Source organism: Urocitellus parryii, chromosome X, assembly GCF_045843805.1.
Source record: "Urocitellus parryii isolate mUroPar1 chromosome X, mUroPar1.hap1, whole genome shotgun sequence".
NCBI classification, from domain to species: Eukaryota; Metazoa; Chordata; class Mammalia; order Rodentia; family Sciuridae; genus Urocitellus; species Urocitellus parryii.
The window spans coordinates 63682909-63827087 of record NC_135547.1 but is presented as its reverse complement, the minus strand read 5'-3'; the positions used below and the strand labels follow the sequence as shown (position 1 = coordinate 63827087).

The window sequence follows — 144179 nt, the reverse complement described above, 5'->3', positions numbered from 1 at the left end:
TGAGATGATGTTTTTCCCTTTATTATAATAATATGGTATATTACATTCATTAATTTTCATGTTGAACCAGCTGTGCAATTCAGGAATAAATCCTAATTGATCATGGTCAATAATCCCTTTTTATATGTCACTAGATTTGGTTTGCTAGTATTTTGTTGATGATTTTTCTATATTCCTGAGGAATTGTCAGAAGCTTTTTATTTTCTTATTTTTTGTCTAGTTTTGGTATTAAGATAAGAGTAGATGATTCAAGCAGTGTTACTCCTTTTCTATTTTTTGGAAGAATGTGAGAAGAATTGATATAAAATCTTCTTAAAAAGTTTCCTAGAAGTCACCAGTAAAGCTATCTGGACCTAAGCCTTTCTTTGTGGATAGATGATGATGATGATTATGATGATGATGATGATGATTACTAATTAAATTTCTATACTTATTACACTGCTGTCCAGAATTTCTAGACCCAGTTTCAGTAGTTTACATCTTTCAAAAAAAAGTCCATTTTTTTCTAAATTATCTAATGTTTAGCATGCAAATAGCTCATAGTTTTCTTATAAAGCTCTCTACTCCAGTAACATTAGAAATAATAATGTTAATTAATTCCTAATATTAATAATTCATTTTTGGTCAGTCTAGCTAAAGACTTGTGGATTTTCAAAATCTCTTTGTAAGAACTAATTTTTATATTCACCAATTTTACTCTTTTTAAAATTCTCTGTTTATATGTTCTCTATTATTTTCTTTTCTGCTTATTATGAGGTTAGTATTTAGTTAGCATTTAGTTCTTTTTTAGTGTATTAAACTAGAGGATCATATTACTGATTTGAGGGCTTTCTTCTTTTTAATGTAAATGTTTTGAAATTGCGAATTTCTCTTATGTACAGCTTTCATGTCATCTCATAAATTGTGGTGTGTTATGTTGACCTCAGGGTATTTTCTAATATCCATTGTGATTTCTTTTTGAATCATTCATTATTTAGGTCTAAATTAATATCCACCTATTTTTTAATTCTCCAAATTTCCTTCTGTTATTGCTTATTAATTTCAATATTTGTGGTTCAACAACATACTTTTAATTATCTTAAATGTATGCATTTAGTTATCCTCTTTTTATTGTAGTTTAAACACTTGACATGAAACCTGTTCTCTTAGCAATTTTTCAGTGCACCATATTGTTAACTGTAGATACTTTGCTGTCTAACACTTGAGTCACTGAAACTTTAGACCCATTGAATAGCAAATATCCATTTCCCACTCCACAATTCTATTCTCTGTTTCTATGAGTTTGACTATGTTAGAATATCTCATATAAGTGAAATTATGTTGCATTTATCTTTCTGTGACAGGTTTATTTCACATAGTTTAATGTTGTTCAGATTCATGTATGTTATTACAATATTAGGTTCTGTTTTTTTAAGAATGAGTAATATTCCATTGTATTTATATATAAAGTTTTCTTGATCTGTTCATCAGTCAATAAATATTCATGTTGTTTCTACATCATGGCTGTTGTAAATAATGCTGCAATGAACATGGGGGTGCAAATGCATATCATTAAGATACTAATTTCAATTATTTTGGACATATGACCAGAAGTAGAATTACTGGATATAATGGTAGGTCTATTTTTAATTTTTCAAAAAAAAAACCACCAAATTACATACTGTTTTCTATAACAGGTACATCAACCTACATTCAAAACAGCACTGAACAAATCTTCCAAGTTCTCCATATTCTCACCATATCTATTTTCTAAATGATATTACTCCTAACATGTATTTGGTAATACTTCATTTTGACTTCACTTTGCATTTCTCTAATAATTATTGATGTAAAACATCTTTTAATATACCTTTTGGCTGTTTATATATCTTCTTTTTTCTTGCAAAACTAAAAAGTTTTATTTTACTCTCATATTTGATTGATCTAATGATTTGGTGGGAAAGAGAATTCTTGGTTGAAAATCATTGGTTTTCAGAACTTTAGAGGCATTACTTCATTGTTTCCTAGTATATAGTTATGCAAATAGAAAAAATCTAATGCTAGACTAATTTTAATTCATTTGTGGATTACCTTTTTATTTCTAAAATTTTAGGATCTTTGTGTTTCAATGAATTTTATTTACTTGTTTATTTATTTATTTACTTTTAGTTCTAAGGTATTCTATTATATTTATTTATGTATTTATTTCATACATGACAAGAGAAGATTATGCTAAGTGAAGTTAGCCAATCCAAAAAAAAAAAAAACAACAACAACAAATGCTGAATGTTTTCTCTGATATAATGGGGGTGACTCAAAGTGGGGTAGGGAGGGAGAGCAGGGGAGGAAGATTACCTCTAGATAGTGAATAGGGGTGGGAGGGAAAGGGAAGGAGAAGGGAAATAGCATGGATGGTGATAGGAGATAGTCATCATTATACAAAATACATGTTTGAAGATGTGAATCTGGTGTCAACATACCTTATATACAAACAGAAATATGATAAATTGTGGTATAAAGATGTATTAAGAATTGTAATACAAAAAAATCAATAAGAGAGCTCATGTATAATGGCATAATTTGCCGTGAACATACTTTATATAGAGAGTTATGAAAAACTGTGCTGTGTTTATATATTTTCTTCGGCAAAATATTCACTGACATTTGTTTTAAAGCTTAATATATGGTCTGCTATGGAGAAGGCTCCATGTTCACTTTAAAAATGCTCATTATTATGTTTTTGGATGTTCTTTAGATGTCTCTTAGTTCTGGTTGATTGTAGTGTTGTACAGGTATTATTTAACATGTGTTTTTAAAATACAATTTTCCATTAAACATTTTACTAAACCTTCTACATTTTATTATTATCATCATCAACATCATCATCGTGTAGTACTGGGATTTAACCCAGGGGGCATGCTATAACTGAGCTACACCCCTGTCTATTTTTATTTTGAGACAGGGTCTCACTAAAGTTACTGAGCCTGGCCTCAGACATGTGATCCTCCTGCCTCAGCCTCCCAAGTTGCTGGGATTACAGGTGTGGGCCACTACAGCAGGCATCTTTTCACAATTATTTACAGAGCCTCCTATTATTGCTGTCAGCAGGTAACATGGGTGTAAATTATCCTTTTTTACATAAGTGTTCTAAAAGTGAGATAAATGAGCTTCAATTTTTCATTCATTGTATCCTGTTGATTGAGCAGATGATTCTGTCCATAATTGGCAATACAGCTAATCTGCTTAATTTTTTAGATTTAACAGTAGAATTTATTTAATTTATTTAATTTTATATAATTTATCAGTAGAATTTGTTCCTGCATGAGGAACAAAGACATTTTATTGTAAATCAGAAACAATATCACATATAACTGAAGATGACTATTTCAAAGAAATCCATTTGACATGTTTACTTTTCCAAATAATAGCTAACATTTCTTGAATTTTTATTATGTGACAAGCACTGTTTAAGAACTTTACCTACAACATTTATTCAATATTTACAAAAAATAGCCCTCTGAGAAATTCTTATTTACAGGTGAAAGAAAATCAAGACACAGCCTGGTGTGGTATTGCACACCTGTAATCCCAGTGGCTGGGTAAGCTAAGGCAGGAGGATCACAAGTTCAAAGCAAGCCTCAGCAAAAAGTGAGGTGTTAAGCAATTCAGTGAGACCCTGTCTCTAAAAAAATACAAAATAGGGCTGGGGATGTGGCTCAGTGGTTGAGCGCACCTGAGTTCAATCCCTGGTATCAAAAAAAAAAAGAAAATAGAAAAAGAAAATCAAGGCATAATGATATTAAGTGAGCTACCTAATGCTATACAGCTCATTAATGGTAAATATAGAATTTGAACTTGAGTATTCAGAATCCAATTCTTTAATCAGTATTTTATATTATATGTATATAGTATGGCCCTTTAACAGCCAAATTATGGATACTTAAAGCATTTCAGAACTTTCAAGATGTAAGGACAATAGGTCACCTAATTTATGAACCTAACTGAAACTGACTATAACAAAGGCATTATTTCACCCTTTATTCTGCAAAGGACAAACTTAGACATCTCCATAAATCAAACTATGCTGGAGAAACAGAGCTGAGAGAGAAGGAGCTAGGTCTAGAATCTGCTCCAGACCCCAAATCAGAAAAGGCAGGTTAAGCTTTGTAAAGATAGTGCTTTCTTCACATGGTTTCAATGAAGAGGTCTGGGTCTTTAGGATAGCCAGTTAAAAGACCTCCCTAACCTTATGATTCTCATACACAGTATGAGAAAAAGATCCTTATGAAACTTAAATTCTAGATGAACTTTAAGTTACAGCAATGAATAAGTTGAGTATATGGGAGAAGACCCAAGTTGATTTATTACAAATTTCTGGAATCATACATGAAAACTGACTTCTTAAAATCTTACCTATAAAATGCTATGAGTAAGAGAGTGGAGAGTTTGTTATAAGTTAAATAGAAAAAATCTCACCTTTCATCATTTTTTTTTTGTTTTAGTCTGTAGTAGCATTTTTCAAATTAGTTGAAAATGAATTGACTAATTCAGGATTTGACTCTGTATATTTTGATTTTGCTCTTTGTGTAACAGAGTTCTGATAGAGTAAGAATTTAGGATTTCTTTGATTCCTAAAACCTCAACCTAAAAACCAAGCTCTATCACTTTATTACTGTACGAGAATAAACTTACATATTAGCCTGATTCAGACCTTGTGGAATGAAAAGTGACAAAAGGCAGCTTTTGCAGAGACCTATGCATTCTCTAAGAATTGTCCTGCCAAATGGGACAAGAAACCACAACCGTGCCATTTAGACTTTCTCTTCACCCCTCTATCACTACATACACACACTCGCAAATACCTACACCCATATTCCTTTATGCCCTCAACATTTTTTATGTTTAATCTGTTTGGAGAACTCCTGCTTTTATATCTTGCCATATGGCTACATGAGGGAGGTCATATGGGACAGTGGTTGGGTGCAATCACATTGAGATCGTAAGATCAGAGAAAGCTGAGTTCAGATCTCAGCTCAGACCTTCATTAGCTTTGTGACCCAAGGTGATTCCATCTTCATATCAGAAAAAAAAATATAGGTAATATCAGTGATTAAATTATAGGAATATCATGTGGTTTGAGTGAGATAATGATCTTTTTAAAATTTATTTTTTAGTTGTAGTTGGACAAAACACCTTTATTTCACTTGTTTATTTTTGTATGTGGTGATGAGGACCGAAAGCAGGGTTTCACATGTGCGAGGCCAGCGCTCTACTACTGAGCCACAACCCCAGCCGGAGATAATGATCTTAAAACACTTTGAATGGTATCTGGTATATGGAAAGTATGTAATAAGTGGTCACCATTATTACTACCCATTTTTAATCATGAGTCTACTCTTTTTGTTTGAAAATTTCTGCTAATGTAAGACTCCCAGTCACAATTTTTCAATGGCAAATTTTATTTACATTTCCTGTCTTGTATCATTTTCTTTTTCCTATATTAATTATAATAAAGTTTTTTTCCTAAATGAATTTTTAGTGGGGCTTTTAGTTCTGACACATGCAAGAAAACACAACTTGATATTTTAAGTCAATACAATGACAAATTTAGGACAGGTTTCTTTATGTAGTGTCTATCTTTTGCTGTGAAATCTCCTGGGAAAACAGTCATCCAAGTGTGTCTTGGCAGCAACACAAAGGCTTTAAGGCTTTCACCACAAATATCTGGGAACAAGTTTCCATAGAATCTAAACAAAGAGAATGATGATAATATTGCCAGGATAATGGCTATAGGCAAGATAAGTGCTATTTTCATGTGTATACCTGGTTGAAATTAAAAGAATATATTTACTTGCCAGATATCCTTACCTCATTAAAGCTCCAACAGGTCAAACTTTGTGACCTTCCTGAGGAAAGAAACAGTAGGAGAAAAGGCCTGTAAAAGAAGGATTTAGTATGCTTAATGAATATTGAAGTCTGTTGAAGGCACACAGGACCTAAGCTACTTTTTATGATACCTGGAAGCCTTAGATAATGATTTTCTAAGAGGTTTATTCATAAACAATGGCTGCCTAAATTGTGTGATAGGTTGACAGAGGGAGAAGAAAAATCTGTCTTTTAATGAAAAAAAATTCTTCCACTGGCCAGACAAGGCACTAGAAATGCAAATGTTATTAAGTCTGAAGTAAAGGTAAGTGCTAAAGAGAAACAATTTGCAGTAGTGCATTTATTAGGTTAATATTTGTTTAATAATACAAGAATATGGAACTGCTGGTTTAGTAGTAAGAATAGGAAAGAGAAATTTAAGCTTTGAATGAGGAAATAGGCAGAGAGAATGGAGTCCCTATGAAGATGGTCCTAGAAGCCAGGACATTGGATTTGAAAGTTTGGGAAACAATCAAATTGAAAGGCACAGTCTAGGACAGATATTAAAAATAAACTCACAATTTTATGAAATATTGGCCTTTATGACCTTGTCTAGAACTTGTCATTCTGAAATAAAATGCCACATCTCACTTCCTAGTGACAGTACCATAATTGGGTCAGGGTCTTAGGTTAAACTTATAAAGAAACTTTTAAGAAGTTACATCATTCCTTCAAATAAATTCAACTTGTGATTTCCACACTCTTCACACTCTATCCTATCTGTCTTCCTCAATCACTGCCACTCTCACTCCACTCTCAAGTTCACATTGAATGCCCGATAGATTATCCCCTTCCTGGACTTATTTTCTCCTCCTATGCAGTCTATGGATATCCTCCTATATCATCAGTATGTGAAAGAGCACCCTACATTCATTATTTTTGACCTGGGAAAAATCCAAGTAACTTCATTTCATTCTTGTCCCCAGGCTATGAAATATTCTAGAAGTCCTAAGCTACAGAGAAAAGTAACATTAGGTCCCATGTTCTCAGAAATTCAAACTGCAAATGACTGGTATTTAAAACATATAGTCCAAGCCCTTCAACATTGAAGATTTAACCACTCACATATGCTTTTGGCAGGACTGAAAACTTATAACTTCCTGGAGCACAAACTGGTGGTAATGTCCAAATTTTAAATGTGTATACCTTATGACTCACAAACCTCATTTCTAGAAATCTATCATATGTGAATTCTCACACAAATGTATATGATTATTACTCCTAGTATTGTTTGTTACATGGACAAATCTGATAAACTTTAAAAGGACATGAATAACAGATATTTTAGTTAAACAAATTGTTGTACATTCATAAAATTGAGCATTATGTAGCCATCTAACATAATAGGGTATATATTGTCAATGAAAATATTTATTGTCAAGTAAGCACTATCTTATCATTGAAAAGAAAGTAAGATATAAAATATGTGCAATATTATCTATATTTGCAAAATAAAAATGTGCATGAACTTAATTTTATTTACCTAATAATATATATGAAAAGATAAACTCTAAACCTTTAATGCAGATTACCTCTAGAGGTGTACATGGAAGAAAATGGGGTGGGGTAAGTTAGTCTTTTTATGGAAATAATTCAGTTTTATTTGATTTTTTTAGTAAGCATGGATTTTTTTATAAGTAAAAAATTATAGGATTTACCGGTGCAGTTTTGCACACCTATAATCCCAGCTGCTCAGGAGGCTGAGGAAGTAGGATCACAACTCCAAAGCCAGCCTCAGCCTCAGCAACTTAGTAAACCCCTAAGCAACTTAGCAAGACCCTGTCTCTAAATAAAATATTAAAATGGTCTGGGGATGTGTCTCCATGGTTAAGGACCCTAGGTTCAATCCTTGGCACCAAAAAAAGCAGGGGGGGGATTTTAAAGAATTAAAGCCATGAACTCAACATTGATCTGAGTACTAGAAGACAGGGATAAGAGCTCAGGAGCTTATATGTAAGAAAGTTAGGGGGGGGCTGGGGATGTGGCTCAAGCGGTAATGCGCTTGCCTGGCATGAGCCGGGCACTGGGTTTATCCTCAGCACCACATAAAAATAAAATAAAGTTGTTGTGTCCACCAAAAACTAAAAAATAAATATTAAAAAATTCTCTCTCTCTCTCTCTCTCTCTCTCTCTCTCTCTCTCTCTCTCTCTCTCTCTCTCATAAAGAAAATTAGGGGTGAGTAAAGTTGATTTTGAAAGTCATACAATTCTAATGGTAGAGAATAAATCTTCCTTGAAAATTTTATCTCATTTCAGTATACTTCATTTACATTATGGGGGGATTGCTTTGATTAAAAGTACTTAGTCAAAAGGTAGGGAAGGGAGGTAAGCAGACATGGGGGTAGGAAAGATGGTGAAATGAGATGGACATCATTACCCTGGGTACATCTATGACTGTACATATGGTACAACTCTACATAGTACACTACCAGAAATGAAAAACTGTGCTCCATTTGTGTATAATGAACTGAAATGCATTCTGCTGTCATGTATAACACTAATTACTTAAAGAGAAACTCTGCTTTTTAATTTAATTCTTCAAAAAACTAAAGATGAATTTCCCTTCTCTTCCTCACGGAAGCTATTTTTCTAATTTGGCTGATGAGGAATAGCTAGCCTTCCAAAGCATTGTGTCCTGAGCCAATTGCTACTTCAAAGTGTTTTCCCATTTCACTGGTGCCTAAGAATGAAGAATTTTGCTTCTCAACCAGAGCTGAATGTACTTCCCCAATCCCCATATTTAAAGCAGGCTTTTAAAAAATGGTTCTGAAAATTATACATGATAGCAGAATGTATTCTAGCATACTATATATGTATATAGAGAGAGTAATTCCAGTCAAGATCCCATTTTTGTGACTGTACATGATATCGTGTCCCCCTGGTTGTGCATTCAAATAAAAAGCTAGGAAAGTTATGTCTGATTAATTCCACTCTCACTCCTGTTCCCCTCCCCGTCTCCCTTCCCTTTGTTTCCCTCTGTCCAATCCAATTGAAGGTTTTATTTGCTCAAAAAAGGTTTGGGATTTTTATTCTTTAATTTTATTTAATACCATGTCCATTTCTTCTTCTCTCTTTTCCTAATTTATTGAGTTTTTCAGTTTTTTAAAAATTTTCCTATGGTGAGGAGGAAGGTGAGTGCAGTCAAATAAACATGATTTTAATCATTACTCTTTCTTCCACACCAATCATTGGATGTTCTAGTGAACTGTAAAGGAAATGTTTATGAAGCAGAAAATCAGTCTTTTTTTTTCATTAACAATTATGTTAAACAAATTCCTCTGTCGCCATAACACCAATGGTCACATAGAAGTAACTCTGGCACACAATCTTGTGCAACATTACTACATATTTTTCCAGCTATGTTAATTGTCACAGACTAATTCAGTAGAAATTTATAAGCTTTCCAGTAGAAAGAGTATACATCATGAACTCTCCAAGCATCATGCCAGCTCTAAAATCAGTGTTTGGTTCTGGTTTTCTAAGACACACAGTTTCACAAAACTGTCAGAAATTTTTTTGTTTAACTTTTCTTATTTTCATGTAATTGTAGATTCTCATATTATAGAGATATCCCATGTACCCTTAAACACTTTCCCCTGATGGTAACATCTTGCTAAAAAAGTGCAATATCACAACCAGGCCATTGACATTAATACAGTCACAACACACAAAATAACTTTCATCACTGCAGGATCCCTGATATTACTCTTTAAAAGACATATTCACTTCTCTCCTGCTCCCTCCCTTTTTATGAATTAAATTATTTATTTATTCTAATTTCTTATACATGGTAGCAGAATTCCATTCTTTTCATATTACACATACAGAGCACAATTTTTCAAGTCACTGATTGTACACTAAGTATTTTCACACCATTCGTGTCTTCATGCATGTACTTAGGGTAATGATGTCTAACTCCACCATCATTTTTATCCCCTTCCCCCTTCCTTTCCCCTCTCTCCCCTTTGCCCTATCTAAAGTTCCTCCATTCCTCCCATGCCCCCTCATCTCCATTATGAGTCCTGCTCCCTCCCTTTCAAAACCCTGAAAACCAAGATATAATTCAGTTCACACCTCTATAATTTGTCATTTCAATGATGTAACTTTCTGGAATTAGCTTTTATCAATCAGCATGTTTGTCTGGAAATTCATTCAGACTGTATGTATTATTTCATTCCTTTTTATTACTAAGTAGTATTCTGTAGTATGGATGTCCCACACTTTATTTATTCATTCACTGAAGGACATGGGAATTATTTCCAATTTGGAGTATTATGAATAAGTCTGTTATAAACATTTGCTTATATATTTTTGTGTGAATGTGAGTTTTCTCCTCTGGGAGGAAAACTGATGGGTCACATGGTAGTTGCATGTTTAGTTTTTTAAGAAACTGCCAAAAATCTCTATGAGTACCTGTGCCATTTTATATTTATATTTACAATGTAGAAATGTAAGTTTTTCTGCAAAATACCTTTTCATTACAGCTGCACTCATAGGCATGTATAGTGATATATCATTGTGATTTGTTCTTTTTTATTGGTGTATTTTAATCATATATAATAGTGGAATTAATTATGCCATATTCTTACCTGTATACATTTTGATCAATCTCATTCCCATGTAACTTCCTTTTCTCTCCCAACTCCTCTCCCTATGATCTGATTGCTCTACTGATCTCACTTCTATTATTATTTTTATTTCATATCATTTATTATATATTTTATATTATTTATTATTATTCAATTTTTATTATTTAATTAGTGCATTATAATTATATATAAAGATTCATTGTGGTATAATCATACATGGACATAGCCTAATTTTGTAGATTTCATTTCCCAGAACCTCACCATTCACTCCCTTCCTTCCTCCCTTCTTCTGCATTCTCTTCAATTCCTGTATTAGTCTCTCTTCTATTTTTAAAAATAGTTGTAGTTGGACACAATACCTTTACCTTTATTTATTTATATGTGGTGATGAGGATTGATCCCAGGGCCTCGCTCATGCTAGGCAAGCACTTTACCACTAAGCCACAACCCCAGCCCCTCTCCTATTTTTGTGAGATTCTTTTTTTTTCATATTTTTTCTCTCCTCTCTCTAGTTTCCAAATATGAGAAAAAACATTTGACCCTTGACTTTCTGAGCCTTGACTTTCTTAGCATGATGTTCTCTATTTCCATTCAAATTTCAGTCTTCTTGATGGTTGAGAAAACTCCATTCTGTATGTATACCACATTTTCTATATATTTTTTTCTTGTGTTGGAGATCTAGTTCAATAACTTGGTTATTGTGTGTTATGCTTCTTTAAACATTGATATGGCTGCATACCTATGGTATGCTGATTTTATTTTTTGGATAAATACCAAGGAGTGGGAAAGCTAGATCATATGGTGGTTCCATTCATAGTCCTATGAGGAATGTCCATACTGCTTTCCAATCTGGTTCCGACACCAATGACCCCAGATAAGAGCAATTTTTGTTGCTGTTCACTCACCTCTCCACACTGCCTCTGGATCCATTGAGATTAAGCTCCCTCTTTATTCCAAAGTTTTCTCCAAGCCAATTTTGTTATTTTAGTTATTCTTCTGTGCTGTCCTTCCCCTTTGCCTGCCTTCCCTGTCTGATTCACCAGCCATGGCTGCTGACATTTCCAGCCAAACTGATACCATTTCTCTAACATATTATTTCCTATATTATATTTGAAGTTTCTGTGTCTCTGTGGTTTCTTTTACTGTCAAGAATTGCATTTCATGGGGCTGGGCATGTGGCTCAAGCGGTAGCACGCTCGCCTGGCATGCATGCGGCCCAGGTTCCATCCTCAGCACCATATACAAACAATAAATATTAAAAATTCTCTCTCTTTCTCTGTCTCTCTCTTTCTCTCTCTCTCTCTCATTCTCTCTCTCTAAAAAAATTGCATTTCAGTGAATTCCCCTAGTTATTCCCTCTCACAGAGCAGAGGACAAACTGTTTTTTATGTCTGGTGCTAAGGAACTGCTGGGATGTACACTCTTCCGCTAATTCACCATCTTCTGAATCTTTACATTGATTTATTTTTGAATTTTGCAGCAGCCTCACATTCCTCCAATAAACTCCATATGGATATTCCATGTGATTATGTTTTATATGTTGTGAATTGTATTGCTAATATTTTGTTGAAAATACTGAAAGAGTCATGAGAAATTTGATATGTATTTGTTTTGTCATGCCTTTGTCTGGTTTGGGTATCAAAGTAATTGAGAAGTGTTTTTAATTATATTCTTAATTCACTGAATAATTATAGGACTGTTCAAATTATCTCTTTCATTTTGTGTAAGTTATGGTAATTTCTTAAGAACTTGGACGATTTCATCAAAGTTGTCAAGTTTATATGCATCAATCTGTAGTATTTTCCTACTTATCCCTCAGATGTCTGCAAAATCTGTATTTAAATGTCCTCTTTAATGTCTGATACTGTTAGTTTATGTCTTCTTTATTTTCTATATGGCCATCATGCTAAAAATATGTCACTTTCATTGATCTTTTTACAAGACATTTTATTGATTTTTCTCTATTCTTTCTCTGTTAAATTTTCATTGCTTTCTACTTGTTTATTATTTCTTTCTGCTTAGTTTGAATTTATTATGTTCTCTTTTTTCAGCTTATTGGGATGGGAGGTTTGATTACTGATTAAGACTTTTCTTCTTTTCTAATGCATTATTTATTTATGAGTACCTTTTCTAGCCATGTTCCACAAATTTCAATGTTTTATTTTCATTTTCATTCAGTTCAATGAATTTTTAGTTATGCTTGAGCAACTGAAAATTTCTGGCCCATGAGTTGTTTATTTTTTAAATTAATTTTAACTGGTACATTAATATTGAACATAGTCATGGATTATAATATTTTGATTTATTTACATACTGTGTAAGGTTAAAGATATCTTCTCAATCGTTTATCATTTCTTTGTTTTGTTTCTGTGGTGCTGGAGATTAAAGCTAGGCCTTATGTATGCATGGCAAGCACTCTACCGAATGAGCTATATTGCCACCCCTTATCATTTTTTTTAAAGAGAGAGAGAGAAATTTTTAATATTTATTTTTTTAGTTTTCGGTGGACACAACATCTTTATTTTATTTTTATGTGGTGCTGAGGATTGAACCCAGCGCCCTGCACATGCCAGGCGAGTGCACTACCACTTGAGCCACATCCCCAGCCCCCCTTATCATTTTTTATGTGGAAAATATTTAATCCTTTCTTCTTGCTTTTAAAAATGTATAGTGTATTATTGTGATCAATAGGCACCCTACTGCACTATGTTGTTTATACGTGTCTGGAGATTTTCCTGTTATTGTTTTCTTATTGATTTCTAGTTTGATTTCATTGTGGTCAGAGAACACATTTTGTATGATTTCATTTTTTTAAATGTTTCAATGTTTGTTTCATAGAACAAGATGTGATCTATTTTGGTGTAAATTCTATAAATACTTGGAAAATGTGTTTTCTGCAGTTTGGGGATGGAGTCCTGAATAATTGTAGATCAGACCTGTTGGTTGTTGACACCATTCAGTTTTATAACTTTGCTAATTTTAGTGTTACTTGTTATATTGAATATTGAAGAAGTGTATTGAAGTTCCCTTGATTTTACTAGTTTTTACTTACATATTTTATATTTATACTGTTCAAATCATAAATATTTAGGATTTCTATGTCTTCTGGTGGATTGGAATGCCTCATTTATTGTGGTATAATGTCTTCTTTCTTTATTCTCAAGTCTAATTTATCTTAATACAGTCACTCCTGCTTTCTTGATTACATAATATATCTTTTTCTGTCTTTTCCCATCATTTTACTTTCAACCAAGCTACACCATTATATTTGAAATGATTTCCAGGTAGACAACATATATGATTGGGTAATGCTTTTTAAAACATCATGCCACTCTATGTTTTATAATTGGTATATTTAAATCATTTTCCCCTAATGTTATTAGGGGAAAATGATTTAAATATCTAATGTTATTTAAGTGAGGACTTAAAACTGTCATTTATTTCTTTTTGTTTACTGTTTCTCTATTTTATTTTTGTTATGTTACTTGGGCTAAGTGCTTATTTTTTTTTAGAATTCCATCTCAATTTATCTATAATGTTTTTGAATGTATGCCCTTTTAATGCTTTTAGTGGTTGCTCTAGGTATTTATTATATGTCCATAAGTTATGATCATCTAGTAATATCATTTAGCCATTCTTATGATGTATAGAAAATTTAACCTCTTCTACATTCCTTTATTCTCTTAATTTATAATTTTTTCAGCATTCCATAACCTGAATTTAGAATCATTTCTAACAGTGTTATAAATTTTGCTTCAACCGTAGAAACTCAAGAGGTAATGGAATATCTAATATATTTACCCATATTTTTGTTTACTGTGTCCTTTCTTTGTTCCTAATGTTTCAAGGTTTCTTATGAAAGGTTTTACTTTCTGTTTAGAGACCTTTCTTTTGTGATTCTTTTAGTGTAGAGTGGTGGCCAAAAATCATTCTAGTTTTCCTTCTTCTGAGAGTAACATTTTTGGGTGGGGGGGCGGCTAGGATATGAATCATTGTGGCTTTACCACCAGGAACATCCCCATTGCTTTTTATTTTTTGTCTTGATATACGATCTCACAAGATTGCTAAGGCTGGCCTTGAATTTGGAATCCTCCTGCCTCAGTTTCCTGAGTTTACAAGTATGTATTACCATGCCCAGTCCATCTGAGGATGTCTTCAAGACCCTCTTTATTCATAAAAAACCTCTCTGTAGATAAGACTCCTTATTGACAGTTCTTTCGTTTCAGTACTTGAAAAATGTGACACATTTTCTGCATGCATGGTTTTTAACAACCTATCCTGTCATTAACTGTTTTCTACATATAGGTAAACTCTAATTTTCCTCTAGATGCTTTCTATGTTTTTCTTTGTCTTTAGTTTTCAGAAGTCTAGTTATAGATGTGTCTTGGACTGAATTTCTTTGAGTCTATTCAGTGGAGTTCACTCAACTTCTTGAATTTGTAAGTTTATATCGCTTGCCAAATTTGGAGTTTTTATACATATTTGAGTTCTTTTTCCACCCTACTCTCTCTTTTCCTTCCCAGACTCCAACAACAATGTTAGATAGTATATCATAGTCTCACAATCCCTGAGGCTCTGTTCATTTATTTTCTTTTTCAGGTTACTTTCTTTCTGTTATTGAAATTAAGTGATTTCCATTTTTTATGTCCTCCCATTCACTAATTATTTTTTGTTTGTTTTCTCCATTCTGCTACAGAGCTCATACACTGAGGTTTTTTAAATTTATATTTTGGTTAATATATTTTTCAATTATTTAAAAAATTTCAAAAATTTCCATTTGGTTCTTTATGTCATATTTTATTTACTGTTACTTTTTTCCTCCTGTTACAATCATGCTCATAATTCCTTAATGAAACAATTTATTTTAATAATGGCCATTTAAAAATATTTGCAGATAATTCTAACATTAGTCATATTTTTGTTAGCATTTATTATCTTTTTCATGTTTGTGAATTTTCTGGTTCTTGGTATGATGAGTGATTTGTTATTGAAAACAGTACTTTTGATTACTGTGTTGAGAGTTTGGATCTTATTTAAATCTTCTGTTTTAGTAAGCTTTCTGACACTATTCCATCAGGGAAAGGAAAATTTCTCCCTCATTAGTTCCAGGTGGAGGTAGAAATCTAAGTTACCTCCTCAGCCTCTCTTGTCATCCAAGGGAAGGAAATCTTTATTACTGCTGGATGAGAGTAAGAATTACAGCCTTCCACCTAGCCCTACACACATATTTCCCATGTTGATTGGAGAAGGAATGTCTTATTACTGTTCTTCATGGGGCTTTCAATGACAACAAAAGGGAGTTGGGTTGCCTCATAATTGCTGTGTGATGACAAAAAAATTGACACTCCACCATGTGTCCTCTGATACAACTCCAGGGTGAAGAGTGAGAGGTGCCTGTGCTGCAAGATGTGGACACAAATCCAGCCTCTCTATAACCACATATGGTCTACACAGACACTGGAGGGGGATATTCACTTCTGCTCAGCAGGAATGAAAGGCATGTCTCTCCATTCCACCTGCCCTGAAAACATTCTGGTGGGGAATTTGTACCTCATTTCATCATAGAAGGAGAAGAAGTCTGGAGTTTCCACTTGGCTTTTGAGGGCAGCGGTGATGATGGATCTGCAGTTTATTTTGTTGATATTTGGCAGTAGTATAGTAGTTATCATTTAAAATTTTTCTATCTTATTAAGCTCACCTTTAATAAGAGTAGGCTTTTGTGAGGATTTTTCTTGTCTGCAACCTTGTACATTTGTTGATGGTTAGTTTTTCTAGCACTCAATCTGGAGTAGATGAGTTTAAAAATTCCAGGAATCTCAGAACTGTGTTGTTATTCAGGTCCCAAAGTCCCTTACCAATTGGTCTTCTCTCCATCTTTCAGAGATATTTTGTTTTTTATTACATATAATATTCAGTGTTTTTTATTTGTTCTTACCAGGAGGAATAGGGTAGATTACATGTGTTTAATCTTCCTGGAAATGAATAACTTTCATGTACTCCTCACATTTATTTGGAAAAGCCCCAGGTGCCTTTTTTTTTAATGGACATGTCATTATGCTTTCCTAAAAAGTGTGAAGGGAAATGCACATTCCCTTTTCATATTTCTATTTATTGACATTAATTCCAGTAAGTCTTTCACTACTCTATGTTAACATAGATTTCAATCCTCTATCAACACTCCAATATTAATGAAAAATCAATAATTATCAAATTTTACCTGAAACATATATTTTCAATAGAACATAGGGAAAGTATTCTTTTTTGTTTTTTACTCTTTTCTCTTAGTTTGCTTTGGAGGACTGATTATATAAATCAAATGGCTTGGAGAGAGGGGATTAGGGTTTTGTCTTTCAAGTATTCTTCCATTTAAAGATTGGAACATTGTATTGGAAACTGGATTTGAGACACTACCAACTGGCTACCTTATGAGTATCAATAAGCACAATGTCAGTTATTATATCATAATCTGAGTTCAGCATATAAGGGTACACATAGTAGAAGATGAATCTGGTCAAAATTCCTTTGAACTAAAATTTGAAGGAGGAAAAAACTCAAGTTAAAATCAAATAGTAGACAATATTGCTAGTGAACTGAAAGGAATTATAATGGAAAGACTATAGGATTTGGAAATAAGAGATATTTTTAAATTCTATATTATATGAGTAATGAGTCATATAACTTGAGAACTTTCAAGACAAGAGATTTCTATGTATATAAATTATAGGTTATATTTATAAAATTTATAAATCATAGACTTCATACAGAACTATAAAGTTAGTTTATTTAAATAGAACTAATTAAAATAATAAATAATGCTTGTACTACATTTACACTCACCATTAGTTCTGAAAATCAACTACAGTATCATTCAAAATTCCTATCCTGTTTGAGCCTCTTTAAAATTTGAAAGAAAAGTGGTCATCCGATTTTGTTTGAATATCTCTGGTAATGGAAATCTCTGAAGAGGTGTCTCTTACATGCTTTCACAGCTCTAACTTGTATATTTATATGGAAATGAAAATAAAAAGGCTGAATACAGTCATATGGTGAAATATGTAGATGATAAACAAATGAAAGGTCTAAATGAAGTTACAATAATATTCTAGAGAATAGTCAACTAACCAAAGGCATTTGGTGTTGCTTCCCTAACTGTACACAATAAAGAAAATATGTAATCCTGAGAAGACTGTCATCTCTCAGGAGGACTTCAAACACGAAGTGTCATTTTGATAAGAAAAGTGCTCATAAAAAATCCTTTATTTGCTCTGCTGAACATTTTTTCTTTCAGAAGAGATTAAAACAGGAAAACTGTCACTCTAAATTTTGATCAACAGGGAAAACTACTCAGTGACACAAAAGTGACAGAAACCCTGAGAAGTAGGTAACATATCATGTTGAAGTTTGTGATAGTAAATGAAGAGAATTCTAGGGGGATGGTTATTACCTATCAGAAACTTATTGCATTGACTTAGAAAAATTCACAAATCAGATTGTTATTTTCAAAAGATTATAAAAGGATAATAGTGGATCCATGCAATACAATAAATACCATAGAGGAGAGCCATCTAAAATCATGCAAAATAAAAGGGATTTGATGAGTCATCTAAAATTATCTAAAATAAAAATTAATCTGATTGCTGAGATTGAGCTTGTTTACAAGTTTAAATATAAACAGCAGGCTCAAAAACTAAAGAAAACAATCAAGATTTAATTTTTTGTGTGGTACAAATCTGTACAGATACTGTCTAGACAGGAGAGAATGCACCACAATTTATAAAAATGTTAATGACAAACAGGGGTGTTATTTTATTTTGGTTTCTTTTTCAGTGCAAATTAAAGGAAAAATAGGAGAGGAACAGACACATTGTTAAGGAAGATTATATGATTTTAAGAAATTATGGTGAGAAAATATAATTGCTTAGCACATATTTTGCTTATATTTATCTAACTAAGAGAATAAACTGCATATTAGAAAGTTAAAGTTAATTATAGTTATGGAGACATGAAAATATAAATAAAAGAGCAAGTAAAGGTAATTTCCATATTATATTCTTTGTGCAAAGATTATGATTTAATAAATTTCCTAGGTTTGGTTGCTGATACATGATATTCAGCAAATAATCATAATCAAAATAATTTTAAACTTTTTAAAAAATTAATGCACTATATTTATACATAATAGTGGGGATCATTTTGACATAATCATAAGTGTATATAACATAGTTTGCTCCATTTCAATACTGAGTATTTCCTTATCCCATCCCTTCCTCCTTCTCCCAATCCCCTCATTTACTTTATTAGTATACCTTTTATCTATTTATTTTTTATTGGTACATTACAGTTACATATGAAATTGAAATGAACTGTGATATATTCATACATGGTCAGCATAATTTGGTCAACTTCATTCTCCAGCTCTTCCCCTTTCTTACCCTCTCCTCCTTCCCATGCCATTGGTCCACCATTTCTATTTTACTGATCTTCCCTACCATTTTTGCAAGATCCCCTTTTATAATTCATTTTCTTTCTCCAGCTTTCTCATGTGAGGGAAAGCACTCATCCCTTAACTTTTTTGAGTCTGTCTTATTTCATTTAATATCAATGTTCTCCACTTCCATCCATTTACCAACAAATAATATAATTTCATTATACCTGAGTAGAAATTCACTGTATACATATACCAAGTTTGAACAAGTCACCTAGGCTTGTTCCATAACTGGGCTATTGTACATTGTCTACTATAAACATCAGTCTACATATATGAAAATACTATGCAGATTTTAGTTCTTTGGATAAATACCAAGGTGTGGAATAGTTCGTTCATAGGGTGGTTCAATTAATAATAATTGATGGCAAGGATATGGGGGAAAAGGTATACTTATACATTGTTGGTAGGACTTCAAATTAGTACAACCACTTTGGAAAGGAGTATGGAGATTCATCAAAAGCATGTTAAACTTTTTAAGGTGCCATATTATTAGAGAATCCCCAATCCTGAAAGATATCTTGTGCCTTTTCCATTCCCATGCCAGTTATTCTCAAACTTGAGCATATACCAACATCAGCTAAAGAATCACCTTGTTAAACCACAGGATACTGGGGCCTAGTCCTAGAGTTTCTGATTCTGTAGTCTGAGGCAAGTCAACGAATCTGCATTGTTAACAATTTGCATAAGGTATTGATGTTGCTGATCCAAGGGTCATACTTTTTGAACCAACAGCCTAAGTAAATCTCTGGTACCTAGGGGGCACTGAGAAAATGTAGGCTGGTAATGAGAGCAGCTTTATTAAGGTAACCTAAATGACTTATATGTCGCCATGGAGAACAATGAACATACTTCAAGGGTGCAAAACCAGGGACTCACTGATCAGTGACTGGCCATTGCTAAGGCAGGGAATTCTTATACTAGTCCATAAGTGTGTTATGGTCTATGGACTGAGGACCATGGTGTATTATTGTTCCCACTGTACCATAATAAAAATGAAAAATTATATTGCAATAATCATGTTCTCTCTATATATTAAAATCTAGCAAAATTTTTATGGAGCTTCAACAATTTGATCCTAAAGTCCATATAGAAAAATAACCATACAAGAATGGCTATGAAAACATTGAAAAAAGAACATCTTAGGTCAGGGGAGTACTAGCCGTATCAAATATTTAAACATTCTATCAGAAAGCCTCCAAAAGGAAAACAGTGTAGCACTGTAGCACTGAATTGGTAAATAATTGAGACAGAATAGAAAGTCAAGAAATTAAAAACAATTAATAATAAAAGTGTAGGGTGCCATAAAGGTAGTATTTCTCAAATTATTTTGGCACAGTTAATGTTTTTATAACTAATAATAGGAAAACTAGTCACGTGAAAAAGGATAAAGATATATAAAATCCTGATATAACAAAATAAAATGTGATTTTTGAGTTAATAAAACATTAACTTGCATGGGAAAACATAAAGTAAAAGACAAACAAAAATTTTGGGGAAATATGTGTAATATGCATCACAGATAAAGGGTTAACAGCCCTAATATAAAAATTTGAGAAATAGTGCCCAAAATCTTATGAACACATACATAACATATTCAATTTTGCTCAGAATAAATACAAACAAAACCTAACATTTTTCATTCCTTAACTTAGCAAAATTACCAAAGTTTCTCAATGCACTGTATTTTTGGATCTATTGAAAACTGTATGCTCTCCTCCATTGTTTGGAAGAATGCAAAATGGCACAGTGCTTATAGTTGAGATTTTAGCAATACTTAACAAAATTATACATGTACTTATTATCCTTCAATGGAGAAATCCTGCTTTCAGAAATTTGTCCTCATGATATATCAAACAGTATAAAAATGTATACATGTGAGGTTATTGATTGCAACATTATTTATGGTTGTAAAATATTGGAAACAATAAAGCATAGGTGTTTGTTTTATTGATGAACTAAAGTAATATACAGAATGAAGTACTATGAAGCTGTAAAAAGGAAGATGGAGAATACCTATGAGCTCATGGATTTCCAAAATATACTAAGTAAAAAAGCAAAGTATAAGAAAATAGAGCATGATAACCGTGTGTAAGCAATAATTGAAATAATAAAATATACAAACATAGGTTTATCTTTCCATAAAGAAACACAGAAAGGATGAACCAGAAAACAATGACATTATTTTCCTACAGGGGGTGTGGAAAAATGAGGTACAGACAATATTGAAGGGAGTGACAGTTCTCTTGAGTGTATTTTTCTATATACTTTGACTTTTGAAAACATGTCATTGCTTTACATATTCACAAAATAAATCAGTAAGAATAGGAAAAGTGGACTAACATTGAAATATTAATAAACTTAAATGAATTTGAAACAAAAAATGTAATCAGGCTAAAGAGTAACAACAACAACAACAACAACAACAACAACAAAAACCCTTAGCTCTAAGTCATCTAGCATTTTTACCTAAGAGAACTATACATCACTTAAGAGTTCTTGGTACATTACAAAAGTGGAAGAGATTTGGTATACTGTTTGGGGAAGAGCAGTACCATATATGCAATTTATATAGGCATAAATATTTTAAAAAGTGTGTCCTTGCAAGGGATATTGGGCAGTCAAAAGAATAGAAAACATGATTTCTTATCCACCATCCATTTGTTCTTATTCTAGTTATAATAATCAATTTCTATCAGAAGTATTCAAGCTCTTCCCACTTTCAGTTCAAATATTTCTTATGCCATTGTCTCTACCCCCAGGTGCTAAAAGTTAAATCTGAGAGGAGGTATGGATTGAATCAGGTATTGCCATCATATAGAACCTGACTATGGGCCAGCAAAGAAGACATCAGAGAGAAGGTAAAAAAAATGTTCAATGGAGATCCAACATGGCAGCGGGTGCTGAAAGGTCAATTCTGTGACCTCTTCAGCTGAGCGGGCAAAGGGAGTCTTAAACCAACTGAATGCTGTTTGCTCAGGATCACTTGGCAATGCTGGGCTGAAGTGGTCCTGGGGCAAGCAGTCTGCGCCCCTCAGAACCCACACCAAGCCCGGAGCGGGTAAATTCAGGCTCTCCGTATGCAGTTTATGGCTGATTGTCAGCGTCTTGCGACCAAACCGCCATGACTCAGCGCCTCAGCACTACGGAGGCTCCTGCGGAATAGAGAAACAACTCTTCGGTTCCTACGTGAAACTTTTGAGGTGATAGCAAAGAAGCCTTCATAGGCAGCTGGCCCAGGATTGAGAGGGGACCTGGGAGAGTTGGACCAGACCCACCCTTCGCATTGGACAACCAGAAAAAGGAATGAACGGCCACCCTTCGCAATAGACACCACCATGGCAGAGAACTGACATCACCAGAATTCGGTGGAGGGGATAGCTTCATTGAAACCAGCGACTGCAGGTGTGTGACCCACAGGTCCCTCCTCTCCACACAGCAGAAAAATCTCAAGGCCCCCCCCCCCCCCCAGCTCTCCTGTGAGCGCGATTGTCAGACTGAGGGAGTCAGGAGCGGCGCATAACCCCGGGCTACCGCTCCCTCCAGCGCTGGCAACCGAGGTCTCTTGCGCCAGCTCTGGAAGCGTGGCTACCAGAGGGTAGGCAGAATAAGCTGACGGTTCCTAGCCCCGTGCTCCACAACCTTAGGGTCTGGGGGAATGGCAAACAGAGAGAGTGTGTCCAGTTGTTCAAGAAAATAGGAATCCCGAGAGCGGCTGACTCGGTGTGTAGCTAGTTTTGTGGTGAATGTCACCAGTGAGCGGGGCCTGGCTGGAGGAAAAGCAGCGAAGACCAGGAAAGGCCCTGGGAGCCCAGGTTTGGAGAGCTGCCCAGTGGTGGAGGAGGAGCCGCCTCACAGTGATTGGTTCCTGCATATTGAGAGGAGAAGCTTGGCCCAGTGGGCACAGCTCCACCTACTGGAAGAGAAGTTAATCGAACTTTAAGACTGCATTTTTAAATTTTCTTTTTATTTTAATTTTTAAAATTTTATTTATTTTTAATGTTTATTTTATTTTATTTTTTGTCCTTTCATTTCTTTTCAATTTCCTTATTCCCCTTTTCTTGAATTCTACCTGTTTACTCTCATTCTCTTTAGCAACTTCTTCCCTCCCCTTCTAATAACTTTCCTCCCAAGCATTACGACGCTGTTTATGTGTAATTTACTAAATGTGTATAGATAAATGTTCCGAGGCGTTATATAGTGCTACCAATTCCCTGGCTACCTCCAAATACTCCGGACCATTCTCCTGTTAATATCCCTCCATCAGTAGAGCAATCTTCCAAGGTTACCAAGATATACCAACCTCTATATCATCATATCACTCGACCTAAACAAAAGTCCCAAGACCAAACCGCAGATCGCTATATGCCATCAGAATCCGTATGCATTTTATGAAATGAATGAATCTGCTTTAAAGTGCAATAAAATTCATCATCTCTAGTCACAGTCTCCCATCACAAAGGAGGGACTCTGGAGATACACAAAAACAAAATAAATTTATAGGAATAAACGGTAACTCACCAGTCAAACAGACCCTGAAGTAACATGAGCAGCATTAAAAAGCAAGGAAGAAAAGGAGTACAAACAATGCAGGACAGCCTAAATCTACAGGAGAACCTAGAGGCATCAGAAAAATGGTCAAATAAAGAACTCAAGGAATACCTTATACAGATGGAATGGAATCTTAAAGAGGACATGAGACAGTAAATCCAAACAATGAAAGAACACATTGAAAATGAATTACATAAACAGATAAAAGAAGCAAATAAGCAACTTTACCAGGAGATAGAGATTATAAAAAAAAAATTAAACAATAATCCTAGAAACACAGGAAACTATAAACCAAATTAAAAACTCAAATGAGAGTATCACTAGCAGAGTGGAGAAAGTAGAAGTCAGAACGTCAGACAATGAAGACAAAATATATCATCTGGAAAAGAGTCTAGCCAACTCACAAAGGGTGGTAAGAAATCATGAGAAAAACATCCAAGAGATATGGGATAACATAAAAAAAAAACAAACTTAAGAGTCCTTGGGATAGAGGAAGGTATAGAGGTCCAAACCAAGGTAATGAGCAATCTGTTGAATGAAATAATTTTAGAAAACTTTCCAGATATAAATAAGGAAACAGATGGACAAATTCTAGATGCACACAGGACACCAAGCATACAAAATCACAGTAGACCAATGCCAAGACACATTGTTATGAAGATATCCAATATACAGAATAAAGAGAAAATATCAAAAGCTACAAGAGAAAGGAGGCAGATTACATTCAGGGGTAAATCAATAAGGTTAACAGCTGATTTTTCATCACAGATTCTGAAAGCGAGAAGATCCTGGAACAATGTATTTCAAACACTGAAAAACCTTTAAAGAAGAATTAATACCAATACTTCTCAAGTTATTTCAGGAAATATAAAAAGATGGAGTTCTTCCAAATTCATTCTATGAGGTCAACATCACTCTGATTCTGAAACCAGACAAAGACACTTCAAAGAAAGAAAACTACAGACCAATATCTCTAATGAACCTAGATGCAAAAATTCTCAATAAAATTCTGGTGAATAGGATACAAAAACATATCAAAAAAATTGTGCACCATGATCAAGTAGGATTCATCCCTGGGATGCAAGGATGGTTCAATATACAGAAATCAATAAATGTTATTCACCACATCAATAGACTTAACCATAAGAACCACATGATCATCTTGATAGATGCAGAAAAAGCATTCAACAAAGTACACCATCCCTTTATGTTCAAAACACTAGAAAAACTAGGGATAACAGGAACTTACCTCAACAGTGTAAAAGCTATCTATGCTAAGCCTCAGTCTAGCATCATTCTGAATGGAGAAAAATTGAAGGCATTCCCTCTAAAATCTGGAACAAGACAGGGATGCACTCTCTCACCACTTGTATTCGATATAGTTCTTGAAATACTGGCCAGAGCAATGAGACGAAAAAAATTAAAGGCATAAAGATAGGAAAAGAAGAACCTAAATTATCACTATTTGCAGGTGACATGATCCTATACCTAGCAGACCCAAAAGGTTCTACAAAGAAACTACTAGAGCTAATAAATGAATTCAGCAAAGTGGCAGGATATAAAATCAACATACATAAATCAAAGGCATTCCTGTATATCAGCGACAAATCTTCTGAAATGGAAATGAGGACAACCACCCCATTCACAATATCCTCAAAAAAAATAAAATACTTGGGATCAACCTAACAAAAGAGGTGAAAATTTTCTATAATGAAAACTACAGAACCCTAAAGAGAGAAATAGAAGAAGATCTTAGAAGATGGAAAAATATACCCTGTTCATGGATAGGCAGAACTAACATCATCAAAATGGTGATATTACCAAAAGTTCTCTATAGGTTTAATGCACTGCCAATCAAAATCCCAATGGCATTTCTTGTAGAAATAGATAAAGCAATCATGAAATTCATATGGAAAAATAAAAGACCCAGAATAGCAAAAGCAATTCTAAGCAGGAAGAGTGAATCAGGCGGTATAGTGATACCAGACTTCAAACTATACTACAGAGCAATAGTAACAAAAACAGCATGGTACTGGTACCAAACATACGGGTGGACCAATGGTACAGAATAGAGGACACGGAGACCAATCCACAAAATTACAACTATCTTATATTAGACAAAGGTGCTTAAAACATGCAATGGATAAAGGGTAGCATCTTCAACAAATGGTGCTGGGAAAACTGGAAATTTATATGCAACAAAATGAATCTGAATCCATTTCTCTTGCTATGCACAAAAGTTAACTCAAAATGGATCAAGGAGCTTGATATCAAAACAGACACTCTGCGTCTCATAGAAGAAAAAGTTGGCTCCAATCTACATACTGTGGGGTCAGGCTCCAAATACTTAATAGGACACCCATAGCACAAGTGTTAAAAACAAGAGTCAACAAATGGGACTTACTCAAACTAAAAAGTTTTTTTCTCAGCAAGAGAAACAATAAGAGAGGTAAATAGGGAGCCTACATCCTGGGAACAAATTTATACTCCTCACACTTCAGATAGAGCCCTAATATCCAGAGTATACAAAGAACTCAAATAATTAAACAATAAGGAATAACCCAATCAACAAATGGTCCAAGGACCTAAACAGACACTTCTCAGAGGAGGACATACAATCAATCAACAACTATCTGAAAAAATGCTCACCATCTCTAGCAGTCAGAGAAATGCAAATCAAAACCACCCTAAGATACCATCTCACTCCAGTAAGAATGGCAGCCATTATGAAGTCAAACAACAAGTGCTGGCAAGGATGTGGGGAAAAGGGTACACTTGTACATTGCTGGTGGGACTGGAAACTGGTGTGGCCAATTTGGAAAGCAGTATGGAGATTCCTGGGAAAGCTGGAAATGGAACCACCATTTGACCCAGCTATTCCCCTTCTTGGACTATTCCCCAAAGACCTTAAAAGAGTGTATTATAGGGATACAGCTACATTGATGTTCATAGCAGCACAATTCACAATAGCTAGACTGTGGAACCAACCTAGATGCCCTTCAATAGATGAATGGATAAAAAAAATGTGGCATTTATACACAATGGAGTATTACTCAGCATTAAAAAATGACAAAATCATGGCATTTGCAGGGAAATGGATGGCACTAGAAAGATTATGCTAAGTGAAGCTAGCCAATCCCTAAAAAACAAATGCCAAATGTCTCCTTTGATATAAGGAGGGCAACTAAGAACAGAGCAGGGAGGAAGAGCATGAGAGAAAGATTAGCATTAAACAGGAATGAGAGGTGGGAGGGAAAGGGAGAGAGAAGGGAAATTGCATGGAAATGGAAGGAGACCCTCATTGTTATAAAAAAACTACATATAAGAGGATGTGAGGGGGAAAGGGAAAAAAACAAGGGGGAGAAGTGAAGTACAGTAGATGGGGTAGAGAGAGAAGATGGGCGGGGAGGGGAGGGGAGGGGAACGGGGATAGGAAGGGGATAGGAAAGGCAGCAAAATACAACAGACACTAGTATGGCAGTATGTATAAATGTGGATGTGTAACTGATGTGATTCTGCAATATGTATACGGGGTAAAAATGGGAATTCATAACCCACTTGAATCAAATGTATGAAATATGATATGTCAAGAGCTTTGTAATGTTTTGAGCAACTAATAACAATAAAAAAGAAAAAGAAAAAATGTTTAATAATATTGATTCTAGCTAGTGAATGTCTCTTGCATATTTAAGTAAATTTTGAGTTAGGTATGAGTGATTGGAACCAGATTTTCTAATGGATTCCATGTAAGACATGGTTTAAGACATTATTCTGTTCTATGCCTCTTAACTACTCTTAAAATTTTAATATCAGTCAAAAAGATATCTTAACAATAGATGGTTCTTGTCATATAATTATCACTTAACTTGCTGATTGCCTTTCCTATCACGAAGTTAAGTTTAATGTTCAAAATAAATAATCTGTTAGCCATACATACTGTTCTCATAGTTTTATTTTTGTGTTTCAATATTAACCACCTGGGCTGGGGTTGGAGCTCAATGTCAGAACACTTGCCTAGCATGTGTGAGGCACTGGGTTCAATCCTTAGCACCATGTGAAAATAAATAAAATAAAGGCATACTGTCCATCTACAACTACAAAAAAATTGTAAAAAATTAACCATCTTTTTGTACATGTCAGTTGCTCTGTTCTTTTAGAAAAAGAATAAAAATCATTAATAGTGGCAGGCACAGAAAGACAATACATATTTTGTTGAGTAAAAAGTACACCTATTAACGAACAATATGTTTTTGTCAGAAACCAAATAATCAAATGTAAAACATGGTGGCTTACTTAAAAATACTTCATAAAAATCGAAATTAACTATGTTCAGAAAATACACCAAATGTATCTTAGATTATTAAAGTAGGAGAGAAAGGCAAGGACTGTGGCTTAACATATGCATAAGCAGGGAGGTCCTGTAGAGGGCTGAGGGAAGGAGATACCTGGAGTGCGAGGATGCCTTATGCTTGGGTAGAGCAGGTTCTAGGTTACAGAAGAGACCAATAATACAAGGACATGAAATTTTCCTTTTAAAAGAAAACCATAGGATTTTCAGACAATATGTTTCTTCAACAGGACACTGGGGAAGTCACAGGGGAAACAAATTGTGGTCTGTGTCTTATATACCTCTCTTATCCTCTGAATCAACCTAATCAAATTAAATCATGTTTAGCCTGGTAGGCCCAAATTATTTCAGGGACCCAATGAGCAAAAAGTACATTCTCTATTCTGGTAGCTAATGCTTAAAGGACAACTTCAGAATAAAGTATTTTAGTAGGAATAAGTTTCTAAAAGTATTGTGATATGCAAATGGTAACCACATAGTTTACTATGGGATTGGGAAACTGGAAACATGGAAAAACAAAAGCAGAGAAGAGTTGAAAAGAAGTGACTAATGGGAAAGCAATTTTTGGACATCCTAAAGCTGGTCTAGGATGTGTACTACTTAAGAAGTTGAAAAAAAAGAGAGGTACATAGAGATTCTGATCACCATGCTCCAAATGCATTTCTGAACCACATATGAAATCAAATTTATATGTGTGTATGAAAAGGTGTCATAATTTAACATGGTCTATAATGTGTGATGGTTTTGCTAAAATGTCTATTATTATCAATGGAATTTTTCCAAACATAGAGACTAAGATCTTAATTTTATATTCACTGTAGAAAAGGTTGTTCACCTTAAGTCAGTAATTCCCAAGTTTTCAATTCTGTGAATATTTAAATGTAATTGACACAGGAGCATCAAAATAGGTGGGAATCGTAATTTAGAACCTACACATCAAGTTTCTATTGTGTGTATACCTGATATATAATTTAACATGACCTACAAACATGTGACTTCTCTTTTGGCTAAATGTCTCCTATTTTATTTTATTCCAAGTTTAAAAGAATTATTATTATTTAAAAGAATTATTGTTGTTATATAATTATATATTATAACATTAATTTTTATAGGCATGCCACATCTGGGACAATGGGACAAAACAGGTTAACTTACTTGGAGACAAATGCATTCTCCTGATAAGTCCTAAAAATTATGTTTATGTTTCCATCCTCATTTTCTTCAATTCCTTTGTTCTTTTAAGAACATTAGGTAAATGATTGTAAAGTGCGAAAAATATTACAGTTCAGGAAATATTAAAGTTTATGGCCAATAAGCAATATACTGATAGTTGTTATATCTGGCTCCTGATGGATGTATGCAAGTTTCAATTAATTCTGCAATTATCTGTGTTTAATAAAAGCAGACAGAAAATTTTATATCCGTAAATGATCAAGCAAGCTCAAGTATAAAATGTTAGAAAGTTGCAGCCTTTTTATTTAGTACCAAGAGAATGCCAGTAATTTAACATGATATCTTGATAATTGTTGCTCACAGAGTTTTAACAAGAAAAAAAATATATAAATTTTATGTCTTCTTTGGCATGTTATATATTCAAAATGATAGCCATTTCTTTAGCAGCACTGTGAGAGAAAAACACTGTAAAAATACACTACTGGATTTGGTTTATGTGATGAAAAGTGTGATACAATGAATCAAAACTTCAATGCCAAAAAGAACTGTGCTTTAAAGAAAATATCTGTAAGATAAATAATGGCATAAAATTTATAATAGTCAAAAAGAGAAAACAGATTTATCTGAACACTGGGGTCCTTTTTTTCAATTGTAGCTTTTAAGTTTGTAACTACATGTGAATCAAATTTATACATAACTTCTATTTAACACCATTTCTATCTTGAGAAGTGCAACAAAAGGAAGTAAATTAATACTTCTATATCAGAAAGTAGGTATATAAATTCAAAAGTGCTTGGGAAGTGGTGGAAAATCATTTTTTAAAGTCTCTATAGCATAGTATGCTCTCTGCATAAAGCCTATGTAACTCACAACTGCCAATGCTACTTCCTGTCTAAAAACAAAACAACAACAAAATATCAAACTCAGAAAAAACAATTTCCCTTTCTTGTACTATGGAATTTAGTGCCATATAATTTCCCATTTCAAAACCATGGTAGAATTTGCATGTTTAATTAAGATTTTATATATAGCTTTAAAAATGATGATTTCTTACTAGGCTGCTTTCCTGCCAATAAATATAATTTTATCATACTAAAAAAAACTTATATTTTTGCTATAAGTGGTATCCATATCAGAGAGAAGGTATTCAAACAGAAAAATCAAATATGATCTGAGCAATATTAGTTGATAGGAAAGAAAAAAGTAAATAATCTAATTGGTCACGATATAAATTATTAAAAAACTAATGCACTTATTTAAACATAAACTAAAACTATCCCACATAAAATTAATAAATCGTTTGAAGAGTAGTTTCCATAACTAGACAACTAGAAAGTAAAACAGTCATCCAAAGAATTCCCATTATCCAGAGTTTAGAAATGTAAACACAGAACAAACCCTAACATGGCAATTGTGTATGTGTGTACACACATGCACACACACACGTACATATACACATAACAAAAAACACATATGTATATATAAGCATTTAGCTAAATTTCTTGCTAGATAATAATTGAAAGATGCATCATTTGCCAATACAATATAAGTAAGCTTAAATTTGTCTATCCTAAAAGTACTTTTCCTTTGTCTTCTGCTTCATATTTCAAAGAAAGCTATGCCTATAATTTAGGATTTACCAACTTCCATTTCCTCCCATCAATCAAATCAGTAAATCAATCAAATTAATTTACTTGAAGTATATGACAGATTTCACTATTTTGTAAGACTAAAACTAGGAATAGTGCATTCATGAGATTAATATGTTGTGAATAATCACTATCAATGCTATTACATTCCTTCATAGGAAGGCAGATAACAATAATACTGATTTATTCTAGTAATTTCAGCTGCGGATCTTGAGATAAATGCTAAACTATGCCTGGATAAGTGTTGGAATGTAAAAAACATGTTCTAAAACAGTTTAATTGCAGTTGACCAATATCTATTATGGCTTGCATTTTTCTTGCAAAATAAATGATAAATAGGATTTATACATCCTGAAATCTAGACAAAGTGTTTAAAAACTTGGGATCCATAGATAGTTTGCATCCAAACTCTCTGTGCTTTTATTCTCTACCAATATGATGGGAGGAGGTATAAAAGTCCTTGTGTTACAAATTATGTACTTTGAGAAAAAAGAATACAGACAAATATGGGCTTAACAACATATACAGAAATGATCATCAATCACAGACTCTCTCCATACTATCTTGTAACAGAAGTTCATTACTACCAAAAAGCTTAGAAGATGGTAAAAGAAAATGAAGAGTGAAAATCAGAAAGTACTATGGAAAAAAGAAACAATTTATTATATAATTGAACCTTGGACCTACTGTGTAAGTTCTTTACACACACACACACACACACACCAAAAAAAACTTCACTGATAATAACTGAATTTAAAATTAATTTCTTTTTTGTTAGAATTTCTGAAACTCCTATAAACTAGAAACCTGTCTGTTTAGTGGACATATTCCTTAGAAAATGCCAATTATCTATTAGCCAATATTGGAAAAATGTGAAGTAATTTAATGAGACAGCATGCATTTCACTTTTTAGCTGAAAATAATTGTTCTGAGGGAATGGAAGTCCTGACATGGGGAAGAAAAAAGGATTGAGGCCCTTTTGGCACACAGAAAACAGGATAATTCTTAATGATGGAGTAGTCCCCGTGAGGTGTTTAAGTAGGAGAGCAGCAGAAAGAGAATGTAGAGTGCCAAAGACAAACTCTGCCTTGGTGGAAATATAATTTTTCTAGTGTAAAGTAAGTGTTGTTTTATTTTCCTTCTTTATCCATGAAAGGCCTCTTACTATTAGAATAAGACTATTCAATATGTATGAATAAGTGTCCATGGGCAGTACTATTTTAACATTGTTTCAATGGGGGAGATATTATAAACACCAAATATCTTTTATTAAGTTTGTGGGTTGCCTAACATGAAATCATTTTGAGCTAACCAGAAGAGCCAACAAAAATGTTTTATTATATCTAGTAACCAATGAAAATAAACTACAAATAACAAGGTTTAGGTATTCCTGAATCTAACAAAAACAGGCTCAAATTTTATCTTCATAAAAGAACGGAAACTACTGTTTTACCCACAAAAATCAATCAACAGTGCTACACTTCTAATTTTCTTGCAAATGGTTTCCTGAGTGTATTCACGGTAATATGTGCCTTAGAATGAAAGACTGTTAATCTACTGAGCATATTTGGTATTTTCCTTTAAGAAAAATAATAAATAAGTTCAATATTGTCTCCCTTTCAGAAAAAAAACTCAAACTGTTATATCATTAAATATTATACATAACCATTAACTGGAAAGAAAAACAATGTAAAATAATTCATGAATATATTAGAAACCACAGTATCATTTTGCTGGTCAAGCATTTATAGAAGTCTCATTAAAAATGTTCCATTCAAATCTAAATTTATGGTTAGAGTTATAGCCAAAAAGTAGATAATTAGGCATCCCTAGCTGGGCACCTCCTACAAAATAAGGGTACATTTTAAGTTTTCCTTTATAATAAAGTTGTCCTTACTACTATAGTTCTTAGGTTTGCATGTTTACATATTCCAGCAGAAAACTGTCTTACAATTATTGGGTATATTCACTTGTATCTTTCAGACTGTCAGTCCTCACTGGGTGATGAGGAATCATAATAATCACTGCTTATTTCTTATAGTGTTCCTTTCATGATGGAACTGTATGACATGATCTTTTTGAACATGTTAACTGAAAATTGACCATCTACTTTTAAAAACCATTGAATATAAAAAGCCGGAAGTTTATTTTCTGATCATTTTTCAATTTCACTTCCCTTAATTTTATTACATGAAAAGTATATATGGATATAATATTTGTGCTGAAAAGTTTAGCACTGAAATTATACCTCTGAGTTTGATGTATCAATTCTGATAAGAAGATGGCATAACAACACAAACAAGATAATGACAAGAGGAAAATAAATATATGGACACAAACTGTTACATGCAAGCACTTAATGTAATTAAGCAAAATGAAGAATAAAAAAGCCAAATTGGAACATAAAGAGCCACAAAATATAGTACCAATTTAACCACTTCTAAGTAATATTTCCATGTAGTATTAGATATTTTTAATGTTTTTTAATTGTTTCAAAAATCACCTCAAAATAAGAACACATACTTTTATATATTACACCCAGAAACAGATTTTTGTGCATGGTATAGATCACTTACATTATAAAGATAAGATGTATAATTGGTTTATTAAATACCAAAGGTACATGTCTTCTAGCCTAAACTGTATACTCAGCAATCAACTGTCTCTGAATTAAGAAAAAAAAATACACAGCAAACAGTACACCTAGCACACACAAGTAGTTCACTTATATTCATTAAACAAAACTATGATATCCTGCAAATTACATTCATGAGTTCTTTCTGTCAGTAGTAGTAGTAGTAGTAATGGTATTTTATTGAACAACACAAACAATTTTTTTTAATTTCAGTATTTAGAGAAAACAATTCATATTAACACAGTGGTTCTGAATCATAAATTTAATAAGACCAATTTGGCCAGATATCTTTTATAAATATGATTTTTAAATGTGCTCAACCTTTTTGTAGAGGATTAATATTACTCCTATTTAAAATGTTAGTTTTTCTTCTCAAAGCATAACTATTATGTAGCACTGTCTAAAGTTACTGAAATACATTATACTATACCATATGTGCTAAGAGCACAAGTCCACTACAATACAACTTCAACTATATAATCATAGGATTCAAGGTAGATTGGTATGCTACACTGTAGCTCAAAACACATAGAAATCAGAAAAATAACAGTGTAGTTCATTTATAAAGGGGATAGATGATGACTAAATCCAATTAGTGAACTTGAAAGTCTGGTTACATAACACCAAGATAGTGTTAACACCATGTACTTTATTATCAAAGGACTAACTATGACCTGTTTGGAAGATTATAACACCAGTATAAAGTCTTTTGATATTTTTTCATTTGTACAACAATTCTGTTAGTTGTAAATAGTTAGAAACCTTATGAAAACCTTTCCTAGATGAGTCCACTTATGGATAAATATTTAGGTCTGTCTCACACATTACTGGTGATTTAATTCTTCCATAAAAACTTTGGCACCAATCATATCATATATTAGGATAAATGCATCTCGCTCTGGCACCAAACTACTATGACAATAATTTAGTAGCCATAAATGGATGGAGTCCTTTGGTTATGCACAACAAACTTCCACACATTTGCTTTACTTTGTAGAAAAAAAAAGCCTATCCTTCAAGATCAGATGTTAAAAAAATACTGACGTTGCTTGGCATTACACTAAAAGCATGATTTCTAAACCATTATTATTTGAATCCACTGAAACTAAGAATAATTTTACTTGAAAAGAATTTTAGACATGTATGTGCAGAGAAGTTTTTAAGACCTGTGGATTACAATTATTTCCTGATACAAACACTTGGACATGACTACAAACAACATAGTATGAATATTGTGGACCTGTTTTATTTTTTTAACTTCACTTCCCTTAAATAAAGGGTCTAAACAGAATATTCAAGTAATATAGCAGAAAACAATGCTATTGATATAAGATTAGGCAAAAAGCCACATGTTTAATTTTCTCTTCATCCTGTTTAGCTGAGGAACACTGCAAATCTTACAAGCCAGTTGATGTTCGCTTTTTCATGCTCCGTCGCTGAGCTAAGCTTGAAGCAGCTACAGGCTCTAGGATTGGTTGAAAAGTCTTGTGATTCAGGGCAGAATATGTGGCAACAACTTCTCCCTAGAATAGAGTAATAATCTCAGATTAAATAAATAAATAAATAAATAGATAGATAAATGAATGAATCAATGAATGAATGAATACAAATTTCCCCATTATATTTTTCTAGGGCAAAATTATGCCCCAGGAAAATAACTGAGTATATTCTATGCACTGATTCTGCTTTGGTGAATTAATAACTGATTATTTGTATATTTTTCATTTAAACGAGCATTCTTCTAATGCAAAATTGTTAAGACACTAAAATGCAATATCTAGGCTCAATGTCTATGAATACAGAAACTGGAACAAATGGTTATAATATAGGAATTAATAGCAATCTTGTTTTCATATGAAACGTGACCATTTAGATCACTCCTAGATCAAGTGTCTCTTATAAGTAAGGCAATCAGTAATTAAGACTTTTTTTAAATTTTATCATCAGAAAGCCAGTAGCAAAGAAAAGTTAAGAAGAGTACAAGGTTGCTATTATTAAAATTTTTTTTTAAACTCTAAAAAATAAAGATATTAAGAAATTAAATACCTATAATTAGTGAATATCATACAATAGCTTCATTAGATAATAAGTTTTAGAAGGTACATAAAAGTACGTTTATTTTACCTTAACAATGTGTGATGAATCATTTCTATTTGGCTGATCATTCGGCAGCTGATCCCTGTGGGTTATCCATGAGTGCTTTAATACTTGTTCAGTAGTGTATCTCTGATGAGGGTCCATATGAAGCATATGGGAAAGCAAATCCTAAAAGAAAATGAAAAATATATATGGAAAATCTTGGGATAAGCTACATGATCAAGGGGAGAAAGGAGCTACTGAACTTGGCTGGTAAGCTGGGCCCAATGGTACAAGAGTATATGTATTTATACACAAAATAGAAGGGGCAGTCCAATGTAGTTAATTCGCTCATTAACTAGGGGCTTACTGCACAACATACTAAAGAAAGCAAAATATAAATCCAATGTTAGCAATTAGATGCTATCATAGCATTGTGAGTTTTACATCAGAGTAATTATAAATATGCTTATTTGAACTGTCATAATAAAATACTGTGAACTTAATATACTCTCATAGTAAAATACAATTTAAAAAAAATTAGTTGTAGATGGACACAATACCTTTATTTTGTTTACTTATTTATTTTTTTTTTTTATGTGGTGCTCGGGATCACAAGCACTTTACCACTGAGACACAACCCCAGCCCCAAATGAAATATTAAATATTCTAAATTATGTAACAGTTTAAATAAAATATCCTTAAAATATTTTATAAAAAGAGGTAGTAAACTCCTTAACAAGCATTTTCTAATAAAGAAAACCATCATTTGTGAATGAACCTCTCATCAATAGCAAAAGCAGAAACTAAAGGCTCTTAATAGTAATATCAGATTATAAAGAATGATAATATTGGCTGGAACTGTTTAAGGGACTAGGACAACCAAACAAGACAATCTACTAAGAAAACAACAGATGTGAATAAATAAATAAATATGTAGAATATTAAAAAAGATATCGGGCACATACTAACCACCTGATAAATGATGGTTATTATTATGATTCATTAAAACAACCAGCATCAAGCTGTTTCATAGTGGGGTAGGGAGGGGGAGCATGGGAGGAAGAGACAAACTCTAGATAGGGCAGAGGGGTGGGAGGGACAGGGAGGGGGCATGGGGTTAGAAATGATGGTGGAATATGACATTATTATCCAAAGTACATGTATGAAGACAAGAATTGGGTGAATACAATTTGTATACAACCAGAGATATGAAAAGTTGTGCTCTATATATGCAATATGAATTATAATACATTCCATTGTCATATATAACAAATCAGAATAAAAAACTAAAAAAAAATTTAAAAAAATAAGTTGCCATGACAAAGCAGCAAGGGTTATATTTAAAGCATAAAATGGACCACTGTTACAATATCACAATAAACTTCGCTAAAAGCTTCCAGAAAAAAGATAACCATTTCAATAAATCACATCTAAATTGAGATCATAAATTAAAAATAGAACCACTATATAATCTAGTATTCCCACTACTGGTAGGTATCCAAAGGAAATGAATTCAGTATATCAAAGAGATAACTGCATTCCAATGTTCACTGCAGCACTATTCAAAACAGCCAAGAAATGGAAACAACCTGTCTATACAATAATGAATGGATAAAAAAAAATGAGTACATATACACAATAGAACCCTATTCAGCTATGAAAAAGAATAAAATCCTGTAATTTGTTACAAACTGGGTAGATCCAGAATCATTATATTAAGTGAAGTAAATGATTCACATAACAACAAGTGCCTCATGATCTCACTCGTTATATGTGGAATCTAGAAAAGTCAATCTCATAGAAGTCCAGAGTTAAAACGGTGGTTATAATAAAAGGCCAAGGAGAACAGATGAAAGGGAGAAATGGGTGAAGGTTTATCAATGGGTGCTAAGTTACAGTTATATAGGAGCTAGTTCTTGTGTTACTGCATAGTAGGATGACTATAGATAACAATAAGGTACTGTATTTTTCAAAAGGCTAGAAGAAAGAATTTTGAAAATTTTCAACACAAAAAATTTATAAATGCTGAAGGAGAAAGATATGCTTATCCTGATTTAAATAGATGTATAGATGCATTGAAATATTACTTAGCATTTTGCTAATATGTAAAATCTTTATATTTTCACGTATCAGTTAAAAATCTGACATGGGCCAGGCATGATGGTGCATGCCTGTAATCTCAGAGACTCAGGAGGCAGAGACAGGAGGATCTGGAGATCAAAGCCAGCCTCAGCAAAGGTGAGGAACTAAGCAACTCACTGAGACCCTGCCTCTACATAAAACAAAACAGGGCTGGGGATGTGGCTCAGTAGTTGAGTGTCCCTGAGTACAATCCCCAGTACCCACCAAAAAAAAAAAAAAAAAAAAATCTGACGTTAAGATTTTTAACTGATATATGAAATCTACTGCTATGTAAAATACAATGCACCAAAAAGGATAGAATTTCAATAGTCCAAGGACTTCTGCTTCTGGCCAAAATGGAATATCATGAAATACCATGTGCTGGATTTACCCACCACCTACAATTCCAGAAAATAACAAACAAATCTTATGAAACAAAATAGATCAGATGATAGTCAATGAAGGGGAGTGATCCCTAAGAGATGAGAAACAAATCAGATAAGCATTATGTTTACCCCAACTTGAAAATATTTTTTGATTGCTGTGCAGTAAGGAAACCTAGTCAGAGCCTGTAAGTTTGGGTTGAGAAGACAGAACTGAGAATTAAGAGAGACTAAGACAAACTGAGTTAGCAGGACAGGATATGAGAGATGTAAATGTAGCAGAGAAAGAGAGAATTATGGAGTTCTGGAGAGGATATTCCTCAAGTACTCATATTGCTACAATAAACATTTGTTTGAAGAAACAACTGAAGAACTATCTCAAAGGATTGGAGTGAAATTGAACAAAAGCAATTTTGTACAAGTACAATGTGTCAATTAAAATAATTACTTTAAACTCTGGAAAAATATTTAGAGAAAAAATTGATATACATTATGCTCATTTAGTTCATGCATCTTGCAAAAATATAGCAATTTCTTTTTTGGACATAATTTATTTGTATGCTTTATAAAAATAGAAAATAAAAATGCTATCAGGGGAGGGAAGAACACACATAGGGTAAGAGTACATGGTTTTCAAAAACAAAGGCAAATATTACCAGGGATAAAGAAGGCCATTTCATAATGATAGAGGGGACAATTAATCAAGAGGACAAACTTAGTTTTATTGGTGCTTTATAATTATACATAATAGTGGGATTTATTGTTACATATTCTTACATGCACATAATATAATTTGGTCAACTGCATTTGCCTATCCTTTCTCTCCCTGTCCTCCTGTTTCCCCAACTATCTTCATGAGAGAGACGAGAGGAAGAAAACTTATAAATATTTATTTATGTAAAAATAGAGCTTTAAAATTTACACGAAGCAAAAAAACATTAAAACTACAGAGACAAATAGACAAACCCATAATTATAGATGAAAAAGTAAACATAACTATGGAGTCTGTAGATATGAACAGAAAAGTAAAGAAATATGAGAAACTTTATGAAAATATATCTAACACTGAGTAAATTCCTTGAATGTCAATGCCCATTCAAAAAGAAACAGATAATCTAAATAGCCATACCTGTTTGAGAAAATGAATGTGAAGCTAAAGACTTAACAACAAGAAAAACTTTAGTCCCAGATTGCTTCAGTGGCGACTTATAAAAAAACATTTAAGAGTAAGTAATTCCAGTTCTAAATAAGTGTTCCAGAAATTTAAATAGGAGGAAACACTTCCAATCTCATATAATGAGACCAATATTACCCTGATAACAAAATCAGACAGATATTACAAGAAACAACAGATCAATATCATGAACATAGATATTAAAACTGTAAATAAAATCAGTAAACAAAATTCAGCTATATATAAGGTCTAACTCATGATCAAGTTTATCCTGGGAGGGAAATGAGGTTTTTTTTTTTAACATTTGAAAAGCAACATAATTCAAATATATGCCAATGTAATCAAAATAAAATCCATGAGATTACCTCAATAGACACAGAAAGACTTTGATGAAATCTAACATCCACCTCTAATAAAATTTTCTTTAAACCATGAATGAACAGGAAAACACTTATTCCACTTAAGTAAAAGTACCTATGTAGAATATACAGCTAACACTATCCTTAATGGTGAAAAATGAATGCTTTCTCTTAAAATCAGGAATAAAAGAAGAATGCCCTCACTCTCCACTTTTACACCACACTGGAAGTTCTAGCCATTCACATAAAGAAAAGATATCCATATTGTAAAGAAACAAAACTACCTTTATCAGAAATAATGTCATCTACATAGAAAAATGATGCTACAAATATGCCACAATGATGTTCACTATTTTGTATAATTAATACATGCTAATAGTATAAATAAAGAGAAAATGGATACAATCTATATAAAAGCTACTACAATAAATGATATTAGCAAGGCTGCAATATACAAGATCAATATACAAAAAAAAAAAAAAAACAACTGTAAGTTATCTTTCCCTCTGGAGATAGCTTATAATTATCCCTTAAATGTGTTCTCCTTGCTTAGCCTCCAAAGTTTCTTACTATATAAATGTGCCAGCATTCTCCCTTGATGTATATTTCCTACTTTACCCCGCTAAATGTATTTCCCCTGAGATAGTTCACATTCTCTCTTGAATGTATTTCTGCTTTTTAAAATAAATGTCACAAAAAGTGTATCATGTAATATGAAATCAAGGAATTAGCATACTATCACCTTAAATTTTCAAAACTTCTTTAGTAAATATTCAAAATACTCTTTTCCAGCCATTTTAAGAGGTGTGATGCATCATTTTTAACCATATGTGTGAGAAATAAATTTTAGAGGTCTGTGAAGAATGTCAGTGGCATTGTAGTTTTCTTAATTTTTCTTTCACTGATGTATAGCACCTCAGATAGAGCACTAATCTCTAGGATATATACAAAACTGAAAACACTAACACCAAAAATCAAATAATCCAATCAATAAATGGGCTAAGGAACTGAACAAGACACTTCACAGAAGATGAACTACAATTTATCAAAAAACATATAAAATATTCATCATACCTAGTTATTACAAAAATGCAAATCAAAACTAAGATTTCATCTCACTCCAGTCAGAATGGCAATATCAAGTATACAAGCAAAAATACATGTTGGTGAGGATGTGGGGAAAAAAGTGCACTCATATATTGCTGGTAGGACTGCAAATTGGTGCAACCACTTTGGAAAGCAGTATGAAGATTCCTCAGAAAACTTGGAATGGAATCACCATTTGACCCAGTTATCCCACTCTTCAGTTTATACCTAAAGAACTTAAAATCAGCATACTACATTGGTGCAGCCACATCAATGTTTATAGCAGCTCAATTCACAATAGCCAAACTATGGAACCAACCTAGGTGTCCTTCAATAGATGAATGGATCAAGAAACTGTGGTATATATACACAATGGAATCTTACTCAGCCTTAAAGAAGAACAAAATTGTGGCATTTTCTGGTAAATAGATGGAACTGGAGAATATTATGCTTAGTGAAATAAGTCAATCCCCAAAAGCCAAAGGCCAAATGTTTTCTCTGATAAGCAGATGCTGATCCATAATGGGGGTGGGGGAAAAGGGACTTTGGATTGTGCAGAGGGGAGGGAAGGAAGGGGAGAGGGTGTGGGAATGGGAAGGACAGTGGAATGAGATGGACATTATTACTCTATATACATGTATGATTACACTACCAGTGTGACTCTGCACCATGTTCAGCCACAGGAAGAAGTTGTGCTCCATTTGTGTATAATGTATCAAAATGAATTCTACTGTTACATATAAGTAATTAGAACAAATTAAAAAATAAATAAAAATAAATAAACTTAGAGAGGGAAGAAAAACAACATGGTTTTATTTGCATATATACACACATACACACATGATTACACTACTTATAAATAAATATATGTAAATTATATATATGTATGTATGTGTGTGTGTGTGTGTGTGTATATATATATATATAAATAAATGGGACAGGGTCTCCCTAAGGTGCTTAGGGTCTCACTACATTGCTGAGGCTGGATTTGAACTTGTGATCCTCCTGCTTCAACCTTCCAAATTGCTGTGATTGCAGGTGTGAACCACCATACTCAGCCTCATATGGTACTTTCTTGTAAAGAAATTGAAATTGTCCACACATCTGCAGCACAGTTGGCTGCTTACTCCATACTGCATTTGCTCCAAGGGAGTGTGTATGATCTTGTCCTCATTGCCATGTTGACATACCAATTGTTGGCCTGGAGGGAGATGAACTGATGACATCCCTTCCCTAAAACCACTTTGTGGGTCCTCATCTCACATACACAGGCTGACTCCAAAGACTGATCTGGAGAACATGAAGCACTTTGATCACATTAAGGAGGTGCATGGATGTTAAAATATAAACTGTGTTTTGGGCATACCATAGAGAGAAAGTGGATCCTCAATAAAAGTGGAAGATACAGCCATCCCCAAAGATGCATTAATCTCAATATGGAAATATAGGTGACATGAGAAAAATAAAGCAATAAGACTGAAAAAAGATCAAGAATGAGAACAGGATATCCATTTTTCCAATTCTTGTGTTATAAAGTACTAGAAATTATAGCCAGAGCAATTAGGCAAGAAAGAAAAATTAGATACAAATAAGAAAGGAGGAAGTAAAATTATCCATGTTTGCCAATGATATGATTCTCAGAAAACCATAAGATCTCCACCAAAAGACTCTTAGAATTACATTTTGTAAAGCAGCAGGATACAAAATAAAAATAAAAAAATCAGTAACATTTCTATATAAGCAATAATGAACTCACTAGGAAAGATATCAGAAAAGCAATCTCATTCACAATAGCCCCCCAAATGAAATAAGATATCCAGGAATAAACCTAAGGATGTGAAAGACCTCCACATTGAAAATTATAAAACTCTGAATAAAGAAAATGAAGAAGACATTAGAAGCAGAAAGATATCCCATGTTCATATTTAAGAGAATTAATATTGTTAAATTGGCCATATCACCCAAAGTGATCTACAGATTCAATGCAATCCCCATCAAAATATCAATAACAGTCTTCACAGAACTAAAAATAATCCTACAATTTATATGGAATTGAAAAATATCCTGAATTTCCAAAGCAATCCTAATCAAAAAGGGCAATATTGGAGGTATCACAACACCTGATTTCAAAACATACTACAGAGCCATACTAACAGAAACAGCATGGTATTGGCATTAAAAATCAAACAAACAAACAAAAACAAGCACACAGAGCAATGAACTTGAATTAAAGACCCAGAAATAAATCCACACATCTAAAACCCACTGATTCTGGACAATGTGCCACAAACATAAATTGAAGAAGACAGCCTTTTCAACAAATGATTCTGGGAAAAATGGATATCGATATGTAGCAGATTAAAACTAGATCCATACCTCTTATCCTGTACAAAAATAAATGTAAAAGGGTAACAGACCTAAATGAAAGATTTAAAACTTTAAAACTACTGGATAAAAACAGGCAATACACTTCAAGATACTGGCACAGAAAATTATTTCCTAGATAGTACTACAAAAGCCCAGCATACAAATCAAGAATTGACAAATGGAATTACATAAAATTATAAAGCATCTGCACAGCAAAAGAGAGAGTGAAGGGAAATCCCACAGAGGAGAGAAAAATCTTTGCCAGCTGTTCATCTGACAGAGGATTAATATCTGGAATAGGTAAACTCAAAGCTATCAATAGAAGCACAAATAATTCAATCAGTAAATAAGTCAATGATCTGAATAGATCTTTTCACACACACACAAAAAGCACAAATGGCCAATATATACATGAAAAAAATGCTTATGCTCAACATCTTTATCCATCAGGGACATGCAGTTCAAAATGCACTGACATTCCATTTCTCTCCAATCAGAATGGGTATTAGTAATAAATAAATAAATAAATAAATAAATACTGGTTATGATATGGAGAAAAAGGAATCTTTATTCACCTTGGAGGGAAAGTAAATCAGCAAAGCCATTATACAAAACACTATGGAAGTTTCTTAAAAACTAAAAATACAATTACCACATGATTCAGCCATACTACTCCCAAGTATATATCCAAAGAAAAAAATTCAGCATACAAAAGAGTTATATACATGTTCACATTTATTATGACATTATTCACAATAGCCAAGATATGGAATCATTTTAGGTGCCCATCAACAAATGACTGAATAAAAAAATGTGATATATGTACATAATGAAGTATTATTTAGCCCTAAAAACACTGAACTCATGTGAAGAAAGATGAATGGAACTGGAAGATGTCATGTTAAGTGAAATACATCAGACTCTGAAAGACAAATATTACATATTTTCTCTCAAATGTGGAAGCTAGAGGAAGGAAAAAAGATGATATGAAAATAGAAGAGGGACATTAGTGAATGGGAAAGGGCCCATGCAAAAGGGAGTGAAAAGGGAGGGGGAAAGAATGTAGAAAGTAGAGTGGACCTGATTGAGGTATGTACATGCATGTACAGAAATGTCACAATGTCACCCATTAATTGATACAATATGTTAATAATAAAGAAATACATGACATGTCAGATACTCTGCAAATAAACATTAGGATAAAACTTAAAGACTTTAGCAAATGTAACAAAATAATACATTTTTAATTTATACCTTTGCTCCATCTGAAATATTATCCCAGTTTCCACCACTCAAAGAGAACTTGCCATTGCCTATACGAAGCAGTATCTCTTCCGGAGTATCATTGGGGCCATTAGCAAATGGAGTGTAGCTATTGATAAAATAATTTCAATAGACATAAAAGTCAAGCATGCATAATAAATATAATGGAGGACATGAATATATAATTATATGTAAATATTTATTATAGAAAATTACAATCATCTAATTCTTGCAATGTTAATATCAATTGTATACTTCAAATAATGAATTCTAATCCTAATAAAGTATTTAATAAAATTAAGAATCTTGCCTATATCATTTTTTCCTTTTGTCTTTGGTCCATTAATCAATGTAAAAAAAAATGAGTGGCTTTCAAGTAAAGTTAGTTTTAGAACCATACCACAATAAAACACACATTTTGTATTCTCTTAGGTTAAGTAAGCAAACAAATATATTTACTCTGAGGGAAATGTTATTGATGTATATTTAAAATGTTTTTATTGTGTTAGTTGAATTTTTCATTAATATTTTACTTTTATCAACATTATTAGTGGAATAGGTCCATAATACTTTTAATGACTGTATATAAAAAGGTTAAATATTTATATCAATATAATTAAAATCTGGAGACATTAAAATTATTATGTAGATCAAATTACTCATGGATGGGAAGATAAAAAATGTCAAGTTAAAGTTGTTTTTAAAAATTAATCAGAATGAAAAAGTTAATCATATTTGTGCCATTTTAACAGGTGGAACTGAAATGCTATTGAAATTTGGGACTTGGAAATCTGATCCATAGTTACAAATGGGTGGACTATACTGTCTGAATTACCTCATATAACAATTAAATTAAGAAAATGCTAAATACACATATAAACCATAATTTCTCGTTTAGTCATGATGTAAATATTTGAAAGCAGCAAGTTTCAAATAACATCCTATGGTTTAAAAACCAATAATGTTGACTGCATTTGATATGAAAATGTTAGCTACCTTTAATTTGAGCATTTGTTGTAGTTTATAACTGAATATTCTGCATAAACTTGAAAGATCTAAAAGTTATATGAAATTCAATGACATGCAATTATCACTATTCCAACTGAAATTTCAAAGCAATTGTTTTACATTTTTATATGTAAAATTTGCATGTTTTTGTAGCACTTAAAAAATTAAACATTAGGACTGGGGTTGTGCCTCAGTGGTAGAGCTCTTGCCTAGCATGTGTGAGGCACTGGGTTTGATTCTCAACACTGCATATAAATAAATGAATAAAATAAAGTATAATTTTATTAAATATATATTGCTAGGAAAACTAGAATACAAGTACCTAAAAAATGAACATCAATAAGTTCAATGGGCAAGCTCCTATTGAAATACAATTATCTTATGATCAGGTAAAAACATTAAAAAGTAATATGCTCAATGTAAACAATTAAAATATAAATGTACACTTTATTCTAAAATTTTTATTCCACTTAAAATCCCTTTTCTAATTACTATAACTCAACAGTACCTCATATACAGTATGTTGTGGTTTTAATCTTTTGAAACGTTAGGAAGATTTTTCTTCAGGTTATTTTTTTCTATTCTCTTTGTAAGATAAAGATATATAGGTGAGATTTAAACAATAACATGAGGATATCAGTTTCTTACCCAGCCAACATCGTGTAAAAAAGGACTCCTAAACTCCAAATATCACAAGCAGCATCATATCCCTGCTGCATAAGAACCTAAGAAAGAAATATTCATTATGTGGTATTACTTATTATAAATTCAATTTTCCCATCCAAAACAAAGTTGTTTTGCTTCTAATAGTCCCACAAACGCTCACACTATTGAAGTGTAAATCAGTTTAAATACTTAATATTGTAAGTAGTCTTCTGCAATTAGCAAGCAGTGAAAAAAAAATGGCATTATAGATTACTTTAGTAACATGGACCATACCAAAAAACAACCTTGACTTTAAAGAGCTTTCACCCCTCCACACAGGACCTGAGATATACAAACACCTAAATTTAAGACTGATACGTACAGAGAGTTTATATTATAAGAGTACTAAGACTTTTAATTCTGACGCTGACTCTATGCCAAAGGTATTATTATTCCAATTTTGAAGATGAGGAAAGAGACAGATGTTAGGTAACTTGTCCAGCATCACAAAGCTAGGCAATAGTAGAGCAGGCATTCTTACTCTAGAATATGTGCTTTTAATATCTATCATAACTGCCTCTTTAGTACACGAGATGTGGTAGGATAATATTTTTTTCTTACATATGATGGATAAATGTATATTTTACATACAAGGCTGATGTATTGAGATCAGCAGTGTATTTCTAGACTACAAATACACATTTGATATATGTTGAATAGCTTTTTAAATTTTGCATACGTTTTTGCTCACTGGAACAGTATTAACAAAAATCAAATAATATCTTAATATTCATGTGGTATGAAGTTAATAGTTTGTTAGAAAAATAAAGATATGAAATTAAGCCTTTTGTATTTTTTAGAAAATAAGCCTACTGCTAAAGCCTCTAGACACAGAAACATTATTGATGCATTAACCCTGAGGACTACATCAACACTAGAATGGACTTTTTACCTATAAAAGGCTAAAACTATTAATGTTTGGTTTTACCAAATGGCAGGCATGAATAATGAGTATTTTACTGATTTAAAATTAGATATAATGAATTTTCTTATTCAAAGAATACATGTCCAATAGTGAGAAGCTAAAGAAGGTATCCCAAATTATTAAAACACATATACACAGAGGGACAGAGATAGGGAGGGAGATGGGAGAAGAAAAAGAGAGATCAATTTGCCTTAAGTAAATAATAGAAGTAGAGAATACAGTGGCCTTAATAAATACCACTATAGATAAACTACTCATATCAGAGTAAACTTAAGTTAGTATGCTCTAGTAAAACATAAACCTTTACCCCTAGCTCTTTTTGTGTTCTCATTACCTCTTATAGTTGTAAGAATCCCATATTTTCTCTGATTGCCTTAGGAAGCTTTGAAAGCTTCCCTGATTATCCATTGCATAGCCACACTTGAGGGCCATTGTTTAAGCTGGGTAGGTGAGGGTTAAACAACAAATAAGCTATTGGTATTTCATATTTCTATATCCTTGCCAGATTCTGTGGCATGCACCTGTAGTGCCATCTACTCAGGAGGCTGAGGCAGGATGATTGCTTGAGCCCAGAAGTCTGAGGCTAGTCTGGACAATATAGTGAGTCTTTTTCTCAAACAAAACAAAACAAACCATACTTTTATAACCTTCCTAGTTATGAGAAAGTGTGCAGGAGGTGTAACTCTGCTTAAATAGGGCTGACCATGAAAACCTGATACTTAAAACACATACTGTATGGGTAAAGAAGAAGCAATTCACTTTTGTTCTAGATCTAGTCTCAAATGTCCTACAATAGTGAGAACATGCACTTACAAAAGAAACATGGTAGGGAGATGTGATGAATAAAAATACAGTACAGAGGCTTTTTCACACGTTTTTACTTGCATTAAATTAAATACAGAGGAGAAGGAAATCACAATTCAAGTAATCACTGCCATAACTTTATCTGAAATTTGGTTTCTTAAGTTAGCAAAAAGTAAAATATACAGATATTGTCATTCCCTTTGCTCTAAAGTTTAAATTAATTCACATTTGGATCAAAACATATGCCAGAGCCAGTGCAAAGCAGGGTAACTTCAATATTACTTTATCAGAAGCTGCAGACACAACATTCCTCAGATCTGTCATAAGCTCCATTCAATCATGAACATTTAGACTTCAGTAGGCATTAAATACAAGTTTAATAATATGACATCATAATTTTTCCTTCATAAAGTAATAAAAAAAATGAAGATATATTAACTTTTGGGACACAGTTATGTAGTAAAGCACATCTATGAAGTAAACCTTAAGAGGTTGATTGAAGTGATGTATATCTTAAATGGTGAATGAATGTTCTCTCCCTATAATAAAGCTAAAGCTATAAAAATAAGTTGTTCTCTTAGTAAACCAGGACTCCATATGAACTATGATGAAATAATCTCAAATCATAAAAGGCCCATAAAACAGTGTCATGCCTGTTTTTAATATCAATATCTTAAAACAAAGGCTGGTCTGTAGCTCAGCAGTAGAGCACTTGCCTAGCAGGGACCTGGGTTCAATCCTAATGTAAATAAATAATATCTTAAAAAAGATTCATAAAATTTTAAAATGAGAACTTTTCATTATCAGAAAGTTATATTTCTATATTTCTAGTTTGATTATTAGAAAAATATTTTTCCAATAGCTACTTTAAATATATATTACATTAATATATAATACTATCTTGAAAGGGCTGACATTTATAAAAATAAAATCATAAAATATGCCTATGAGATATTACTTCATCTTTAAATTATTGTCCGATTTTTCCTGATTTGAAAATTCAAATTTTCAAACCTGAAGTAGAATTTTGATTTATATTAAACAATGATTTATACCAATTATAAATATTCATATATGTAAGAACAATTCCTAATTTACAAACAAACTTATACAGAAACTTTTGTAGCCAATGCCATCCCTAACTCATTTTTCACCAAACTTTCTTTCACTGCTGTGGCAGGTGCTAGTATCATAGTCTCTATCCCATGGTTGGAATAGTTAGTGCTTCCTATATATGAAATCTGCTCCTCTACTAAGCCAGTCTGACCTCTTCTATTTCTTCCCCCTGATATCTACATGTAAATGCATTTACCACTGTAAAATAAATAATGCCCTGTTTATAAAAATTCCTGTGTGGTTATTTTCTCTGGCAGTTAGAAGATCCTAAAGAAAATCGGGGACACCACTGACCTTATATATTATACATAATGCTAACTGATATAAATAATTGCATGTTCAGCACAAACTGATTTTGTTGCTAAGCCATTGTTAGGTTTTGAAAAATCATTTAAGTACTTTGAGCCTCAGTCTCCTCATTTAGAATATGTAATATGTTAAGGCTGTGACCTGTCTTTACCCTGTCTCCCAGTTCTAAAAATGGTACGATTCTAAAACTAGTATAAAGCCTGACAGAACAGTCTGATTATTATATTCAGATTGGTTTAAGATGCTCATTATTAGTCTGAATATTTACCTTAGGTATTACTGCAATTCACTAATTGAAAGAGTTTACAGCTGGGAAGGACAAGATAACTCAGCTTTTACCTGCCTGCCTTAACATATACATGGCATTGTTATGTTAATGAAAGGCAAACACAGAAGTATTTAAATACCTCAGGTGCTACAAAGTTTGCAGTGTAGCAGGGAGTTAAGAGAAGTCCATTTTCTCCTCGAAGCTGTTTTGCAAACCCAAAATCACAGATCCTAATTGAATCTGCATTCGCTGATTCATCCATGTATAAAATATTACTAGGTTTAAGATCACGATGAACAACCTTGAAAATAAAGTAAAAGAAGCATTACATTTATATAGCTAGCTAAATATTTGCCAAACAAAACATTTCAATGTTTCCCAGAAAAGAAACTCCTAATTATTACATATTGAAAATGACTACTGCTCTGATATATGGTCTAAAGTATACACAGAAAATTATCTCTTATCAGATATACACTCCAGTCTCCACTCAAGCCACCAGTGTTGTTAACCTTTTCCAATTTCAACTCTCAGTTCCACTTTTGGATATTATGGACTAAGACCTTACCAAATGTACCCCTACACACAGTAAACAACTTAAAAGCTGGATATAATATAAAAACTCAACTATATGAAGGTGCTGTGTGAATATAAGTAGAAAGAACCTGGTAAAAAACATACATTTGGTGCAAAGAAGAAATATAGTGATCTACATGAGTAGGTTCCGGTAACTGTGACTTTTAGCCCAGGGTTGTGTGCAATCCCTACAATACACAGTGGTGATAAAGACATGTATGGAAAATCCTGCAGTATTTCTGGCTTGAAGAAAAAGAAAATAGATTCTGGGGAACTATTAATGCTGACTCAGGAAATACTATATATAAGTGAAAGCCTGAACAGACTCCTGAATCAAAAATTTGTAAAACAGCCAGCTCAGGGAGGCTGAGACAGAAGGATCAAAGCCAGCCTCAGCAAAAATGAGGCACTAAGCAACCAGTGAGACCCTGTCTCTAAATAAAGTACAAGTAGGGCTAGGGATGTAGCTCAGTGGTGGAGTGCCCCTGAGTTTAATCCCTGGTAAACCATTCCCAAAAGTATAGAAGATGGTTAAAGTAGCTCCTATAAAGACAAAAGATAGGAAGAGACCAGAGCTGCTCCCCTCCAAATAGAAATTTTTAGTTCAAGAGCAAGTTGCCTTCTTTTTGAAGAGACAGGTATATCTGCACAAAGTGGTATCTGCTTATGATTCAAGCTATTCAGGAGGTTGAGATAGGAGAATGCCAAGTACATGACTGGGTTGGACAATTTAGCCTGACCCTATCTTAAAATAAATTTATAGGGTTAGAGATGTAGCTCAGTGGTATAAAACTTTCCTAGTATGTGTGAGGCTCTGGGGCTAACTCCCAGTGCTGAAAACAAAAACAAACAAACAAAAAAGACAGGAGGCAAAATAAGAAGTCTGCCTGCCTCTCCATCACAAATATATTAATATTCCAAATGTTTGGAATCTAAATTTCTTACTACATTTGGGAGAGTGAAATAAGGCACACAGGAGAACTACAAGAACTTCACATGTCAGGTATAATTTCAACAATTGTTACAATATGTCCTTCAATAATTGTTTCACTTTTAAGTTTGATTAGGTTCAATAATTTCAAAGGCAAGATTAGGCATATCTGTATAGTTCAAACCATGTTTAAAACTAATACACTATTAAATCAAGGCCAAGAGACAGAAGAAAACTAATAAAGCACTAGCCAATTTCTTTAATGCATAACCTTTACTACATTATGAGTTTTATTAGGATATTCTTTATTAAATATACAAGTGGCAGAAAAAGCAATTCATTTTAGGTGGCATCAACTCCTAATATAATTTCATGAAGATATGGGTCCCATAACTATATGGAAGACTATAACTTACTCCTTGACAATGAAGATAATCAACTGTCTTAGTTATTACATACAGTACATCACTAGCTTCCTGTTCTGAGAAACATTTTTGCTTGAGAATACGGTCCAGTAGTTCTCCTCCTTTCATCAAATCCGTAACAAGGTAAACATATCTACCATCATCAAAGACCTAAAAAAGAACATATTTTAAGGTGTTATTATTTGCAATTATAATTATAAACTGTTTAAATTATACTTACTTTGCAAGTGAACCTCTAGTATATAAAATAGATACATTATTTTTTTTTTTACTTTGGTAAGTTATAGTTCATCAAATGATATAAATGAAAAAGTAAAACTCCATGACTTTCAAATGATATACATCAAGTTTTTTAATATATTATAGCTATTTTTTCATCCCTAACAGTGAAGTTTTCTTTCCAACAGTAAGCATATTATTTGTCAGTCCATTTTCTGACCTGGTGTCTTAAGTATATACAGCATTCAAATAGTGTTTCAAAGAAAATAAATCAGAAAAATATTTATACCCTTTACACTCCAGGCATGTGGCATGAGAGGAGCATGTTTGTATGTGTACATACAAATATATGTTCATTTTACAAATACTGTTTAACTCAAGAAACAAAAAATCTATAATGCCACAGCCAACTGCTATATAATCAAGAAAATAAGCCAGGTGCAGTGGTGCAGTCCTGTAACCCTAGTGGCTTGGGAAGCAGAGGCAGGAGGATCACAATTTCAAAGCCAGTCTCAGCAAAAGCAAGGTGCTAAGCAACTCAGTGAGACCCTGTCTCTAAATAAAATACAAAACAGAGATGGGGATGTGGCTCAGTGGTTAAGAACCCCTAAGTTCAATCCCCGGTACCCTCCCCCAAAAAAGAGAAAGTAAACTCTTCAAGAACCTGGTAGACAACAACTACAGAATAATAAATGGTGCTAATTACAATGTTAACTACTTAACCAGCCAGAATATATTTAAGTAATGAAGACACTCTCTTTTAGCAACCACTATAGTGTTTTGTTCTGTTTGTTTTGTTTTTGGCATTCTATGAGAATAGGAATACAGAATCTTAGGAAAAGAGAAATAATGTGGTAAATTTAAAAGTCTTCACATTTTATAGTATGACATTATAAACAGTACAAATATAAAGATACAAGTCATAGCTTCTCTAATATAGATTATATTTATATTTCAAAATACTTACATCCTTTAAAGTAATAATGTTGGGATGCTGTCCATAGCGCATCAAAATTTCAATTTCTTCTGAGGGGTCTCGCTTACTTTTGTCAATGATCTAACAAATTGGATGAAAGAAAAAAAATCATTTTCTTTGTCTAAAATGAATGGAATATTTTCCGTTTGTTTATACATATAAACAGATACTTAAAACTCAAGGATACTGCTTATTACATTAATATTTAAATATGTTCTATTACTGAAACTTAACAAATAAGAACTTTCTTTAATATTATATTCCATTTCTCTGAGACTATATTAAATGATAATGTGTTCCAAATGAATTGTAACTGTCACTGCCACTCAATCTTAATATGGTATATTAAAAGTATTCAAAAGCAAAAATTTCATGAAATGCATTGTTCCACCAAAAAAAGCCTTGCAAAGAATTTCAAAATGAAAATATTCTTAGAATTCTTTTGCATCATATTATCTCTCCTCTCTCTTTTTTATTCCACTGAAAATGTCTGCAGTTAACCTATATTTTAAATTACAAATATCAAACAAACAAGTTAAGCTTAGTGACAATACCTTCACTGCAAATTCCAAGTTGGTAGCTGTATGTATACATCGCTTGCAAACAGAATAAGAGCCAACACCAATATCCTCTTTCAATTCATATACTTCACCAAATTGTGCAGCATTTCCATTTATCTGTTTTTATTTTAAAAAGTAAACAACTAAGAAGAATGAAATATTTTCACATTTTCTATCTTTTGTTCTAAATATATATTCATCTTAAATCTTAAAATCTCCAAAATAACTCATTCTAGAAAAGTTTTATTAATATTTATAAATTGGTTATACAGTTTGTGAATCAATTTAAATTACAAGCTTTCTGGTTTCTCAAGGCCAATATGATCAATCAATTAGATTTTGCCAACATGTTCTTGCAAATACAGATCATTAAGTATAATTTAAGGTTTTTAACTCTCTTTTTTTTCTGAACCACACAGAAACACATTTAAATTACTTTTTAAAAAAATTATGGAAAATCCACCATCAATAACAGAGAAAATAATTATCCCCAAACTTATATTTTCCCAAACTGAATAATGTGATTAAGTAGAATTTACCTGAACAACTGGCAATACGTTTGCACTTGTGATTGGAGTGATTTTATATTCTTCGGCAATAGAAGTTGCAACAAAGCTAAATCCTTTGAAAAGCTGATGAGCATTTGCACTAGCTGGCAAACCAGGAGAATCTAATGTTCAAATAAATATATAATTAAAATTATACAGAATTTTATGGTATAAAATGTGAGCAGTTTTTCAAATGTAAGGGAAACCATTAAACTTGACCATCTGACATACTATTTGATTTATACTATATCATTTGTCTCTCATCCCTAGTATGCATATTCCATGTGGTCAGTAATTTTTGTCTCTTTCGTTACTGCCACTTCCTCACTGTCTAGTACCTGGTAGGCATTCAATATTTGTTGAATAAATATATGACTAGATAACATAATCAGTAAACCATAGCAAAATCTGAACTGAGTCTGTATAATATATCTCCAATCTTATTTCTTGCCCTTTACCCTGTATTTCATTAGCATGTCAAAAGAATTACGAAATGGGAAAAAAAGTGCCTCCCACTTCTCTAGTCCCTGCTTCTCTGATAGATGTGTTCTATTTAAAGATTCTACTTCACAGGAGGCCAAGAAATGTTGTACATTACTCCTTGAAAACTTATTATTAATATTTTACTAAGGATTATAGTTTATTTAATCATCAATACAATAAAAATTGTGATTTTATGTGTAAGCGTGCATTACTTACCTTTGGGCGTTTTTGCAGTAAATTCAGGATCAAAACAAAAAGTATCATCTGGTTTTCCAGAAGCAGGTTTGAAAGGTGGTTGAACTTCTCTTTTATATAATTTCTAGAAATAACAGGGTAACACAAAATACTTAACATTTAAAATGTTATTATATATGTTGAGCATTCCTAGTCCAAAATCTTAAGTCAAAATGCTCCAAATTCCAAAATCTTTTGAATGTCAACATGATATTTATTGTGGAAAATTCCACAATAAATCTCACATGACAGGTTGCAGCTAAAATGCAGGCTGACTAAAAATCTTCTGTAAAATTACCTTCAGGTTATGTGTACAAGGTATATATGAAACATGAATGAATTTCATGTTTAGACTGGCCCCATCCCGAAGGTATTACATATGAATATACAAATATTAAAATCTGAAATCTATAATATTTATATTTCCAAACACTTTAGACAAAGTAAGGTGAGGTAGAACATAATATTCACAGTTCTTAAAATAAGACTCACAATTCCTTCAGATATCTGTTATTTAAATTCTTAAAAAATTTAGAGACAATGCCCCAAATCAATTGAGACCAAAAAACACAGCAATTATGCCACAACTTGCATTCACAAGGAATATAATATTCAATTTCAAGTATTAAAAAGCTGATTAAAATTCTCATTGGTGCTATAACCATATGGAATATGTCCTAATGTCAACCTGAAAATTAATCAATGTTTATATTATTAAAAATCAATAGTTAGACTATTTTCAATAAGTATGTATTTTAATTAAAGTACTATGATTTCCCATGGAAATGCACATTAAATTTACTATTTAGAGCTTTATTCACAGAATAAAATGCAGTATTTTAAAAAATATTTTTTAGATGTTGATGGACCTTTATTTTTTTCATTTATTTATATGTAGTACTGAGAATCAAAACCCAGGGCCTCACACATGCTAGGCAAGTGCTCTTACTACTGAGCCACAACTCTAGCCCATAAAAATGCAGTCTTGTTTAACAATCTCATTTGCTAAAATTTTTATATTTAAAAACACAGTAGGGTGGAGCAAGATGGCAGCTAAGTTCCTCTGGCAATCTTTTCTCACAGAAGCTCTGAATACCTATTCATCCATCAAACTACCTTCACAAAAGCTGATGAAATCAAGTCAGAGATCATAGTTCCAGTTTTTAGTATATAAAAAGGAAGCATCAAATAAGGCTGGAAGGAAAGCAATATAGTGCCTACAACAAACTTGCTTCATCACTAATGACACACTTAGACTGTAAGTGGAGGCATAGAATAAAATAGTCCATGCAAAAAGAACACAGGAATAGCCATATTTTTATCACATTAAACCAATCTTATTAAATGCAGAGACATGGAAAAGTCTCTATATAAGGATAAAAGGGTCAATTCAGCAAAGTTAAATAACAATCCTAAACATATATGTATCCAATACAGAAGTACCTAAATATATAATGCAAATATTAATATACCTAAAAAAGAGGTAGACTCGTACTACACTACTTAGGGACTTTTAACACCCTTATCTCAGCAATGGAGAGATCATCCAGACAGAATATTGACCCACAACGAGTGGAGTTAAAGTGCACCAGAGACCAGTTTTTAAACACTAAGACAAATATTTGAGGATATTCGTTAACTTAATTAAAATACTATACATATATCAAAGGACTGTTACTTAAATAATATGTATAATTTTCTGCTTTTACATGTTAGTTCAAAGTAAATTTAGTTTTAAAAGATAGAAAATATATGTATGCAACAATGTTTTAGAAAATTACTTTTTCACAGCTCACAGTTCCTTAAAAAAATTTAGAGAGAGTTACATTAAAGGAATTTTCACATATTGAAATATGTAAACTTTCCACTAATTTATTTAAATTAAAGACAATGAAGGGTGAGAAACGTTGATCAGTGGGTACTAAGTTACACTGGGGTAGAAATCAAAAGTTCTGTTGAACTATTGCATAATAAGTTCACTATAATAACAATAATGTACTGTACATTTCAAAAAATTTTAACAAAATATTTTGAACATTTTCAGTATAAAGAAATGATAAATGGGGTAAGGGGTTGTGGCTCAGTGGTAGAGCGCCTGCCTAGCACATGCTGAGTTTTATCCTCAGTATCACATAAAAATAAATAAATTAAATAAAGGTATCGTGTTCAACTACAACTAAAAAATTAATATTTTTTAGGAAAAAGAATGATAAATATCAGAGGCGACAGACATGTTTACTCTGATTTAAACATTAAAAAACATACATGTCTCTAAACATTGCATGGTACCCCATACACAAGTACATATTTATGTTTTAATGTATTAGTTAAAAATATAAATCTAAAAAAATAAACAAACTATTTAGATATAGAAATGGGAGAAATGTACTTTCCTTTTTTCTAGGTAAGTGGAAAGGAAGAATAGAAGAGCACTGTGAGAAAATGAAAAAGGAATACAAAGATACCTAAGATTTACAGAGATATGACAAAGAGCTAGCTCCCATGCATGCATGCCCACTCAGTGGTGTTTGGGGGTATTACAACCAATGGATTACAACCAATGGATTACAAGATGATACGGTTTTGCAATAATCAAATTTTGCCAACTGAAACTGTGCATGGTGGCACACGCCTGTAATCCTAGTGGCTTGGAAGGCTGAAGCAGGAGGATCATGAGTTGAAAGCAGGCCTCAGCAAATTAGTGAGGCCCTAAGTGATCCACTGAGTTGTTGTCTCTAAATGAAATACAAAAAAGACTGGGGATGTGGCTCTGTGGTTAAACACCCCTGAGTTCAATCCCTGGTACAAAAAAATAAAATAAAATTGCCTACTAAAACCTGTTCTACAAGCCAGAGGAAGAAATGATTTGATCAGTGAATAGCAGCTTTCTATCTCTGCATTAAAATAGATACTCTTTTCCTTTTGGGGGATTTCAATACTCATGACAGAACCACATAATATCAAAAATGTTTAACTATGATTAACACATAAAATATATAAAGCTGATCTATAAATCGAACAAAAACTAAATCTAAGAAACTCTTATTAGTTTGAGAAGAGCAAATTTTAAAAATCTATACATGACCCAGTAGAATTTATCAGTTTGATTTCCTATCCTGTCAAAATTTAATAAGATTGTTTGTAAGATTCTTAATACATTTAAATTTTTCAATTAAATATACCTTACATTCTTCATATACATTTCCTATAAGAATCTGCTACGTACTTCACACCCTTTCCCTTTTTCTTCCTCTTATATTCCCTAGCTTAGAATAAGGGCAAAAGATTAACTACATTTAACAGATATAACAATTGATAAAACAAAAATATACCATTACCACACACCTACTGGTTCATGATAAATTCAATGATTTGCAATATTTATAAAAAAGAATCTCACTCTAAATATGACACATGGATTATCAGCAAAGTCGATATATTTTACTTATAATTTTTATGCTCCTTCTAATATAAAGTTATTTAAAAAAACTTTCTACTCAACTTACATTCCAGTCAATATTTGCAAAAAAAAGATGTCTTTTAATTTCCTCAACTCCTTCTGAACCTATAAAAATGGAAAGAATACTTTAATGGCATGCTTTAAAAAAATCTTGCTACTTGGTTTAATTGGCTATTATCTGTTAATAGGATTATACACATTTCATAGATTTCTCAAAGTGAAAACATCTATGATTTCTTTTCTGGCATGTTATTCATTTGTCTTTTTACTTCACTACAATAAAAAAAAACCTGATGTGCTGAGAACCCTTAGCCAAGTAGGTATGACAATTGCCTTGGACATTTGCAGTGACATTGCATGTATGTTTGAGAAAGGTGACCCTGCTCAAGGACCAGGGTGGATCCGGGTTTAGGGAGGATCCTACTGGATTAGGGCGGATCCAGGTTTAGTGTGTATCCTGCTGGGAATAGGGAGTATCCTGCTCCTTGGGTTTAGGGCAGTTCCAGGTTTAAGGTGTACCCCTGCTGGGAATAGGGCATATCATGCTGCCTCAGGCATGCCCGCTCCTTGAGTTCCTGCTGAGTTCTCCTGGGATTCAAAAAGTATTTGGGACTCGGAGCCTGGTGGAATACATGGATTTGGCCCAGAACGTGGATTTCCTCAGAACCTGTGTAGGTGTGTAGAGTGCCGGTGTGAGTTCGGGAATAAAGAGTTGCTGTTTGAATCTACAAGGTGTGAGTGACTCGTGATTTTGTGCCCAGCCAGACTGTGGCACTGATGTTCATAATGAACTGTACAGGGTAGTGAATTCGTGTTCAATATAACATTAAAAGTATATTTTCTTTACTTCATAATTCAACCCAATACCTCAGGTTTGTATGACAAATTAAAAACTACAAGGAATAAAGTCATTCTATTATTTTAACTAAACAATTCAAATAGGATAATAGGATCACATCTAGATCCAGAGAAAGGCTATCAGAAAGTAGTCATATAATAAGTATCAATGGCAACATTCTATTTACTTTGAAAAATATTAGGAAGAACAAAATAATTATCCTCAAATATCTAAAAGGATTACCTATACAAGGTAAGATTCTGTGAATTATGTCAAAATAGGTAATCCATAACATATACATACTGATATACATAAAATAAAAGTTTTGATTAACTAGTCTATTTTTTAACCTTTTAAACTTTTATATAATAAAGTTTATTGTTTCTAGAACAAAATGCACAATTCCAGGCATAATTGTGTAGCAAACGCAAATGAACTTAACACTTAAAACAAGTAAGAATAAAGATGTAGTTATACTCCCCAAGTTGCAGTATATAATTTTAAAGATAAGAAAATAAGCATTACCCAATCTATTTGATGGATTTCTTTTGAATAACATCCTTAGAAGACTCTGTGCTTCAGCACTAAGAAACTGAGGCATTCCAAGTTTTGCTCTGAAAAAGAGTATTTTAAAAAATTTTACTTAAACTGATCACACTTGTAAATGGACAAATCTAAAAAGAAATCTTAACTTTTTTTTTTTTTTTTTACAATGGCAAATAGTGTCCCTTTTATTTTAGGGAATATAACAAAACATTAAAATGTTCTTTTGCCTCAATGTAAAATCAAATTAATTTTCCCCAAACTGAAAGCAAGTGATTTGTTTCGAAAATAAAATGAGTGTGCATACTTACTTTAATATCATATTCATGGTCTCATTTCTGTCTTTACCTTGAAATGGCAGAGTACCAGTAAGCATTTCAAACTAAAAGAATAAAATAACCTCAGAGTCAATTTAGCACAACTTAGAAAATATAATAAAATTTCTCAGAAAAAAACTTGAAACTTGTAGTACATGATCATTAAATTATTCAAGATTTACATGAGACTGGGTCAAAATAGAACTAGAAAACTTGGTCACTTAAGGAAATAACATTGTTGACATGGGAATCTTAACCACCCCTCAAATGCTACATTTGTTAAAAGTAAATTCTTTCCCCTCTAGCTGTCATTACCATTTTCTATTAATGTACCACTCTTTCAATCCCTAAATTTCATAAATTTTAGTGATACCTTTTTCTTTGATCTTTACCCTTGCTTTCATCTGTATCACTTAAACTGTTATTAAAGTTAGTCATGACTTCATTTGAAATGATTTCCTCTTCTTAAATTCTAGAATCTTACAAGTGTCTTGTAAGGTGTTCTTTTAGTCACCCTATTTCTAGTTTCTTATACTTCCAATCCACTTATATATTGCTGCCAAAGCTAATATTCATAAAGCACATATTTTCTCTAACTTGCATCCTGTTTAAGAATCTACAATATTGTATTACTTCTCAGAAAATCAACACAAACACTTACAGGTTTGCAATTTCACTTCCTCCAACTTTGCCCTCTTTCTTCACTACTCTAGTCAAACTAGTTCCCAAAGCCTTTGCTAATATCATCATAATCCTCTCCTTGACATGCAATGATTCAAATTTTACCTATCACTCAAGGCATAACCTGAGTTCTAGCTCCCCTACTTTCTCTAGATCAACTTTTATGAAGTTTCTCTGAATCCTAAAGTACTTCTGGATAGTTTATTTAGCTATTGCAATTGTTTCCATAACCAGATTGTATGTATTTTAGGTCAGATAAAATGCCAAATATACTTCAAATCAGTTTCCACCTCACTGATGTGTCATACACTGTGTCATTCAGTGATAAATAGGCAAAGTGGATTATCAGATGTCAGAAGCAAATTATATCTATCATCCTACTCACTGCTATATATTCTATGTGTAATCTCATATCAAATTAGTCAGTCTGTCTTTAATAAGCATCTAATAAATGATCCCTAGTCTAATTACTGTGTGATGAAAAGTAACACAAAACACAAGTCTTCCTTTCAAGAGGATTACATTCTAGGCAATGCCTGAAACAAATGGACAATAAGACATTGTATGTTAAGGTGACAAACTCTGAGATATCAAATTAAAATAAAAAATAACTGCTAAAATCAGCATTCTGAAATCTAGAATCTGAAATACCTGTTCAAAGTCTCAAATTTGTAAAGTTTATAACAATGCTGCCATTTACCTTTGTAGTAACAACTTCAAAAGACTAAAATCCTAATTATTTTAAAACAGCTAGCCAACCACAACTTTTAAGCATTAATCTTGAATTAACAGAAGCTTATTTTTAGTGACACATTCCAAAATTTTAACTAAACTAAAATTCTAAATAATATGAACTATATTCTGACATGATTAATAAAAATAATACTACTTACCATAAGTACACCATATGACCACCAATCAGCACTCTGTGAATGGCCTCTCCTGTTTACTACTTCAGGAGCCATATACTCCACTGTACCACAAAATGAGTAGGCCTTCTTTTCCTGATCTACTGACTCCTTGCTGAGTCCAAAGTCTATAACAACAATATAAAAACATTGAAAACCTTCAGAAAATAGAAAACAACAACAAAAAAATAAGGTGTTAAACATGAAAACAATTAATGGACAGTCTACAATTACTCCTAAGAAAACTATACAATGAGACCAATAATAGAAAACAGCCTATATTTCATAATGATACACTTGAAGAAGTGAAATACTGTTGGATTAAATCTCATGATCATAATACCTACCTTCAGGTCTGTGCTACAGTATCATGCAACAGTTTTGAAAGAATAACATTTAAATCAAAGTTGTCATATGGACCTAAACTTTAAAACAGGCAAAGGCGAGGTAGCAATTTAGAGTTTTAAAATATTAAAAAAGCAAAATTTTGCTAAGGCAAGTTGCATTTTTGTTTAAAGCCTTCAAAAAACTAAATATATGAATATAAAATCAATTTTATTTTTATTTACTAGGAATAGAGATTTGTAAATTGAAATTTTAAAGGTACCATTTTAACACTCCCCAAATCCCAAGAAACCCACAGGCAAAAATATACAAAATATATGCAAAATTTGTATGCTGAAAATTGAAAACTTTCATGAAAGTAATAAAAGTAGACCTAAATAAATAGAGAGAAATATTGTGTTTATTGGCTGGAATATTCAATGTTGTTAAGAGGTCACCTTTCCAAAAACTGATCTATGGATTCAATTAAAAACTTCAATAAAAACCCCTGTGATTTTTTGTTAATTCAACAAATTGATTCCAAAATTTATATGAAAAGACCAAACCTGTACCTTCTCTTTCCCTCCACTGCTAACATCCTCTGCCCCATGATGTGCATGGTTTATTCTACTAAATCCCCTTCTATTTTTATTACTATTTTCATTAGTACATTAAAATTATATATGAAATCTGTATTCATTGTGGTACATTTGTACATGGATACATCATAATCTGGAAATTTCATTCCCTGTAACTTTCTCATGTTCTCCCCTAATCTCTTCCTCTCAAACCCCTTCCACTACTCTACTGGTCTTCTCTCTATTTTCATGAGATTCGGTTGTTTTTTTTTCCTATTTTTTTAAATCTACAAATTCCACATATGCAAGAAAACATTTGACCCTTGGCTTTCTGTGTGTTTTTTTTTTTTTTCATCTCACTTAGCATGATGTTCTCCTGTTGCATCCATTTACCAACAAATAACATAATTTTATTCTTCTTTATGGCCAAGTAAAACTCTATTGAACATGTACACATTTTCTTTATCCATGAGTCTTTGGTGAACACCAAGAATAATTCCATAACTTGCTGAGTGTGTCACTGTTAAAAGATGTTAGTGTTATACATCTAAGTCCATTTCCCCTGTAAGTCCTACAACTTCTACTGTATGATTTTGCATACTGCAGTGATAAAGATCACATTAGGACCCACTGTAACAGAAGTGGCTATATATTGCCAAATGATTTATTGGAATATTGCAAAAACAATTCCGTTGAAAGTCATATTTTTAAACAAGTCATGCCAGAATAGGAAAAGTATTAATAAAAAATCCATCCTCATGCCAAAAGCAAAGATTAATTCAAAATGGATCATAGACCTATATTCTCATAAAATTTTAAACTATAAATTTCCAAAAGAAAATGTAGAAAGAAAAACTTGGTGAATCTGTGAGATAAGAATTTCTTAGATACAACATCAAAAGTATAATTCATAGAATAAAAAAAGCTGATGTACTGGATGTCATCACAATAAAAACTGGTCTTTAAAAATATTCTAAGAGAATCAAAAAGAATCTAGTTGGGAGAAAATATTTGCAAATCACATATTAGATAAGTGACTTATATTTTTAGTATATAAAACCCACAAAATTCAATATGAAAAAAAATAATCTATTTTTTCCAAATGGGCAAAAGATTCAAAGAGGCACTTCTCCAAAGAAACCTATATACGACAAAATGCTCAGTTTCATTAGTTATTAGAGAAACACAAAATAAAACCATAATTAGATATAACTCAATGTCTATTAGAATAGCTAAAATAAAACATACTAACACCAGGAACTGGAAAGGATAAAGGGCAACTATGGGTCTCATACACTGCTAGTGGAAAGGCAAAATGGTACAACCAAGCTGGGAAAAAGTGTGGAGGTTTCTTATTAACTATACACTTACCATATGATCAAGTATGTCATACTTAGGTGATTACTCAAGTGAAATAAAATGTATGTTCATGCAAAAACTTATATACAAATGTTTACTGCACTTTTTTTCATTACTGCCCCAAACCGGAAATAATCCAAATACCCATTAATTGCCAAATGGATAAACAAACCAAGGTACCACCATAAAATGGAAATATCACTAAGCAATTAAAAAAGTAGTGATACATTCAACAATACAGAAGAATTTCAAATGCAGTACCCTAGACAAATACAGCTGGGCTTAAAAGGCCATATAATGTATGTCTATGTTTATATACTTCGTGGTAAAGGCAAAACTGTAGTAACAGAATGTAGGTTGTTGTTAGCTTGAAGTAAAGGGAGGACTGATTTTTAATGGTCTAATTTCAGGAGCTATAGAACTATTTTGTACTATTATCTTGTTGCTAGTTATAAAAGTATAGTATTTGTTAAGACTTGCAGAATAATTTTTTAAATAAAACTTTATATTTTAAAATAATTGCAGTTACATAAAACATTACAGGCATCTTATTTACTCTTTCCCCAGTTTCCCTCATGATAACATCTTGCAAAATCATAATACAATAAAATAGCCAAGATATTGACACTGGTGCAATCAAGATATTCATTCCCATTACAAGGATCAGAAAGATCAGTTTTACTATATGTGAATTATACACAATTTTAAAAATAAAAAGCTACAAGACCAATATGGGTCACATTAGATTGGGTAGAGAGAAGTAATGGGAGGGGAGGGGAGGTGGGGGAATGGAAGGACAGCAGAATAAAATAGACATTATTATTGCTGTGGATATATTCATGACTGCATGACCAATGTAATTCTGTAACCTGTACACTTAGAAAAATGAGAAATTATATCCCATCTCATTCAAATGTATGATATGTCAAGATCATTGTACTGTCACGTGTAACTAATAAAAAAATAAATAAAATAAAAAGCTACAAGACCAATATTACGTCTTATGATAGAAGACAACAATAACAATTTTAGGGCCCCTCAATGCAGATTTTCTCTCAAATGCTCAATATTTTCATTTAAAGTATCTCTTATCCTTATTTAATAACTTTATATACTATAATTTTAATTTTTAAAAATCTTTTTAATCTTAAATATTAACTTGTTGTATTTTGAGACTTTTAAGACATGCACATTCCTTTTAGAAAATTAAATATTAGAAAATTAAATATAATAACAGTCTTTGAGGTCAGTTCAGCTGCATCTCTTATAGAGAAGGATACTGGCTTCTTTGTTCACTTCAGGGAGAGGGGGAAAAGGAAGAGAATGTTTTTTGTCTTTCTGTTACTTTCCAGAGATTTACGCCAAGAGATAAAAAGTTCCTTTGTCATAAAATTTCTGACAAAACTGATGTTTAACACTAAAGTCTGCTCAACAATTAAATGACAAAAATTTTACCATTATAAAACAAGCCACAAGATTAAATGAGATAGATATTAAACACTGGTTTTTCCAAGCAACTAGTTTGGAAAAAAAATATAGAAATCAGTGACATAAAGGAAGGGTTTTGGGAAGAGGAGGTCAAGAGTGTATTTCACATCATTGCAAACTTAAATGACTCTAAGATTTTAAATTTTAAAATGCATGCCCAGAACACAATCAATTTGATGAGGATTTATAATTAAGCAAAAGTAATTCCAATGATAAATTACTAAAATGATTTTCTTATGTACACATTTTCTCTAAAATACTTAAGAACTGTGTGATTTAAATTTTTATACATTTCTCATTCCTACCTTTCTTACCAACCCCTAAATTATGGCCCTCAAAACCATATTATAGCAACTACAGAATTTAAGTCTGAGTTCAAGTTATATTTTTAATGAGTTATTATTATTACATATTTTTCTACCAACAGGCAAGTCCTTCTATAATTAAGATATTTTTATACACTATAGAGGGTAAGTTTCAGAAATATTAAGTCATGTACAATATAAATAGTGCACAAGCAAGTATGCAGATATCTGTGGATACCTACTCTCCTTTTAGTAATGTTTGGCTATACAATCTAATCTCAGTATGAGACAAATAATCCTGAAAGCACCATTAAAGCAGAAACTTTTCTATAGTCCAATGCCATTCCACAGTAGCTTGTTAAAACATTAGGTCCATTCCTAAGGTTTCTTTTGCAATACCAGAAATTGAATCCAGGGGTGCTCTTACCTTGAACTGCATCCCCAGTCCTCTTAATTTTATTTTGAGACAGTCTTATTAAATTTCCCAGACTAGCCTTGAACTTGTGATACTTTTGCCTCAGCCTCCAGAATAAATTGGATTATAGGTCGATGCCACTAACATCCAGCTGTCTTGAGAAGCTTGAATATCAACAGGTAGGGGGAAAAAGACCAATGCTTTTGTCTAAGATTACTCTTGGGAAAGTTTACAATGTTGGAGATGATTCTGCCTAGATAAGACATTCCTAAATCACTGTAGTCCACCTAGAGCCCACTGGTATCAATGAAAACAGCAATCAGCCTGCTATATTTTGATTATAGTGTTTAAAATGTCAAATAGAAAATAGGAAAAGAAAGAGAAGGAAAGACAAAGCAGGGGAAAAGGGCAGAAAAAGAAGAAAAATTAAAAGGAAGGAAGGAAGTATAAAGAAATTAAAGAAAAAATATAATAGAAGAAAGTTTTAAAATAATTGCTGTAAAGGGTCTCACTTTAACAAACCTTACTGGAATACTTCTGAGGTTTAATCCACAAGAGTACTTTTTATCACAAAACTCTGAATTAGGTTATAATCATAAAACTATAAATCACCAAATAATATTCATTATTGTATATTTCCTTTAAAATAAATAGTAGTACAACTGTAACAAAAATACTCTGCATTGTAAGAAGAAATAATAAGTCATATTTTCTTACTATCACATACCTTGTGTCCAGTGCTTATAAACTAACATTGATCCTAACTACTCTTTCCTCCTCAGCCAGTTTAAGTCTCTAAAAGCTATAAAAAAGCAGAATTTCAATTAGAAGACTAAATATAATACAACTTAGCATAATTATTCACCCAACTAAACTTACTGTGGTGGAGAGATAAAGGTAAAATTTATTCTACTCTTTTTTCCATCTCCTTTTGTCATCTCTGACAAAACAGATATGACATATTAAGAAAAAAATGAAAGGAGCAATTAAATTCCAATTAGCTTTTTGATTAAAGTTCAATTGCTTTAAAATAAAAAAATTATATGTTATATAAAATTTCAAAATTCTTTTGTTCTTTCTTCATACATTTTCTTTTCAGCTTTCAATCCCTTGCAAACTTACACTGTTTCTTAGATATATGAAAAAGAGAATCAGGCTATGAAACAATAAGATTCACTAAAATTTGTATTAACTTTGACACATTTACTTTTGTTTTCAAAGTAACACCTTTATACTTTAATTTTACATTGATGCAGTACACTAAGGAATTTAGAGCAACTAACCTTCTAAACTTCTACCAGTATAAAATTGTCTGTAAAGATCAAATTTTCATTTTATCTCTTTTCTTGCATGCTGATAATTAAATGTAGAATTTACTATCTACTCAAAGCATATGTAAACTTTGAGATTGGTCCACTCAGCAAAATGCCTTTGAAATCCATGCAAATTATATCAAGAATTAATGGAACTTTCCTTTTCATTGCTGAATAGGATTCCATTATATGGATGCATCACTGTTTATCCATTCACCCTTTGAAGAACACCTGGGTCTTTTCCAGTCTTGGGTTTTTACAAACAGAGGAGCTTTGAACATTCATGGATAGGTCTTGGTGTGAATGTAAGTTTTTACTTCTCCAGCTAAACAGGAGAGTGATTGCTATGTGGCTCTACAAAACTAGTTTATATAATACTCTCAGAATAATAAAATTATAGATATAGAACAGAAAAGGGTTTGCAGAGTAAATAAATGGGGAGAGAGGTTGTCACTATATTTCAAACATCATGAGTATTGTAAAATCTTTCAGTCTATGCTGAAAATAAGATCATGTATTTTAGGTAGAAAATCAAACACTTTTATTTGTACAGTGCCTGAATTTTAAATTATAATTAAAATTTAATAAAAGCTACCTAATCTTTAATTAAACTTATTTCACTAGATTAACGAAATGCAAATCAAATGATGAAAGAAAAAAAGACTGAGACAAACAGTAAAATAATGAAAAATGAAAAACATTGGGTTTAGTACATATGAAAATTTGCATACCTGTTAACTTGATATGTCCTATTTCATCAAGCAAAATGCTGCAAAACAAAATTCACATTCAGTAAGATGGAATAAAATATTTCATATAATACATTTATATAAAAACATCATAAATTTAAAACAGGTCATTATTTGGTATATTAAAAAAAATTTAAGTAATTAACTTAAAACTAAAGTTTGTTTGTATGAAGATTACTTTTCACAAATTAGTTTCATTATGTAATTCAGGGATTGTGGCTCAGCAGTAGAGAACTCGCTAGCACGTGCGAGGCGCTGGGTTCAATCCTTAGTACCACATACAAAAATAAATAAATAAAATAAAGGTATTGTGTCCAACTACAACTAAAAAATATTTAAAAATTAAAGCATGTAATTTTTACAGAATTTCTTATGATTTTTTTAAAAAAAAACTTAATGGGTTATGTCAAAATGTAGTTCTCATAGTAGAAATATAAAAAAACAGTGATACATAAGGAGAATATAGTTTTACTTTTCTGGCTTCAGGTCTCTATATACAATTCCTAATTGATGCAGATGATCCAAAGCAAGGGCCAGTTCTGCGAGGTAAAATTTCACATCTTCCTCTGTAAACAGAACCTGAAATAAAATAATAATATACCATTTGATCTTTCTTCTAATATTGAGTATTTTAAAAAATGTACTTCTTTAAAAACCAGTAGACAAATTTGGGAAAATAATAAGAAAATGAGTGTAGTCAATTCTTATTGATTGGAATAATGATTATGTATACAAAGAATTAAGATTTCTAGATAGGTGAAACTAATTTCTTTATGAATCTTTTTTTCTTAAATATTACCCATTTTAATGTTAATCTTTCTAAAACATGATATTTTTATATCTTCTTATACTAAGTATACTACATACAATTCACCCTTTTTGATTATCTTGTGGTACACTTAGGTATTTGAAGTATATGATATTTTGCTTTAACACTGGTAATTCCATTATTTGTTACTCTCTTTTTCACCATCTACTCTCACTTCTCAGGTATTTCATTTCATTCAGCTATAGAAACTGAAAGTCTCTAATATACCACTATGAATTGTTAAACTAGTAGCTATTATATCACACACAATTCTAAACTCATCTCCTATCTAAGAGGTACCTCTAAGCCTCTTCTGTTAGCAAAGTTTATGAGTTTAATGACACTGTATTCCAAAATCTTTCTGTGCTTGGAAAGAGAGCTGTTATAACAAAATGAACACAGTATTAAACTTGAAACCAGAAAACACAGTTTAAAATCAGACATCACTTAGCCCCCTTAGCCTCAGTTTCTAAGTCTAAAAAATAAGGAAAATATCTGTATTATTTCCCTCGGTTCTTGTCAGAATTAAATTAGTTTATATGGGGCAAAAATATTTTTAAACTATAAAATGTTTTATGTACAACAAGAAGCTATTGTTGTAACAGTTTACATCTATATTCATTCACAAGTAAATGTTAATTTATATACCAAATTTGGAACTATTCCATGATTACATGTAAATTTTAGAGATTATTAAGGGCTTCCAATTGGCAAAAGTGGTTTTTTTTAGCCCTGAGTTATTTTCATTAAAAAATGGGTCATTAATAAGGCTCAAAATTTGAATAAAATATCATAAAATCCATTAACCAGTTTCGCCATTTAGTATTATGGCCACAACATTTCACAATACATAATTCGAACTACTAATAAAACTCCAGAGAGTAAGCAATTAAAGATACTTTTTAAAATGATCAATGGAAAAAAAAACAAATATTCATTATCTAAGTTTCAGAAGCATTAATTTTGACTGTTTATATTATAGAAAACAATACTTGTTACTTGTTTAAACTTACGGGCAAGAATAATCAAAATGTTCACTGAAACCTAACACAAGAGTAAACCCTAAGTAAAAGTTTTTTACAAGTATAAAGGAAGAGGGCTAGGGATGTGGCTAAGGGGTAGAGAACTTGCCTAGCATTCATTAGGACATGGGTGGTTTGATCCCATCAGGGGAAAAAAAAAAAACTCAAAGAAACATTGTCTAGATTAAAGTTTATGTCAAACCTAACATCAAGCCATGAAGTTCTCTGGGTACAAAGCCTCATGATTTATACAAATAAGAAATTTACAAAGTAACAACTATGCACCAACTACAATTAATTATATGTTAAACATTGTACATTCATTATTTTAAGAGTCTGCCAAACAACTCTATGAAGTAGGTATTAGCCACATCTTACAAATGAGATTTGGTGAGTAACTAATTTGCCCAAAATAATATACCAAGTATGAAGGTTAAGGATTTAAACACAGGGATAGGATATGTGCCCCTAAGAATGATCTTTTCCACAGAAGCCACTTCTATCACCTGACATACTATGATTTCTTTCTAAATTTTAAGTTCACTGCCAATAATGCTTTCATATTTTTTAATTACCCTACTCATAAATCCCTCTCCAAAATGAAAATCATTCAAAATTTCAGTATGAAGAAAAACTCTCTTAATCTGTTATTACAGTTTTATTATATTATTTGTGTATATATGTGTATGAATGTATGAATTATATTAACATACTTGAAGTCATGCTATACATATTAGTGTTCTCCTTTATCAGAATTTAATATTATGTTATAATATTATATTATTTATCCTAACTTAAACAGTTTTCAACAACTGTACAGAATTAACCATACTCATTTGCCATGATGTACGTCACTGTTCTCCTGGATAATTAGGATATTTCCAGTTTTTCACTGTTTAAAATAACTATAAAATAGGCATACATCTTTATCAGTATAATGATTATTTTCCCAAAATGAATTCCTCAGGAATAAAACAGGTATAAATAGGTATAAATAGTCCAAGATTCCTGATATACACAATAAAATTGGTTTCCAAAAAGGTTACAATAGTTTCCACTCCCATCAGCAGTTTGAGATGGCATTTGTCTTTCCACATCTATGACACCATCAAATAAACCATTAAAAATCTGTCTACATTTGATATACAAAAATGGGATCAGTGTTGATTTAATTTAAATATTTATTCATATCGTGAACATTTCTTGTGTTTAGTAGTATGTTTTTATTTTCATGAAAAAACAGTAATGTTTTTGCCTGTTTTCCACTATTAACTTACTATTTGGTCAATTGGTACAGGCCTTTTAAATGTTAAAAATGTCATTTCTCCATCATATCAGTTGCAAATATTTTCCAACTATGTGTTGTTTTTTAATGTTCAATAGTTCTTACTTTTATATAGTGTAATTTATTCATCATTTCTGCATGCATTTTCTTAACTGCTATAATGCTTAATAAAACCTTCTCCATTCAATGGTCAACTTAATATTTATCTGTATTTTCTTTTAGGATACAGTAATTATTTTCCAGACTTAGCTCTTTAATAAGAAAAATTTACATTTTATATGATATAAATGGTATTTTCAATTAAGAAAAAACTAACCATTTCTCAAATACCATTTACTGAACAATTTGTTTGCCACAAATCTATGATTCTTCCTTTATACATAATAATATGTATAAAATTATACATAATAATATGTCATATATAATAGGATATTGTTAAGCCACATAGTATGCTTCTGATCTTACTTTGAAACTGTGATATGTTGTTTATAGGGCCTTTTAAAGGCTGTTGTTTTTGAGGCAGATCTCACTATATTTCCCAGGCCAGTCTCAAACTCCTGGGCTTAATAGATCCTTCTACCTCAGCCACCCAAGTAAGCTGGGACTACAGGTGGACACCACTGCACTAAGTTCAAAGCTTTAGAATTTTAACAAAGAAATAGAGAAAAGGAAGAGTGCCCTTTAGAATTTTCAAAATTTCTTAGTTTTTTTCATTTGTTTAATTTCCTGCCCATAGTATAAAATAATTATGCCAATTTCAAACAAAAATTCCTATTGTAGCTTTGTTCAAATTTTGTTAAAACTATGAATTAATTTTAACCAACAGCTTAAAAATAACCAGTCATTCATTAAACCATATTTTATTGATGTCAGTAAAGTAGTGCATAAATTTTGTGTGTTTGTATGTGTACTAGTGTGTGTATGTGTGTATGTGTGTGTGTGTGTGTGTGTGTGTGTGTGAGATCTGTGGAAAAGAGATATTTTGAAACATACATTTCCTTTAAAATATAAATAATATACACTATAAAATTCCTTAAAACATACCAAAAATGTACTTTCAAAAGTGTATTTCTAAGGAAAAGAATAAGTCTTATATTGGATTATTTAACAATGTTTTTATATATACAAGTGAAGTATAACCAACAAACAACTAATTATAATACTCTGCCTATAGAAGTAAACATTGAATCAATTTTTTAAAGCCTGTTCAATGAATAAACTAATTTATTTTCTTTGGGAAATGCATTTAAAATGCTTGCTCTTACCTAATATTCCAGATTTAGGAATCAAAACTTACTGACTGCATCTCTGTGCTAGTATGGGTTTAGATAGTCCCACATCGAGAATGGAGGTCTGAAGAGTTTAAAAGAAAATTAGAAATGACTACAAGTAAGAATTTTTCACAAACATTTGTGACACTTCTATAATCTAACACAAGAAATAATGAACTCTGGAGCCTTGTCATATTGCTGTCCCTATAAACCTTGGGATCAGCTTTTAAAAAATTCTTTAAAGAACCATCTTGGAAGGGGATTCCTACACAGACCCTATCATATACTGAATTCTGTTCTATAATGATAAGTATACCAAGAACACACTCTATGTTCATGCATGGCATGTCACTGTAGTAGAGATAGAGATACATAAGGCAGAGACCTTATCCACTTAATCACTGGCTAATATCCCAGAAACATATTCTTCCTTTTTCACAGCAAGTTCCATAGCTCTGGGAAACCATAGTAACTCTCCCACACCCAACACTGTAAATTCTGCAAGTGAGATTTTGAACCACTATCATCCAGTTAAAACAGTCCTCCCAGTCTATTTCAGGACAAAATGAAGTAGACAAGGACTAGAGTTGTTCTCCTGCCTGAAACATCTAAAACACAGGACAAAATATATGAAATGGTATTTTTAAAGACAATGGACAACTGGTAACAAAAGACAGCGAATACTGAAAGATGAAGAACAAATAAGGCATGTCCTAAAATTTCCCCAGCTTACCACCTGAAAAAATTTCCAAGTAGTAGTGCAGGGAGGGCTAAATTAAGTGGAGCCCAGAAGAGTATCCAATGTAATGGGTTGGAGCTATCAGTCTGAGAGGATAACAGAATTCACAGGATAAAGAAATAGAACAAAGAAAATAGCAGAGAGAACTCTAGAGAGATGTAGACAGTTTCCTCAAGCATACAGCAGAGAAATGCATAGCATATAGAAGTGAAGATATTACTCTGAACCAAAAAAACAAGGATTATAGGGATCTATCCATGGAACTCACACTAGGCCAGTAATAGTTCCCATTTCCTCCAGCCAGAGCAGAAAAACCTCATACATCAAGTATCAGAGTAATCAGAAGGGTTTTACTTCAATAGTACAGAAAAGTTAACTCCTGGCCAAATGCTATTCTGGACCAGTTTAAGAACCAGTAAGACCTGAAGATAATACTACTTTGACATCTTGAAAAAAAAATAAACTCAATTAATATCCAGATATTCATTACCTTACAAGGTACATTTCACAGTGTTTGAAATCTAGTAAGAAATTCCAATCATATATCAGAGGAAAATACCTGAGCCCATGAAAAGAATACCTTTAAAGGATTATGAGAATCTACCAAGCTCACAAAGGCCCAGAATAACTCCAGTCCTCAACAGTCAGAATACAATACCTCACAATTTGAAGTATATTGGTTAAAGCATTATGAAGAGTCTTGCTTCAATAGTGGGGAAAAATAACCCTAATCAAAATGCTGCCCTAGTCCCATATAACAAAGCTTAAAATCAAGATCCAGTGCCTCGGGTGTAACCCAGTGGTACAGAGCTTGTCTAGCAAGTGTGAGACCCTGGATTCAATACCTAGTACTTGAAAAACAAACAAAACCATAACAAAAACAAAAACAAAACAAAAAAAGATGATAAAAGTATTTCAAGAACAAAGTATTTTCAACTTTGTTTTCAACAACTTCAGTTAAGAACAAAGCTATATATCATATCATTTATAGGAAAACAAAAGTATATAGCATGCAAAATATTATATTCACAATGTCTACATCCAATAAAAATGATTATGCACGTATGCTGCCATTAAAACATGACAGAAGTCATGGAAAATACTTGCACAAATGGGGATGGCTGTATTCCAATTAAAATTTATCCATAAGGAAAAAAATCTGGCTATATTCAGCCTAAAGACCATAGTTTCCTGACCCTAAGTTAAAGATTCATATTATAAGCACTAAATAAACTATTAAAATAATAACCAAAGTGCTATAGTTAATATTGATAACAGCAGTGATTAAAAAATAAAATAGTACAAAAATTATTTAAAAGAAAAAAAAAACAAAGAATAAATGAGACTTAAAAGAGTATAAGTAGCAACTGGTAGATTTAACCCCAAACATTTCAATGACCATATGAAATATAACATATTTAAAATCCCAGTTAAAGATATTTCAGATTGGATAAAAATCCAGGAAACTTTATGCTTCCTTAAATACCACACATTAAAATATGAAGATACAAATGGGTAAAAAAGTTAAAATTTGGAAAATGATATACTAAACCAATACTAATAGTTTTTTTAAGCACCTAGAGTACTTTGATATTAACATCAAAGTGGATTTCAAAGTAAAAAAAAATGAAAAAGTAAGTCAACATAATGATAAAAGAGTCAATTCATCAAGAAGAAATAATGTTCATAAAGGTTTATGAAACTGCCAGGTGCAGTGGAGCACACCTGTAATCCCAGAAACTCAAGAGGTTGAGGCAGGAAAATTGCGAGTTCAAAGCCAGCCTCAGTAACGGTGAGGTGCAGAGGAACTCAGTGAGACCCTGTCTCTAAATGAAATACAAAATAGGGTTGGGGATGTGGCTCAGTGGTTGAGCCCCTGTTTCAATTCCCAGTACGGGGGGGGGGAGGGCACGGACAGATTTATGAACCTAGTGACAGAAATAAATGAAACAAAATTTGATAGAATTTAGTAACAATATAGTAGACCAAATACCACTATTAACAAACTTGACCTAGCTGACATTTATAGAACATTCTACCACCCAATAACAGAACAAATATTCTTCTCAAAGGCACATAGAATATTTACTGAGACACTGTATTCTGAAGCATACAGTTTATTCTGAAGCATAAAGCAACTATAAATTTAAGAGAATTCAAGTCATAAAAATGTTTTATGACTATGGTGACATTAAATTAGGAATCAATATTAGCAAAATATTTAGAAAAGGAACAAATATTTGTAAAATAAATAATGTTTCTAAATACCCAATAATTTAAGGAAATAAAGGAAAATTAAAAGTATATTGAAAAATGAGCAGGGGACTGCCACATACAAAATTGTGAGAATGACATTAAAGCAGTAATTAGAAGGAAATTTGTACCAATACCCACAATAGAAAAGATGAAAGTCTTTGAATGAATAACTTAATATTCCATCTTAAAAAATAGAAAAAAGAAAAGCTAATGAAACACGAAGTAAGCAGTAATAAAGGCTAAAGCAGAAAAAAATGAAATGGGGAATGGAAATACAATAGAGGATAAAAATAAATAAAACCAAAATCTGGTACTTTTAGGAGAAAAATAAAATTGATAATCTCCTGACAGGACAAAAAAAGAGAAGACATTTATTAACATTAAGAATAAGAGCAGTGATACCATCAACAACTACATAGTTATAAAATAAAAATTATAAGGGAATATTATGAGCAACTTTATGCCTATAAATTTGGTAACATTGACGGATAAATTCCTGAAAGACACAGGCTAGCAAAGCTCACTAAAAAACAAAGAATACCTTAAGTCTACATGTAAATTGAATTTTTTGTTAAACATCATTGTAAACAAAACCCCCAGGCTCTGATGGCTTCACTGGTGAATTACATCAATCATATAAGAACCATTATCACTGAATCTACATAAACTCTTCATAAACTCTTGAATAGGAAAAGAACAGGAAAAAAAATCCTACCCAACTTATCTTATGAGGAAAGAATTACTGTGATACCATAAATAGAAAATAATATAAAAACATTAGTCAAATATCCATCATGAAAATATATGCAAAAGTTATTAAACTTTTAGCAAATAGTATCCAGCAATATCAAAAAGTATACTGCACCATGATGAAATGGGGCTCTTATACAAATGCAAGGTTGGTTCAACATCTGAAAATCGATTACTGTAATTCACCACATCAAAAGACTAAAGATGAAAAAACAAAATCAACTCAATAAAATGGAAAAAAATATTTCACAAAACATAATATCCATTAAAAAACTCTTTACAAAGCAGTAAGAAAAAGAAAAACATCTAAAAATACAAATGTTTGACTTAATGGTTTATGGTGAAATTCTGCTTCCCCCTAAGATCAGAACCAAGGCAAGAATGTTTGCTCCCAACAGTCCTATTAGACTGGAGGTTAAAGGCAATGTAGCAAAGACAAAAGAAATAAATGATGTTCATAATCGAAAAGAAGAAGTAAAACTACTTGGTCACAGAAAACAAATACAATGTCCCTGAAATCTATTTTTTTAAAGTTTTAGAAGTAACAATTATGTTGAGCTACATAAAGGTATACAAACTAAACATAAGAGGAATAAGTATTTCCATCCAATTTAAAATTAAGAAATCTGTTTTATTGATTTCTTATTGATAAAATTTATTGACTTCTTAGCATTAAAATAGGAACCACTTAGAGATAAATTTGACAAAAGATGTGTAAGCCCTATATACTGAAAAAAAGACATAACTGAGAGAAAATAAATAACTGTTAAATAAATGAAGAGAGAAATCATGTTTATGGATTGAAAGACTAAATATTGTTAAAATGTCAATTAAATGCAAAGTGACCTATAGATTCAATGCAATCCCAATCAAATCCTATCAGTTTCCTTTTAGAAAGAGAAAAGTTAATCTCAAAATTAATATGAAAATTCAAATAAACCGGAAGAGCCAAAACAACTTTTCAAAAGAAAACCAAAGCTCAAGAATTATACTACCTTACTTCAAGATATACTATAAAGGTACAGTAGTCAAGACAGTGTGGGATTGTCATAAAGACAGATGAATCAACAGAATAGAGTATCCAGAAATAGTCCTTCAAAAATATGATCCTTTGGTTTTCAAATAAAATAAAAAATAATTCAATGAAAAAAGGACAGTATTTTCCAATGATGAAGCTAGAAAAACTGGATATTCACATAAAAGACTTCAATACATACCTAAAACCATATATTAAAATGAGATTAAAATAGATCAGAAATCTAAATGTAAAACCTGAACTACAAAACCTCTATAATATATAGGAGAAAATCTTTACCTGCGATGAGGCAAATATTCCTTAAACAGGATATTATAAACACAATTTATTAATGCAAAAACTATAGTAAGACTTTATAAGAATTGCTAAGAACTTCTGTTTGGCAAGCGGTACCATTAAGATATTGAAAAGACAAAACTATGAACTAGAAGAAAATCTGCAACAAACATATGATCAAGGAATGTCATCTGAATATATAAGGAAATTTTAAAACACAGTAAGAAAAGAAACCAATTAAAATGGGGAAAAGGGTTAAACACATTTTATCAAAGAAGACTGACAGAAAATAGGTACAGGAAAAGATGCTCACATCATTTGTCATTAAGTGTGATGAAATTTATAACTACAATGAGGTACAGATTCATCAGATTTATCAGATGTCCCAACTTATAAAAGACTGACCATACCAACGTTACTAATGATATGAAGCAACTAAAACTCTTATATGCTGCTGGTGGGAATGTAAGTATATAACCACTTTGGAAAACAGTTTGTCAGTGTCTTTAAAAGCTATAATATCCACCTCCCATATGACATGGCCATTATATTCCTAGGCATTTACTCATGAGAAATGAAACGAATCACTTGTGCATGAATGTTTACAGCAGCTTTATTGGTAATATTCCAAAACTGCAACAACTCAAACATCCATCAACAGGTGAAGAGATAAACAAATCATGGAGTATCCATAAAATGGGCAATGTTACTCAGTAATAAAAATGAACTGTTGATACATACAACAATGAAGGATGAATCAAAATAATTATGATCAGTTAAGCAAGACTAAAATTAATATATATTGCATAATTCAATTTACATAACCTCCTAGAAGATACAAACCACATAATGACAAGAAGCAGATTCAGTAGGTTAGGGTAGGAATAAGGCATTACAAATGCACATAAGAAAACTTTTGGAGATGATGGATATGCTACTTATTTGATTTTAATTATAGTGTCAAAATTTATCAAATTGTATATTTAAGATGTATAGTTAATTGTATGTCAATTATACTTCAATAAAGCTATATTAATGAACACATTAAAAACTAACCTGAAAGGCATTTATCTTGAGGAGCCAAAGTTCTAGGCTTGATCCTACCTCTTCAATCAGTTACTCATATGTTTTTTGTGTTTAAAAGTATAATGAGTAGTAGACCAAGATGATTTAAATGACATGCAGACAGAAAATGCCATTGACTATCACATCACTAAATGTTATGTAATGAAACAATAATTACCAATTGAATTTCTATAGGAAAATATGAGTTTTCTTAATTTTTGTTTCTATAAAACAGTAAAAATTTATACATACTCACCTCTTTGGATAATCTTGTAAAGACATCTCCTCCCCTGAGAAAATCCAATATTAAATACAGCTTCCCTTCAGTCTGAAAAGCTAATTATAAATCATAATGTAGTAACAGTATAATCTAAAAGGCTTAAAAGCTTAATATACTTTTAAGTTAATATGTCTGTTTAGAATCTTATCCCTAAACACTATAAAGCAATTAAATATTTACTCACATGATCCATTGTTGGATAACATCTCAAAATTAAATGCATTACTTAATCCAATGTTAAAATAGCTATGAATTCCTTTTCAGAACATAATCAACTTTGCCTGTGGCTTTACACCTTTACACAGAAACTTCTATCACCACTGTTTCTCTGATTTTTGTAGTATGTTGTTCTACCAGTCTGAACTTTGCCCCCAGCCATCTATCGAAAATCAATTAATTTGGGGCTGGGGATGTGGCTCAAGCGGTAGCGCGCTCGCCTGGCATGCGTGCGGCCCTGGTTCGATCCTCAGCACCACATACCAACAAAGATGTTGTGTCTGCCGAGAACTAAAAAATAAATATTAAAAAAAAAATTCTCTCTCTCTCTCTCTCTCTCTCCTCTCTCACTCTCTCTTTAAAAAAAAAGAAAATCAATTAATTCCATAAAGCTCAACAAAAACGATACCTCCTTCATTAATCCTTCCATGATTTCTTCCTTTTCTTACTTTCCTATAGCATCCTTAATCCCATCCACATGAAAATTATTTGCTGTTACTCTTGGTATCTCATCATACTTTATATATGCCTCTTTTATGATACTTATTTCATTTTGATTTATAATTTTTTTCATTTGCATGTCTATGTTCTCTATAGAGTATAAATTTCTTGAGGTCTGAGACTTTAATTCCATAATCACTGCATTTAGTACCGTGTTTTGCATAAATAGATGCTTAATGATTAATGACATACTGGAGATTAAAAGTCCTCAGATAATGCTATTTATATTCTATTAGGATAACAAAGAGTGAAGGAATAATGGATGAACATTTTTTTGTAGGTTTCTTAAAATACAACTGGGTAGGGCTGGGGCTGTAGCTCAGTGGTGAAGCACTTGCCTAGCATGCATGAGGCACTGGGTTCGATCCTCAGCACCACAAAAAATAATAAATACAGATACTGTGTGTTCATCTACAACTAAATATAAAATATTTACCAGTAAATATTTTAATGTAATATTTGTCGAAATTACTATAAGTATAAAAAATAGCTGCTCCTAATTTTTTAAATGTAGAAAAATGACAGTGACACAGTAAACTGTATCAGTAGTTTAATTTTATTTTTTACTTCCCCCGAGAAGCCATAATCTCATTCATAACTTAACCCTGGAGCCATGATTCAAATTCAGAAATACCTGACTCCAAAGCTCCTGTTTTTTTCTATGATACTCAGTATTTTAAATGATAATTTGTTACTTCTATGTATAAAAAATAGTTCAAATAGACTAATGTAACTACATGGTCCTCTTGAACAAAACCAGGAAATAATTAATATTGTTATTATGAACAAATACTCAAATATTTTACATAAATTATCACAGTAGTATATTGCCTAAGATCACTGGAGGTGCAGCCTAGTATAGGAATATTTCTAGACAAGTAAGTAGAAGACAATATCTTGTTACTTTGGACAAATTAACGAACACAGACAATAAAAAAAATAAAAATAAAAGTTACATGTTTATACTCATTTCAGATAAATACATTTTACATAGTTGAATACATTAATATGCTTGAAGTATTTTTTCTTATTATTTTATTGTGTAAAAGGGAATCTTCATTTTCTAATTCTCTAAATAATAAGGATTACATACCATAGTGCAGTTTGACAATAAATGGGTGATTTACTTCCACCAGTATATCCCTTTCCATCTTTGTCCGAACTCGGTCTCGAACTAAAAATTACAGGAGAGTAGACTATATTAAACTTGTTGATAATTTCAATAATGATCTAATCAATGATTTACCAATCAAGAATATAAAAAATATATAATTTCATAGGTGCCTAAATTTACAGTATATATATTCCTAGATAATAATGACCATATTCTCAGAACATCAACACATTCAATATATATCTAGAGATAGGTAATAGTGGCATAAATCAATATTTGCCTACTATGTATTTCTTGTGTATTAGCCTTTATTGTGCAAATGGTATATCATTTAAAACTGAGCTTATTGCTATTTCTATCACAGCCTAGAAGATAGTATAAAGTTTATGTAGGTGATTGTGCTTTCTTAATATGTAACACCAACACAGATATTACAGGGAAAAAAAATCAATGAAAGAAAAGAGTATATCTTGATAAAATTAAATTAAATATGTCACATTTCTAAGCATGAAATATTTACCCAGATATACTATCTTTAATCACTTACTTGCTGGTTAGAAAACTTAACAATTATTAATGTTAAGAAGAAACTACATCTACTCACATTATAGATGCAATATATAGCATATTTTTTAAACAAACTGTGTTTTAATAAATTTTCTAATTTTCTACCTTTTAAAGAAGCTTTTTTTAACACCTTCATTGCATAGAGCTGCCCAGCATCAGGTCCAGTCTTCTTTCTAACCAGAAACACCTAATAGGAGAATTTTTTAAAAAGTGAAATTCAAGTCATTGTTCGTGTGTGTGTGTGTGTGTGTGTGTGTGTGTGTGTGTGTCTTTTTTTTAAGGTTGATGGACAAGTACTATCACTTAGACAAGAGCAAGAAGTTCTGGTATGCTATTGCAGTCAAGTAACTATAGATTAAAAAAAATAGTCTATACATTTCAGAAAGCTAGAAAAATGAAGACATAGTTGGCTACCCATAAACTCACTAGCACATCTTTATTCTTGAATTTTCTCTAATGTTATAAAGATAGACCTTTCCCATAAGTATAGTGTAATTTATATACTCTCTCATTCTGCGTCACTGAGTAAAATCACACTATGCATAATACCACTTTAGAAATGAAAATTTTAAAAGGAGATGACACAGTAATATACTTTGAGAAGTTTGTGATGTAAGAAATTAAAAAAAAACAATGAATGACTAATTTGAGGTGGAAACCTCCTTCTAAGACCCAAGTCCATTTCCATGTCCTTAAAGCACAAACAAATCTTATTACCGTGAATTTAATACCTCCATTTCTATTCCCTTATTGGTCTATTTTAGAAGTTACCAGGCATTTTATTTTGTAGAAAGAAATCAGAGGCAATGCTTATCTTCTGTCTGCCACATGAAAGAATCAAGGTGGCACATTATCTCAATAAACAAGTGAATGTTAACTCTTTAATATTACTAGAAAACTTAAGTATTATATTATATATTCAAATTAAGAATATGATTCATTAAAAGCTACATTTTGACAAGGCTTCAGTTATGAAGAGAAATACCAAAAGATTATAATTTTATAAGAATTATTTATTATAAAATATTTATTTCATTTTTAATTAAAAAGTAATTATTGTTCTCCATCTCAACTTGCTACACAAATCCTAATAAGTTCTAATCAAGTGTTGTTGCTTTAATTTAAAATACAACTACATAACACAAACTTATTCACCTAAAATTGCAGATGGGAGAGCTGTTAACTATTTAATTTTCGTGTTTTCTCTTCCCAAAGTACAACTCAAAACCCTTAATTCCACATCATCTATGTGATAATTATATTTCAGCAAAATGGGTAGAAATCTTAATTCAAAATCTATGACATGGCATTGGCACCATTTAATAGTAACCAGTTTTCAAGTATAAATGGTAATACATTAAAAATTGGCTACTTCAGCTTACAGCTCAAAAAATTGCACAAATGTTCTGCTTTAAGACATCTATTGTATTTCAAGATGCAGTTAAACAGTTTTATGTGTACTTCCTATTTCATCATAGAATATTAAAAATAAGAGTATTTGAAGATTGAGTTTTCATAAAATTTTAATAAACTGTTTTAATAAATTGTTAATCTCTCATCATGGACATCCTTATGAGTGGGGCAGTAAGGAATACAATGATTACTGGTACTATTTGGACTCCCTACATTTATTGTGCCAATGTGCCAGCAGTTGTACAATTAATAGCTTAGAATTACTATAAAATTGCTTTGACCTGTGCATTTCCTGAAAGGGTCTTGGGGATGTCCAGGTATATGCAAACTATACATGAGAAATACTGTTCAAGAACACAGTCCTTAGTGGAATTGCAAAGAACAGAGTATACAGGGTGAGAAGAGGGAATAAGGAAGAACGGAATAGTGTAGGCTTTCACAAATACACTGTCATACACAGCAGCCATTTTTTTCCTAGCTCTTCTAACCTTCCTTAGAATCCCAATATGTCACATAATAGAAGTCATCATTCACAAACTAAGTAACCATTTGTTCATTTCCTGATCTGCCTTTTTTCAGCACATCATATCTCTCTGTCCTTTTTCCACAAACATAGAGGTATTTCTGTGGCTCCCAACATTGTATCTAAAACCAAATCTATCCAAACAGGAGAGAATCCTTTCCAGTTCCACTAAAATAATAATAGGAAATTGCCCAGAAAGGAAATGAGTAATTCCAATATATTTTTTCTGTCAATCACATGGAATTTTATATTTTCCATTAAGAAGTAAGCAATTAGCATTGATTCAGATGAACTGGAAAGTCACACATATTTAAATGCTGATTACAGAGAAAAGACCAACTGTAGGATATTTTAAAATATAAAATATATTTTTAAATAATTACTTGACAGTTATTCAGTTATTTAATAGCACAAGAGTTCAATTTTTAAAAATTCACTTTAAGTCTTACAAGTTAAAGGCTTTATTATCACAAAAGTAAAAACATTCTTTTTTATAATTCATGCATGTATGATTTATATAAATATGATATGTTATATGATGTATACATAAGTCCAATCTCATAATTTCAACCATGTTTTATGTCTGAATTTGATATAATAATTTAAGTTGTTAGATATTCTATATTTTAAACTGTGCTATTGATCATTAATAGCATAATACTATATATGCTTAGTAAGGAATTTTGTAACTTTCGTGATGATAAAGCTTGTTTTTTAAAGAATAAATTTAATTGACTTTATTAGAATTCCCTCCCATTAAGTACACTATGAAGACATTCAATATCATAAGAATTTACATGAACTAAAAATCCCATTTATTAACTTTTAAGTGCGAACTTTACAAAAAAATTAAATAAAACTCTGCAGTCTCAAAGTTTCTTGGAATTGCTCCTACCCTTATCTGATTCACAACCTTTTCCAAATTCCTGAGTAGGTTCGGCATATAAAAAGTCATACCCACACAATGCCTACACAAATGATATATAATACTGATAAGAAAGTATATTCATATCTTAAGAAGGAAAAAAATAATATTTCTTTGGTTTGGTTAATGAACTGCATAAACATCACTATTCCATATTTTAGTTTTGGGAATTTAAAAAAAAAATTAGCATTGTCCTTGTTGAACCAAAGTTCTTACACAAATCTGAGTATTCTGTGAAATTAGGACTACACTGACAACTCACCATCATGTTACTATATTGATTGTGAAGATATGACTGAAAAAAGTTCAATAAGTTATACTATCATCTTTATGAAGATCCATGAGAGAAATTTTTCTAGTCTTTTTAATCTCTTTCTACCTGAAAGATATTATCAATAATCACACATTAGAATATATCAGCTTCCCTATACTGGCTGCCAGAAAACTGAAGTCTTCATTTTTGGCCCATTTTTAGAAGTCTTATAGGACCTTATATCAAATATTTGTGAAAAACAAGATGAATTCCTGGCTTCATCTAATCATTCCTGCTCTGATATTTCTGCTTCCATCTACTTTGCCACTTATTTTTAATTCCATTTTATTTAATATTCATCTATTAATGCATTAAATCCTTTCAATAAGGCTGGGACTAAATAAATGCATATATGAATAAATATATCAAATAAGAAAACAATTAATTTTAATGGTTTGAATGTTTGCCTGGTGAGATTTTTAAGTCAAATACTTATATTTTTGGTATATAAAAGAAATTCATCTCTGTTCTTCTGAAATTAAAATCATAAAATAGCTAAAAATTTAAAAATAGAGAAAGAAATACTCCCAGAATCATTCAAATAAAGATATTTAGAATGAACATGCCTACTCTACAGGCCAATTTGAAAACCATCTGTCTACCACCACTAATAGCCCTTTTTAGTTTTTCTCTCCCTGGAACCCTGCCTTATCTGGTGTCTTCAGATATCTCTTTTTACCAATTTACTGCCAAGCCATAATTCATCTCATTTTGTTCTTTGTGTGGCCTGAAAATGTTTCTATATATTTCACATATTATATTCTACAGTGCAGATACATTAAGTTACTTTAAGACAACTAATGTCTCCAATATATTCACCAATACTATTCATACAACTGTTGTGCACATACAAAATACTCAATAAATGTCTTTCTTTAAAAATGTTCCAGAGCACTATAACTAACCACTGCTCAGTTGCCTTCCTTTTTCCCTTTGAAACTACCTCAACTAGTAAGAAATTAGTTTCTACTTAACTTTCCTCCTCCTTAAATTATGGTTGTTGCTGTTTTACTAAAGGCTGTTACTTGTTGCACATATGCAATAATCATGTCTCAGATATTATATGTACAAAGGTCAGGAACCAGACCCACATATTATTTTTTTCCAAGAAAACATGGTATCAAACACTTAATAAACAATCCTAATAATAAGTGTATGAGTAATTTTTTCAAATTTTTGCTTTCTTAAATTTTCAATTCTTTAAAGGCAGGAATTTCACATAATACCTATCAGCCAGTACCTACCCTTGTTCTACTATACACATCCATGATCTACTTCACTTTAACAGATGATAGATGAACCTACAAATTCACACATGAACTAAAATATAAATTCTAATTTCAAGGATAGACCTAATGTACATGTAATCACCATCACACAGCAAATTGTGTTTGTAACATCATAAACAGGGAGACAAGGAATACTACTATCCATAAAAATCTAACTACCTTGATTTAGGCACTTAAAAAAGTGCATGCTGCATTTTTTCATAAAGAAATCAGTAATCCCAGGGGATTCGAAAATCCTACTACACAGAAGTATAAGAAAATAGAAATAAAAGAACAACAGAAATAAAATTAATAAAACTGGAGTTACCTATGTGTTTTTCCATTTTTATTGGTTCTTTTTAATTATATATACCATCAGGATTAATTTTGACATGATTTATAAAGGCAGGTGTGCATATTTTGAGAAGTTTAGAAACATTTATCAAATTTATATTCATGTATATACTTTTTTACTAAATGTTTACAAGAAAAACAAATGTAGAAGGCTGGGGCTGTAGCTCAGTGGCAGAGCATTTGCATACCATGTGTGAGGCAATGGGTTTAATCCTCAGCATTGCATAAAAAATATACAAATAAAATAAAGGCATTCTCTCTGTTTACAACTATCAAAACATTAAAAACCAGAAATGTAGAAAATTATTAATTACCTTTCCAAATGATCCCTGACCAAGAACCTTGAGCAACTCAAATTGTGCAGGATCTGCTTTCTCATAACCTTCCTTAACATGATGAATGATAGGAATTTCTTTAACCACACCTTCATCCTGTAAAATATAAATTCAAATAATACTCAAATATAGTTCTAACATCTTGTGATTATCTTTTTAGGAAAGAAATCATATAATTTCCACCTCTCTAGATCCATCACATAGTTTTACAGGCTACTGATATGCCCATTTAACTGTTTTCTAACTTAACAAACAGATACACCACAACCATCTTCCCTACCATATATTTTCCTGTAAATGGAAGCAAAATATAAAAATAAAATAAAATCTCTGCTTCAGTTTCCAAATAGAAAACAATAAATGAAAGTATTAACAACTAACCTTCTTAACACCCTCACTGTAGTGTGACTTATGAAGCAGAGGAATTTTTACATAAAATCTTGTAAATTGTGAAGCATGGCAAAAAATATACACTTCAAGAGTTATTTTCAATACTGTTTTACTATACCCACTTTAATATTTTTAATACCTTTATTTATTTAATTAATTTATCTTTTTTATGTAGTGCTGAGGATCAAACTCAGGGCCTTGCATATACTAAGCAAGCACTATACCGCTGAGCCACAACCCCAAACCACAGCCATTGGAATATTTAAGTGTACAATTAGACACATCAATGCAAAAGAAACTGGCATAAACAAAAGAAAATTTTGAGAACCCAAACAAATGTTTCCAGGCTATGGCCCTAGTATTATTAAATATTTGAATATAAATTACATGCCAGATTTTCTATCATCTGGCCAGGCAGAAAGGAAGCTACTCAGGAAATATTTGAACCCTATGATATAGGGCTCCACTCAGCTGTGATTACTACACTCAAGTGAGTTTTGATTCTAATCCCTAAAGAACACATAGTTTCTAGGGGAAAAAAATACTCAGCTACTTTACTTAGCACAAAATAACACACCTGGAAGGATCTGGAAGAGATCTTATCCAACCCTTTTGTACAGAGTTTTTCGCATGAACAGTTAATCACAATGTCTAGAAGTTTTGAAAGTGTTCCACTATACCATATTAATTCTGGTTTGGATGGTAAAAATGGTCTTGATCAATTTACCCTTAAATTGATTGACCAATTAATGATGCCCGTGGCCAAAGTGAACAAGGGTATGGTCCCAAATTAGACAGGCTTCATGGCAGCTTAAATAACTTTCATGTTACATAGGTAATCAAACACTCACTCTATTAAGAGAAGTGCATAAACAGAGAAATTTTAGTTTTAGGTATTAGGAACCATTAATAAATGAGTCAGAAAAAAAATACTAATTGACTCACAAAGTATGTCAATGGGTGTTTCTTATACATCAAAGTAACATTTAACCAGACAGTTTTAAGTATTCAGTGATTTATAAATTTTTTCTAAAAATAAGGGCTGAGAATGTGGCTCAATCGTAGAGCATTTGCCTAAGCATGAAGCCATGGGTTCAATTTCTAGTGTTCACCAAAAGATACATAAATCTACTGAGTCTGCTTTACCATTTGAACAGGTCCTTTTTTTTACAGTGGAGAATTTTTTTTTAATGTAAAAGTACATGCTCTGCAGCTGACATTTTGGGAATGTATTAAATTAAGGTGTATTTGTATGGATCTTTACAATATATACACACCAAAAACAACAATAGATTACATGTTTTATTAATATTATGGATGATTTCACTACATATTATGCCTATATTAGTGGTCTTCAAAGTATGAAAGTTTCTGGAAGTTTCCTCCTGTGGGAAGAACATTAGAAGAGACAACAGACTTTCTTTTGCTCCTAGCTCTGCCATGCATAAACTAAGCACCTTTAACCACATCACAAACTGTACTCTACTTCAGTATTTTCAGATGACAAAGGGATCTTGTTAGATGGGTGTCTAGGCCTGGCTTCCATATTGAACACAATATACTGTTTTCATGATTAAGAAGGCGCTTCAAGTACTTTGCATGTTTAAGATCATTATAATAAGCATGGATCATGATAACATCAGGTTTTTTAAGAAGTGCTCTAAGTGTGGAAACAACTATATGCTAATTAGGTTCAACAAACCTAAACAAGTCTTCCAAATAAAAATGTTTATTCAGCATCCCTTCCTCCCTTTATTAAAATCCACACATGCCCATCCTTTAAAACTGCAATATGTCTTTTGATTTTCAACAGAAGTACCCTAAAAGCTCCAAACAGGAAAATGCTAGTAGATAAGAAAAAACAGTCTTCCTAGCAGGCAGCTATCCTATAATAATGTTATAATGTGTTCTAATATCTTGTCTTTCTTTCCCACTGGACTGTTAGTTTCTTCAATGCAGCTATTACCACATTCATCTCTGTACTCCTAACACTTAGTACAATACTTGTTTGATCTTATGGGAGAAGAAAGCTAAACATTTTTATAAGAACAGAGGGAAGAAAAACAGCTCTTACCAAACATATGAAAAAAGGTAATTCTGTTCGGTAACAGAGTAATTTGTTTCACTATATTAAGCATTTCACTATACATATTGAAATATTTTGTATGCTTAAATGCATACAATAAAACAAATTATTTTAAAATGTAAAATTAACCAATAAGAAAAATCAAAATTATTTTAAATAGTTAAAAAATTATTGGTAGATATTGTACAGAACAGTGGGTTTCATTGTAGTATATTCATATGTGCATATAACATAATTTGATCAATTTCAATCCCTAATATTTCCCCTTGTCCTTCCCTCTTCTAGGCCCCTGACCCCTTCCTCTATCCTAATGGTCGCCTTCTATTTTCATGAAATCTTTTTCCCCTTTTTTTCCCCTCTAACTTCCACATATGAGAAAAAAAAAATATATAGTGCTCTCTTTCCCAGTATGGCTTAAATGGATAAAACTGGAGATCATTAAGCTAAATACTTTCTAAAAAGCAGAAAAAAAATATATATCCAGAATTTATTTTTACTATACAAAGGAAACAGGAAAACAGGAATTTCATCCTGGGTAATGGAACTCTGTGAATTTTGAATATCATTAACCTTCTGTTAAGCAATATTTATAAATTTAATAAAATGAGCATTTTCCCCTTAGAATGTGGATAATGTTAACAAACTTTGGCCATTATTCATAATTAGTACATTTATTACACTGTACTGTATTCAACACAAATGAAAGGCATAATAACCCATAACCTGTATTTTTAAAAGCTGATATTAATTTAATACTTACCATTTGCCTTTTTAATAAATACAATTGTCCATAGGCAGCTGAAAACTACACATTATATCACTAAATTATGGCAGGTTTGCCTTTAAGTAGATAGTACTTTATATTATAGTTTGTTTGTCTTTAAGTAGATAGTAGTATATAATGACCTATGTACACATAAGGATCACCTACAGAAGAAAAATGCATTCAATACACTTGTTTGGATCACAGTTTGAAAGATTATGGTTCAGGAAAATTAGGGTAGGTAAGGCATGTGTACTTTTAAATCTCACCAGATTATTTTGATACTTGGCTAGAATCTAGGTGCTTCCAATATGGGTAGCTAAAGTTATATATATATATATATTTATATATATATATCTATATTTGCATATATATGTAACTTTATACTGAAGAAAGACACAAAATACATATACATATATGCATGCACATATGTATATGTAAGTGTTTATAGCTACTTATTACAGAGCTGTTTTTATCATTTGTATTCCACTCTTTTTTTTTTACTGTCAAAGTAACTGATGCACTCCTGTGTCACCATTTCCAACATTGTTTTTTCTTATTTCCTCAGTTTCCAGCCACATTCCTAACTATTGCTGAACATCTTGCAGCATGCCCAAGTTCATTGTTTACTATTATAATTTTGTTTTATTGTCTCTGAAACTCCCCCTTCGCTCTCTACCTCTCTACCTTTATTCAGGTTCTGCACTATTCCAAAAGCTTAAGAGTAGCAACAATCTAGCTTTATATAAGGTAGTAGTTTACTTCTGAGTCTTCTGTTTTTTCCTAAGGGTAAATAATGCTCAAGAAAGTTCTTTATCCTTGTATAATAAATTTGTGGTATATCATCTTATATCCCCATGTATATACTCCTTTAAATTATACATATACTAAAATAATTGACAACATTCATTAAGCAATATTCTTTATCAGACACTGCTACACACTGGGGATACAGAGGTAAAATACTTAGAGGAGTCTGTCAGAACCATATTCTTAAAGAAACAAAAACCCACAAGCATGTTATGGGCTGAATCAGGTCCCCTGAAAATTGACATGTTAAAGTCCTAACACCTAGTACCTTAGACTATGACCATATTTAGGGGCCTTTAAAGAGGCAATTCAGGCAATATGATGTCATAAATGGTGGTGCTTAAACTAATAAGACTGATATCCTTCTAAGAAGAGGAAATTAAGACACATACACACTGAAGAAAGACCATATAAAGGCACACAGTGAAAGGACAAGTTAAAGAGAGGCCTCAGATAATCCAACCTGCCAGCATCTTGATCTCAGACTTAATAGACTCCAGAATTGTGACAAAATACATTTTCATTGATTAAGCCATTCAATCTATAGTACTTTGTAAGGGTAACCCTAGCAAACTCATAAATGGTATCTAATCTTAGTGGATCTATGAAAATAAAGCTGCTACTAGGAAATGAAGATTCAGAAACTACCAAACAAGAGACTACTACTCTATTCGCATTAAATGATAAATCTAAGTCAGGAATGACTGTAAGCTAGGTTAGTTCTTATAAGCTTGAAGTAATTGTTTAGGAAAAAAATGCCATTTCCACCACAAGAGAAAGAGAATGATCAGACCTCTATAATTTTTGATCATTTTTTTTTAATTCAGGTGGAGAACAATGCTGTAACACTGAAAAAACATAATGATAAAGTAAAAAATTAACTGCCAAATACACTACTGCTCTGTTCATTTGAAAACTGATTTCTTTAGGGAAAACAAATCACTTGTTAAAGAGAAAGAGAAAGAGCTGATGACAACCTATTAATAATGTACTATACCTGAATCACAACATTTTCACAGAATTATGGAATTAACCTCTAAAAAACAAGTCAAAAGAGAGAAGAGGAAGTGGGGGGAGAAAGAAACAGAGAAATTTTTAAAGTTTAAATGTTATGTTTTATATAATAATAAAATATTTATCTGTAGAAAAATTTGCTTTATTTATGTGTAGACTGTGACCTTTGGTAAAAAAAAAATTTAAAAATCATACTGAGATTCTAAGAAGCATTTAGTTATGGATTTGTTAAAGCATATGTGGAGACTCAGAAAAGCAGCTTGATGTATCCTTCTCATGCAGAAAAAAATTTAAGGGCCAGTGAAAACCAAGCCAAATAACAACATACTTTGAAAGAAGACTTAAGGTAATTACTATGTAAATGTCCAATGCCACTAGGTTGAACTAAATATATAAAAATAATACACATATTGGAAAGTAATTGTATAAAATGTAGCTTTGCAAAATTTTGTATTAAAGAATGGAAAGCAAAGAAGGGTGGCAAACTAATTTCTACTTGGGAAGGTTTATTTTTCTTATAAGTTCTTTAGTTTCTTAATCAATAAAATGGAAATAATATCTGCTCTATTTATTTCAAATCTGTTATATGAGGATCAACTGAGAACTTTGAACAGCTATTTAAAAACTGAAGCTACTGAACTTATTTATAATATTTATCTTTGTGTACTTCTTTGGGCAGCATTAACTCTACCTTATAGTCACTGCTAATCATTTTTAGTTAAACAAAATAAATACTCATCAGTGAATTTTGCATTTTGTAGTACAGGGTTCTAAATTTTAAAGAAAGAGAAATGAATAGAAAACAAATACAAGCATTGTAACAGAAAAAATATTGAAGAATGGCAAGGCTACAGTGCCCATCAGAATGGAAAGGCAAATACAAGAAGAAAAATCTATAATATAGGAAAAGGTTCAAGCCCATACTTGAAATACTACCTTCTTAATACCCCACACAAGTTTAAGTAAAACCAACTTGTAGAAGATCATTTTAAAATTTTTAAAATGTATTTCTTTCAGATATATATAAGACCAGGATACACCCTGACATAATCACAAAAGCATGGAACACCACTGGCTCCATTTCATTCATCAGTACCCCCCCCCAATTCCCACTCCCAGCTCATCTCCCTCTATTGCACTAATCTTTCTTAAAACCCTTTACAGTTTACTTTTTTGTTGTTTATTTAATCAGTGTCTTGTGGATATACTCAATGCCAGGACCCACCATTCCACATCTATGTATACACATACAAAAGTTTGGTCAGACTCATTCCACTGTTCTGTTTTTCCACCCCTTCTTTGTCTTCCTCAATCCTTTCATCTACTCTAATGATCTTCCCTCTATTTTGATGAAATTTCCTCTCCCTTTTTTCCCATTTCTTTTTTATTCCCCTCCATTATTTTGGATTAACTTCTGCATATCACATAAAATATTCAACCTTTGACTTTGGGAGACTGGAGTATTTCCCTTAGCACGACAGCCTCTAGATCCATCCATTTACTGGCAAATGCCGTAAGGCCATTCTTTTTTATGACTGAGAATACTCCATTGTGTGTGTGTGTGTGTGTGTGTGTGTGTGTGTGTGTGTGTGTGACATTTTCCTTGTCTATTCATCTGTTGAAGAGTACTTTAGTTTGTTTCATAGCTTGGCTGTTGTGAATTGTGCTGCTATAAACACTGATGTGGAACATCACTGTAGTATCCTCATTTTAAGTTTTTTGGATATATAGCAAGGAGTGGGATAACTGGGTCATATGGTGGTTCCTAGTTTTTTGAAGAATTTTCATACTGCTGTATTTTTTGTAATCCTTATAAGGGGCATATATCAAGAATGGCATATGCCTGTAATCCCAATTACTCAGGAGGATTCCAAGTTCAAGGCCAGCCTTGAAAATACAGCAAGACTCAAAATAAATAATAAAAAGGGCTAGGGATCTAGCTCAGTTGCAAAGAACCCCTGGATTCAATAGCACTGCCAAATAATAATAATAATTATTATTATTAATAATGATAATAAATTTTTTAAATTAAAATATAGGCCTTAAAATATTAGGAAATTAGTTATTTTACTATACATTTTCAGTTAAAGGAAACATTTGTATTTCTGGGTAGTAAACTATAAATAAATTAAGAGACTAAATATCTTGCTGACCTTGCACTAATGGAGTAAAAAAAAAAAAACCAAATAACCATTAATTTAATCTTCCTTGGAAATCCTAAGATATTGATAGAATCAAAAAATATGTCTATTATTTCAAGGCAAAAAAAAAATTTGGTACCAGGGATTGAACCCAGTGGTGCTTATCCACTGAGCCACATTCCCAACTCTTTTAGAACTTATTTTGAGACAGGGTCTTGCTAACTTGCTTAGTGCCTTACTAAGTTGCTGAGACTGGCTTGAATTTGTGATCCTCTTGTCTCAGCCTCCCAAGACACTGGGATTACAGGCATGTGCCCAGATCCATAAAGCTTTAAATGTAAATATAAATGGATCATAAATTATCAAATGTAAGAGACAGATATACTTATTGTGAAAACATATAAGAAATTAACTCATATCAGCCATCTTATATTAAAAGAGATGAATGGTAACATACTTTTTCTAAACTTGATATTATTAGGAGACTAGGTGGTAAAATTTTATATCAGATATCTTTTATCTGTGACCTGTTACTTCTTTCCCAATGTGAAGGTTGTTTTGAAAAATAGAAAATGGCTCATGATAGAGATATATGAAAATTATAATTGGCATATATTTCAGCTTTGCTGATCATATGCTAAATATATATATGGAGCCCAGGAAACGTCTGATTTAATTTTACTTGTTTTAACTGAAAAAAATTGACCAAATGACTATGAAAGTCTACAGTAACACAAGTTGAAATGGAGTAGATTAGTTGTCTAAATCAGTCAATCAGAAAGCAGCATCAAGTCACACAGGTAAAACATAAAATTCAACTAGTGTATCTATTTATTTTTCAATGCTGGGGATTGAATCCAGGACCTCATGCATGCAATGCCCCTTCTCTACCACCAAGCTACATTACCAGTTCCTAATGTTCAAATCTAAAGATCACTGTTTAAACAACGTGTAACACAGAGCAGTTTTTACAATCCTATACTATTTTACAACAAGAACAAAAAAAAGCCAACACAAACAAACAGTTATGAGCATCACATTGGAATAAGCAACGACAACCAAAAAATCTTATAAATGAAAACAATTTTTAAAGGCATAAATTTATTCTGAGTCTGGTGATGCACACCTATAATCCCGGTGGCTAGGGACTGAGATAGGAGGATCACCAGGTTCAAAGCCAGCCTCAGCAACTTAGCAAGACCCTGTCTCAAAAAATAAAAATAAAAAAGAGCTTGGATGGTAGAAGGAGACCCTCATCATTATACAAAATACATGTATGAAGATGTGAAAAAAAAGAGCTTGGAATGTGGCTCAGTGGTTAAGTGTGCATGGGTTCTATTTCTTGTACCAAAATGGAAAAAAAAAAAGGATAAATTTAAATGGTTAGTGTTTATCACTCATATAGTTTTACTGATAAAAACTGTAACACAAAACCATCACACCAAAAGTATTTCTTTTTAAGTCCAGCCATGAATTAATCAAATTCCTGAAAGTGTTTCTAATACTATTCTCTAAAACTTGGAAATCTACCTTCTAGCTATTTAAATTGATGGCATGCAATAAATCATATTAGCATCTAACAATATATATTTTTACCGTCTTTTCAATAAAATGTGTATTTCCTAATTTTAAGCGAAAATTAGAAAGGTGAATATATGAGTCATTCTACATTAATGGTTATGAATTTATTTTGACTTCCCATATAAAGATATATACATGTATACATACACAAAGTGCATGCATGAGCACACATACACAAACACACACACACACACACACACACTTTTTGTCCTCCTGTGGTGTAGCGCTAGTTGTTTCTTCATTAATTTATTAATGCTAAAATATAATAAGGCACTCTTTTCTTTTTTAATATTTTTAGTTGCAGACAGACAAAATACCTTTGTTTATTTAGTTTTTCTATGTGGTACTGGGGATCAAACCCAGTGCCTCATGTGTGCTAGGCAAGCACTCCACTGCTGAGCCACAACTCCAGCCCCTAAATCAGTCTTTTCTAGTGCTTTTTGTAGCTTTTTAAACTCCTTTTATAAAGTAGCAACATAAATATTTCTATGCCTCATAGCCCATATGATCTGTATATAAATATTTAGATGATTTTGCTAAGAGTTAATATTTGATTATACTAAAAATTAAAATGTTATTAAGTAAAATGCAAAAGCTAAAATGACAACATTATACTGCTTGTCAATTGAAAGTGTTTCATGATCACAGTTTACAGAGATAGTTACATACAATATTTCAAAGGAGAGTGTTGAACAAACCCAACTGCTGGCTTCTATGTGAGATAAATTAACTTAAAGACACATTTTACAAGGGAAAAAGAAATAGAAGTTAATTTTATACACAACTAAAATGAGAAAACAGTGGTATTCCCCTTAGTTCTTGGGGTGTACACAACATATACCTAAACTAAGAGGAAGCACACTGTATCATACGTCTTGATTCTATTACTTACTAATTTTATCCTGTAGTATAAATCACAATCTTTCCAAATATCAATATACTAATCTATGCAATGAAAATATTACAAAATACTATTTTCAAGGCTCATTCCAACTTAAAAAATCTATAACTATGTGAAAATATCTACAGAAATGACAACTATAAAAATTACAGCATAAATAGAAATGCCTACATTAGTCAGAACTAATTAGCTAGTCTTTAAAATAGTAACTTCTGAAATAATTTAAATTTAATTCTCTCTGACATTCAGAAAATGGATTTTAAATTACTTCAGACTATTCTTATAGTTTAATATTTCCAAATAACAGCTCTTTTCTACCCTGATATTAAAGATAATCTTATTCAGTTTATTTCAGATGATTCTATATTTAGTAATACAGTTATTTATGTACTGTCAATTAAATCTTTCACCTATTACACTTAAAATGGGACCTTATGACATGTAACTTTTTTTCAAAAAAGTTGTTTATTAAAAACATTTCAGTCACAAAAATTTCTGATGGAAAAATCTGTCTTATACTTTAACTGCAGTTGATTATTAATAATTGCATTTACTTATTAAAAACTTACATGAGGGCTGGGGTTGTGGCTCAGTGGTAGAACGCTTGCCCAGCCTGTGTGAGGTGCTGGATTCGATCCTCAGCACCACATAAAAATAATAAAATAAAAGTTTTGTGTCCAACTACAACTAAAATAAATATATTAAAAAAACTTACCTGAATAACTATCATTAACTGATAGGACCCTTTTTTCCTTTCCCATTATTCTCTTTCTTTATATGCTAAAAATATTGCTTAATAAATCAACATGATTACTTACAAGGCAAGAATCTGCTTCTCCCTCTTCCATTGGCTCATCAACCATTTTAAGACCATTTACCTGAAAAACATCGTTTAAAAATTGATAGTCAGGAATATTAAACCAAGAGTAATAACTAAGAGATATATAACCCTATTCACAATCTACTAAGGCCCGCACTTACTGAAAAACAGGAGGACCAAGAACACATAGGCGGTACTTAGAAAAGAAAAACTGCTAATATGGTTCCCAGATTGACCTTAAGAATCCTTGATTTTTCAGAGCTTTATGTTTCATTTCATATTGTTTAGAACTTTGCTAGGACATATGATCATACAGTAAGTACATTAATTATGTATTTTCATTAAGATTGTCCTAAAGAAAATGTCTATGACATAAAAAAGTGTCACAGAAGAAATCTACCTTGGATATGTTCAAGAAAATTAGAATGGAAATAATTTTACATAATTAAACTGTTTTAAATTCCACTCCATCAGGTGAATTCTATTTAAACACATAAACTACTACACAGAAGAAAGAATATACTACAGAAAATAGATATAAATGGCCATGAAAAGAAATTATTTCAACATACACATCTCAGTATATAATTAAACATATTCTTCAATCACTAATTAAGGGAAAAGTAAATATAAACAACTTAGATAAAGGGTCTACAAACTATGATCCATAGGCCAAATCTGGCCTGCTGTCTGTTTCTGTATAAAATGTTCCTGGAACACAGCCACACCCAATTGTTTCTAAACAGCAAAACTGAACAGTTGTGACAGAGATCCTATGCCTGCAAGGCCTAGGATTATTATTTGGCCATTTATGAAAAAAATCTGCCAATCACAGACATAAGATGTTTGAAACAGCAAAATGGTCTGGGGAAAAAAAGGAATTTTATCATTGTCCACTTCAAAGAGTCCAATAAAAAGTAGAAAAAAATGATGTAAATTAAACAGAGCTACTGGTGAGAGTCAAATGGAATAAGCCCACAACACTTATCTCTCCCCTGATTATACCTAAAACCCTAGGCATAAAACAAAAGGAAACGACCTAAGGACTCTACAAACTAAGCAACAGAATTGGAAAAAAAATCAAAATTTGAAAAATAACTGATGAGTTCCCTGACTTTATTTTTCACCTTTATCCCCCTGAAATTGACCCAAGGACAGGCTAAGCCATGGATCTCTACTGCACATGAACAACATTTCCCAGAGAAATCCTACTTTGTAGACACAGAACCAGGGGGAAAAAAATGCACTTCTGAGGTGTTGAACATAAGAAGAAGCTAAGAATTTCCCATGACAGTCTTCTTTTCAACTCCCATTCCTAATCTAAGGTAAACTCCATTAAAAAAGAGAACCTGTCTCTCTGACAGAGGAAACAGAAAAAGAGGATTCTATAATAGGAAAGGCATGGAAGTAATCCCTGTTAGTTTTTTCACTATCTTCTTCACTTCATTCCAAGGACAGAAAGACTAAGACTTTGAGACAAACTCATATTGCTTGCCAGAAGAACAGCATCAGGGCCTCTGAGAAACAAATAATTTGGAAGAAATAATGGGAAAAACAGAATGGCAGAAAGATATCTCCTAATTATTTGTATGAATTAATACATCTGAGGTTCAACAACAAAATGCTTGTGCAGCAAATACAACCAAAGAATACAAAAAAAAAAAAAAAAAAGATTTGAAAACTGACCTGCACTATAAACCATTGCTCAAGTTTTAGACCAAAAGTGAATTAGGAAGTGCACTCAGTAGCAAATGCACAATAATACCCAAATGCTCTGAAAACTAAATTAACATTGTAATAATTATCCAAAGAGGGGAAGACAGAACTTAGGAGTATGAACCAAACAAGGTAGTTTTCTCGATGAAAGAAACAAACACCAATGGATCAATTCCAAGATGCCTCTCATAGTCAAATATCTGTCAAGGATTTTAGAACAGCTGTATCAAATAAGATTTTTTTAATAAAACAAAACATATCTGAATGTAATGAAAAATACTTCTCAGCAGATACATAGAAAGTAAATAAGAATCAATGTAAGTAATTCCAGATCCCAAAATCATAATATACAAAACAAAAAAAAATAATGGATATAATCAATAAAAGAATGCAGACAGAAGTGGATACAGTAAAGTTGAAGATAGATAAACAGAAACAATCCAATATGAATACAGTGAAAATGATCAAACAAGCTACTATGCAATCCAGAAATACCACACTGGGTATATACTCAAAGGAAATAAAATTAGAATGTCAAATAATACCCACCTGCACCTGTACTCCCTTGTTTACTGCAACACTATTTATAATACACAGGATGTGGAATCAACCTAAATGTTCATTAACAGGTGAATAGATAAAGAAAATGCAGTATTTGGGCTGGGGATGTGGCTCAACTGGTAGCGCGCTCGCCTGGAGTGCGTGCGGCCCGGGTTCGATCCTCAGCACCACATAACAACAAAGATGTTGTGTCCGCCGAGAACTAAAAAATAAATATTAAAAATAAAATTCTCTTCTCTCTCTCTCTCTCTCTAAAAAAAAGAAAATGCAGTATTTATACACAATAGAATACTATTCAGCCATAACAATCATAAAATTCTGTCAACTGCAACAACACAGATGATGCTGAAGAACACTGCACAATCTCATTTATATAGAGAATATAAATCTAAAAAGATAATCTCATAGAAATTCAAAGCAAAATAGTGGTTGCCAGAGACTGAGGAAAATAGTGGGAAAGGGTGTGGGGATAGATCTGTTACAGGTACAATGTTATTTTTAGATAGCAGAAATAAGTTCTGATAATAAGTTCACATATAACTTGAATATAATATATTCAAGTTATATGTGAATATAACAATTTTTTCATTCTCTGTCCCAAAATAATTAGAATTTGAAAGAACTCATCATAAGGTAATGATAAAAGTTTAAGGCATTGGATATGCTCATTACTGAATTGATCACTAATCAAGATAGCACATGAATACATATATGCATAAAAAATAAATTAACAGAGCCTCGGACACATGGAACAATATTAAATGGTCTAAGATCCATGTCATTAGTATCCCATTAAAAATAGAATCATACTGAAAAAAATTACTTAAAGAAAGTAATTACTTAAAGTAATTCCCATTCCCATGAAATGTTGAGAATAGGGAAATCTATAGAGATAGCAAACAGACGTTGTTCAAGGCTGATACATGAGGAGATGAAGGTAATAAAAAAATAGTACAATGGTCCTTTTGGATGTGATAAAAAATTTGATGTTTGCAAACATCTGTGAATATAATAAATATATCAGATTATATATTAAATGGATGAATTATATGATATATGAATTACATCACAATAAAGCTCTTTTAAAAAAGCATTAATAACTGAAAATGTACTAAATTTATAGATTTAAGATCAAAGAACCCCCAAATAGGACAAAGTTATAGAAAAACCACCCAAAGACATATCTTTTAAATATTTATTTTTTAGTTGTAGTTGGACACAATACCTTTATTTACTCATTTTTATGTGGTGCTGAGGATTGAACCCAGGGCCTCGCACATTCTAAGCGAGCACTCTATTGCTGAGCCAGTCTCAGCCCCAAAGATATATCTTAATTAAGCTACTCTAAACCAAAAGAAAAGTGGGAGAAAAAATATTGAAATGAGAGAAAAGTTTTAAATAAAGGGAACATCAAATTGGCTGCAGATTCCTCAATGAATAATCATGGAGGTCAGAAAACAGCTGAAGAACATTCACCTGAGAAAAATGGAAATGCATGTTAACAAATAAATCTGTGTATGAATGATTAAAGCAGTTTTATACATAACTGTCATATATTGGAAAGAGTCCATGTGTCTTTGATCTGGTAAACTGATATTAATCATCAATAAAAATAAGAAAACTACCGATACCTGAGAATATACAGATGGATCTTAAAAGCGTTTTGCTAACTCAAAGAAGCCAAACCCAAGTGCTAAATATTGGATGACTTGTCTACAAGACACTGAAAAAGGCAAACTACAGGGAAAGAATTTATATCATTAGTTTCCAGGGGTTGGGAGTTGAGTAAGGCAACTCACTACTAAGCAATAAAAAGGAATGATTTAATGATACACTCAACAACATGGGTGAACTGCCAAATATATCATTGTAAGGGAAAGATGCGAGATACAAAAGGCTATATAAGGTGATTCTATCTATAGTATTCTGAAAAAGGCAAAACTATAAAGAATGGAATAGATTAATGGTTGCCAGGGATTAGGGCATACTACAAAGAGGCACCTTAACGGGCATCGGGTGGTGTGCCAAGGGGGTGAAGGACTCTTGATCTTGATTGTGGTGGTAGTTACACAAAGTTATTTATATAATTACATTTGTCTATCCTCAAACCACACATGAAAAGGAGTAAATTTGAGTATATGAACTTTTTAAGTCAACATATTTTAAGACAATTTACACAATTTAATGAATATCATCTTATGAAAACCAAGTAAAGCAACTAATGATGTTTATTTTTTTTAATTTTTAAAATTGATTTTATTTTTAAATACACGACAGCGGAATGCATTACAATTCTTACTACCCATATAGAGCACAATTTTTCATATTTGTTTGTATATAAAGTATGTTCACACCAATTCATGTCTTCATACATGTACTTTGGATAATGATGTCAATCACATTCCACCATCATTGCTAACCCCATGCCCCCTCCCTTTCCCTCACACCCTCAGCCCTATCTAGAGTTTGTCTATTCCTCCCATGCTACCCCTCCCTACCCCACTATGAGTCAGGCTCCTTATATCAGAGAAAACATTCGGCATTTGTTTTTGGGGGATTGACTAACTTCACTTATCATTATCTTCTCCAACTCCATCTATTTACCTGCAAGTGCCATGATTTTATTCTCTTTTATTACTGAGTAATATTCCATTGTGTATATATGCCACATTTTCTTTATCCATTCATCCACTGAAGGACATCCAAGTTGGTTCCACAGTTTAGCTATTATGAGTTGTGCTGCTATAAACTTTGATGTGGCTATGTCCCTGTAGTATGCTGTTTTTAAGTCCTTTGGGTATAGACGAAGGAGAGGAATTGCTGGGTCAAATGGTGGCTCCATCAGTCCTTTTCTTATTTTAATCTCTGTAGCATATTACAGGTGACCAAACTCCTATAGGATTCTTTGGCTTCTTTGATATCACTATCTCATTTTCTATTTCTATATTTTCTTTAATTGCTCTTTTTCTGTATCCTTGAAACATAATAACTCCTCAGGAAATACAATCAATTTACTGATGAATCTCAGATTTACTCAGATACTACTCTTCCACTAGTTTATCTTACATATGTCTCAAAAATAACCAATACACAGAGGAATTAGTGTCCCCCTACAAATATGCTCTCCCTCTAGGGTTCCCTATTTCTATAACTGATGCCACTATCTTACCATTTTACCTCAACAAAACTGTCAAAGAGGTGTGTGTGTGTGTGTATAATTTTTTTTCATGAGATAGATTTGTCATTAATATTGAGCATTCAGCAAAATAGTCCAAAAGTCAATAATTCTGAATCCTGATAATTATACTTTTACAATAAAACAACACTAAGGATTATCTAAAGAAAAAGTGTTATGCATAGAATAAAGATGATCCATCAAAAAAGAAAAACACTGCTTTCCTCTGTTACCTAGTGATTACTTCCTATTCATACCATCTTATGACTAATTTTTCATGAAGCTATGGGTCTGAAGGCACTAGAAATAAAATAAATTTGATTCAAGAAGATCTCTCTATCCTGGAAATCATCTCGTCTCCACAAATTACCTTTACAACTCTACATTTTCTTTCCATTTCATCTACCCTCAAGGTACTAGATTTTCAATATAAATTATTCATTCCTAAAGAGGACCAGAGTATTTACTGATCCTTACTAAAACTTAAATCATTTCTGCCCATGTAGAAACAAAAAAAATATTTTTATAATTTTCGCTGGAATAATGAACTTTTATTTCAAAAATAAAATATGTAATTTTACAAGTAAAACAAACATGTTGTTTCCCCCAATGAAGTGTTAAATGGAGAAGAAATAATTTTCTATAGAAGAGTCTAAACAACTGATCAGTAGTTATAAGTATAATAATATTTACACAAATACTACAAAACCCAAGTGAATAAACTCTCATGTCAAAGCCTAGTGAAGAATATTCTAAATTTGTTTTTGTTTTATCAGAAAAGAATTAAATAACAAATCTTCCAGGCAGAAATAAACTGAGTTGCTGTAATCATCTAACCTCAGAAAATCATGTGGGTCACTTCAAATCTATCATTTTCTTACTACTTATTGACAAACACAGGTCATCAGGGAAACCTAAACTGAGAAAGAAAAACAATTTTTTCCCTTCAAATTTTTAGAATTGGAGGTGGTGTGGCAAAGTGAAATATAAATACATATATTTTTGGAAAGGTTTTACTACTATCTGGCCATAATAGTATGATACAAACCTACCCATCAGTCTTACATACAAGAGTAAATTAACAGAGCTCATAGCATGATGCTGAAAAATACAATGAAGTAGTAAAGAGATACACAAATAAGGAAAAACTAGGGGGAAAGTAGGAAGAAATATGGGTGATAGAATCTAACAATGTAATTAACAAAACCTAATAGTTTTCTCAACAAATTTGAGACTGTTATAAATTTAAAAGTAATCTCTAGGATCCTTAAAATGTACCAACTAAACAAAATCACTGTATTCATATAATACCTAATATTAAAAATGTTTAATACATTGGCATTATAAGGAAAAATTGTTTAATAAGCTTTATGTTGCCTGCTAGCCTTTGTAATATTTTATAAAGAGTTCATCAATTTTTATTCACTTTACAAAGCTAGAACAAATTGTATCTAAAACTTAGAGGCAGATTCATATCTATGTCAGCATACTGAATTAAGCCTAGGACAAAACAGAAACCTCCACAGTTGATCAATGTGGCAGACACATTCTAAGATGGGTCCCCAGAATCTTCACCTCTTCATGTCCATGCCCTTGTATGATCTCCATCCTCTAGAGTGTGAACAGAACCTGTGGCTAGATTCCATACAAAATAATATGGCAAAGGTGTTGGGATTCCACTTACATGATTACATTATATCATAAAGGTCTCTAGAGACTTTCCTTTTTAACTATATTGAAGTAGTCATATAATATGGGACTCCAGCCAGCTCTCTACGAGCTGAGAGCAGCCTGCAGTCAACACCCAGCAAGAACCCAGAGCCTTCAGAGTCCTCCAATCACAAGGAAAGGAATTGTGCCAAGAATCTGAAGGAGTTTAGAAGTAGATCCTTCCCCACGCAAGCCTCTATATAAGAATGTAGGAAAGCCAAAACCTTAATTACAGGTTTGTGTGACTTAACAGAGGCCCTGGCTGAGTCACACCCAGATTCCTGACCCACAGAAATTGTTGATAATAAATGTGTTTTGTTTTAATCTTCTAAATTTGTGGTGAACTGTAAGGTAACAACAGATAATTAATACAATTAATATTATTGGACAAAATACTGGTGATTTAAAATTATCCCCCAAAACAGTTTCTAGGAAAAAATTTTATAGGTTAATACATTTAAAAATACATATTTATTAAATTTATATGCTTTTTCTCATTTTGTAGATATGAAACTGTCAATTACATGGTACTAAGTAACCTAGGAAAAATAGTAGCGTTAAATTTGTGTTAAAATATTTGACCAAAAGGGCTACCTAATTAATTTTTGTTTTAATTAGTGAGTTTGAGAAGTCACACATTTGCCCTTTAATTTTGCTTTCTGAGAAATCAATTACTAACTTAATAAGTACATTGTAAAGAACATTATTTCACACTCTTTTAATAATCAGGGATATTTCAGTATCTTATCTCTCTGAACATAAATTATCAAATGCACAGATTTGTTGTTATAAGAGGCAAAATATAGAATACAAAAAATTAACCCCACACATATCATGGAGTTTACTTTTTCAAATACATTCTAACAAAATGGAACCTCTGTATAGTATTGGTGACAATATAAAATAGTATGGCTACCATGAGAAACAGTATAGGTATATCCCTGAAAATAAGCAAAGAATTAACATATTATATAGCAATTGCACTTTGGGCAATCTAAAAGAAATGAAAGCAGGATGACAAAGAGGTACTTGTACAGCCATGTTCATTGCAGTATTCTTTGCAATGGCCAAAAAGTAGAATGTACCTAAGCATTTATCGACTATCAAAAGATGAATAAACAAAATGTGGTACATTCATACAATGGAGTATTATTCTGTATTTAAAAGGAAAAATCTAACATACAACAACATGGGTGAACCTTGAAGAGATTATATATGTGTCTACTTTTACTACGTTGGGAAAGTTTCTTAAACTTTCTTAGTGTCAATCTCTTCATCTTTGAAATAAGCAACATAGAGTTGTTGTTGAAATTAATATGTTTCTAAAGCAGCTGCCACAGTGTTTGACACATGGTCAGTAAATGTATGATGTGTGAATGTTTTTCTGCCAAAAAAACAGAATATAGGAAAAAAAGTATAAGTATTTTAGTTAATAATATCACCAAAGGAAAGTACCATCACTATGGAAAACAATATGGAGGTTTCAAAATTAAAAAAAAAATAGAACTACCATATGATCCAGCAATCCCACTCATGGGTAAATAGAGTCATGTGTTAATTAATCATTGGAACTAGTTCTGAGAAATGTACTGTTAGGTGATTTCTTCATTGTGTAAACATCATAAAGGATTCTTACAAAAACCATGGTGGGTAAAATATCACCAGGAAACATAATCTTACAGGACCACTATTATATACATAGCCCTTTCACTGATCAAAATAATTAGGTAGCTCATAACTAAATATCCAAGGGAAATGAAATCAGTAGATTGAAAAGATACCTGCATCTGTATGCTTACTGCAAAACTATTCAAAACAGTCAAGATAAAAAATTAATCTAAATGTCCACCAAAAGATAAAGAAAATATGTATATTTACTCAATGAAATTCCATTTGGCCATAAAAAAGTATAAAATCCTGTTGATTGTGGCAACATGTATGAGCCTAGGAGTCATTATCTTAAATGAAATAAGCCAGACACAAATCTAAAGACAAATGTAAGCTAAGCCTTAACCTTATCTGAAATGTCTGGGACCAGAAGAGTTTTGGATTTTTGATTTTTTGAGATTTTGGAATAATTTTTAATTTATTTTTCTTTTTTTAAATTTGCAAATACATTTTAGCTATCTTGGAGATGGAACCTAAACCTAAGCTCAAAATTTGTTTTATGTATGTTTTATAGACATACCCTTTTTTTTTCATGCAGCACTAAGGATCAAACATAGAACTTTGAGTATGCTAAGCAAAGACTCGACAACTGAGCTACAACCACACCTCCCTGAACATATTTTTTTCACCGAATGTTTTCTCTGATATAAGGGGGGTGACTCAAAATGGGTAGGGAGGGAGAGCATGGGAGGAAGATTATTTCTAGATAGAGAAGAGGGGTGGGAGGAAAAGGGAAGGGGAAGGGGAAAAGTAAGGATGGGGGAATGTGATGGTCATCATTATACAAAATACATGTATGAAGATTTGAATTTGGTGTCAATATACCTTATATACAGAGATATGAAAAATTGTGGTATATATGTATATTAAGAATTGTAATGCAAAAAAAGAGTAAATGTATAATGGCATAATTTGGCATGAACATACTTTATATACAGAGTTATGAAAAATGTGCTATATGTGGGTAATAATGAGTATAATACATTCCACTATTGTCATGTATTTAAAAAAATTTTTTAAAGATTTTTAGTGTGTCTCATGTGAAGTCTCCTATGGAATCCTCCGTTTGTAGCATCATGTTAGCATTGGAGAAGTTTGTGATTTTGAACCATTTGGGATTTCAGATTTTCAAATGAAGGATGATCTCTCCAGTGAAATTTAAAACACTGATATTAAAGAGGGAGAGAGTAAATAGTGTTACCAGAGGCTAGGAAGTGCACAGGGGATGAAAGGGTAGGGAGACATTAGTCAACAGGACAAAGTTACAGTTAGATAGGAGCAATAAGTTCTATTGTTAGCAGACAACCAGTTAATAATATTTTGTTCAGAAATATTTTGAACATTTCTTTTACAAAGAATTGATAAATTTTTAAGGTTATGTGTTAATTACCCTAATATGATCATCACACAAAATATACATGTATCAAAACATCATACTATACCCCTTAAGTATGTATAATCATTATGGGTCATTTAAAAATAAACTTTAACTTAAAATCACAAAACCAAAAAATGTTATTTGTATACAAAGTAATACACTATAAATAAAAACTTACATAATCATAAGCTTCTGACCTCACTGTTTTAGTTTTAATATGTCATAGTTTTGTGAGACAATTACTTTTAAAATAATGATAGAATTATTTTCTGTTAACTTGTAAAGAATTTCTCAAAGGAACCCAGGAAGGTACATACATAGTCTTGCATATATTCCTTGCTTTAAGAGTAACAAATTGAAGCCAGGCATGGTGTTGCATGAATGTAATCCCAGCAGATCAGGAGGCTGAGGCAGGAGGATCACAAGTTCAAAGCTAGCCTCAGCAAATTATTGAAACTGTAAGCAACTCAGCAAAACCCTGTGTCTAAATAAAATATAAAAAAGGGCTAGGCATGTGGCTCAGTGGTTAAGTTTTCCTGGATTCAATCCCCAGTACTAAAGAAAAAAAAAAAGAAATAAAAAACTGGAGAGATTTAAAAATAAGCATCTCTGTGTATTTTTATGCTAACACCACTCTCAATTTCTCTTTAAGTCTTTTAGCAAGGCATTTCCAAAAATAAGGAAGGGGGTGTTTTGCTTTGTTTTGCATTCACATAAAGGTTTCAATTTGTGAACTAAATTTTAAACTACCAAATTTTTTCAAACTTTTATTAATAGGTATGGTCGCCAGGAGACAATTTACCTTTTCAATCTTTTAGACTGAATTCCATAGTTTATATACTGTTATGGGAAATTTGATGGCATTTATAATTTCATGCAAAATGATTCACTTTGATCCTTTCTAGTTTTCGTAATGATTTTTGTTTTTAAGTTCTTAAAGATTTTACCCCAATAGGTTAGTCTTTTGAAACACCCCCACCTAACTATTGTCACTGCTACAAGGAAGAGTTTAGAAAGAGCAATTCTGGGAGCTGGGGTTGTGCTCAGCAGTAAAGCACTCAACTAGCATGTGCAAGGTGCTGAGTTTGATCCTCAGCACCACATTAAAAAAATAAATAAATAAAATAAAGGTATTATGTCCAACTATAATTTTAAAAAAGAAAGAAATAGCAACTCTGTTTCAAGTCAATCTGATAGAGTTGTCTCTTAAAGAAAATCTAAGGATGGGGAAAGCATATATAGCCTCCAGGCTCATCCTTTAAGTATTTAAAAGCAATTCTGAGTTTTGCTACACAATGAGTTAGCTGAAAAAAAGTCAGTATTCATATCCATGTATAAAAACAGAGTCAAAGCTAAATATAAATGATCTTTGACATATTCATCATTTTGAGCCATGTATATGTTTTTGAAAATCAAGACTCAATTACAAATCTCTCCTTTTTCCTCCATCTTACCTTATACAGACATCAATGAATAAACAGTCTTATTTCTTAAGTATCTTATTCATCTATCAGACTATAAGCTCCCTAAAAAAAGTATCACACCTTATATTCTTTGCTATCCCAAGATCTAGCATACTGTCTAGAAAATAAGACATCCTGGGAAAATATTTATGTAAAATAATAACTAAATTTGGAATCTAAATGAATTAAATTTATAAAATAACTTCAATAACTGCATACTTTTCCTTAGATTTTCTTACTTGAAATGTCTAAAAGCAACTTTGAAAGCTAATTTCATGAAGTTATTTTCAGTAAGACATTTTGCTTATCATTTCTGACTCTTAATTTTAAATTCTAAAAGCCAACAGGAATCCAGCTCATTCAAAATTATTTTTAAAATTCAGAGCTTGGATGAGTCATAAGATTTTTTTCAAAAGAATGTATCTTAGTATTTCTTCATATTTTACAATGTGCATGAAATAATTTCAAAGGGTTAGCAAGATTAGTATAAACTTCTCAAACTATATCCTAAAGCTGTTTGTCTATACTTCAGAGCATGGGCTAAATTTTGCCAATTGTTGTATGGCTTGTTACATAAGAACTATTTTTATTTCTTAACATCTTTTAAGATTTCTTTTTAAAATGATGAAGAATATATGACAGAGGTTTCAGTTCTTGGCTCACAAAATCTAAAATATTTATCATTTGGCCCTTTCTGGAAAACACTTAACATTCCTTGGCCTAACTATACAATTTTAACGAGCATAAACTAAAAAGTATGAGACTCCATTACCAATATGATTCTAAAACCTATACACTCAGAAAAATGAGAAATTATATCCCATCTGATTCAAATGTATGATATGTCAAGGTCATTGTACTGTCATGTGTAACTAATTAAAACCAATTAAAAAATAAAATAAAAAATATGCACAAAAAATTACAAGTTGACCTAGAAAGGAAATAATTAAAATTATTTACTCTGTGTAATTATACTCATCACAGTACACAAAGGATATTGCTATATCCAGAATATATTCAGTATTTCATAAAATTCAACCAATATTTTCAACTTACTTTTAGTCCAGTATTCCCTATACCTTTGTAATGTTTTCTTAAAAAGTGGCCAGAAAAGTGAATTCTTGTTTTTTTCTTTTCTTTTTCTTTTTTTAATATTTATTATTCAATTGTAGTTGGACCCAATATCTGTATTTATCTGTCTATCTATCTATCTATGTATTTATTTTTATGTAGTGCTGAGGATTGAACCCAGGGCCTCACACATGCTAGGCAAATGCTCTACCTTTGAGCCACAACCCCAGCCGCAAATTCTTGTTTTTCAATGCATTTTTAAAGCTAATAAGACAACCAGACTTGGTTGGCATAAAGTTGTGAATTTATCTTGCTTACAGATTTAGAAGCTGTTAATCTTAATAAAAGACTAATAGATAAGGATATTTAACTCACATTTTGGAATTGGCATAATTCAGCCAAATCATTTTAAATATTTTATTTGAACCATTGTACTGTTAACAATATTTAATACAAAGTAAATCAAGCACACCAGTTAGAATGTAAAGACTGAAATGATGATGATGACTTGTTTTTTTTCAAATTCAAAAGACAATGACACCCAAGTTGTAAAATTTATTCAATCTGGATAAGCTCTGAAAATATTACCCTAATACAAACATTACTGTCTATCTTCAGAGATGCTGTTATTTCTAGAAAAAAAATGATCATGCTATATGGCTTCTTAATAAGCTTTCTGAAACTTAGAGCCTAACAGTTTAGATAAAAGGGCTAAAGTCAGCTAGCTTTATGTTGTCTAACCAAGCCCATGTTTCCCAAGGTTTGTTTATATAGGGATCAGGATGTGGCTCATAATAGAGCACGTGACTACTAGATACAAGACACTGAAATTGATCCCCAGTACCACAATAAAGGGGTCAAAATATGTTGTGTACCTGTAGTTCCAGCTACTCTCTAGGCTGGAGATGGGAGGATCACTTGGAACAGTAGTTCAACATCATACAGGTAATGCAGTGAGACCCCATCTCAAAAAGAAAAGTCACATAAACTATTTTTCATATTGTAATCCAGGTTCTGAACAACTTCATTTTGAAAATAATAACAATCAGAATTGTTTAAAACTTCTGTTATTGCTATTACAGCCATATATATTTTATGCCATAATTTCAATATACACTAGCAACCAGATATGGAATATACAAAATCAAACATCAATGAATTAGGAACTACCATTAGTTCTAGGGTGAAAACCAGCCACATAGAAACCTCATCATTTCAATATCAATGTTGAGAGTCCAAGATACCTAAGAGATCAAAAATTGAAAGCAACTTATTTAAATATTAATATTTTTAAAAGACCAATGCATTAGAAAAAGTAAGTTTCCTTCCCCATGTGGGAAAAATGACTATAGGAAACACCGAAAAATATCAAGATGGGTATATGCCAAACATAAAAAACCCTCTCAAACTTCCAAAATCTAGTGCTAGGAGTAAGGGGAACTATGTAAGGCAAGAATGAAGTATAAATTGAATTGACATATATACTGAGGCTTATATACTTTCTCATTTTTTTTTTTTTTTTTTTTTTTTGGCACTGGCACTGAACCCAAGCATATTCTGCCACTGAGCTACATCTCCAGCCCTTTTTATTTTAAGACAAGGTCTCAGGATCTCACTAAGATGCCCAGGCTGTCCTTGAACTTGTGAACCTATTGCCTAAATCTCCAGGAGTACCTGGTAGGTGGGATTGTAGGCCTGTGCAAGAACACCATTTTTTTCCTTAGGCTATACTTTCTTGACAGTTAAGTAAGAGGAAATCAGGTACTAATATTTTTAAAGAATCTAAATGGTGAAAAAGATCAATCAGCAAACCTATGAGTAATTCCACATGAATTAAAACATTAACACCTCAGAAAAGTATTTTTTAAAAGCCTTATATAAATCTAAATTTATTATATATTATCTTTCCATTTACAACATTTCCTTGTGATTACAGAAGAATGGGTAGATAGTTAATTGGTTCTCAGTTATCAAGGCAGAAACCTGAAGCAATAATCAAATCAACTCTATTAAGTAACTATCCTACATTACACATACTAGACATTTATTTGGTAAACAAATGCATGCAAAATAATATTTAGAATCAATTAAAACCAATCCAAATATCATTATGCTTTAGAAAGGACTAGTGATTGTACTACTATTATACTACTACTGAGTTGAACTAAGCATATCTCTATAGTACACACCAGAAGGAATTTGTGGAACATTTGACTTTTTAAAAACTTTGATTCAATGACAGAAAAACAGCTTCCTGGGTTTCTATTCAAGCAGGAATTTGTTTACTCTGCTTAGCTGAAACCAGAGCTAATGGCTTTAATAGTTTTGAATAGCTCCAAAGTAGTCCCAATGCCAATGCACTAGCCTTCTGGTCAGTTTCATGTGGGCTACAACTTATGCTTTTAATAACTTTGCTTCCAAAGAATGCACATGTTATATAGGATATAAATGGAATACACATAAACACCAACCTGTGTACATACATGGTACTCTCTTTTTTTAAAAAGTGAAAACCTGTTAATAACCTTCAATAACTTGGCTTGACATGTGACACATTTAAAAGTAATAATATTTTATGAGTGCTTACAATGCAAAAGGTACTCTTCCGTGCTTTTTATATGTATTATGTTCTACTGTTATCCCCATTGTATAGTTAGAACAAGTAAGATAAGTAAGAGAAGTTAAGTAACTTGTCCAAGATCACACAGTAAATAAGAATTCAGAATTTGAATTCAGGTATTCTAGCTCCAGAACATCTCCTTTTATACTCTATGTTGTCCTGAGTGTCTAAAGGATCTGAGATGGCTAACAAAGTGTTTATACTTCTTTCTTTAAGTCAAAGAATAACAATCAACTTAATTAGCCCAATATTCTCATACTTCCACTTTGACATAGAAAGGCAAGAAGCACTTAGTACCATTATTCATGCTTAATTAAAGGAGATAGTTAAATGCTTCTCACAGAACTAATGTCTTTCTCTGTTAAAAGCAAAAAGAATACACATCTTTTACTTATTATGGGATCACTGGAAAGAAGAGAACGCGTGAAGGTGATTTTAAACATACACAAGTGGTGACTGCACAGAATGGCTGACTCAAGTGCATCATTATAGAGGATGTGGATTTCTATTTGGAAAGGAGAAAAGACTACAGATAATAATGTAAAATGGTAAAAATATAAATATTTTCTTTTCATTTATATGTTGCATCCAGGCATATTTTGCTGCAACTTATTGGACCTCTACAATCAATAACACTGATAATTTTACTCCTTTCTTGTTTTTTACAATTTATAGTTTTATTATAAACCAAGAATTTTGGACTTATAGAGAGCTATTATTTCAATATTGTACTTTTCATACTTGAACCTTATTTGCATGATATAAAGTTATTATTTTAAACAAAATGTAATTTAAGGGAGACTTATTTATAAATTTTGAGTAACTTATAACAAAATAATTTCCTAGGGTTTGCTAAACCAAACTAAAGAAAAAGAAAAAGGTTCCTGGGTTTGTTCCCCATGAAAACAGAAAAGAGATCAGTGTAGTAAAGGAAGAGGATTGAGAAGCAGGGAGGAGGGACAGGAAAAGAAAAGAATGGTAGAATGAATCTGAATAATTTTCCTAAGTACACATATGAATATGCCACAGTAAATCTGATCCTTATGGATACCCAAGATGCAGTAATTAAAAACTATAAATAAATAGAAAAGATTAGTAGAGAAAAGGAAACAGGGAGAGGGGGTTATAAGGGAAAGGGGAAGTTCTGGGAATAAAAAAAAATTCATTTGGTGTTCTATTTATTACATTTCATAAATTAATTTTCAGGTCAATTTTATGATAGAATTTCTTAAAGAAATACTTTAAAAATGTAGGAAGTGGTCACAATTTCTTTTTAAATATAATTTGATAGATTCCATTTTTAAATCTCAATACCTTATTAATAAGCTTTGAATCATGGCATTAGCTAACTAATGCTGGCAGCTGGAAGTTTGCTGGGGCCCCTTCGGCTGTGGTTCTCAACACTTTAACATAATCTAAGTAGTGCTTCCTTTACTATTACCTTTGGAGGGAAAAACAATAAAGTTTAATAAGGAAATTAGGGCAGTTTACTTTACAGTACCAGGTACTCAAAAACAAGAATAATGCTTGATTTTTCAAATTACTTTCCTGTTTGAATTGTTTCAGTGAAGTAAAATGTTGTACTTGTTCTTTTCAGAGTTGCCCACCCCTTTTTCTCCTTTGTTCAAAATGGTCCCTAATAGAATGAAATAATCCAAATACATAAACACACACACACACGCCCAAAGGAATATCCAAACTTTGTCAATTTAAAAAAGTGAAATATTTTTTTTAAAATAGCAAAAATAAGTCAATGTTTATAATGATTAACAAAATTCTAACACTCTAGGATTCCACTTTCTTGGCAAGTAATGGTTTCTAGAGTGTCTGCTAAAGTTTGTTCTGTTCGGTAATTTTCATGTCTAGCCCTAAGCAACTAACAGGTCACCCTCTACTAGAGAGAAATAAATTATTAGGGATACTATATAGACATGGGTAAGGGGATAAACAGAATAGCATAATTTCAAAGTGAAAAGAAAATCCACATTAAGAGATACCTTAGCCCGGTGTGGTGGCATATGACAGTTATGCCAGTGGCTTGGCTTAGGAGGCTAAAGCAGGATCTCAAGGCCAGCCTCAGCAACTTACTGAAGCCCTAAGCAACTTAGTGAAATCCTAAGCAACTGAGTAATACTGTGTCTCAAAATTTAAAAAATAAAAATATAAAAAAGAGCTAGGACGTGGCTCAGTGGTTAAGCACCCTTATGTTCAATCCCCAGTACCAAAAAAAAGGGGAAAAAAGATAAGAAATTCTGGCACCTTTATTTTTCCTCATATTTAAAGATAAATAAGAAAAATCACCTTAATGTGTTAAGAATTAATGATTACAGAGAAAATGTACAACAGAAATTATTTTCTTTCAAAAAGCAGAGCACTAATCTCTATCAGAAATAATTCCAAAAATAGTATTAATACCATATACCTATGTTCAGTAAGTGTAAATTTTAAAGTTCCATATAATTCATTAATTTTTTCAGGAGAAACATATATACATGACAAAAAGATAAAATAAATTTTATAACACTACAAAGGCAATTCAATGGAGAACAGAGTTTTTTTTCAATAAATGGTTTGAAAACAAGTGGACACATGGACACTCAAAAATAAATGGACCTCAACCTATACTGTCCACCATATACAAAGGGTACCTGGAAATAGACTAGAGTCCTAAAAACTAAGGCATGAAACTAAAAATAATTATGGGAGTATAGATGAATGAAAATTTTAGTGAACATGTATTTAGGGAAATATTTCTTAGCTATAATACCAGAGGCAAGATTCACATAAAAATAAAACTGATAAACTGGAAATTGTTGAAAATGAAATGTAAGCCATATAATGGGAGAAAATGTAAATTAATACTTGATAGACTTATTTCAGAACTCTCAAAACTCAATAAGAAATCAAAGCCCAATTTAAAAAATTACAAAAATATGAAAAGACAACTCACCAGATAAAACTTGTGTATGCCAAATAAGTGTATGGAAAATGCTTAGCAACATTTGCTATTAGGGAAATTTATTACAAAATCATAACTAACAGACTAGACCACTTGGAAGACAGTTTCAGGCAATGGAAACAAAATATATATTCTTGAAAATAAAGGTGACAACAGAGAAAAGATGTTAAGAGACAATAAACAGAACTTCCAAGAAATATTGGATAACATGAAAAGACAAGCTTAAGATTTATTAGGATAGATGAAGGCTCAAAGATACAACCCAAAGTAATGAAAAATGTTTCAATGAAATAATATCTGAAAATTTAATGAAAAACCAAATATAGGAGGCACACAGGACCCCAAAAATATAAAATAACAACAGACCCACACCAAAGCACATTATTATGAAAATGGTTAAAGATATAGAATATGGACAGAATTTTAAAGGCAGCCAGAGAAAAACAACAGGTCACATTTAGAGGGAATCCAATCTGGATCTAAGCTGATTTCTCAACTCAGACCCTCAAAGCTAGGAGGTCTTAGAATAATATATACTAATCTCTGAAAGAAAATGGATGCCAACCAAGAATACTATACTCAGCAAAATTAAGCTTCAGAATTAAAGAGGAAATAAAAACCTTACATGATAAAAGTTAAATGAATTCACAAGAAAGCCTGCACTACTAAACACACTCAATAGACTCAATAAAATAGTTCATCAAGCAGAATAAAAAACAAAATGGAAAACCAGCAGGGGGAAAAACTACACTATAAATATAGTAAATCAAAGGAGAAACTAATATAAAAGACACAGGCTGGAAGACAAAACACAACATTATGCTCTCTCCCAGAGACTTACTTAATAGGCAAAGAAAACCACAGACTGAAGGTGAAAGGATGGGAAAAATATCATTCACATGGATTTGTAAACAAGCAGAAGTTTCTATCCTGATATCTGATAAAGTAAACTTCAAGCCAAAGTTATTCAGAAGAGACAAAGAATGTCATTTCTTACTACTGAAGGTAATTATCCAACAACAAAAAATAATAATAGTAAATATTTATGCCTCAAATAATGAAATAACATACATCAAACAAAATCTTTTCAATTTCAAGAATCAAATGAACCATAACAAAATAATACTGGGCAATTTTAACATACAACTGGCTAGAACTTCCAAGCAAAAACTAAATAAACTGAAGTAAAAAATGCAATTATTAATTTAGACTTAACAGACATATATCAAATATTTCATCCATCAAAGTTTGAATACAGCCGGGCATGGTGGCACACACCTGTAATCTCAGCGTCTTAGGAGGCTGAGGCAGGACGATTGCTTTCAAAACGAGCCTCAGCAAACTAAGGCACTAAGCAACTCAGTAAGACCCGTCTCTAAATAAAATATAAAATAGGGCTGGGGATGTGACTCAGAGGTTGAGTACCCTGAGTTCAATCCCCAGTAACAACAACAACAAAAATGTTTGAATACAACCTCTTTCTCAGCAGCACATGGATCATTTTTTAAAATAGAATATACCTCAGGCCACAAAGCAACTCTTAACAAATACAAAAAAAAAGAGAGATAATACCTTGCATTCTATCACATCAGAATGGAATAAAATTAGAAAGCAATGACAACATTAAAAAATAGAATCTGCTCAAACGTCTGAAGAGTAAATAACACACTACTGAATGGTGAATGGATATCAGGAATAAAATTTTAAAAAAACAGGTAAATGAAAATGGCAACATAACATCAAAATTTTGAGGACACTAAGAAGGCAGTTCTAAAAGGAAAGTTCATAGCATTGAGCTCATTCATTGAAAGGATGAAAGACATCAAATAAATTATCTAATACTGCATCTAAAAGCCCTAGAAAAGGAAATAATCCACACCCAATTCAGTTTAACACAGGAAATAATTAAAATCAGAGCAGAAATGAGTGAAATTGAAACAAAAATTTTAAAAAACCAATGGGAAAAAAATTGGTTCTTTGAAAAAAAAATAAAATTATAAAAACTTAGCGAAGCCAACCAAAAGAATGAGGGAAAATCTCAAGTTATTAAAATTCAGGATGAAAAAAGAAATAACACCAGAGACACTGTTGAAATACTGAGGAAAATCAGAAACTATTTTGAAAATTTATACCCAATAAATTAGAAAACCTTAAACACACAAACTTCTAGAGACATATGACCTATGCAAATGAAATCAGGAGGACATAGACAATATAAACAAATCAGTTTCAAGCAATGGAATTGAAGATGCTATGAAAAGCCTACCAACAAAGAAAATCCCAGGACCAGATGAATTCTCAGCACAATTCTACTAGACCTTCAAAGAACAACTTACACCAATATTCCTGACATTATTCCATGAAATAGAAAAAGAGAAAATGCTTCCATTCTATTCTATGAAGCTAGTATCACCCTGACACCAAAATCAGACAAAGACACATCCAGGAAAAAAAGTTTCAGACAAATATCCCTGATGAACATAGATGTAGTAAAATACTGGCAAATTGCATACAAAAAGACATTAAAAATATAGTGCAACATGATCAAGTTGGTTTCAACTCAAGGATGCAAGGTTGGCTCAATATATGGAAATCAATAAATGTATTTCACCATGTAAACAGATTTAAAGACAAGAATCACATGATTATCTCAAAAGATGCAGGAAAAACATCTGACAAAATACAGTATCCAATCATATTTAAATGATAGAGAAACAAGGAAAAATGGGAACACACCTCAAAATTGTAAAGGCAATATAAGTTAAACCCAAGGCCTAAATCATTCTAAGTGGAGAAAAACTGATATCATTCCCTCTCAAATCTGGAAAAAGAAAAAGATGTCCTCTTTCATCACTTTTATTCAAAATCATCCTTGAAACTCTAGCCAGAGTAATTAGAAGAAATAAATTAAAGGGATTTGAATAGGAAACAAAGAGCTCAAAGTATCTCTGTGAGCTAATGAAGATTGTATATTTAGTAGACTCAACAAACTCTACCAAAAAACTTGTAGGACTCATAAATAATTTCAACAAAGTGGCAGGATATAAAATTAACAATCATAAATCAACTTTGTTCTTTGGGCTGGGGTTATAGCTTAGTGGTAGAGCACTCGCCCAGCACATGTGAGGCACTGGGTTCAATCCTCAGCACCATTATAAAAATAAATAAAGGTATTGTATCCATCAACAATTAAAAATATTCAAAATAAAAATTTGTGTTCCTATACACCAATGAAGAATCTGCTGAAAGAGAAATTAGGAAAATTATCCCATTCACAATTGTCTTAAAAAAAAAAAACTTAAGAATCATTCTAAAAAAACAGTTGAAACCCTTTATAACACAAATTACAGAACCCAAAAGAAAGAAACAGGCAAATCTTAGAAGAAGGAAAGATCTCCATGTTCTTGGATAGCCAGAATTAATACTGTCAAAATGGCCATACCAAGAAGAGCAATATACAGATTCAATGCAATTCCCCACCAAAATTTCAATGACAATCTTCATAGAAATAGAAAAATCAGTTATGATATCCACTTGTAAAAATTAAGAGGCCCAAAATAGAGAAAAAAAAATCCTTAGTGAGAAATGTGAAGCAGAGGGCATCACAACACCTCATCTTAAATGAGACTGCAGAGCTATAACAACAAAAACAATATGGAATTGGTACCAAAACAGGCATGAAGACCACTGGACCAAACTAGAAGACCAGAGACAAACACACATAAATACAGCTGTCTCATACCAGACAAAGATGCCAAAAATATACATTGGGAAAAAGATAGCCTCTTCAACAAATGTGTTAGAAACTGGAAATTCATATATAGTAGAATGAAAATTAACACCTCTCTCTTACCCTGCACAAAATTCAACTCAAACTGAATCACAGAAGTGATACTAAACCTGAAACCCTGCACCAACTAGAAGAAAATAGATGCCAAACACTCCAACATGTCATCTTTGGAACTAACTTCCTCAACAAGACTCCTAAATTCTAAAAAGTAAAATTAAAAATATGGGATGGTATCAAACTAAAAAAGCTTCTTCACAGCAAAAGAAACCATTGAGTTTGAAGAGAGAACCTTCAGAATGGGAGAAAATCTTTGCCACCTGCACCTCAGATAAGGCATTAATTTTCTGGATGTACAAAGAACTCAAAAAGCTTAACACACAAAAAAAAAAAAAAAACCAAATACCCTAATCAATAAATGGGCAAATGAACTAAACAAACATTCTCAAAAGAAGAATTATGAACAATCAACAAATATGTAAAAAGTGTTAAACCTATCTAGCAATTAAAGTAATGCAGATTAAAACTACAGTGAGATTCCATCTCTCTCTAGTCAGAATGGGAAATGTCAAGAATACAAGTAACAGTAAATATTGGCAAGGATGTGGGGAAAAAGCTACAAACATACATTATTGGTAGGACTGCAAATTAGTACAACCACTATGGAGAGCATTATAGAGATTCCTCAAAAACTAGGGATAGAATCATAATTTGGCTTAGTTATTCTACTCCCTTATACATATCCAAAGAATTTTAAAATCAGCATACTACAGTGACACAGCCACATGAATATTTGCAGCAGCATAATTCACAATAACTAAGCTATGCCACCAACCTAGGTTCCCTTCAACAGTTGAACTGATAAAGAAAATGTGGTTTATATACACAATGGAATATTACTCAGGCATAAAGAGAATGACTTAATGACATTCATGGATAAATGGATGGATCGGAGACTATCATGCAATTGAAATAAGTCAATTCCCCCCACCAAAAAAAGGTAGAATATTCTGATATGTGGATACAAACACATAACAATGTTGGAAGGGGAAGAACAGAAGTTGAGTGGATTATACAAAGGAGAATAATGTCAAAGGAGGAGGAATAAGATTAAGACAGTGGAGTGAATCTGACATAACTTTTGTATATACTTATATGAATACACTGCCATTTATCTCAACATCATCTACATCCACAAGACTGCGATCCTAATTAAAATAAGGTAATTTTAAAAAGAAGAATTCAGAGAAAACAGAACTCTTACACAGCATCTCCAGTAATAAGTATTTATCCAAGACAAATGCAAAGTTATTTCAAATCAAGATCTACAAATTCATATAATGACTTCATTGATTATTGCCCCAAACTGTTAATAACCCAAATGTCCTTCATATGATTAATGGATAGACCAACTATATTAAATATATGCAACAGAATAATGCAGAGCAGTAATAAAAGACCTGACACAAAATCATGGACAAGGACCATACGAAATAAATAAAACTAACATTGTGTACAGATCTTACATTACTAAATGATCCTTTTTTAACATCCATATTTGCTTCTCTTAAAAAAAGTCTTATAAGTATTCATTTACTGTTACACAAATTCCCTATATATGATAAACATAGTAAATATTTAATTATTGTGCCAGAAATTCTAGAGCTAAACATCTCCATTTGTAAAATGAAGTATAAAATCAAAATCATCTCTATTCCAGTATATAACTAATCAATATGTGGTTTTCTGTATACACCCACGTAAGTTTAAAATGAAATTATTTCAGACAGTATTCATTTATGATTGCAGCTGCCCCAGGTCAACAATCATGAATATAAAGGACTTTCATTATATCAGACCAAATAACTTTTTCTTTTTCCTTCATTCTTGAACTTTGGCTATTCTCATTTAGTACAATTTCTTCTTTACATACCCCACCTCTCCCCCCTAATGCTGCATTTAAGAAAAAATAAAAGTTGTTTAAAATTTGATATTTGGTCCACGTTTCCACTAATGATCTTTTCTCCTTTGTTTTCTGAAATTTTATCCACTCTCATCCTGAGTAATTTAATACACCCATAATTACTCTCTCTTATCCATCATACTTTTTTAGAATTTGTAATCCATTTTTACTTACTCATATCTTTATAGCTAGTTTCAACTGTGTAATTGACACTAGCAAAATACTAATGTAAGATTTCCCCCAGAATCCTCAGTAAATATATATTTTTTTTAATTTTCTCATTTTGAGACAGAAAATTCCCCCCTTAAATAATCTTTAGATTTATAAAATGATCTTAACCAATTAATTTCATTTTTCTCAAAATTTAATTGAGCATATTTATGTAGGTTCACTTTTAAGTTCTCTATTGTGTTCCTTGATCTGTGTGTATACTTTGACAAATACCACATTGTCTCAATGTAGTTTCATGGTAAACTTAACATCCAGTAGAATGATCCCTGCATTTTACTTTTCTATTTTAACAATATGTTAGAGCTTCTAGGTCCTTTTCTAACTTTAAATTAAGTTTTCCTTGTCCCACAAAAACAAACAAAAGATAATACAGGATTGCTGGGATATTAATGACTTTTATTTAAACCAAGTAGACACATGTTTATTGAATCAGCATATCTGATATGGTTTCCAACAACTTATCTATGTCTTCTCCTTGTTTTCAATGTTATCCTTATGGGGAAGAGTGCAATGCAAAAAAGGAAAAGGCAAGGACTTAAAGCAATCTAGTTTCAATTTCCAGATAGTCCTTTCACTGATTTGCCTCTTTCTCATATGTGTAAAAGGTCCATTTGTCTTAGTGAGCAGTTATGAAGAGTGAAAACGCTGAATTAGATAATCTATATGAAGTATCTAATAGTGTCTGTTCCATACTACATGCTCAATAAATGCCATGTCTTTCTCAAGTTTAGATATATTTAAGAGGGAATGAATTTCAGTGTATTTGGGGATATAAAAATTATAGTAGGATTGCTATATTTACTCTTAAAGTTTGTCCCTAACCATTTTATACAAGAAGCAGATAAGTTCTAAAATAATAATAATTACACATGGCCTTTGGGATTTTTGTTTAGAGATTTAATGTAATATTTATTATTTAAAATGGTAACTAGCCCCTTACTTAGCTAATAATGAGTACACAGTTTATTTAACCTGCTAACTTGGGGGCTGAACCAGATCAAAATTATTAGGACACTAGTATTTGATTTTTACTCTTACGGAAAAGCAAATTATTCTAACTAAACAGCATGAGCATACAAGACAGCTCAAAAACCTCTTTTGGCCCCAGTCATATCTTAAAACAACAACATAATAAAACATACAAATTTATTTTCCTAATTGCTAGCTGAGAAACTGATATTTTTTTTTTCTTTTTGCTCAATAATGAGAGCTACATGATTTCTCTTTTGGCTTTGGCCTACAGTTGTGGTTTCTTTACTCTGGCTATACATCAAAATTATGGGGAATTGTGGGGAATGATGTTCAAGGACCCCTCCATATCAGTTAATTTGAGCATTTTTGAATTGAGCAATGGCATGAGTAATTTTTTGAACTCCCAGGTTAATTTAACATACATCCAGAATTGAGAAATACTAGCCCAATACTTGCCCAAGGAAATTCAAAGCCAAATTTATAACAACTATATTTAAACATTTAGTAAACCCCCTAGTACCTAGTTACTTATGTTCTATTTCATACTGCACATCCATTCTCCACCCTTTGCATACATTTATCACTTTATCTTATCCCTTACACCCTAAATATCAAGCATTTGTTTTCTGATTTTATTTCCTATACCAAACACTTAATGAAATGAAGCAAGACATTAAGTAATACATACACTCACTCTCTATATCTCATATATAGCAGCACCAACTACTTCAAATGTATAAATACAGGTTAAAATCTATCAGTAAAATCAGTCACAAAGAATGCCTTCAGGATAATTCAGACAATCTCTCTATCATCCACAAAAGCCAGATGACATTTGGCTCTAAATCTCCTTAGTGTCCAACTCTTTTTCCCATCTAAAAACAAATAAAAAGAGAATAAAGTTCACCAAGAAAAGAAAAACTATTAGCAAGAACAGTATATAATCCTTAGGAATAACATAAATGAGTAAACATTATATGACAAATTCTTACAAAGTACTGAAAGGCTTACCTCTAGATTCCATGTGCTTACCAACTCTTGAGAACTGCTGCTAAATAGGGTAATATCACCAACCAAGGAAACAATTATGAGAAAATTTTAAAAATACTGATTTCCTTCTTGAAATTACAGATGAAAAAGACTATGAGAAGGGTAATTTTGAAATAATATGGTCTAAGAAAGCAACTGTACCACAGATGGAAGTAATGATTAGCTCTCTTGATGAAATATACAAGATAGTATAATACAGAGGCCCTGCCCTAGAGGAAGTGACCTGAATATTTCCAGACAAGACTAGCTTAAAGAAAGACAGACTTGGACGAATTTGATGGCTTTTAGTAAACCTAGTAAAATCGTACAAGAAATATAGATGTCCCTGTTCTCTTTTTCACATTCCAGAAAGAAGAACTAGTCACTTCTGTACCTATGTACTCTAAACAACACTCTATACCCATGGCTGATTAGAAGAAAAAAAAAACATGAAAATTTTCTAGCTAGTAACAAGTATATTCTCCTTTAATAGAAAAGATTTTAAGCATGCCAAGCATGACCAGAAATCTTTATTGAATGATCTGCTATTGCACAAGACAATATTAAAGAGGAGGGAAGTTTACATTGGTTTTTTATCTTACTCTGCTACAAAGACCTATTTATCATTTTATTAATCCAGTGGCTAATACAAACATAATGACAGACACATTAAATATACGTTAAATTAAATTAATTCCTATCACCACACTTCTAATCTGTTATATATTATTCCCTCTTATTCCCCAACATATAATCAGTTACTAAATTCTAGTTAGTCTACCTTTGCCAAGTCTTTCCTCTTGTTCATAGTTCTACCCCTTCCATTCTAGTTCAAAAATTTCACTACTATTTCCATTAACACAATAACCTCATAGCTGGTATTCCCCACCTTTAGTATCTCCCCTACTACAATCCATCCTCCACACTACCATTAGTTATTTTTCAATGCACAAATTTGATAATGTCACTCATGTCCTCAAAAACCTTCAATACCTCCCAATTATAAGACATAACTGAACACTTAACTGGCTTTAAAAGTTCCATAAATCTGGGTGTCGTCTTTACATTTCTTACCTCATTTTGCACCATATCCCCACTTCTACGCCACAAATTTGTATTCTCACAATATCACATATATGAACAATATTACACATATTTCCTTCTTCCAAGAACACCTCTATGCTTTTGCTTATATTGTTTCCCATTTACCTGAAATATGTTCCTTCAATCTCTGTCAAAATATTACTACTCCATAATGCCCTCAAATTCCATTTCCTTCACAAGGCTTTAACAGATTCATTCTAAACTACTCCCATCATTCTAACCCAATTATTGATGGTTTTGTGTCTTTATGATAATAATTTATACACAATCCTGCCTAGCTCACCTGAATTTAAACCTGTAGGAGTAGGGTGGGATTTTGTGATGTAATGATATATTGTAATGTAATTTTAATATGGCATTTCACATTATAACTCTGTGTACTGCATTGCCTATATTCAATAAATACAATGAATTAAATGATTCCTACTATAACAAGAGTTCCAAATAGAAATTCAAAAAAAAAGAATCAATAAAACACTTTATTGCCCAGTTATAATAATGAAATTGTTTATCCATATTCCTCAAAGTTTTCCTAAATATAACCTCATATTTTATTCCTGAATCACCCTATTTGTGATTACAAATGTGCAGAATAGGAGCTCCAATATATTTAGATGAAGTGGTCATATTTATGAAGAAGGTCTTTAAAAAAAAACTTTCCATTAGTGAGGGATCCTGGGGATATCTAAATCCCAAGGATTTTAATATAAGTGAAAAAAATTCATAGTTTAGTGGGGAAAGACAAAGACCTATTGTTAATGGAGACCTACAATGTGCAAAACACCTTGCTAAGTGTATAAAAACTTACACTGCATTCCCTTTACTTAAAACTTTTGAAGATATTTTTCTCCCATTTACAGATAAAGAAACTGAAGTTCAGAGAGCTATACACTGGATCCCACAGCTAGTATGGGAGTGAGTTTGGAACAGATTTATCTGACTCCAAAGAACATGTTCTCTGCTCTATTACTACCAGATCACATAAAATTAAACTTTCAGTTTTTTTTCCCCAATCTGCAAAAGAGTTGCTATCCTAGTTAAATTTTTAAAGTTTGTAACTTTAATCTCAAATTGTATTATCGGTGACATAATATCACTATTAAAACTAACTTCCTTAAACAAAAGCAGTATTGTTAAAGAAATAATATAAAATCAGCAGTTTAATATTATATGATATGCAATTTTAAAACCCTACAATCAACTACTCTTTAAAGAAACAGGCACTCCTTCACCAAAAAATTTTTAAAAAATAAGTACATAAACTCTAATGCTCATGAAACTAATTTGTATAAAGTTCACATTACTCAAATAGTCTGTACTTCATAAACAGCCCACTAATGACATATACTCACCCCATCTCAAGTAATACCTCTTCAGTGATCCTGACAGAATCCAGGCAAAAGCTAAAACTAGCTTCCTGAGTCAGGGGGGTAACCTTTGAAGTTCCTATTCCCAGTAGACCTAATTGAGATAGTACCTTAGCTCTGAAAACCAGAGTTCTCACTTAATCTATGTCCCCTCTTCCAAGAACTCTCTTCTCAGAAAGCATGAAGCCCATATTTCCCTTTCTCAAACCCATTGCCATCTTTCACTGGAACCAAAGTACTTCTTATTTAAAACCTTGACACATTTTACCAAAGGATAAATTTTCAAACAGTGGTTAGGCTTTTCATCATTATGCCTGCTTCTTCTATTATGCCCTGATTTAAAAATGTAACTATTCATAATAAGTTTTTCTTGTGCAAAAACATGTTAAGAGTCTCAAACAGCAAATATACAAACTTCTGAATGGCAAGTCAATGGTTAACAATTGCCCATACAAGTAAGATAGGTAAAAGATAATACTGAAAGAGATACCAAAATATATTGTAGTGTCTATAATATTTAATCTTACCAGGATTCAACACACACAGAGAAAGTGACAGAAATTATTTCCTTTGACATTAAATTTAACCTATTTTTACCTACATTTTCTTTCAGAATTCTACCACATTTAAAATATGCATATTATATAATAAAAGCACCTTAGTCCTAAAAACTAATAGTTATAGGTTGTAAAGTTCATACTTGAAGCAAGCATTTCTAAAGCCAACATCAACATGAAATTAAATATATATTCTAGGAAGTAAAATTATTTCCTTCTTATCAACAGAATATCATTAAAAGCAAAAAGTCTTCTAAGTACTAAGTGTATCTGTTCAAATGTAGCATTAAATTTTCACCTATTTTAATTAAGTCACCAACAAGGCTAAATTTAACCAATCTTAATTGTTTTAGACAAAGAAGGCAGAAATACTACCTTCACCACATTACCTTCACCTTTCGTTTTACTTCATAGGGATTAACAATTTCCACTTGAGTATTTTTCCAAATTGCTGAGGTAGAGAGACCCATTGTTAAATCTCTACAATACCTAAAACATACTGCAAACAATAAAAAAAACCATATGTGGTAATTACAATTTAAAACATACTACATTCAAAATTAGCTAAAATAATAAATAGTACACATGCAAATGGCTCCCCACCTCCCATCCCATCCTTATATTATAGCATTTAACTTGTTATCAACAAAATATCTGTGACTATATCAATAGACTACACACATGAAATAAAACAAATAGTTTTATGTACTCTTGAATAGTCTAGAAATTAAGCCCCTCTTTGTTTAGTACATACTAGTCATAAGAGATGAAGAATGTTAAACCATATGTTGGTACAGCCTAGTTCACTAGTAAAATATTTCCTAAAAAATATAAAGGGTTCAACTTCAGGGTACTTCTGATTTTATTTCCACCATATTTCTTGTTGCATGTTATTCTAATATGTAATCTAACTCGTTTAGTTGCAAAAAAAATTAAGGAAAGCAAAACAGAAGAAGATAACCATAAGAAAATCATACAACTGTCCAAAGTGTTTTTTTAAAGATGGAGTAAGTACTTGAAGACAAAGTTGCACCCTTGAGATGTACAGGAGTGCAAGTTTTCCTTAAAATAGCCTACTAGTAATCAATTCGGCATTTGTCAACTATTTTTAGGAGGTGTATAGTGACTTCTTCCAGAGTAATATGCTGTTGATTATTTACCAGAAAAGGATCTGATGTTCTGTTATGATAGACCTGTTTTTTTATATTTAAAAGTTGCCCGCTTTTTATAACAACAAAGTACTTGTGCACATCTAATTTCTCACGGCACTGCTGACCAAAGCCCAAACAGAACAGTTTCAGAAGAGAAGCGGGAAGAGAGGCGAACCAAAATTTTGGTTGAACCTCCTTAAGTCTTACTAAAGATTCGTCTTATAAAGGCTAGCTAGGGTTCACTTTAAGTCTTCCTTTAAAGACCAACGGGGCGGGGACTGAGAATGGGGAAAAGCAAAGGAGAGAAGGAAAAGGGCAGCAAAATAAGGGGACGTGAGAAGAGGCAGCAGAACTTCACCTGAATGTAGATAAACCCGGCCAACTGTTCATCTCTACTTGAGGTGAAAAAATAATAACAAGCCACAAAAAAAAAAAAAAAAAACGAGAAAGCTAAGTTATGAAGAAACTCTCGTCCCTCTGCAGAAATGTCCCCAGGGTAACTTCGTCACCTTGGTGTTTTTGTTGTACTGGGTTCTAAAGCTCCCAGGGTTTAAAAGCGAGTCGTATGCAGTCCGCAGAGGTCCCCTGAAGTCTTCCCAGCAAGCAAACCCAGCTCATAGGAGAAAGAGGGACGCGCCAAGTCAGGCACGGCACCCCCGGCGTCCCCCAGTCTTACTTCGGGTTGGAAAGTGGAGAAACTTAGTCACAACAACTCCAGTATAGCCAATGAGACAGGCGTTTCCGAGGCCCAGCTGGGGCTGCACTCTACACAGAAGCCCGCCGCCTCATCCCCACCCGCTCCCCAGGGAAGGCACAACTGGGACAACGCGTGCTCCACCGCCCTGCAGCCTCAAAGGGGCTTGCCTGGGAGCCCCGCTCTCTTCCCCCACGCCCTTTCTCTCTTGGCCCCCAACTAGGGTCCTGTAGCAACAAGGGTAGTTGGCTCCAGGCTATCTTGGCCACCACACTAACCTCGCCACTGTTCGTGCCGCCGCCGCCACCACCGAACACCTCCATGTCTTGGTCCCAGGGCTCTTCCTGAGGAGGGATTGGTAGCATCGCGCTTTCAGGAGCACTCGAACAGGAGCTGCGGACCGCCAGCGCGGCAGTGCATCCTGTCTATTGAACTGGCCCGCTGCTGCCACCGCCGTCTCGGCTGTGACCCCCAGCCCCGCCTTCAGCAACCGCTGCCCTCGCCGCGGGGTCCCTCAGAGGCTGGGACCCAGGGGTCTCCGCCGCACACTGCTGCTCCCATAGAGAAGACAACTCTGTGCTGTCTCTCCAAGAGCTGCCGCTTGGCTCTTGCGCACCACTGCCGCCGGCGCGACAGCCGCTTGACGGTGACCACCCCCCCCAAACCCCCAGCTAACCCCCTTCCTCAGGCCCCCTCCCCGCTCCCGGCTCTGTCAATATGGCGGCAGCGGCGGCGTTACCTGTGCGGCGCCTGGAACCCCCCACGGCGGCAGCACGGCGGCGTCACCCGAACGTCAATGGAGATTCCCCAGACTGGGGTGAGGGGGGTGGGAAAGAGGGGCGGGGTGAATGCGGGGGACCGCGTGGTGGGGGTGGGAAAGAGGGGAGGGGGGCGTGCTAGGCGGGGGAGGCGGGTGAAGAGTAGTAAAAGCCACTGCTAGCGTCTCGGTAAACCTGCCCACTTCACGGAGCATGCGCGGCGCTCTTTACACATGCTCAGCAGGCCCTCTTAGAACTACAGAGCAGCCTTGCTGGCGGGAGGATTCCCAAAAAGAATGTGGGTACTGGGGGACCCTCCGGAGCGCTTGATTGGCCAGTGCTAGAGGAGGATTCCGGGAGTACCTACTTGCGGGGTTCACGAAAAACAGGTGTCCTATATGCAGAACCACGCCCATTTCAGTACTTAGTGACAAATACTAGGGCGGGGATTTTACTCCAGTAGACGCTAGCCTTCCAGAAGCTAGAGGCAGGAGAGAATGGATTTAAAAGAAATTAGAATACCTGTGATCCTTACCCACAGCTCCTTGTCCCTCTTCAAGATCCTCCGGATACATGCCTTCACGTTACTGATAACAGAATGTTTCCAATATGTGTGTGTGTGTGTGTGTGTCGCGCGCGCGCGCGCGCGCGACACACACACACTATTTATTGAACTCTCCTTGTGGCGATGAAGACAGGGTGTATGATGCTAACCCTCCCTCGACCCGCTCTGAGAATACTGGATCTTTAGGGACAGTAATTGTAATTCTTCTATCTTCTCCAAAAGAAGCTTTACTGCTTTGCTCCTGTGAGCCTCACACTGTAGTCCTCAGTAGTGATATTACGGAGATAAATAAAGTATGGTCTTCTACATAGGTAATGGATGATCAAAACCACTCATCAAAACATTTTAGACTTCAAAACAAACAAACAAAAAAAAAACAGTTATTCCAAACCTTTGACACTTAAAGAGACTTAAAAGAGCAACTGCAACAGCTCCTAAGCTAGCTCAGTACCTTGGAGAGGTTTCTAATATTCTGCATAAAACTCACACCACTCCTTCCCCCTTCTACACTTACAGTTGTGTTGTGCTTGCAGAGAACACTGAACTATGCCCTCCATTTATTTCACCATCTGGCCTCAAGAGCTAAGAAAGCAAAACAAGCTACAGAGGTTGGCAGTTAATTACGAACAAGAATCACCAACAGTGCTCTCCCATTTATTCTGCTGAAAATCCAGAGAAAAAGGCGAGCTTTAGAGATAGGTTCTGTAAAAGTGAAAGATTTTAAAGTAATGGGAATATGAAAATGGGAATTTGAAAATGGGTTTGTGAGTGCATACAGGCAAATAAATTTGTTTGGCAGAAGTGACAGTGTTTTAACTAAGGCTAATCCTTTTGAGCTGAGTCTATTCCCCTATTGCTTACTCAAAGGGTTAGTTCTGGAACCACCACCACCACACACACACACACACACAAACACACACATCATCTTCCACATCATCTATTTTCTTCTTTCTATTGAATCATTCCCACCAGCAGAAAGCATGCTGTTTTGACTTTACCTTGGTATCTAATACAGTTCAAGACTACCTTTTCTTTAAATATTTTCTTCACCTGGCCTCCAAAACAAACAGTTCTTGTTTTGTTTCTACATCATCGGAGATTTCTTCTCAGTCTTCTTTGCTGGGCCATCCCTCATCTTTCCAATCTCTTACTGTTGTAATTTCAGACTCAACCTCTGTCTTCCCCAGAATTCCAGGTATCCCCACATCCCATATAGACCCATGGATTACTCATTCTTAAAGTCATGACTCCTGCCTGCAATTGTCTATTCAACATCTGTACTTGTATATCTCAAATTTAACCTATTCAAACCTGACTCTTGATTTGACCCCAATAAGTTCCTCCCCTAGTTTTAACCAAGCCAATTAATGATCTGCCCCCATTAACCTAGTTTACTGATTATTTCTCACTTCAGAGTATCCTTCCATAATCATCCTATCTAAAACACCACCCCCATAAATCTTTCCCCCTCACTCTGATTTTTCATCTCAAAATTATTTTCCTCAGAGCATATCTGGAACATAATGGGACTTGGTAAGTGTTTTCTGAATAAATTTGTTTTATTGCTATTTTCATGTACTTTTGATAAATACACTATATCACATATATTACGAAACTTCCCCAGAATTAATATATTCACCTTTGCTTCATACATAAAATTGAATCTAGGGACTGGGGGTACAGTTCAGTGGTCAAGTGTGTGCATGCTTTGCATGTACAAAGCTTTGGGTTCAATATCCAGCAGCAAATAAACAAACTTTCATATGTGTTCATTCATCATTCTCTTTAGATTGAAGGGAGAACAGTAAGGTAGAAGAAGGTGGTCAGGGGAAGGAATGAAGGAAGGGCAAGAGAAGGTACTGGGATAAGGAATTGATCTAACTATTTTATGTGAATGTACAAGTGTTCCACAATGAAACCCACTATTACGTATAATTATTATACACCTATAAAATTTTTTGAAAAAAGAAAAATTCGGGCTGGGGATGTGGCTCAAGCGGTAGTGCGCTCAGCTGGCATGCGTGCGGGCGGGTTCGATCCTCAGCACCACATACAAACAAAGATGTCGTGTCCAACAAAAACTAAAAAAAATAAATAAACATTAAAAAATTCTCTCTCTCTCTGTCTCTCACTCTCTCTTTAAAAAAAAAAAAGAAAAATGCAAACTCTTACTAAATCCTCCTAACTACCCAAAGGCAAATAATATGTATTATTCAATGCTTTCCATACAAACTGTGAATATTAAATGATTATTTTCAAATGTTTAATTGCTATTTTTTTTATTTTCATCAAAATATCTATATCTATTTTGATATAGATTCAGATACTTCTACAAAAAGAGATATATTCCATGGAAAGTTTAAATCCATAGGCCTATGCCTTTGTAATCCTTAAATAATTAAAACCAGTGAGTGTTTATGACAATTATTATATCCTAGTAAATAGAGAAACACATCTAAATCACAGGATAATGAGAGTTTAAAGGTCCCCTGACCATACACCCTTTAAAAATGGTAATTGGATCTGAGAAGCTTACTAATTTCACCACCATACTATGTACAAAACACTGCCTAGGTGATCTGGAGATTGCCAAAATCAAGGCTGCCCTTGGTATTGGGTTACACAAAAAATACACACAAAAAATGCATTCAGATATTTATGGGGAATTAAGTGTTAGCAAATTACTATAGTCAGCCAGGCAAGGTGTCGCACACCTTTAATCTCAGAAACTCAGGAGCCTGAGGGAAGAGGATGATGAGTTCAAGAGCAACCTCACCAACTTAGCAAGATCCTAAGCAACTTAGTATCTGTCTCCAAACAAAAAATAAAAGGGATTGTGGATGAAGCTCAGTGGTAAAGAGCCTCTGAGTTCAATCCCAGTATAAAAAACATATAAAACAAACAAATAAATAAAGTAATTATTCAAATGATTTTTTAAAAATTACAATAGTAATAGTCACTCAATTCATATCTCATATTCCCTGAAAAGTCATTCCTGACAAACTGAAATACTCTCTCCCTGTGGTAGTAGAAACAACATAAGATAGGCAACTTGATTCCTTGTTTTAGGTTATGGCTCAACCACCACCTAGATATTGGAAAAAATATTATTGATCTTCAGGATACTCATTTGTAAAATAGGGAGAAGGTTAGGAGTAAATGAACTTATTAAAGTTCCCTTCCAGACTTACTGTCCTAGCACCAATTGTCCATACTAATTCATTCCAACTTTTAAGTTTCAATTAGTGTGATCAACTTTATGCCCCACAAGTTGCAGATCTATCATCATTGTTTGTGACAATTCTCCAGGACCCTTACCCTAGCCTTAATTCCTGTTTCTTTTCCAGTGACTCTTTTCCTTTATAAGTCATCTCTAACCCTTTGATGACTGAGCTTAGTTTCCCTGATTTTGATAGTACTCTCTAAAGAACTTGGTTTTTACAAACATTCTGGCTTTTGTTAATTCCTGGACATGACAGGAAAATACTCCCACCTCATCTACCTCTGGCCCTAGGGATCTAAGACTGAGTACCTGCCTATCTGCAGGGCAGCCAAAAGAAACACCATGACCCAAGTACTAGCAAATTTTCAAGTACTGATTTTAGATATTTTTACTGTTACTATTTTAGTTGTTATTTTAAATATTTTATTATTTAACCTCTTGTATGTTTTATAAATCCACAGTCTCCAAAATTATTGAAGTCATATGTATTTTGGAATTCAGAATTTGGTGCTTTCAAAAGATAATATAGCACATATACTTTGTAAAACAGAACACAATAATCAAAAGTAATACCTTGAATGACACATGAATGAATATTGTTTTCAGGTGGAATAAATGAGGACTATAACTAGCTTTAAAACCTCCTCTTTTTAAAATATTTATTTTTTTGTTATAGATGGACACAATATATTTTATTTTTATGTGGTGCTGAGAATCAAACCCAGTGCCTCACACATGCTAAGTGAGCACTCTACCTCAGAACCACAACCCCAGCCCTAAAAATCTCTTCATTAGTACATAACAATGCATACATCTCTCCCTTATTAAAAATGATAAAATATCCTTCCTCAAATCTATAGTATACCAGACTTCTGTTTATGACAACTTTCAATGAGTTATCAAGTCTTTTTAACTTCATCTCAAATATTTTTAAATGCCTGCTCCATACCCATTGCCATTTCCTCAAATCACCTCTTGTGATACTTACCTGAGCTAATGACAGACACATTCTCTTAACTGGTCTTTCTAATTCTCAATTTATACTCTCTTGCATATAAATCCATTCTCCCCACTGTCAACCCAGTGACCAAAATGCTCCATATCTCCATTATCTCTGAAACTCCTTAGCTCTAAATACAAATGTTTCACCATCTGCTTCTAACTATCTTTGCAGCTTCATCTTCACTATCTATCACCATGTACTTCAGTAAAATCTATATACATATTATTGCCTCTTCTCTTTCCCAGGCATACTTATAAAATTTACTCTTTTTTTTTAAAAGAGGGAGGGGAGAGACAGAGACAGAGACAGAACTTTTTAATATTTATTTTTTAGTTTTCGGCAGACACAACATCTTTGTTTGTATGTGGTGCTGAGGATCAAACCCGGGCCAAACGCATGCCAGGCGAGCATGCTACCACTTGAGCCACATCCCCAGCCCATAAAATTTACTCTTAATAGCAAACAACACAAACAACTACTATTTATTAAGAGTTTATTATTCTCCAAGCATATGATCTTCATAAATTAATTTAGCCCTTGTAAAAATATATTATCTGTATTTTACAGACAAGGAAACTGAGTCTGGGAAATGTTCAGTGATTTTCTCTAAGACCTCAAAACTATTAAATGGGAAATGTTGAATTAAAAAACAGATCTACCTGATGCCAAATCCTTTACCCCACTTGATGCTCTGTGAAGCCTCTCTGATCTTATCATTCCCTCTCCACACCCTCCCTCCACTCATCCCCTGCAGAGAACTAGTCACACATTCTTTCATTCTTCTACAACATATTTTTCATATCCTTATTTAAGTACTCCTTAATCTTTCCTTAGAAGCAAGAATTTGAACTTTTTGATATATTGAATTAATTTAAAAAGCTCTGCATTTATAGCGTTTGGTTGGAGTTCAATAAATATGTTGTATGGACAAACAACCCTTCATACTCTAATAAGACTTTGTGTTAAAGCTGTGGGGTGATACAAAAATTGGTAAGAATTAATTCTGTGAAGCTTAATTGCTTATTTATTTGATATAAGCTATGTCAGAGATACATTGTCTTATTTTAAACTATTAGTAAAGAGGGCCTCTTAGACTTCACTTCTACTAGCCAAGAAGACACTAGAACTATTGGTGAAAATTATGATAACATCTTACATAAACACAAAAGCAAATATTAAGGAAAAAATTAAAATTCTCAGTGTTCTGCAAATTATACACAGCAGAGGTTTATGGTTTCTCTTCAGTTTTCAGGATGTTTTTGGCCTGAAATTATCTATGTGCCTATGCATCTCTGTATTTTCCATTACTATAGCATAAATGTTAAAAAAAAATACAGAATGGTTAGCACTATTTTAGTAATTTGAGAACTGGGATGTATTGTATCTAGTTTCTAAATAAAATATTTTTCATCATAAAATATGATGATATCCACTACACCACCATTAGAACATGTGTTCTGAGTGTTTCCAGGACTAGGAACAGGATATACTGAAAAGCTCCATAATGACTTTTTTTTTTTTTTACCCTGTAACAAATGGCACATACTAGATGACCAGGGTCAGAGGTGAAAGTGGGTGTTCATGTAATTTAAGTGAAAAATGTTGACTGACTCATCTTGCCCTCACTACGGGAGTGTGAAATATGAACCAAAGGCCTTTGATCAATGGATCACAGACCACCCACAGTTCCCAAACTGTGGCTTTGATTTTTAAACTGTGACCTATACAAAATAATACACATTTGGGGTATAATTATAGAAAGTACCATATAACCTCTTAGTATTATTTGCCTAGTTCCTCAAATAGTATAATCCAAATAGTTGGAAAATGTTGAGCAATTACAGCATAAAAGCACTACTAGAAAAACACCCAAAGATCTTATTTTAGAAATATAGTGACTTTAAAATATGGGATTCATGTACAGAAACATGAAAATAATTTATAAGTGTATAAGTATTAATATTTACTTGCTTATTATCCTTAGATAATACCTTGGGAATTTCAGATAACTTATTCTAAAAATACTGAGTAATATTGTACCACTACAAATCAATTGCAAAAGATAAGCAATTTACACATATTTGTGAAATATAAACTCACTATTGTCCATATGTTGAAATTAATGAAACCAAGCAATATATAAGCAATATCATAATTTAAAAGCTTTTCCTCTTTGAACAGTAATTAAAATTTGTATGATACATAAGAGGGTAAAATTCCTTAATAATACTAGAAAGAGGGAGGAGTAGCAACCGCTGTTTATAATCTAACTCTTAAGATTTCTAAGAAAGGTACTTATATTTCATGATTTAACTAAAATTTCAACCTCATTTCATTCTAATTAAGGTATCTGTTACAAAGAAGTATTGCTGTATTATATATAAGCAAACTATCAAAAACCAAAATTTTGCTCTCATTTTTTTATCCATATTTTAATTGGTTCAGTGTGGTTGTAAATAATGGTGGGAATTGTTGTTACATATTAGTACATGTACACAATATAGCAATTTATAATTTGACCAATTTGCTCTCTAGCACTTTCCCCCTCCCTTCTCACATCCCATCCCCTGGTCTATTTCCTCTATTCTACTTACTGTTCTCCCTTTGATTTTCATGAGGTCTTTTTTTTTTTTCCTTTTTCCTCTCTAGTAGAAGATTTCATTATATCCCTGCTTGTCTCCTATTAGGTTCCCTTAGAACTGAAGTTTTTATTTTTTAAATAGGATTTATGTTAAACTACACTAGATGATTTCAGACTTATGGTATTTCTCTAACTTATGAATAAGTGTGCCTCAGAATTATTTGTAAAGTTTATCAAAACACAAAGTGCTGGGCCCATGCCCAGTGTTTCTGGGTAAGGAAATGTAGGATACAGACTGAGTGTATATATATCTACCAAGTTATCAGATGATTTTGGTGCTGCTGGTCTGTAGATGATACTTTGAGAACTGCCTCTCTAATTTTTATTGATTCTTTTTAGTTATACATGACAATAGAATCCATTTTGATATAATTACACAAACAAGAAATATATCTTATTCTAATTCAGACCCTAGTACCTCCCTTCCCCTTCCCTTTCCCCAATCCCTGCTGCTTTCCCTCTATTGATCTTTCTGCTTTTAACCCATAGTTATTTTTTAATTACTTTCTTGTGGGTATAAACAATGATGAGATTCACCATGGTGTATTCATATATGCATACAGGTAATTTGTGTCATTCTACTGACTTTCCTTTACCTCTCCCTCTCCCTCCCTTCTTTCCCCCTTTGTCTAAGCCACTAAAATTTATTACCCTCCCTTATTGAATGTATCAGAGAAAACATTTGAGCTTTAGTTTTGGGAGATTGACTTATTTCACTTAGCATGAGTCTCCAGTTCCATCCATTTTCCAACAAATGTCATAATGTCATTCTTGTTTTTGGCCACGGAATACTCCATTGTGTATATAAACTACATTTTCTTTATTAGTTGTCTGTTGAAGGGTACCTAAGTTAGTTCCATAGCTTAGCTATTGTGAATTATGCTACTATAAACATTGATGCATCTGTGTCACTGTAGTATGCTCATTTTAAATCCTTTGGGTATACACCAAGGAGTGTGATAACTGGGTCAAATGATGGTTCCAAAAATTCCTAGGTTTTTGAGGAAACTCCATACTGCTTTCCGGAGTAGTTACACTAATTTGCAATTCCTCTAGCAATGTATGAGTTTACCCTTTTCCCCTTATTTTTGCCAACATTTGTTGTTACTTGTATTCTTGATTATTGCTATTCTGACTGGAGTGAGATGATATCTCATTGTTTTAATTAGCATTTCTCTAATTGGTAGAGATGTTGAGCAGGTTTTCATATATTTGTTGACTGTTCATATTTCTTCTTTTGCAAAGTGTCTGTTTAGATCCTTTGCCCATTTATTCATTGATATTTTTAAAATATTCTTTTTCAAAGAACTCAGATTTCAGATTGTTTGAACATAGAGCAAAAATTGAATGAGAACTTATAAAGTAAATGCAAATTTACATTACAATAAAATTAACAAAGGAAATCTTATATAAGTTGCAAATGCAGTGAGGCAATTGAAGACCTCATTACATAAAAGGAGTTGGCATGCTAATAACAAATGATTAGTTGTATGCATAACTGAACATAATAAAAGTGACTTTTTTCCTGATGCCCTGTTTAGAAATTTAACTGGGAAAATGGGCAAATGTGGACATGTCTACATATGAGGTTATGTGTTTATTCTCCAACTTATAGATTGATTCATTCTCAGAAAAGATGGGACAGGTGATAGGCTTCTATGTTATTTGTGGTCAACAAGTCAGAGATAATCAGATTGAAATTAGGGGAAAAAAGTAAACATTGAAATGGGCAGAGTTCTACCCAGAGCATCAGGACAATTTCAGGTATATGAAATTTTAGTACCCTGGATAGCTCCCCAAGAGAGAATTTGTTTTGAGTCTAGGCCTGGTTTCACTTTTTTTCTTTTTTTCTGATTAGAGCTTTACCCTTTCTTAGAATTCTGAATGTTAAAGGAGTTCATACATTTTTGTAAAATTTAGTCCCTTGTTTATAGAGAGTGGAAGATTATTGAAATTTCCCAAGTAACATTCAGACTACCTCTTAGATAAAAGGGACACATATTTTGATCTAATTTAGAGCAAAATAGAGTTAACAGTAGAAATAGAGTCTACAATACAGGCTTATGTCAGGGTTCTTAGACAAAAAAGACTTATAAAAAACAATTAGAGGGGCTGGGGTTGTGGCTCATCAGTAGAGCTCTCACCTAGCACATGCAAGGCGCTGGGTTTGATCCTCAGCACAACAGAAAAATAAATAAAGGTTTTGTGTCCAACTACAACTAAAAAAATAATTAAAAATTACAGCTGTTCCTTGGTTTCCATGGTGGATTGTTTCCAGAGACATTCCCCTTCATCTTACCAAAATTTCTGAATGCTTAAGTCCCTTATATAAAATGACATACTGTTTGCATATAAAGTATGCACACCATCCCATATATTTTAAATCATTTGTAGAGTACTTATAATAATTAATATAAGTGCTATGTAAACAGTTATACCATATTTTTATGGAATAATGAAAATGATAAAAAACTATACATTTTTAGGAGAAATACAAATTTTTCCAAGTATTTTTCATTGGAGTTGGTTAAATTTATGGATGCAAAACCCAAAAGAATACAGAGGGCCAACTATACTTTTTTTCACTCTAATACTGATAGTTACTTTTAATATTCTCTTTTTGCACTTAGTGATTCAGAGTTCATTTGGTAAGGGTACCAAAAAAGGGTTTTTGGGGTAGTGATTCTGGGATTGACCTCAGGGACTTGCACATGCTAAGCACAGGCTCTATTCCTAACTTCTAAATGAATTTGTGAATTAACCTAGTATCTAGTTTCAAGATATTTTCACAGTGGATTATACACAGAATAATCTTATAATCCCTTAGTATATTCCTAGAAAAAGCACCCTATATAGCCATAAAAATTATTCAAATGTAACACAGATTCTAGCATCTCTGCTATTTATGCTTTTGAGTATGATCTAATGTATTTGAATGGAAGTTTAATTAAAGCACAATTAAAACCTACTTGGAATCAGAAGTCCAACAATAACATTTCTTGTCTCATGAATTTTAATCCATTTAATGAAAATATTATAATGTTTTTTTAATGAGTAGTTATTAATGCTGAATTTAAAGCTTTAAAACTTTTGTTTTTATATGACAATAAAATGAAAATATATCATTAATATATACTTTAAAATGAGATTTAGCAGGCTTTTAAAAATTAATAAAATATTAACATTATAACACAGTTTATAACCAGAACAGATAACTAGGCAAGTACACAAAGAGGTATGTCACTAAGGGAAACTCATATATGTTCTTTCAGTTTTATTTAATAAAATTGATTTTTTAGAAGATATCGACCAGTGCTACACTTCATCCAAGGATATAAAAGATGAAAAGATCATTGTTGTACCTAACAACAACATAAAATATAATTAAGGAACAAAATCATAACATTTCTTGAGGCCATTAGAGAACTGAATACACAGGGCAAACAAACAGCCTGAAATCCAAAAGAAGACAGGCCTTCCAAGGAGAGATGGGATGCAAGCACTGGCTCACATATAATGGTACATATAACTAAGATATATTTTTCAAAAGCAGTAAGGATAATTAAGTTAAAATTCTTAATGAATTTCTAAAGGACAGCTCCAGGATCCCATGAAGTTATAGAAATTCTTGGTGCTGTGGAAACAAGGAAATAGGTTTCCACTCTCACACTGTTCTCCACACACTTATATCTGCTGATTATAAGAAAGATGGACAGAGTAATAGAATACAAGAGAAGTCTTTCTGAGCATTGCAGGTCTAGAATAGCAGGGACAGGTACTGTTGTCAGGAAAGGTAAAAATTCTGCATAAATGATACTAAGTGGCAGAATGAGGAGGGTCAGCATACAATGTTGCTCTACCCCCAAGAAAATATGAATAGATCTCTATTGCCACAAAGCTGAAATGAAAGTAACCCTTATTCCTATGAGAGAGGAAGAACATTTTCCTAGGCCCAGATAATATAACTAGAATTGATGACAATTAATAGTGCTTCCTACCAATGAGCAGGGGCAGAGCAATCTCTATCTCCAAGGCCTACCAGAAATACAAGGCAGACGTTGGCTACCATGATGACACTAAATGGATGATTCATTTTAAAAAAAATGATAAACTGCAGCTTAGCAAATTTTTAAAAATGACTCAGAAATTTTGGAAGGTGATGGAAATGTTCTCTGGTCATGATTACATGATTGCATGTGTTTATCAACCTTCTAGGACTACATCCTAAAAATATTGTGGTTTGGTATGCCAAAAGTATGCCTCAATAAACAAGACTACAAAAAGTAGTCTTGACATCAAACAAGCCAGAACACACACACACACACACACACACACACACACACACACACCACAATATACACAGTGATGCACAAATTATGAACAATAGGGGAGGGTAATGTTAAGAAGCTTAATGATGGAATAGGGAAGTAGATTTTGCAAAAGGGCACTTTGAGGTCCAAGGTGAATATTTAAAGGGGTGGCAACATTTGTAACCCAACTACCATTGTTACCTTGATTATGGGTGGAGGTGTTTATGTGCTGCTTGTATAAGGACATGTCAAATTGTTTTTAGCAATAGCATGCTATGTCATCTGATATTCCCTCCCACTAATATACTGAGTCACTCTCCTTTGCATATCTGTGTACACAAGTAAATATTCCTTGTAATTGTTTAGAGAATCTGAAAAATGGGAGGTCCACAGTGATTGCTCTGAAATGCTATTGCCTAAAAAGATTTTGAGGGACACTGCCAGAAAGAAATACATCATAATTTGCATACTTTTAACTTTATATATGTTATTTGGATGTAGCTGCAAAATATCTTATATTGCTTTATTAAGCATTAGAGAAATAACTTATGTTCTTTAAATGTATTTTACTCACATACCTTTAGCATATAATATAAGAAGAATAAGAATCATTATATGACAACTCTATGGTTTCTTGAGAACATGTTTGAAATATACATGGTTAAAATAATATGTATTTTGGGGAAAATAATTTCTTTAAAATAATATTTATATTCAATATCAGAGATAAACACACTATTTGTGTAGATATAAACACAAACTGATTTTTTAAATATTTTCTTTTTTTCTTTTTATTTTTTGAAATATTTTCTTAAAATACAAGGTAATAATAATGCTGCTTACATATAGGTTTTCTTGTAGTTTCTTATGACCATTTGGACCTATTGCTACTGACTTTCTGATTATAATATTATTGTTTTCACATTATCACAAATTCAAGATGGATATAATTCAGAAGAGAAAAAGAAGTGATATTTTAAATTTCTTCAAACAGAAATGATAGCCACAATACCAGTCTGTTCAGTAGCTAAACTCCTCCCAACCAGGTGGCTACATGCCATTGCTAATTATCCCATTGCTTAATCTTAATTATACCTGTTTTTGGAAGATAAATTTATAATGAAAATGTTAGAATTATTTATTAATACACTTTTACATATATAATTTATTTACCCTTCTTTGCCCCAAAACGATTTGAGGAACCACATTGTTTATATTCACTGGTGCAAAGAAATGGAAATTAAGTAAATAACTCAAATTAGCAGAAGTTAAATTATTCACAGATGCCATCCATCCTCTTTACTTAATTGTAATAACCAGCTGGTTGCTTCCACAGTACCCCACCTCCCTCAACCTTCCTTCTTTCTTACCCAATCCCCTCCCATTTCTGCCTTCCTACTTTCTTCTTATTCCCCTCCAGGTTTAGGTTCCTTCAGAATCCTTATACTCCCTCTTGACCGCCTTATCCCATTTTTTTTTTTGCCCCCTCAATAAGCTCCCTTTCTTCGTCTTTTTCATTCATTCCTTATTACCTTCTTCCCTTCTTACCAGGCTGGAACACATCCTTATGTCCCCTTCTCATTCACCCTTTACTGCTTTCTCCATTCTCCTTCCTTAGCCCTCCCCTTTTTGTCCCTCCTTTGATTTGGGGAACACTCACTTCCTACCTAGTACTACTTGGATGATGACCTAAAACCTACCACTATGACCTCTGGGACATTTCCACCAGCCTTCTAGTGTGACTTTTTATTTTCTGCAGGTAAGCTTATTACAAAGTGGCCATCTCACTTCACTTGGTATGTTTAAAATCCAGCTACCCACTTCTCATGACATAGGTCCCAGTGTCTTTTGATTGAGTTCCCATTCTTATATAAACATTAGTAACTCTATGTTCTATTATTCTCCTTACAATAGTATATCATGAATAAAGGGATAATAGAACTCTGAATATGGGTAATAAAATAGATAAATGATAATTTAGAACACATATTAAAAATAATGATGCTTCCAAGTTTAAACATCATAGAATAATATACTCTGGCTGACCACCAGCACACTTTTAATACAAGAAATTTAGCAGAGGAAATATAACATCTGATAAAACTTTTGATTACAATAAAGAAATGACACATGTAATATCCAGTTACACATGGAAATATTCCTATTATATCCATTCATGTTCTATGGTAATGGTTTTTATTACTTGGGTAAGGTAGTACTACAAAATCTAAATATGTTCCTTCTTTAGTGGTTAGAATAAAGAATTTGTGGTAGTTGTGGTATAGAAAAGAGACCAATCATCAATTTATGTGAATAGAAAAAAATAACTTGAGACCATGTTCTCTTCAAAGCCCTGAAACTACAGTGGAAAAATCTCTAGTAATTTAAGAAATCTCTAATAATTCACTTATTTTTGTTATATTGAGCTCCAGTAACCTAAAAGTATACATAGAACACATCTATTCACTAACAATTTTAATTTTGCCATCAGCAAATAGGCAGAGTATGAGATCTCCATAATGTCCTCCCCACGGCTACCATCAGCTGTTGGCAATAAGCAGGTTCAGTCCATTGACCCACCAATAGAGTGCTTTCTTTCCTAGCATGCTGAATATCTCTTCTATTACACAGAGTTTTAAGGCTTTGCTATTTTATAAGCACTACATGAATGACTGGATAAGTAAGTAGAATCTCTAGAATCTATCTATATAGTCTTTACATACATGTTAATTTACCAAATAATGATATTTATCAGTTCTAATCATCTTACTCTAATACAGCTATCAGCTCAGACCTGAATTACTGCTACCTACTTATTTCACATGCATTATAGAAAGGAAACAATGCAATATTGATCTCAATTTGAATAGAAACAACACTCAAACCTTTATCAAAGGCACAAGTCTCTGCTTAGATTAGATGACTTCCATCTAGCATAGAAGCTAATATGCTTGCAATTTTTAAAGCAGATTACTTTTATTTTCCTACTCCTATGTCTAAAAATAATCTGCATTTTGATTTACAGGCATACTGGATACATTAGAATTAGATCCAATGTATATGGTATGTCCTATTTACTTGAATAAACATCCTGATTTAGAAATATTTATTTATTGTGATAAATAATCTCATCTTCTTTACAGAGATAAAAATAAAGCTGCTAGGAAATATTTAATCAACCTGACTTTATAACCATTATAGAAATAAACTGTCTATCAACTTTGATGCAGTCTCTGGCAGGTCTTCCTTTCCAAGAATTGGTAAGAAGAATTTGTTTATAGCTAAAATATTTATGATTGTTTCCTGCTTTATCAGCTCTAGAAGTAAATAAAATGAATAGCATAATTTATTGAAAGAAAGTCATGATTAAAATACCATAATTTAAAACTTATTTTGCATCACCAGTACTTTCCCTATGAGGTTGTATAATCAAAATCCTGGTCAAAGCAATACTGTAAGAAAGCTGGTGTGATGCAAAAGGGTAACTCAAGGAGTGACAACTCTCAGTCCTCTCTTCCAGATCCTGTCAGAATTTCTATAATTTATTTTTATATAGCAGATTTTGGAGAAAAGGCAAGATGACACTTTTTTCTTCAAAGGCTGAGACTCTTTACATTCATAAGAATTCACTTGATACATAGTATGTCAAGGGAAGTCCTTAGTCACCCTAGTGCCAGCAGTATTTAGCTATAAACATCTGTCATCACAACTAGTCTGTTTGGGAAATTCTCCCATTTCAGAATTTGACCCAGAATCATCTGTTACTGTTTCTATAAAAAACCCTCAAAGAAATTTAAGTCTGTGGAACTCTGCCTTCATTCCCTTTACTTTCATTTCTTACACATGTCTCCAGGTAAAACACTCTTTTAAAACACATTTACTACGTGTTTCTTCCAGACACAATGAGACATACTACTTTTGATTATTCATGTAAGTTACCCTCTTTGTTTATCCAGTCTAGGACCAACTCCACAGGGAAAATACCAACACCTATTGTAGATGCAAATTACTGTCAGGCTGGGAGATCAGCTAAGTGATAACAACACTTGCCTAGCATGCTTGGGGCCCCCAAGTTTAACCTTTAGCACTGCAAACAAACAAACAAAATAGCTTCAACAGACTTGTTTGACCACATGGTTTATAACATCT

At 32.5% G+C, this 144179-nt stretch overlaps 1 protein-coding gene across 6 annotated transcripts; it reads right to left on the bottom strand.

Annotated features, from left to right (window-relative positions):
* Positions 1-33157: 33157 nt before the first annotated feature.
* Rps6ka6 (ribosomal protein S6 kinase A6) lies at positions 33158-128893 on the bottom strand. Of its 6 annotated transcripts, none has more exons than XM_026410537.2 (23): positions 128270-128387; positions 127809-127923; positions 96353-96412; positions 85828-85944; positions 80823-80904; positions 80130-80210; positions 78296-78375; positions 68004-68110; positions 67514-67551; positions 60986-61128; positions 59406-59476; positions 59077-59165; positions 57760-57818; positions 54236-54338; positions 53528-53658; positions 52983-53105; positions 52420-52509; positions 51225-51383; positions 49441-49602; positions 45823-45899; positions 44158-44275; positions 35459-35599; positions 33158-34857 (listed from the first exon to the last, which is right to left on the bottom strand). In XM_026410537.2, the coding sequence occupies exons 2-23, from the start codon at positions 127893-127895 to the stop codon at positions 34732-34734; spliced, it is 2244 nt and encodes a 747-aa protein (XP_026266322.1). In that variant the 5' UTR covers positions 127896-127923; positions 128270-128387; the 3' UTR covers positions 33158-34731. The 6 variants fall into 6 exon arrangements, with proteins under 6 accessions (XP_026266322.1, XP_026266325.1, XP_026266323.1 ...); XM_026410540.2 differs by having other exon boundaries at positions 127809-127874; positions 128270-128358; XM_026410538.2 differs by lacking the exon at positions 128270-128387 and adding an exon at positions 126075-126184 and having other exon boundaries at positions 127809-127868.
* Between the last annotated feature and the right edge of the window lie 15286 nt (positions 128894-144179).

Excerpts from the sequence above, each read along its gene's own strand:
- Rps6ka6 (XM_026410537.2), bottom strand. The coding sequence starts at position 127,895 with ATGCTACCAATCCCTCCTCAGGAAGAGCCCTGGGACCAAGACATGGAG. Across the intron at positions 61,129-67,513 it reads AGGACATATCAAGTTAACAG|ACTTTGGACTCAGCAAGGAG; the intron begins GTATGCAAATTT and ends TTGTTGTTATAG. Across the intron at positions 59,477-60,985 it reads GGTCATATGGTGTACTTATG|TTTGAAATGCTTACTGGTAC; the intron begins GTAAGTAGTATT and ends TTATTCTTTTAG.